At 41.1% G+C, this 144179-nt stretch overlaps 2 long non-coding RNA genes and 1 pseudogene across 2 annotated transcripts; 2 read left to right on the top strand and 1 right to left on the bottom strand.

The window, feature by feature from the left end:
* Positions 1–29526: 29526 nt before the first annotated feature.
* On the top strand, positions 29527–36102 carry LOC119898293 (annotated as a pseudogene).
* A 7174-nt stretch (positions 36103–43276) lies between these two features.
* On the bottom strand, positions 43277–108666 carry LOC119897878. Its single transcript, XR_005443457.1, has 4 exons — positions 106987–108666; positions 100646–100782; positions 51247–51301; positions 43277–45958 (listed from the first exon to the last, which is right to left on the bottom strand). It is a non-coding gene; the product is annotated as an uncharacterized LOC119897878 (long non-coding RNA).
* LOC119897879 lies at positions 103309–104765 on the top strand. Its single transcript, XR_005443458.1, has 2 exons — positions 103309–104507; positions 104594–104765. It is a non-coding gene; the product is annotated as an uncharacterized LOC119897879 (long non-coding RNA).
* Positions 108667–144179: the final 35513 nt, after the last annotated feature.

The raw sequence follows: 144179 nt of genomic DNA, 5'->3' as shown, positions 1-144179 counted from the left end.
TTTCAGGATGAGAGAACACATTTCTTGCTTGAGTCAGTGTAGAGTAAAGTGTTCAGAGTGAAGTGACCAGGGTTACTGGGCCTGATCTTGAACTTACAGAAGTGCTGCACAATAAAGTACCTGACTGACTACTTGCATCTTATTGTCAGTGACAGAAGAAAACACTGTGACAGAGTAAATGCTATAGGAAGATGATATAGCAAAAAGGATAACATAATTTCTACTATAAGCCAGAATGTCTGACTATTTTGGTCATTGTTTCATTTACTTTCTGTAATAAAACAAGCAAAAACACAAAAATCCTATCGCATGAAGGACTCAGACAAAATCTTATCAAAGTGTCTGTGGTCTAATTTGTGTCAGTTTAGGGATACTTGACGTGAAAAAGTTTGAGAACCACTGCAGTAAGCACCTGCCTAACAAGGTGAAAAGTGCAATAGTACTGTGTTGTCAAGTGTGTGAAGTCTGTGAAGCCACAGATGGTAGATCTAATCTGAAGAGACTCCTGCCACAACACCTCCTCAGCTGCTCGCAGATTTTGCCTAACATGGTGGGACGGCAGAGGTATGTAACACTTGTTCAACACTTGCCACTGCAATGTTCTGTCTCACTTTCATGACTCCATCCAGGAAGTATGCTCCAAGAAGTAGCAGCATTGATTTTGTCTTGGAGATGAAGAAGAGCAGTAGTGGGAGCACTAAGGATGGACTAATACATCACAAAAAGTAAACCTGGGAAAAGCTGACAGTACTGACCAGGGGAAGATGGGTAGTACCTGACAAGCATGTATGTAGTCTGGCGAAGTGATAGTTGACTATGTTGCTGTTTATGAAGCTGAAGAAAAGCGACCCCAGTAGTGCTGAAGAGTCTCATCCTGATGCACAGTTAAAAGGCTAAGTTAATGCACGTGTGATGGATGACAAATGTAGTTACTGGATCCGGTGGGAAAAATAAGCAATTTTTTCCCCAAACCTGTCAATCCATGTTGCTTCAAAATATGAGTCATTATTCTCTAAAACAATTCAAAGTGATATACAGTGACTCAGCTCAGCTTCCAGGTCTCAGACAGAAACAGAGAGAAACTATCACTTGCTTACTCAATCACTATCTGTCTTTATGGTTTGTTTTCCCTCCGCCTCATGCTCCAGAGAGTCCAACAGGAGAGAATAAGAGAATAAGAACAAACGCAGACAGCTAGGATAGATTCACCTGTACTATCTCTCTTTTTCTGTCTGACACACACACACACACACACACACACACATTTCTCATAACAGATTTGGGGAAAAGTCTTTCACAGTATTAAGGGTCAACTTTGAAAAAGAAGGACTTGATTTCAAAGGTCACCCTGGGCTAGTAGCCTCTAGCTACTAATGCCTTGTGCAGACTACACGACTTGCGCGGGCCTCTCCTATGTCCGCACTTTGTGAGACCCAGTCTTTGGCTCCCATAGTGCCTTTTGGAGAAGCCCGAGAGGGTAACCATGAAAGCAGGGTTAGGGCACAGGACACCAGAGCTGCCATCACGCTGTATCTGGATACACGACAGAGCCACAGAGAGGGCAGCCAGATCGCTGACCCTCTTGGCTGACGTCAGAGCCACGAGCAGAGTGACCTTGGCCGAAAGGAACTGTAGTTCCGCCGTCTCCAAGGGCTCAAAAGGAGCTTGGGTCAGGGCGCGTAAAACTAGCGCCAAATCCCACTATGAAGCAGCAGGCTGCGACACCGGCCTGTGCCTCCACACCCCCTTCCGGAAACGCTTCACCAGCAGGTGAGCAAACACAGTCCTAGTCACCAAAGCCTTCGTGGCAGGATTAAATGGTGGCCGCATAGGTTTTAACCGTACTGAACCCCAGGTCTTTGTCCGTGAGCAGCTGGAGGACCGAAAGCACCCCCAGCAGCGGACAGCTACAGCATCCAACTCCTAGTCCAAACAACAGCATTGGAACACCAACCATTTGGAGGAGTAAGAGGACTGAGTAGAAGCGATCCCTGGATGGTGCACACCACTGTCGGGGAGAGACCTAAACCCTCTAGGCGCCGCCGCTCAGCAGCCAGACCCACAGGGGCTGGCTGAGAAGTGGATAACTCTGACCGCAACTCACACCTGAGAGAAGGCATCCCCGCTTCAGGGGAGTTTCCACGGCTGACCCGACAGCAGTCGCTGGAGGCAGGGAAACCAGGACACGCTCGTGCGCAGGTGGTCCTAGAGGCGCGGGATCAGCCGAACTGGCGGAAAAGCATACAACAGCTGAGGAGGCCACAGGGCATGCGTGAAGGCGTCCACCCCCAGCGGGGGGGTTGCTAAAAACACAGCGCGATGTGCCGCAATACTAACGTTGCCTGTAAAGATAAAAAACGGTGCACCATTATTTTTTTTGTTGATTTCCAATGTAATCTATTGGTAGTCTGTGCTACCGGTACATAATACATATCTGACCCCAATATAGGATCGCAAAGCCAGGAGAAACATTTGCAGAAAGACGATGTAGTCCGCCATTGTAACTGTTATTCGCTGGGCTCTCTAGTCAGTGGAAAAACACACAGGTTCTGACAAGGTTCGCAAGTTGAACCAACTTTGAACCAACTTTGAACCAGCACCAGTTCCGAACCAGTTCTTTTTTGGTGGAAAAGGGGTATGTGAAGATCAAGATATGGGACGTGGCCCCGCTCAGGGGGACCCCGACTGACAGAGAGAGGTGGTCCCGCCAGTAGGCTAGATCCAAAACCACAGAAAGAGGAACGGCAACCAGGCAACGTGTCTGTCTCACTGGGTCCACACACAGGCATGTGAACCACTGCTGTAGCCTCCTCATGGTCAGGAGGCCCAGGGGGGCCACCACGTGAGCCGCTGACATGAGGCCCAGCAGCCTCATGACCGAAAGCGCCCTCACCACCCTTGGCGGAGCCACATGGCGGAGCTCTGTCAGAGCGTCCAATCGCTCCTGGGAGAGCCGCACTCTCAGGAGGGAGGAATCCAGCACCACGCCCAGGTAGGCGAGTGTCTGGGAGGGAAAGGGAGCGATTTTTCCCCAGTTCACCTTGAAAACCCAGGCGAGACAGGTGTAGAACGAGCTTGGCCGTCTGCACCAACGCCTTGTCCCGGGACCATGTAAGCAGCAGTAGGTCGTCCAGGTAAAACAGGACTATGATGCCCGCCCGCCGCAGTGGCTCCAAGGCCATCTCGATGCACTTGGAGAAGGTGCATGGGGCCAGAGAGTAACCGAATGGCAGACGGTTGTACTGATACTGGACACCCCGGTAAGAGAAGCACAGGAACTTCCTGCTTTTGTTGGGATGACGGGAACGTGAAAAAACGCATCCTTCAGGTCAATGGAGGTCAGCCAGTCCCCCTGGCGCACACACTCCAACACCTGCTTCACCGTCAGCATGCAAAAAGGTCTGTCCATAATCGCTCTGGGATCCTGGTCCTGGATGGGATCCAGGATGGGATCCAGGATGAGACCATGGTGGTGCAGGCTGTTCATCTACCTGTCCATAGAACAGGAAAAGGGCCACTTAGAGTATGACTCTGAAATTGGTCGGACCTGCTGATGAGGTGCCCTGTTGGCCATGACGTGAGGTCACTCTGCTGCCCCTGCCGCCATCGCAGGTAGGGGACACCCATCCACGACCCATGGGGGGCCCACCCCTAAGGGGCCGGGATGCTGGCAGACGGCGGTCTCCTTGAGCCGCCTGTCAGGAAGGAACGTCTCCCTGCATGGCAAGCATGCGTGAGTTACTCTGACGGTGAGGCGCGGCAACTGAAGGGAACCAGCTCACGCTCGCCGCAACAGGGCCAGCCGTGTACAGTCTTGTGGGGCGGGCTGCCCCCTGACAGCCTTCCAAACACAGGAGGGTTGGAGTGTGTGATGGGCGGGTCTGCACGAGGCAGTGTGGCCGTTCTCGTGGGTCCGCGGGAGACACTGTCACCAGGGGAGTCCACACAACGTAGCGTAAACATTGGAGCCAGGCTGCATGAAGGCTGACCAGCCAGCTGCAGCTGGTCGTTACAGTGTGGGGGAAATGTGTTAACGGCGGCCGCTGACTCAGCTGAGGCAGCAGTGGGCCGGAACATGCTGTTAGGGCACACATTTGTCTCAACAGAGAAAGTGCATGCAGAACATGAACAGTGAACACACAATTACCCCCAAATGTCATTAGCGCTTCCCAGAATGCCGTGGCTGCAAAGTGGAGTTAGACCATAAGCGGGCCACCCCCGGTGCCTTGGAAGCGCAAACTGAGGCCGGGGGACGGCGTAGGGAGCTATAGGATAGCAATAGGACAACACCACACACAGCCTTAGTGTGTGTGTACTCCGTCCACACAAAGCATAATGTCCGCTTTCGTGGGCTCATATGACACAGCCTGCCTTCTGTGAACAAAGGGGTACCCCTGGACACACAGAAGGAGCGTATCAATGAAGAGTGTTCCGTCCACAGGAAGTGTCTGCTCTTGTGTGGCTCATACACAATTTCTGTGCGGAGGGGACCTCTGATCATGAACAGTGTCCTGCTTGTTGCCACACCAAGCACACAGTGTGGGAAATGTGTGCTTGGTGTGTCTGATTCGGCTGAATCAGCAACAAGGTAAAACACACAGTCCCGACCCATAGATTACCAGTCGTCTGCTCTGAGCTACGAGGGTCGGCCAGCAGCAAGCAATCCGGTTGCTAAATGCCATTTGCCGCAGCTAATGTAGAGCAACTTGGGCACATGGGGTCTCTCTGGTTGGCTGATCCAGGCAAACCGTATGTGAGCGTCACATTAGCTATCTATTAGCTCAACTTTAGCTCACTGTTAGCTTGCCTCGCTGTGGCAACCTAGTAACGTTAAGGCCGACGTCATCGGAGGTGAGATCTTTCTTCTTGATTTCCGGCTGGAAATCCTCTGCTCTTTAGACAGTCTTCTGCTCTTTAAACAGCTCAGTGCTGGTCTCACTGTTGTATATATACAAGGTGCGGACGTGGGAGAGGCCCACGCTGTGGGTGGGCGTAGAAAAAATTTATCAGTGTCGCGCAGGCATGTGTAGGGTGTAGGGGGTAAACCCAATAGCAATGACCTTAGAGGGCGAAGCCTATACAAAATTACAATATACAAAAAATCCTGGTTGCTGTGGCGTTCACACTACGTGACTGATCAGTGACAGGGGGTCACATACTGGTCACCTGACGCTGGTCTCTAAACCACGTTTTGTCAAGAAAACACACGTGAAACAGGAAATGACGCGAATCTACACATAAAACAGTTGTTGTTTGTTATAAAAATACCAATTATAAAGACAAAAAATATAGGTGAAAGAATGGATTAGCACATGCAAGTAGCAGGGATTGTCTGACCTAAAGAGAGAGCTGGAAAAAGTGTTTTGCAGAGAAAAACTAGCTGCGTGCTCTGCCAGCTGCTTTCATTGGTTGGATGTGGATGTCGAGTCGGCTGACGATATTTGGCATGCTAGATATCTGGAAGATGTCGGTGATGTGTCAGAAATGTGTTGGGGAGCCATTTTGAAGCGTTGTTGTGTAGGTCACACATAACGACTGGTGACCGCTGATTTATACCCAATCACAGCCTGACGGTCGCCGAGCTCGCCGACCAGAAAATTGGGCTAAAAATTGTGTAGTGTGAACTAGGCTTAAGATGTTAATAGCTGTGTGTGTGTGTGCGTGTGTTTGTGTGTGTATGGCATCTGTCTCGAATCTACGCTCTGGCCATTGTTATGAAGGTTTCTTTTACTTACCAAGCAAATTAAATAATTTTTTTCTTTTGGTCAGAAGAACAGTGATTTGTGTGTGTGTTGGGGGGGGGGGGGGGGATGCTTAGGTTGCTGATTCTCTTGTTTGCTAGTAGCGGTCACATCTAGGTCTTAACCTCTGTGGACTGCACCTCATGCTGTATAGAAGTCATCTGTGTGAGTTCAGTGTAGTAGTGCGTAAAACTTTTTTTGTGTTGTACAATATGTAACGCTGGGCTATGATGTGTGGTTTGTTTGCATAACTCTGCTAGTACTGTAAAATGTCAGAATTAGATCACTTGAGTCACGTTTTAGTTTCAATTTCCCTGTATATGGCCTGTGCAGGACAACAAAAAGAGCACTGCGTCACTTTAAATAAAAGTCCTGATTTTCCTCAAAATGGCAAACTGGGACCTTTGGTCAAATCACCAGCTAACTGTGTCATTTTGTGATAAAAAAGGTAGACTTTCTCTATTCTATATACTTTCTGTTCAGTGTCTTTAAGGTGAGTGGCCCTAATTTGGAAAGTGTGTAAAAGATGTGTATAACTAAGGGATGTTCTTGGAAATACAAAATAGGGTGTGTGTGTGGGTGTGTGTGTGTGTGTGTGTGTGTGAGTATGATTACTGCAAATAAGCCAGTATTTGTTTTTCAATTTCTCACCATACTAATTTTACAAAAAAAAATGCCTCACCAAAATTTTGAAAACTAAACAACCAATATCCAAAATAATTTATGATTTCATTATGAGGGTCTTTTCAATGTTTTTAAGCCTTTCATTCCATATTCTGTGTAGTGCTCTTGAAAACACAATCTGGGTTTAAAGCACCACTGAAGCAGCTTGATGTGGCAAGCTAATGACATCAAAATGCAGATTGGGAGCTTTGGCACAAAAACACCTCTCACTTCTCTGTATGCTGTATGACACACACATACACACACTCACTCATTCAGACACAGAAGCACAACTGTGGTAGCAACCACTCCTCGAAAACGCCACACACACACACACACACACATACACACACAGACAGTCCTCTACTCACACAGTTTGCACAGTTAAATCAAACTGATTTGCTACCATTGTGAGAGGAAATTAGCATAACAAGGATGGGATCAAATGAGGTAGTTACAGCTTGAATCATAAATTGCAGACTGAGTGAACGTGCGGCTGCAAATGGATTGTAGTTCACATCAGTATTCATGAAAAGAGAAAAGTAAGCTTCAGAATGGGATGTATTTTTTTTCATTCAGTCAGTTTTATGTAAAAACCTTGTATCTCAATTTTTGTCTCGTTCAAATGACCACTGACTGTTCCTCCAACACTTACTTTTAATTAAGTTTTATGACTCAAGGACCAAGCAAACTCTTTACACAACATTGTAAAATGTTAAGTTTGTTGATGCTAGTGGGTAAATGAACCATTTTGCCACAGTTTTGGAATTGCTTGTTTTTTGAGGTTTTATAAGGATATATTCACTTGATTTTGAATCCATATTGGACCAATGGAAATATTAGCATGAGGTCACATGCATTCATTAGATCACCAGTATCCATACAAATGTGTATTACAGGGAGAGTAAGTGATTCTGCAGAAGGATTGTTGATATTTGAACAAAATTGCCAGACAAATACACCCCTCCCATCAGTACTCCCTCAGAAGCTCCGCCCCCCAAATTTCAAATCTCAGAGGTTTCTCCAGCGTTGAAACACCTTTGCCCTTGCTTGGTCATGTAACTTTCTTCTTTTTTTATACTCTTCAGACCTTTACCTCTTTGGCTGTTTCTTGGCCTTCTCACCTTCTTCGCAGTGACAGGAGTCTGGCTCCCTCCCCCCATCACTCCTGTGCGCCAGCACTAACTGTTGCTGATTGGCTGAAAAAATGTTGTGGGGACCACACCACTTCTATTTCGTATAGGCTTCGCCCTCTAAGGCTCACACTGAACCTTTAAAAGGTCTTATTAACCCAGTAGTACCCAGTAAGTATTGGTGTTATCTATTCATAAACACTCTGTGCTTACATTCATACATAAATACATTGGGACTCATGCAAAACATGGAGGCCAGTAACTAGGATGATGTTAACATTTAATATATTTCTGACTTTGAGTTGATTTCAATAAAACACTAAATTTTTCACTCTTTGTTTCATTGCAGTCATTTTCCAAAAATCAAAAAAGTTCATTTTATTTCTCAGTAATGTACACTCAGCACCCCATCTTGACATCTTGAAATGTAGAAATTTTTGCAAATTTATTAAAAAAGAAAAAATGAAATATCACATGGTCATAAGTATTCAGACCCTTTGCTCAGTATTTAGTAGAAGCACCCTTTTGATCTAATACAGCCATGAGTCGTTTTGGGAAAGATGCAACAAGTTTTTCACATCTGGATTTGGGTATCCTCTGCCATTCCTCCTTGCAGATCCTCTCCAGTTCTGTCAGGTTGGATGGTAAACGTTGGTGGACAGCCATTTTCAGGTCTCTCCAGAGATGCTCAATTGGGTTTAAGTCAGGGCTCTGGCTGGGCCATTCAAGAACAGCCACGGAGTTGTTGTGAAGCCACTCCTTCGTTATTTTAGCGGTGTGCTTAGTGTCATTGTCTTGTTGGAAGGTAAACCTTCGGCCCAGTCTGAGGTCCAGAGCACTCTGGAACAGGTTTTCGTCCAGGATATCCCTGTACTTGGCCGCATTCATCTTTCCCTCGATTGCAACCAGTCGTCCTGTCCCTGCAGCTGAAAAACACCCCCACAGCATGATGCTGCCACCACCATGCTTCACTGTTGAGACTGTATTGGACAGGTGATGAGCAGTGCCTGGTTTTCTCCACACATACCGCTTAGAATTAAGGCCAAAAAGCTCTATCTTGGTCTCATCAGACCAGAGGATCTTATTTATCACCATCTTGGAGTCCTTCAGGTGTTTTTTAGCAAACTCCATGCGGGCTTTCATGTGTCTTGCACTGAGGAGAGGCTTCCGTCGGGCCACTCTGCCATAAAGCCCCGACTGGTGGATTGCTGCAGTGATGGTTGACTTACTACACCTTTCTCCCATCTCCCGACTGCATCTCTGGAGCTCAGCCACAGTGACCTTTGGGTTCTTCTCTCACCAAGGCTCTTCTCCCCCGATAGCTCAGTTTGGCCGGACGGCCAGCTCTAGGAAGGGTTCTGGTCGTCCCAAACGTCTTCCATTTGAGGATTATGGAGGCCACTGTGCTCTTAGGAACCTTAAGTGCAGCAGAAATTTTTTTGTAACCTTGGCCAGATCTGTGCCTTACCACAATTCTGTCTCTGAGCTCTTCAGGCAGTTCCTTTGACCTCATGATTCTCATTTGCTCTGACATGCACTGTGAGCTGTAAGGTCTTATATAGACAGGTGTGTGGCTTTCCTAATCAAGTCCAATCAGTATAATCAAACACAGCTGGACTCAAATGAAGGTGTAGAACCATCTCAAGGATGATCAGAAGAAATAGACAGCACCTGAGTTAAATATGACTGTTGATTGGTCAGAGAGAATATTCACTATTCACTGCATCATCATTGCGTGCGCCAGACAGAGGCCAGCAACAGAAAGTTTTATATTTTACAGTTTTCGTATATAATTTCATCATTAAATCCATTTCTGCGAAGTTTTGAGGTGAGAAATCAACTGTGTAGATTTTGAATATTGACAGTTTTACGAGAAGTGATCGCAGGAAAAAAATGTGCTTGAATATTTTCGGAGTTGAGGAGCTCCGCAAGTGGCTGTGGGGGATGCCGCGGGAGGAGCGTGTGAGGCCGGCCAGCCGCCCGCTCACAGAGCTCTCTGCTCCCGCCGTCACACAGACCGCTGCAGCAACAACGACAGAGGAAAACACAGCTGGAAGGTTTTCATACCGCTTATCTGTCTTTACATTCTGAGGAACGTAGAAACGTTTTAACTTAAAAAAGAGAAAGCTGTGTGGATCGCTGGTCTGTGTCGCATTGAACATTACCTCACGGCAGTTGTGTGCGGCGTCGCTATGACGACAAGCTACGTACTCTCTCTGCGTACTATCTGCAATGGAAAACGGAGCAGGGCCAAGTAGAATCGAGTCTATCGATTTAGGCTATGGTAGCATTTTTTGGCAAGGCAGCATAGATCGTCAGAACATCGGCAACAGTTCAACGTTAAGTCCTAAAAGACGATGCAGCTCCAACTCTGTTTGGGCCTGGAAATTCACAATCACAACCTGTAAGTATGCTTTATTGGTTGTGAATTATATTTAAAATAAACACGGCAATGTAACTTCACAGACTGTTCAAGTGCGGAGTTGTTGTAAATGTTGGCTAACACAGCTAAAGTTATAGCTATAATGCTAATGTTACACCCGATGTGAAAGCTACTGAGCAAACGTTCAAATTGTTTGGCCAATTTTTTATGTAAAATTTAGTTGAAATATGGTGATTTTTGTAGTGGTTTATGGTAAGATGTGGAACAATGATGCTGTGTGGTTGTGGACTTATAAGAGTAACTTATACCATCTGCTAGGTTACGGTCGCAGTCTGAAGCGGCTTTGATTTGGATCACACTACCTATCACACGTTTCTTACGACCCGCCCTTCTCTGTTTCTGATTGGCTAGTAGTCCTTACCTGGGAACTGCGCATGTGCAACTCCCAACACAGATTTTGTACAAGTAAGATGCATCACTCTGTAGCTCAAGAGCAGAGCGTACAACACATAGGGTGAAAAGAGGAGCTGCAGCAATGAGCAGTATGAGAAAAATATGGTGTTTTTTGAAAATTAAACCATGTAAATCTGGGTCTGTTTCTCATTCAACATTTGAACGGTCACACTTTCCATCCTTTCACTTTCACTCTCACTTTTTTCTGCCTACTCACATTCTCACAGTGACTGCTTTCCTGAACTAACTGTTGACATCAAGCTAACTAAGAGAGTGCTAATAGGGACCATGCGTGTCTACAGAGGATCTAGTTATGTGATTCTATGGTACACCTATATTATACTAGCCATATCTATCATATAGTATATGTCTTCTAAAGCAGATTTTATGAAGAAACAACACTGGTGCAAAGAAAATGGATGATAGAATCAGTAAGTGGGGAAAGTAATGTCTGTGTGAGTATGTGACCAAATATTCAGCCAAAAGAAGTGGTTTATGTGACTGCTATTCTCCAAAGACTGTAACTCAGTTTAAATACACAAGGCAAAAGTTTACTGTAAAAACAGACAGTCTGAATCGTTTAGTTGTGCAGCGAGAGAGTGCAATTTAATTCTTGCCTTGGTTCCAAAGGTCACTGTTAGGAAATCCCATTAGTGTAAAGGAAGTAACAGATTTAAGCTTAAAAGAAAACTCAGCTCACAGTAAGCTCACACAGGTAGAATGTGTCCGACTTGACGGCGCCGTTTTTATTCCCCGCCCCTGCAGTCACCTGCAGCTCACGACACTCAAACTAAACGACTATCGAGTTGGCAAAAGTCAGCCGCCGTCATCTCGAACGCACCCATAGTTGTGTTTACAGCTTGTTGTGCTGCCCCCAAGTGGCCAAAAACCTATTAACGCAAGTTTGGGAGCAAAACTTGCCCATAAAATGAGAAGGGCTAGAGAAAGCTGGACCAAAGTAAGAATGCATTGAAACCTGGAATATTGTTGACTGCGGCGGCTCGCCACGCTCCACCTTGGTATCTTTTTCGTTTTTTCCTTCTTCTTACCGGAGGACATCTGGTTCCATCCGGACAATTTAAGTTATTGGAATGAACATTTGAACTGCTGGGACATTGGGGGTTTTTGGAGGGTGAACTGAATGTATGTCGGAAATGGTGATAATGTCTGTTGGTTTGATGTGTCGGAGTGCCTCCAGCGACTAATATCTGTAAGGGTTGCCCGCCGTGGTATAACCTGGTATATCTTTAAATACATGCTGTGAAACCCATCCTATGGACTTTTTTCGTTAATATATAATTTTTTTAAGTGTGTACAGGTGCAAGTTAGTTGCTTATCTGGTTTAGGTAGGGCTTGTTCAAAGAAGGTAAGCAGGCTGCCGATTGTAATCTCCTAGGCAGGTATCAGATCTGCCCGTAACCTTATCTTTTGCGTATGTACGTTTCCCTTGCTGTCTCAGTGTAAGGCGAATTGTTACAAATTAATTAAGTAAATATCACCAAGCAAAGTGAAGTGGAACCAGGTTTGAAATGTTTTCCCATGTGTGTTTGCGTGTGTTGAGAAAAACTGACGACGAGGCATACTGACTGTCCTCAACAAACACACACACACACACACACATACACACACACACTCACATAGGCTCCAGTAGGGAAGAAAAAGTTGATGCAGATAACTTGCATAATGAGTGCTTCAATATCAGAAGGTTTATTCCATATTCCTATGTGACATTTTGCTTGCTAAATATTCACCATCTTGGATTTGGAGAGCTTAACCTTCTATATGAATATGAGGTTATTGAAAAATACATTCCAGCTTCCAGTCATGACTGATATCACAGAGAATCCACATATTAGCTAATAAAAAATGGAACCTAAAACAGAAACTTTGGTCTTAATCAAAAGAGCCTTCGTTACTTATTCTGCTCCATGGCTGAAAGTGATGTTTCCCTGAATGTAATTAAGCTTGAGCCTGTAAGGATAAAAAGTAAGCTTGTTAATACATAAAATACACAGAAGTACTGTCTCCCATTTTATTGCTTTAGAAAGATATTGGATCTAATAACCCAGAGCTGTGAGACCACATAGCAAGCTATCATTACCCCCCCCCCCCCCAAAAAAAAAAAAACCTGGCAACTGAAGGATAGAGGAAGGGAAAAGACAGAGGTGGAAGGAGGAATAGAGAGGGATTAGGAGGTGAGAACAGGGGGAGGGAATGGGTGTGAACAGGTGAGAGAAGAAGGGGAGAGCCTGTACATGAAGAGGAAGCAGAAATGCCAGAAGATTAGCAGAGACAGTAGAAAGAACAGACAAGGAAATGGAATTAATAATCCACAACACATCGCTTTTCTTCCTGTCTTTGTATTCCACTTCGAATAAGAAATCTCAATTAAACCACTGACAGCAAATTGCACAAAGCTGAGAATGACTAATGAGCTGTAACAAACTGCCATGTGTTTATTAACCTGGAATCGATTGTTTAGGTCAAATGTATTGTCTTCTGAAAGTTAAGTGGTATTTGAGAGACATGGCATTGCTGTACTGCACATGGCAGATTGTAAGGAGGCATTAATGACAATAATAAAGGAATGCGTGAGAGAATAATTGAGAAGAGGTATTCAATTATAACATTTATAAACTGCACTTTTAACAAATGTGACAAATGCTATGTGACAAGCTGGTGACATGTTTTTGATTAAAGTGTTTACTTTCCCCTACATGTTGAAATAACCTATTTTTTCCTCAGAATTGTAACATCTGATTACAACTAATTTCACAGCAATATCTGAATGAGGAAATCCACTTCTTTATGGGTATTTGTTTTTCATCTCATTTATATGGATTTAGACCACCCACTTCATGTTTTACTTCGCAGTGAGCACAGAAAACCAAGGCAATTATTCCATCTACTAGTTCATGACCTCCAATTCTAAAACTGCCACACTTTATCTCTGGGTTCATGCAGTTAATACAAATGATAATCCTCACTTCAAACAAACAAGCTTGCTGCAGACAGGACTTAAAAACGTTACATCACCAGCCTCTTTCTCATCCCCGTCATCATCTTCATTCTCATTACTATGTCCCTGCATTCAGACATGCACCCCCACCCAGAGACTCAAATTCATACACACAGATGCAACTGCAGAGTTCCATATGAGTTCTGCACAATAGCAGATCTCACCAAGCATACAATACACACACACGTGCATCATAACAAACAGCTATGGTGCTAAATATGAGCACACTTTCTGACACATGTGCACATGTGAAGGCACTCCTCTTTTGAAACAACATACGTTTCTTTGCAACAAGAAAGGGGCAATCTCTTCAGCAGTCTTTACAGAGAGTCACGGTGAAGTCGGCTGGAGAGAGATGGAATATCCTACTGAGGATGGATTGTGGTAATTGCCTCTGTGTCTGCATATGGGATAGAACTAAAGAAAAAGAAAAATTATGTGTGTGTTGCCAACACCACCTCCAGGCTGAACTGATGAGCTCATTATTTTTGCTCCCAGAACCCCCCCCCCCCCCCCCAAGTCTCTGGAAACACACAGCAGAGATCTCTGTGAATGTGTGTGTGTGTGTGTATGTCTGCAGGACTATGGCCTTTCCCTTGGAGTTCTGCCTCTGAACTATTTATTGTAAAAGCGATAGGGATAAAGAGAGGTGACAGATGTAGATGGGAAGCGAGCAAGGAAAGTGAAAGAGTTTCAAAGCAGGGAGAAAACAACGAGAGAGGCAGTGAGTGAGAGCTGTGATCACGTCATCGGACCTCTCAGTGGATGTGAAAAAAAAATATGGTGTTTTTTGAAAATGAAACCATGTAAACCTGTTCTGGTACAATTTCTAAATAAGATTTTGAACCTGAAAATGAGCACAATATGACCTCTTTAAGAATGAATTGAGTGAAACACATGTAGTGCCTGCCGAAGTGTATTTTATTGTGACATGATTATACATGTGAGAAATCACACGTTTTCCTCATTCATGTGGAAACCCCAAAACACAGACACGCTATGCATAAGAAATGCTGCAAAACGTCAATGTATAAAATGCAGTGATTACATAAGATCCATCTTGGGTAATGTATAGAGTATTAAGATATTAAGTAAGCTGTGTGCATGTGTGATGTTCATGATTTAAAAAATAAAGAAGAAAAATAATAAAAAATAAATAATAATTATAGTAATAATCATAATAATGCAACAACAAACCATATTCTAGAGACCTACAATTTAGCTGTGAAGCTGTGAATTTTGTGAAGAAGAGGATCATAAGCTTTGAAGATTAAAATAAAGGTGTTGACAAAAGACCATGTGGGGATGTCCGAGTCCTGTGATGTAGTCTATTAACTGCTTTAATACTGCTCAAATAAATAATTCAAGTAAAAATACACGTCACAGATGATGATAACCATATCACAAAAAAATCTCCCAACACAGATAAATGAAAAATAATAATAATTTTAAATTACTTGATGACTTGATATTGTGGGCGTTTTAGTGTGGAAATAAAGTTAAAATTTGGTCCCAGTCAGCACATTACATTTTAAGACTCACTTTTGCACAATTACAACTTATAAATTCAGGAAAGTCATTTATCAGTGGTAACAGAAAGAAATTACTGTTTTCAGCATAAAGTTTTTTGATTCCTTTTCACTAACTTATATCTTAAAGGTCATATTATTCTTTTTGGCTTTTCCCTCTCCTTTGTTGAGTTATATACCTTTTTTGTACTTATACTAGGTTTGCAAAGTGAAAAAGCCCAAAGAAAACTGTGCTCTGAACTGCCTGAAAACAGCTTGTTTGTAGTCCATCCTTTTACTTTTGATCCCTGTGACTTCACAGCAAAACGTGCGTCATGATGCTCACCCAGCGACGAGTCCGACACGGCCTCAAAAACACTGGTGGAAAAACACACTGTTCGGCAGCACACAGTGAAAGAACATCCACCTGCTGCCTCTCCTCTCCCTTCCAAACATTAGCTACCCTCCAGGTACTTAATGGACATAAAGTTGTTACTGTGATATAGAGACAGTTAAAACTTTATCGATGGAAGATACATTTGTTACAAATTAATGACTCACCACTCTGAAACTCTTGGTCCAGTCTATGTTGCTGAGCTGGTAAGGGGATATACAGCTGAACCGAAGCCTGAAGGCGTGTTTACTGGCTTCTGATTGGCTAGTAGTCCTTAACTAGGAACTGCGCATGTGAAACACCCAACAAAGATTTTGTAGAGGTGAGATGCATCACTCCATAGCTAAAACAAAGTGTTCAACACACAGGGTGAAAAGAGGAGCAGCAGCAACATGCAGTATGACAAAAATATGGTGTTTTTTGAAAATGAAACCATGTAAACCTGTTCTGGTACAATTTCTAAATAAGATTTTGAACCTGAAAATGAGCACAATATGACCTCTTTAAGAATGAATTGAGTGAAACACATGTAGTGCCTGCCGAAGTGTATTTTATTGTGACATGATTATACATGTGAGAAATCACACGTTTTCCTCATTCATGTGGAAACCCCAAAACACAGACACACTATGCATAAGAAATGCTGCAAAACATCAATGTATAAAATGCAGTGATTACATAAGATCCTTCTTGGGTAATGTATAGAGTTATGAAAGCTAGAAGTGTCCTGCAAGAGAATCTCATGCAGCAAGAAGGATGATATATGAAGTTAATCCCCAAATGTCTGCAGAGTAACTGTATAATTAGCATTTCAAACTTCTTACTGAGCAAGATTAGGGAGATACATATGCAGGCACGCACACACACGAGGCATCAGATCTCTATCATTTTGATAATTAATGCCAATATAATAAAAGGCAAGATGTCTAAATTTAAGACTTTGGGCAAGACAGACACCATATGGCAAAATTAAGCTGCATGATACAAAACAGACACACACACCCAGTTGTGCTTTCATGTGGTTTGAGTTTAGAACATGCACTGTTTGTGTATGTGCTCAGTAGGTTCAGTTTAGCAGAACTGAAATTTAAAATTTTTGTGCATTCTGTAGCTTGGTTTTATTTTAATTCATTTCATGGATTTATTTTATTTTGTTTAATTTAGAGTAGTTTTGTTTTCTTCAACTTAAACTCAGTTCAGGTCAGGTGAGCTGAGCTTTGATTATTTTCTTTTTAAGATGTCTGTGTGTCTGTGTGTGTGTGTGTGTGTGTGTGTATGTGTATTCTATACAGCACATGTATAATTAACAGCATGATAAAACCCTACTGTGTTAAAATGCAATTAACACCACAAGTCATCTCTCATATCAGAAAATCACACAGAGGCGTGAGCAGGGTGGACGTGTGCTTCATCATATAAACTGAATATTCACTGTAATCATATTTAGAAAGAACCTATTTGCATCCGAGCATCTGTCCTCTCATTCAAAACTCCATCTATCAGTCTCCATTGCTATCTTTGTGCTTTTTTTCCCCCTTTTCTTGCCCTCATCTGCATCCCTCTCTCCTTGTCTTTACATAAAAAGATTGTGACAAAGACAATTCATCTCTGCTTTTGCCACCCTCCACAGGAAAGTCAGAGGCCAGCTGGAGAACCGAAGCTGTGGTACATTTAGTGGTAGTCTACAATACAGCCCATCTTTCATTTTACAGTTTACAATGTGTTTGGAACACAAGTTTCACCCCTGTTTGAGTTAAAACAAATTATATCAGTTATATTAAGATGACGTATGTCCTAACATTTCTTAACCACGTCCTGCTTATAGGTTAAGGTTCAGTGTGTTGAGGTGTTCTGTTACAGAGCTTGTTTATTATTGAGGGGAAAGTGCTAGCGTCAGATGTTCATTTTATGAATGCTATCATTCATCGTCTAGAGTCTGGTTCACATACTCCCTCTGTGGGCCTTGTGATTACATCAAACGTGTCTGTTATAGCTTGGGTCTGAGAGAAGCAGGGTGGGAGGAGACAGTGGTTTTGTAAAGGACGTACATGGTGAGAATGGTTAGGAAGGATATTCCTGTTGAACATTCCTAAAGTTATTTGGCTGATCCACTCATGAAGTTTGATAACGTTGTCAAAGACATAGGCAACCTTTGTAATGAAAGTGAAGAAAAATCAACATTTCACAGCAGCTGCAAGAGATTGCCATGAAACATTATTAAAAAACTCTTTGTCATGTGCAGGCAACAAGCTAAAGAAAAATGGTTAAACCTGACGTAGTGCAGATTCGCCATATGTCTTCCTTGACATCAACTGCTAAACATTTTCTGGTTGAAAAACTAAGTGCATGCAACACCACAACTGTCATTAAAATTCAGTAAAGCATGCCACAGTACATGTATCATAGTCTTAGATCTGCACTTCAACCATGATGTGGCAACAATGTCCAGTCCTTGTTTTCCTAGGGCTCCAAAACCAGACCTCTCTGTATGTGTCTGGCCTTGTCAGCGGCTGGAGCTGCAGGCCTCATTTACCAGATTCAGATCAGGTATGTAGTGCTACAGATTAACTGCTGAAAAGTACAGGAAAATAAAGAAAGATAGCATCTGAACTAAAAACAAACCCATAAAAATGTCCTCTAGCCGTGGCTATTACTGTGTTGTATAAGGCATTGAAACAAAGCCAGCTCAATTGAGAATTAAGTATTATTGCCAGGTCTAAGGTTGCACACAAAGCTTTTGCTGAGATACGAGCTGACTTTTCATTTAGGTCTCACGTAAAGTAAGAATAGATAACAAGGAGGTGATGTATAGTATAGATGATGATAAAGTCAGAGAGAAGGAAGACCGTAAAGTCAAAGATAAATTGGCAACATTTAAAGAAATGCAGATGGATGATATTTTTTTTCCAGCTGGAATGGTAAAGTAGAAAATGATCAAAAATAAAATGGATTAAACAGACAATTCTAAGGGGAAATTAGTTGTTTTTACAGTTCCATCTGTATTACAGTCTGTTACACAATAGAAATTGAATAAAGGTCCTTCCACTGGAGGCCATGGCAGGACAGGACAGAATTCCCAGATCTACTGCATCTGTGGCCATGACAGCATGGGAAAACACCAGCAGGAGGAAGGAGGAGAAGGTAGAGTGATGTGTGATTGATGCAGACAAGAAAAAGAAACCGACAAGGACAGGGGAAAAAGAGCAAGAAATTGTCTGCATTGCGGGAAAGTAGAATTAAGCTGGCTGTGTGAACAGCTGTTGCTGAAATGTCATGCATGGGGGCAGTGAATAAAGATCTGCTTCATGTGACACGGCAGGTTGACTCTGCTCACTGGCTTGTAAACGCACCACCCTGGAATAATATGCAGAATTAGACAAGAAGATTACCACTTTTCACTCCCTTTTCAAGTCTATATGGCAAATATAAAGCTACTAACAACCAGTTAGCTAAGCTTAGTACAGAAACTGGACAGCTACCAGCAACTGTAAAGCTCACTAGTTAACATGCTATATTGTGTTTTCTGTAAAAAATAAAAAGTTGTTTTTAATAGAGAGCTTAGCCGAGTCTTTGTGTCTTCACTTAGTCTAGGCAGCTGCTGGCTGTAGCTCCATATTTACCTGACAGACATGAGTGGTATTAATCTTCTAATCTAACATTTGGCAAGAAAGCAGCTTTCCATAATGTTGAACCACTTCTTTATATAAGCTTTAGTACTGTGTTACGACCCCCTGTTGTCTAGGGGTGTGGGGGGCATAAACTGGAGTTGTTCTTAAAAAGGTAACTTTTATTGGTAACCAGAGGTGCAGGCAGGTAACAAAACAAAGGGTGGATGAGGGTGCTGTGAAAACAACAAACCAAGTTAAATAAAAGAGGTCCTCAAGAGGACTGTGCCTAACTATATATTTAAACAAGGTAGATTCAAATAAGCTTTATTGGCATGAATGTAACAATATTGCCAAAGCATCATACATACTACACAACAACCATCAACCCCGTACATATCATTGAACAAGTAATTAAAGCGTAAAGTAATCAAATCATGTGTGTTTGTGTTGAAAAAATTAAAATTAAAATTAAATCAGTAAGCGTGTGTTAAAAATTAAAAATAAGTGAAACGTAACGTTTAACATAACTTAGATTCTTACCAAGAAATACAAAGAGCACAGCACCCACTAGACCTAATTAAAACTAACACAAAAATACTAAATGTGGTGGTCAGTGTGGACTCTGGCCCTATTTCCACCCTTTTGCCAGCCACACGCTGGTAAATACACACAAAAATCAAACACTCAAAAAGGTACTGTGACACTGGCTACTAAACATAACCACAAACAGGCTATGACAAACTTAAGTGAATCGCTCCACTAAACACAACTGCAGAGGCTAACTAACAACGTACTTACTTCAATAATATGGCACACAAGTCAACTGGCTGTGACAAGCTGGTGGGTGGGCTCTCCTTAAGAGCAGGAGGTAATGCTGAGGTGGTGACGAGCCATTGGTCGAGCTGGAACAGAGGGGACCAATGGGTAGAACTGAAGTCAGCCTGAAAGAACTCCACAGAAACCAGGAAGTAGGCGGGTCTTCATTCCATAGGTAGACCTCTCTTTACCACAGGGTCACACAGCCTACTTGGTGTATAGGTGAGACAGAAGGTGGAAATACAGAGATGACAGCGACAGCCCCCCCCCCCCCCCCCCCCCCCCCCATAAACACAAACTCCCCAGTTTGGGAATTTAACAGTCTAGACCCAACTACATTTCTGCTCTATTATATGTGCAGTCTAGATAAGGCATCTGCAATAACGTTCTCTGAACCTCTCTATGCCGTATCGCCAGATTGTATTCTTGTACAATCAAGGCCCACCTCATGAGCCTCTGATTATGGTTGTACATACGAGCTAAGAACACAAGTGGGTTGTGGTCTGTGTAAACTACCACAGGCAAAGAGCTGGAACCATCATAGACCTCAAAATGCTGTAAGGCCAACAACGCAAGGGTCTCTTTTTCGATGGTCGAATAGTTAAGTTGATGGCAGTTACACTTCTTTGAGAAGTAACATACAGGATGGTCTATACCCTCTACATCAGCCAGGACGGGAACGTGGCAGAGGAGAGACTTAGCACTATCGAATGCGACTTGACATTCTGGGGACCACACAAAGTCTACTTTAGGGCTAAGCAACCTGGTTAACGGTTCGACCACGGACGAGAAGTTCCTACAAAAAGCTGTAGTAACCAGCCAGGCCGATAAATGAGCGCAACGCCTTACGAGTGGCTGGAACTGGACTTGAAGCAATAGCTTCCACTTTGACTTCTACTGGACGAACTTGACAGCCTAGATAGGTCAAGGTGGCCTTCCCAAACACACATTTAGCGAGATTTATGGTAAGGTTGACTTGAGCAAGGCGAGAACACACTTCAAAGAGGGTGGACATGTGACCCTCCCATGTATCTGAGTAGACAATAAGGTCATCTAGGTAGGAATTACAGTTTCTAACCCTGACTAACACTGTTAACTAACCTCTGGAAAGTAGCCGGAGCGTTACACATCCCAAAGGGCATCACAGTGTACTGCAAAAAGTCAACTGGAGTCAAAGGATGAGATCTCAGATGCATGCTCAGTAAGAGGGACTTGCCAGTATCCCTTTAATAGATCTAGCTTGCTCACAAACACGGGTGAACCGAGGGCATCAACGTAATCTTCCATCCGCGGCAAGGGATACGAATCACGCACAGTGACGGCATTAACTTTTTTAAAGTCTGTGATAAATCTTGGTGAACCGTCAGGCTTGTTTTCCACAAGACATTGTGAACTCCATGGACTAGAGCTGGGCTTGGCGAGGCCATGCTGCAGGAGGTACTCTACTTCTCCTTTCATTACATCACGCTTCACTACATTTGCGCGGTACGGGTGCTGCTTAATGGGTCGCAGGTTTGTTAGTTCGACATCATGTTTTAACACTTTAGTTCTACCGGGAATGTCACTGAACAAACTCGGGAACTGAGTAACTAACTCTACCACATCCTGCCTTTGAGCAGGGGATAGATGTGGTAAGCAGGTAGGTAATGCCTCAATCGCCTCCGAGTTAGGGAGACGAGAACCTGGGCAGACGGGACAACACGGCCGCAGATCGTCGACGTCTGGTAAAGGCACAGGGTCAGTCGAAACTAAAGCTACCACTCCAGGCCGAGGTTTTGCAACAGCTGAGTCCGGTTTGAACCCTCTAGCAGTACCCTGTGAGTCTGAGCCCTTTTTCCTTCCATTTCATAACTGTTTGTGCGGTAGGGAACATGTGCTTAGCGAGGGCATTAGCTCTATGCAGTCGCTCGCAGAACTGACTTGCATAATCGAGCACGTTTTGTGCAGGAACGGACTGCAACGACAGAAACTGGTCATGCAATGTTTGCAGGGGACCACGGAGAGTATGTCCAAACACAAGCTGGGCAGGGCTGAATCCTAGTGATTCCTGTACAGCATCGCGTGCAGCGAACAAAACAAATGGAATGCTCTCATCCCAGTCAGTGCCATTGTCATAGCAGTGTTTCTTAAGCATAGACTTTAATGTCTGGTGTCACTGTTCTAGTGCACCCTGTGATTCAGGATGGTGAGCAGATGAAACATGGCGTACATTTAGCGTCCCTAGTATCTGTTTAAATAGTCTGGACTGGAAATTAGACCCTTGGTCTGACTGTACTTCACGAGGGAAACCGAAAGTTGAAAAGAATTTAGTTAGAGCCCTAACTATGCTCTTTGCAGTGATGTTTCGGAGTGGGACAGGCTCAGGGAAGCGAGTAGTGGCACACATAATCGTAAACAGATATTGGTTACCGTTCTTAGTGCGTGGCAACGGACCTACGCAGTCGATAATCACTCTGCCAAAAGGTGCTTCAATCACAGGTATGGGATGTAGAGGGACGGGGGAAACTTTTTGGTTAGGCTTCCCTGTCACCTGACATACGTGACAACTACGGCAAAATGTAGCTGTATCTGTCTTCAACCCAGGCCAGAAGAAGTGTCTCACTGACTGATAAGTCTTAGTGACTCCTAAGTGGGCTGACCATTTACTTTCATGGGCGACAGATAAGACATGCTGTCTGTAGACTGAAGGCACTACAATCTGATACACACTTTGCCAATCTGCATCAGAAGCTACACCTGAAGACCATCTCCACATCAACACCATTTTCTAGATAATACGCTACTTTTTCACCACTTGCTGCATTGCTGTCACTCACCACATTCACGAAGCAGGCCCGTAGGGCTGGATCCTCTCTCTGAGCCACCGCCAAGCGTTCTCTCGTAGCTGGCAGTGGTGGGGTGGAAGAGGACGGTTCCGTCTCGCTCTCCACAGACGCTGGCTCCTTCACGGGAGTTGAATCAGCTATCTGAAAACACTGTACAGAACGCTGTATCAGCTAGCGAAATATCTGACTCATCATCACCTGTCATGCCCACGCACGAGTGACGATGCAGGCTGGAAATACGTTGGGTGACTGTGCTGCAGTCAGAGTCCCTTGGTACATCCAATACTTCCAAAGTTGGAGTAACTGTACCCCCGGCTATGTCATTTCCCATGAGCAACACAACACCCTGTATGGGAAGCTCACACACTGCTACTGGGAAAAACCACTGACTAGATCCAACTGAATGTGCATCTTATGCACAGGCCGAAGCACATATCCCATTTCAATGCCCCTTAAGACGGACCCGAATCCACAGGCAGATTTACCTGAAAAAAGGTAATACGGAAGCCAACACAACCGATTGTGAACAGGCGGTGTCTCGTAACATTTTAACAGACTGCTGGCAATCCTGTAAGTGAAATAAGTGCTTTGAGTACAAATGGACGAAAACAGGCATCAACCTCACTTTGGTGGTCAGTTTAAATGAGGGGTTTGCAGATTGTTAATTAACCCAACCCCCTTGGGCTGAGACACACGCGAAGACAGCTGGTCTTTGCGTTCAAAATCACACAATCAGCAATAACGTGTCCACTCTTATGACAACAACGGCGCTCTTCTTCTTTCGGACTGTGATTCCTAGGAGGATTAGACTGAGGTAGGTTTACACGGCGGGAATTGTCTACAACCTGAGAAAACGCTGGTTTGTGAATTAGCATGTACTCATCTGCTACAGTAGCTGCAGCAGATAACGTTACCACTTTTTGTTCAATTAATTAGATCACTATGCGTTCAGGTAGGCAGCGTTTAAGCTCCTCTACTAGACAAAGTTCCCCAAGTGAACTGAACTCAGCTACACTAGTTGACGCAAGCCATTGATCAAAGAGAATGGATTTCTCTCGAGCAAACTCTGTAACTTTGCGTTGCTGACTTCTTATGTGACCGAAACTTTTGTCTGTAAGCTTCAGGCACAAGCTCATAAATTCTCAAGATCGCTGACTTAACTGTCTCATAATCTGCACTGTCTTCTACAGAAAGAGCAGCTAAAACCTCCTGAGATTTGCCCTGTAGTTTGGACTGCAACAATAATGACCAGACCTCAGATGGCCATTTTAATGGTAAAGCTATTCACTCAAAAACTTGATGGTAAAGTCCACTTCAGCCTCTCAGAATAAAAGGTACCAAAGCAATATTTTTGCTGACATCCTGGACTTACCGAGTCCAATTTGGATGAGTAGGGGAGAGAAGTTGTACCACCAGAACCTGCGGCCCCACCAGCCATAGCTGCGTTGGCGCTTTCTAGCTCTAACTTCCGCAGTCTCACCACCTGGTCAGCCTCGATCTCCATCCTCCTTACTTCGAGTTGTCTGAGTCCGCTACGTCCGCAGCAGGGTCAGGGGTAGGCGTAACCTCCCTTTGGCAGCTGAACCAGTAACTGGGAACATGAGCTCTTTCTCTGGCAGTTCTGGCACTACAATTATCCCCCTCTCGACTAATGCTAACAGCATAGGTTTCAACACCTTCTTAAGAATTGTTTTGGGAACAGAGATGCCAAAGTGGTAATGCTAACTGGAGCAAATCATCTTTCCGACACACATTAAATTGCTCTACTGAGGGCTGTTTTAGAAAGGCCTCTAACTCAAACCGTGCAGCGGCTTTTTATTGGTAACCAGAGGTGCAGGCAGGTAACAAAACAAAGGGTGGATGAGGGTGCTGTGAAAACAACAAACCAAGTTAAATAAAAGAGGTCCTCAAGAGGACTGTGCCTAACTATACATTTAAACAAGGTAGATTCTTACTAAGAAATACAAAGAGCATAGCACCCACTACACCTAATTAAAACTAACACAAAAATACTAAATGTGGTGGTCAGTGTGGACTCTGGCCCTATTTCCACCCTTTTGCCAGCCACACGCTGGTAAATACACACAAAAATCAAACACTCAAAAAGGTACTGTGACACTGGCTACTAAACATAACCACAAACAGGCTATGACAAACTTAAGTGAATCGCTCCACTAAACACAACTGCAGAGGCTAACTAACAACGTACTTACTTCAATAATATGGCACACAAGTCAACTGGCTGTGACAAGCTGGTGGGTGGGCTCTCCTTAAGAGCAGGAGGTAATGCTGAGGTGGTGACGAGCCATTGGTCGAGCTGGAACAGAGGGGACCAATGGGTAGAACTGAAGTCAGCCTGAAAGAACTCCACAGAAACCAGGAAGTAGGCGGGTCTTCATTCCATAGGTAGACCTCTCTTTACCACAGGGTCACACAGCCTACTTGGTGTATAGGTGAGACAGAAGGTGGAAATACAGAGATGACAGCGACAGCCGTGACAACCATAAAATCAGTCACAGTTTTCCATTAGTGACCACGTCTATTCAGTTCAAGAACTGTTTTACACATTTCAGCTGCTCCTTTAGTCACTACAATACATCAGACTTACAGTATCACTGCTTGTACAATGTTGTACAATGTTAATGTAATATTACAATAATATTTATATATATATATAATAAGTGTCTGTCTCAGTGTCAATATTTATAATGGAGAAACTCATCAGTTTGGTAATGAGTTTTCTATTGGGAAAATCTGTAGTTACTTTTTCTGGAAGAACATGATCAACACAACTTAATCCAGTACCGGCAGCTAAATTCAGGTACAGCAATTGTGCGATGTAAGCTTTAATAACTGAACAACAGTATGTTACTGAAAAAAGTGACTCAAAGTAAGTGTTAATCCACAATGTTATACTTAACTGAAAAAGGGTGAAAAAGAACTGTGTGTGGAAGGAGGCAAGAGAGGGAGACATTGAGCCAGCTTCAACCAGTGGCAGTGATGTTAGCGCTAGTTAACAGAGAAAAAAGGAGAGTGTTCATGTTCAGTTAAGTGTCATACATACAGTTCATCATTTAGTAGTTTGACTAATGACATCACTCTTCACACCTCATCAATGAGTTGACCATTAAGGAGAGAAGATATTGAGAAAAGAGGATAGGAGGACATGTAGAGGAGAGGAGGGGGTGGGGCGAGGAGGAGACAGGGCGAGTCAAAAATAAGACCGGAGAGAAAAGACACAGTGCTCACATCATCAAAAGCAAAATGACCCAGGCTTTTTTTGCAGAAAACTGCATCTTCATCGTAGAAGGTGGGGCTGAAAGCCAGTGTGTGGCCAGATGACTGATGCAACCAATCAGAAACAGTGATTCAGGTTCACTGCTAAGTTTACTGGGTCAAAATAGATGCGAGAAGAAGGAGGGTGCACATGAAATAGAGGAAGGGAGGAAAAAAGGGAGTGTGCATTGAGTACCAGTCACACATTTTCACTGTCCTCGGCGTTCTTGCAGGCTTCAACCCTTTTTTCCGCAAAATGTTTCTGTCAATCTCAGTCAGTTTTCTCCCACTCCTCTTTATCATCATCTTCCTCTGACGCTATTTGCATTTGCATCCCCCCCCCCCCCCCCCCTTTGCAATAAATGTTTCATTGTATTGCAATAAAATCCGTTGCCATCTTTACTGCATATACTGTCATGTTCTAAATATATCTGTTCTCCCCCAGGTTCTTTTAATATAGTTCCTAAAATGCACAAGAACTCTGGTCAAATAAACAGAAAATAGTAGCCAGATTAGTTTTCCTAGCAGATAATTGTTTTTACTGTGTGTGAGTTTGGGTTACATCATAAAGGTAGACATAAAGAATGTTCCTTCCAGCTAACTCTAAACTGTTTCTGAATTCAGGTCCCAGGTGGTTCAAAGTAAAACACTTGCAGTATGACAGTGTGGATTTGGAGGTTGTTAAAAACCTAAATAAAGTATTTATTGACAGCACAAAGTGTGTTAACACCACTAAGTTGCAATCATTTTGTCCACAATTGGTTTCCCTCTGCTTTCTATTTTCTTTTCCTTTCCCCTTATTACTTTCTTCACTCCTTTGCACCTCATTCTGATGCAAAGCCATTCTCTCTCTCTATTCTGGAGTCTTTGTTATTTCACTTATGTCTATTTTCTCCCAGCTCTGCCCCTTCTTTCCATGTTTGCTATTATTTTAAACAGCCTGCAGCATATATGCAGTCACCAGACTGTCAGTATTTGAGATGTCTAAAGGAGCTAAAAAAAAGGTTGTAATGGGTGGAGGGTGAGTAATTTTGTAGATAATTTTTTTTGAGTAATAAATGTGCACAGGAGTAATTTGAGGGGTCATTAGGTGAGATCCTACTATTTTTTTTTAACATAACTTGTGCTGAATGGAATCAAAATATGGTGTATGGGTAGAAGAAAAAAGCAAGAAGCAAGAAAACGGCACTAGATGAAACAGAGAGATACTGTATAGGGAAGAAAATAAATCACAGGGAGAGAGATCAGTAGTAAAATATAAAGAGAGCAAGAGACACTGAGAAATGCAAACAGGGGAAATAATAATATGCTGAGGCAACTGAGAGATAAGAATGAAATGTGAAATGGAGGCTTGATTGGGATGAAAATGAGATGACACAAATGAGACAGAGAGGAAGAGAATTGATATGTTGTTCACTGACAACACAAAGGATGCCACACACATTCTTTCATAAACAATTTAACCATATTTCCCATATAACACACTCTTAAGTTATTCCTCACCATATGCTTGTCCCATTTACTTATGGTTTGAAATGCAAGCACTGCTGTGGCTATAATTTAAGAATAATTTGTTCCTGCTGTTTCATATGCCTGTATCTTATTGTTACCCATATGGCCAGGCAGCTTGGCATTCAGTTTACATACAGTATGCCTCCATTTCCAACATCTCCATCAGATAACATTCAGCACAATCACAATCAATATTGGACTAGCTATTCTTTCTCTCATAGCGCAGTGTTTTTTCTGATTACCATCAGAGGCAATATGGGGCAGTGCAATTCACTTGCAAATGCTGCATGTATAAGACCACATTATGCTTTTATTGGTGACTGAAAACATTTCTAGGACAGACACAGGGAAAGAAATAAGAAGCCACTATGCTGGGTGCATGCTTCAATAATACAATTTTGTGTTCAGCAGCAACAGAAGAGTCCCTCCTGTGCTGCACATATACTGCACTGGTCTGTCAAACAGGCTTTTATTAAGAGAGACAGAAAGGGAGAGAGCATCAGAGACAGCAGGAACAATTACAGTGTTATTTGGGTTTGGTTATTTCCTGGCACCCCCTGTGTGTTCCTGGGAACATGCAAGCTAGTGTGCATGGTTGGGTTTATCCTGTGTCTTTTGCCACATATTCTTCTTGGTTCACTTAAATAACAGACGGGAAACATGTGCACTTCCTAAGGCCATGATTCACAGGCGACACCTGGAATATTAGATGGACAACAGTGATAGTATTTTTCCATGATAGTTTTTTTTTCTTTGTATGCTTACACTTAACTTTACCTGAGGGTATCTGCACTTAGCTTAGCTGTGTTCAAGTGTATTTTTCAACTATAATTTGGCCTTTGACTTAAATTAAGGCGGAAATTCTAGCGAGAGTAGACGTTGGCTATGGGTTAAGCAGGTCCTTTCAGGTCCAGCTAGTCTGGTCAGTGGATAATTTTTTTCCAAGAAGTAGGATTTACTGAGTTGTCTGGTACTTTACTGTGAATTCTGGAAATGGGTTGTTTTACATTTGTTAATGTTCCATATCTAAGGTGGTACCACATTTCACATAGAAATGTTATCAAGATATCTCAGTAAACCTGCTTCTTGGAACAGGCCACACATTTTGGAACAACTGCTGAGCTTGTGTTTGTTAAAACCAGCTTCTGGAGCTGGGAAGACTGTCAACACCATGTTATTAAGTGCATTGCAACCATTGCACTGGGTGAAGGCTAGAAGGCAGCAGAATCCACCACTTGCAACAATGGACATACAGATCCTAGTGTTAGAAGAATTTAGTATGTGACCATGCCATAAAACTACCAGAATGCTAGTCTGCTCTGCAACCTTAAAAAGGGATGTGTTAATGGCTACATATGATAAATAGTTGCAAAATTAGCTTCCCTAATTTGGAGCCCTCTTTCAATATATCACTATGTTGACAAGGTATTAACAGGGCGGCCTCTATTTTGAGGCCGGTGTTAAATGTTATCAGCAGTACAGTTGCTGACATTGGCAAGCAGTAAGGGACTGAAAAGGAGGGCTACTAAAAAAGATTATGAGCTGCTTCAGTTGCCTGTATGAAAACCATAAGATACTGATATCGGGTAGAGCAGGTTGGCCGTTAATCAGAAGGTCGGCGGTTCAATCCCAGTCAAAGTGTTCTCGGGCAAGATACTGAACCCTGAATTGCATGTGTATGAATGTTTGTGAATGTTAGTTTCTGTTTGAGCACTTAGGCTCAGTGAATGAATGTGAGTGAATGGTGAATGCAGATGTAGTGTAAAAGCACTTTGAGTGGTTAAAAAGACTAGAAAGGCTATACAAATACGGACAAAACAAATCACATTTATCAGACCTTGGAGCTCACGGACAATTAACAGTGCAGAAACAGTGCTACATTATTGTCTGACCAAATTTAAATAGAAAAAGGTGAAAAGAAATTTTTCAAGTCTCTGTGAATCAAACAGAATCTAGGCTATGGTCTAAGCTATCAGTCACAGGCTTTCCTTCTCTTGAGCAGTGGAATACCATGTTCTGTCATTTCGTCTTTCTACTTACTTACAGCTTACAAATGCATTCCCTGTCTCTAATATAAAACAGAAGTAAAATCCTGAAAACTCTTAGTTGTTACCCCAAACTTCGTACAGATGCTCTCTACAAACTCTTATGACAGTACAATGATCACCAGGGTGAAATAACTGTCAAGCGCATTAATGACAGAAGAGTTCATTGACGCAGATGTAAGTCAATGGAAAGTAATTTGCTGAGCTCCATACGGATTTAGGCTGTGACACATTGTTTGATGTTTTGGCTCCCTACTGTTATAGCTTTGCTGAATATGAAATGACACAGTAATTATGAGGTAAAAGATTGGCAGCTTTAATTAGAGGTTATATTCAGCCATATGGAGTGAACAATTAAATAACTACTGTCATTTCACATCCAAGGTAATTAAAACATCAAACAATGTGTCACTGTCCAAATGCTAAGAACACAGAGAATCACAGAGAATTCACCAAAGGATGAGCTCAAACAGCAAATGACTTTTTCCTGTGAAATTCAGACTGCCATTGATATTCTGAGCTTCGGTGGTGAGGAGAAGTTAGTGACATGTTGATTGGTGCTGTGAAGTATCATGGCAACAGTTTAGCAAGCAGGCTGAACCTGATGGCACTAGGTATAGCTCTGTTCATTATTACATAATTTAAAGCATTTTAAGAAAAGACACCACAGTCATCAGCAGCATCATGTGATTGTACACGATATGACATGACATGCCTGTACATAATACGTCACACATCAAATCAGTTCTAATAAGTGATGTGGAGAAAGGCAATGAAGTGGCCACTTACCTTGACATGAATCAGAGCAACATTGACAAGTGACTGCATTCCATTTATGAAAAAGCATGATGAATATAAAATTGAGATGCATTTAATAAATTAACATATAAACACTTTTACACTGTAAAATAATATAATATACTATTAACAACTAAAATTACCCTCTATAACTATATTACTACAATAATGGTGAAGTCCACCAAACTGGCATATGATGATGTCCACAGTGAAACACTGCAATGGATGATGACATTGTGGGGTGGTCTTATGGACTACTCCTATAAAGATGGTGTAACTTTTTACACGTAATTATACTGTGCAAACACTTTAAGAAGGTTTGGAAAAAATGCTGTAAAGTAATAAAGCTTTCAAAATAGACATGTTATTGATTATATTTATCTATTAACAAAATGAAAAGTGAGTAAACATAAGAAAAATGTAAAGAGGTGGTATTATGCTTTTTGGCCCTCTCCTTTATTGAGTTATATACCTTTTTTGTGCATGTAATAGGTTTGCAAAGTGAAAAAGCCCAAAGTCCACCCCAAAGGGAGTTCCCATCTCCCACAGAAAACTCTGCTCTGAACTGCCTGAAAACAGCTCGTTTGTAGTCCATCCTTTACTTCCGCTTGTCTGACACGCCCTCAAAAACGCTGGTGGAAAAACATTGAGCTGCAGCACACCTCTCCTCTCCTTTCCAGACACAAGTTACCCTCCAGGCAGTCAATGGACATAAAGTTATAACTGTGATGTAGAGACAGAGCTCGGTTAAAACTTTATGGACAAAAGACACTTTTGCTACAGATTAATAACTCACCACTCTGAAACTCTTGCTCCAGTCCATATTACCAAGCTGGTCGGCAACATGTAGCCTACAGCTGAATCGAAGCTGTTTACCATGTTTTGGCTGACCCGCTCTTCTCTGCTTCTGATTGGCTATTACCAGCCTTTCGCTGACCTGCCCTTCTCTGCTTCTGATTGGCTAGTAGTCCTTAACTAGGAACTGCGCATGCGCAACTCCCAACAAAGATCATTTAGAGACAAGATGCATCACTCCATAGCTAAAACGAAGCCTTCAACACAGGGTGAAAAGAGGAGCTGCAGCAATGTGCAGTATGACAAAAAAATTGTGTTTTTTTGAAAATTAAACCATGTAAACCTGTTCTGGTACAACCTCTAAATAGGATTTTGAACCTGAAAATGAGCATAATACCACTTCTTTAATCAAATCAATTATAGTGTGATGATGATACGTAATATGGCAGCTTGGTCAGTGGCCTTACATAACCCTCTATCGTCAGTTTTGCAAGTGCAGGGTTCCGTGGTCAAGTGAGCAATAATAAATATGCAACGTCCAGTTCAAAATGAAACATATATGGTTAACATTATGAAACATGCAGTATTGCCAGGTTTATGCACCAAAACTACTTGGTTAGGTTTAGGAAAAGATCATAGTTTGGGTTAAACTAAGTACAATAGCTACACAAGTTAAATTAAGTTACGTAACTTAACTTACATTCGCAAGTTGAAGAAGGGTCAATATTGACTTGGTTTCACGCAGAAATAAGTCTCTTGCTGAATTTACCCATCCAACGGACCTGGCCTTGTCCCTTCGTGGACTTTTCTCTTTATATTATGTCACCTGACTTTGACGTCACATCATAACATTATGCTAGAGGGGCACCTCCAGAAATTATGCAAGACGGGTACCTACAGCATCATAGTTTTCAGCATGTGGCCACTGACCAAGCGGCTGTATTTGACACGTAGGGAGTGAGAACCAATTTGAAAGATACCAGATCTGAGTTCTTTAAAATGAAGAACTCCTATACAGTGGCTGTGGGTCAGTTAAAGACCCTGAAGAGGGAGAACAAGAACCTGTCTAGAGTCTAGAGTTCATCAGGCATGTTCTTCTTGAGGTTAACACTTAACTGTCTGTTAACGTTCAACAAGGAGTCTAGTGGCTGAGCAAATATAACACACTATTTAAAGTCTTGTCCCAAGTCTAAATGAACAGATTTAATGTACGTGGTCAAAGAACCTCTAAATGCCTTGCATGACTATCCATTAAATTTTTGTCAAGTGTCATATTATACTAATTAATTTATGACTGCTTATGAAATAATAAGATGCATGTTTTAATACAGAATGAAAGTTAATGAAATGGATGAAAAAGGTTATCCTCTCCGGGAACCATCACCTTACTGTGTTGTCAGGAGCCTAGTGCTCCTGGTAAGGTCTCCCAAGGCAAAGTGGTTCCAGACCGATAATGGTTCATAAAGACCCCTATGACCAATCGAGGAAGAGGAAGAGAGACCCTGACCGGAGGAAGCCAGGGCCCCTGTCTGGAGCCAGGCCCAGAGGTAGGGCACGGTCGGCCATGGAGCCCGGTCGGGCACATCCTGAAACAGCAACGTGGCACCCCCCACTCCATCCTTTGGACCCACCATCCATAGGCAGATCCACAGGGGTCGGGTGCGCTGCCACATGGGTGGCATAACGAGAGGGTCGCCTCCCTACGCCTTCGGGTTGTGGGGGAAAAACTCTGACTGTTGTTTGTGCAAAGTGAGCGGCGCTGTGAGATTTCTCCAGCGCCTTCGACACCATCCGGCTGCTCCATTCTAAGAGAAAAGCTGACAGAGATGAGGGTAGACCCACGCTTGGTGACATGGATTACGGACTACCTCACAGAGAGACCACAGTACGTCAGACTGAAGGGCCACACGTCAGACACTGTGGTCAGCAGCACCGGAGCACCACAGGGGACCGTGCTCTCTCCCGTCCTCTTCACCTTGTACACATCTGACTTCCAGTATAACACCGGGCTCTGCCACATGCAGAAATACTCAGACGATACTGTGATAGTTGGTTGTATCAAGGATGGACAGGAGGAGGAGTACAGGAGCCTGGTAGAGGACTTCGTGAGGTGGTGCAGGACCAACCATCTGCAGCTGAACATCTCCAAGACCAAGGAGATGGTGGTGGACTTCAAAAGGAAGAAACCACATCTCAAACCTTTGTCCATTGAGGGGGTCGATGTGGAGGTGGTCAGGACTTATATCTGGGGCTGCAGCTGGATGACAAGCTGGACTGGACAGAAAATATGGACACTCTCCACAGGAAAGGGCAGAGCCGTCTGTACTTCCTGAGAAGACTGGGGTCCTTCAACATCTGCAAAAAACTACTGCAGATGTGTTACCAGTCTGTGGTGGCCAGCGTCCTCTTTTATGCTGTAGTTTGCTGGGGAGGAAGCAGCAAGAAGAGAGACGCCGGTCGACTGGACAGACTGGTGAGGAGAGCTGGCTCAGTGGTGGGCTCAGAGCTGGACTCTCTAGTGGCAGAAAGAAGGACCCTGGACAAACTGCTGTCCATACTGGACAACACCCACCACCCTCTGCACAGCACCTTCATCGGACAGAGGAGTGTGTTCAGTGGCAGACTGCTGTCCCAGCCCAGCTCCACCAACAGACTTAAAAACTCTTTAAATAAATAAAGTATCTATCTGTCTATCTATCTATCTATCTATCTATCTATCTATCTATCTATCTATCTATCTATCTATCTATCTATCTATCTATCTATCTATATGCACCAAACAGCAGTTCAGAGTATTCGGCCTTCATGGAGACCCTCAATGGAGTTCTGTATGGGGCTTCAGTAGGGGACTCCATAGTTCTACTGGGAGACTTCAACGCACATGTGGGCAATGATGGAGATACCTGGAGAGGCGTGATTTGGAGGAACGGCCTCCCTGATCTGAACCCGAGTGGGTGTTTGTTATTAGACTTCTGTGCTAGTCACGGATTGTCTATAACGAACACCATGTTCGAACATAAGGATGCTCATAAATGTATGTGGTACAAGAGCACCCTAGGCTGAAGATCGATGATCGATTTTGTAATCGTTTCATCGGATCTGAGCCACATGTTTCGTTGAAGAGAGGGGCGGAGCTGTCAACTGATCACCATCTGGTGGTGAGTTGGGTCAGGGGGTGGGGGAAGACTCTGGACAGACCCGGTAAGCCCAAACGGGTAATGCGGGTGAACTTGGAACGTCTGGAGGAGGCCAATGTCCGCGAGATCTTCAACTCACACCTCTGGCAGAGCTTTTCTGGCATCCCCGTGGAGGTTGGGGACATTGAACCTGAGAGGGCAATGTTCAAAGCTTCTATTGCTGAAGCCGCAGCAGGAAACTGTGGTCTCAAGGTCTTAGGTGCCTCAAGGGGCGGTGACCCTCGAACACCGTGGTGGACACCGGTGGTCAGGGAAGCCGTCCAACTGAAGAAGGAGGCCTTCCGGGATTTGCTCTTTCCTCTTTGCTCTTTGGATTCTTTTCAGGTAAGGGTTGGCCTTTGCCAGGGCTGTCACCAATCCTGTTTGTGATATTCATGGACAGGATATCGAGGCGTAGTCGTTGCGGTTGCGGTTTGGTGGGCTTGGGATCTTGTCACTGCTTTATGCGGATGATGTGGTCCTGATGGCATCATCAGTCCATGACTCTCACTGGATCGGTTTGCATCTGAGTGTGAAGCAGTTGGGATGAGGATTAGCACCTCTAAATCTGAGGCCATGGTTCTCAGCAGGAAACCGGTGGAGTGCCAACTCCAGGTAGGGAATGAGTCCTTACCCCAAGTGAAGGAGTTCAAGTACCTCGGGGTCTTGTTAAAGAGTGAGGGGAGACTGGAGCAGGAGACTGGCCGGAGAATCGGAGCAGCGGGGGCAGTATTGCACTCGCTTTACCGCACCGTTGTGATGAAAAGAGAGCTGAGCCGTAAGGCAAAGCTCTCAATCTACCGGTCAATTTTCGTTCCTACCCTCACCTATGATCATGAAGGCTGGGTCAAGACCGAAAGAACGAGATCGCAGGTATAAGCGGCTGATATGGGTTTCCTCAGGCGGGAGACTGGTGTTTCCCTTGGATATAGGGTGAGAAGCTCAGCCATCCGCGAGGAACTCAGAGTAGAGCCGCTGCTCCTTTGCGTCGAAAGGAGCCAGTTGAGGTGGTTTAGGCATCTGGTAAGGATGCCTCCTTGATGCCTCCCTAGGGAGGTGTTCCAGGCACGTCCAACTGGGAGGAGGCCTTGGGGAAGACCCAGGACGAGGTGGAGAGATCTCCACACTGGCCTTGGAAAGCCTCGGGATCCCTCAGTCAGAGCTGGTTAATGTGGCCCAGGAAAGAGAAGTTTGGGGTCCCCTGCTGGAGCTGCTGACCCAACCTCAGATAAGTGGATGAAGATGGATGGATGGATGGATGAAAAAGGTTATTTTTACTTAACAGACTAAATAGCTTACTTTTATTTGGATAGCCTCCATCCTTGATAGAAAGAAAAGGCTACCCTTGATAAATAAACGTTATTGTTTACTAGTTCAGTTTGTGTGTTAGAGCCAAACATTACCAAACCAGAGGTCTGTCTATTCTGTCTGTTTTCTTCTGAAGTGAAACTCTCTGACTTGATTGAACAGAGTGGTGAAAATGTGAAGACAAATGAGCTCAAGAGGGCTGGAAAGGAAGTGAGCACTGAGCTTTGTGAAGCCAAATAAGACACAACCAAAAATAACCTCAAGAGGTAAAGCATAACATATAGGCTGCAATATTTAAAGTTCCTTGATAAACCAAGGAAGCTTCAGCTGAACATGGAGATCGCGTGTAATGCTGACAGGAAATTGGCAGAGAAGGATGAAGAGATGGAACAAATCAAGAGGAATAGCCAAAGGGTGATCGACTCCATGCAGAGAATGCTGAAGTCTGCGGTGAGCAGCAGCATTGATGCTGTGAGGATCAAGAAGAAGATAGAGGGAGACATTGAATGAGATGAAGGTTCAACTCAGTCAAGCCAATCACCAGTCTGTTGAGGCCCAGAAACAGCTCAGAGATGTCCATGAACAGCTCAAAGTACGTCATAAGACTGCTATAGCTACATGTGGCTACACCCTACAAATCATGTTATGATGTACAATGATGATCTTTCCAGTGAAGATGCATGATTTGTGTTAATTCTATTATTTATTTTTATTTTGTTTGTTTGTTTTCTGAAGGTCTTTTTTTACTGTGTGGAACCAAATGAAGAGTTATTCTATTACTGAGACAAACAAATGCATGTATTTCATCTCGGACAATCTGACCTGCTGCTGATAGGAGTAAGGTGCCAAATATTAAGTTACAACTCAAGGGATTTTGATTACTTACTTACACTATACAAAAAAAAGCAAATGCCTTAACAAGTTTTCACTTTTTAGTTCTTACAGGGGGAATAGGATAACACTTATGTGCAGCTTCAGGATGGTGCATATGGAGCTGTAGGCAGCTCAAAAGACAGCAGACATCACAAAGTCAAAGGTCATTGAGGTGAGAGCCAAAAGCTGTGTGCTGGGCAAGTACTAATATAACTCCAATAAGTGGATTCGGCGACATGGTTTCACCTACTCTAAAGACATTTTTGTTGTATTGATCAGGTATAAATTATGTACTATTGTTTAACGTTTTATCTGATGTTCCATTAGGTTGCAGAACAGACCAGAGAACATACATTTCAACAGTGCTGATAAATTGCCATTCACTGTTCTGGTTACTGTGAACAGTGGACAAAGCAATCTCCTGGAAACAGAGAGATGATTTTGGTGCCATTCTTCTTGTCACACACTGCTTGAGCAATGTGGCAAAATTCCCAAAAAGCAGTGCAATCATATAATAGCAGTATAGCTTTTCACCTAGAAACATCGAAAACTGAGCCACAGCAGTGACCGTAAACTGCACAGGCTGATTATGGGCTTGACTTTGAATAACACAACTTCAAGTAGGTGGGGTGATTTACAGGATTTTAACTCTCAAAGCCCAAAATTTTGCATTATGGCAGGAAAAGGCCACAATACATACCTACAACAGTACAGAGGTAGTGATGAAAATTGCCTTCAGGCTGCGCTGTGGGAGTGAACAACAGACATAATCTATTTCTTGTGTACATCAGTGGCAGGTACACACACAGACACTCATACATGTACAGTACATAAAAATACTGACATTGATCTGTGCACATGCACAAACACTCAGGCACACACCCATGCAGCTCAATAGGTGGTCTTCTTTTGCATGAATACTCCTCAAATTTCACTGTGTTGCATCAGACAGCCAACTGTGTTTTTGCTAAATTAGTGTGCCCTTGTTTCCTGGAACAAATGAAACAGCAGTGTATGCAGTGTAGATCTCGCCTTGCACAACGTATTTACTAAAGGTCTGTATATACAGTATTATGTTTAAGGTTTTTTCATTCATTTCATTCAAATTGCATGATCTTCCTTTGAAAAATTTGGCAAATATACTTGTTCATTCAACAAAGTGTTCAATCAGCTTGTTGAAAACTGCATGTTCATAAAGCATGCAAAATATGATTCTGCTATGCCTGAAAATACATATATAAATATGTATAGTTATGTAGTTAGATTTGTCAGAAAACACTTTCTGCACAAGTCTGATTATGCAAATATAGTAATGAGGCTTTCGAGCATTGTCAGTCTCTGACATGCGGTTGGTTTGTTGAACTAATTAAATGATTAATCATTTCATTACTTATTCATTTATTTGTTCATATATTTACCCATTTCATCAGTCATTCATTAAATCACATAATGTTATACACACTATCATACATTAATTCATTTTCGGGGCATGATAAGTCGACAGTTCACAGTTACGACAAATTCTTTTTTTGTTATTATCACATCATAGATTTGGCTGTATTTCAGTCTTATGCCCATAGTTCAGGGGATATCAGGGGACAAAAAGTAAGATCTGCAAACAGCAAGAAACATTAATACATTTCTTGTTAATGGTGCTGAAGCATAAATCATGCCTCATTATGTTTTGCATAAGTAAACACAATGAGGGCCATGCAGACAAACGCACCTATCATGTTTTATTCCACTGTGTAAAAGAATCACAAATGCTACAACAGCAAACCAATGGTGTATCCTTGTGTCACTAACACGCAGAGCAAAGGTTTACAAATAAATGAAAATGTGATAGCCAACTGCAATATTCTTGATAATTGGAGCAGTATCATTGTGGACTTGAGTAGCATAAATTAATTTGTTCTGATGTCTTTAAATATCTGGCAACATTCAGGATTCAGGGGTTTAAGCCAACACAAATCAGTCATTTCAAATAAAACATAAACCCAAAGTTTTCTGCCAACTGAAGTCATGTATTGTGCCTCAAAAAGAAGTGTTGTGTTTGTATCTATGTATGTTATCAAAAAGCTCTTGTTACTGGGTGTAGGTGATAGCTGCAACTGTAAATGTTTCATCATTCTTCCTGCCTCCTGTCTCAATAAATAAAAAACTAAATGTTTTCTTTTTCGATCTTAGAGAAAACAAAAATTCATGCTGCTTGTGTGCGTGCTGAGATACACAAATACATATGCACAGCAAACACACACGCACACGAGTGCGCACACTGCTGTCAGGCCTGGTTTCTTCAGTGAAGTTGTGTGTCTTTCATCATGGTAAAGAGAATGTGTGCAGGGCATGGTGACAGTTTCACACACCCAACACTGCTGGTATTTTTAGCTATTGAAAAAGATTTTTTCAAACAGAATTTGTCTGATAGTTTGTTTGGGTGTTGCTATTCTTTTATTGTCTTTAATCTCCTCTCACACTGTATGCTGCACTCAACATTCTGTCTTCTGCACAGTGGTTTATTGTTCTGGCCTAGTCTTATCTGCTATGCTTTGGTCTAGATGTTTCTACTCTATTCTATTTGTTCTATTATATTCTATTCTATCGCAGCACAAAGGAAACTGTGTACTGTGTACTGCTACAGTTACATACAGTGCCAGAAGTCAACATCCACCCCTTCGCAGGTATTTTGAACTGTGACACTTTCTTCCAACAGAACCTGTCTTTGAGACAGAGTGATGGTTAGAGTTATGAATGTTCTGCTTTCTTGCTGTGCTGTATTGTATTTCTTTGTTTTGTCTGTTCTATTTTGAGCGTTTTGTTCTTTTCTGTTTTTGTATTACATTCCTTACTGCTTTTCTATAACATACTCTTCTCTTTAGTGCTCCTGCTGTATCATGTTTGTCTGTCCAATGCTATTTTACTGTATTCTATACTGACCTTCCTGTTATTTGTTGCATTTTTTTCTATCTCTGTATCAGGTGCAGTGAGTGACAGTTATTGGTCTGGTGTCAGTGGCTCAGGCGTTACCTCTTTTTAAGGCTGATCTCATTTCCTGCACACTTCCTCTGTGGGGTTAACGGCTGGCAGGCTCATGCACATCCTGGCTGAGGTACATCGGAGGGAAAACAAAATAGGACCCATTGCTGTCATGGGAGCTAAGGAGTGGAAAATAACATGTGTATACTGGCATTTCCCAGCGTAATGTCCAATTAAACCTAAGCCCAATTAATTAAAGAGTTAGGAAACAGGTGTCATACACCATTATGTAGCTATGATAATAATGCTTTCTAAATTGTCCAAACCATTCATCAGTAATTTCTCATTCTTGCTTTGCTCATCTGTGTCTGTTTCTGAACCCTAATTTTTGCATGTTAAAATGGGAGTTTTCATTTAACCTTGCAAACAGGCATTTTACACATCACAGAAGGAGAAGATGTGGTTCAGACTCTTTGAAACTTTCAAAAAGTGCATTTTGAGGTAAGTTATTTGTAGTGTGCTAAAATTGATGTGATTGATAATGAAATGCCTTCCTCCAGAAAGTTGAAAAGTGGGAACCAGAAAGCCTTATTTTGCTTGCACAATGGCTTGAGAGGCCCCTTCCCAACTTTTCAGCCCGTGTGAAATTGGTCTATTGTTGTAGGTTGTTTTGCACAGCAAAGAGCCTGTAGCTGAAGTGAAAAAGCAAGGGGGGAAATGGACAGTGAAGAGCAGGCTGATGTTCCACCAAGTAGTGGTAATGTTTTTCATAAACACTTCTAAAAAGGTTTGACATATTACATGTTCAAAAATCCAATTGGGTCTTAAAATGTGTGTGTACTTCCATGTGATGGCCACAGCCATGGCCTCACAACCAGTTTAAGAGCGGTAACCTCATGCACTTATATTTTTCCTGAGTTTATGCTGTTTTCTTTAGCATTAGTTTATATACTTTTTTCATACAAATTAGACATTTGTTGCAAATATTTATTTAGTTACAAATTACTCACAGGACATATTATAATAACATTTTACTTTATTTAGTTGACCATACAGAAGCATCTTTTTGGGAGTGCGCACCATTAGTTACTTTTGGATTGCCATTCTGTTTGTATAACTATTTGTTTCTGAGCTTACCAGTGTTGGATGCCACACCCAGGAAGTCTGCTGGCTTAAAGGATTGGCGCTGTAAGCAGGAGCAGCTTTATAGGGGAGGTGGCCTAATTTGACACTACCAATGCTTGTTATGTCCAGGGAGTGGCTTTATTCTCTCCTTAGATATTTTGGGGTTTAGATTTATATTATATTGAATATTTTTGTTGAGTTAAGGTTAAGTAAAAGTATATTTCTTTTGGAATAAGTTTTTAGGTAGGTTTTGCTGTAGTTATGTAGTAGTGTTGTTGTTAGTCTTCCCCTGTGTGTCAAAATTGGTCTGATCAGCCAGTATATAAGTCCCCTTTGTTTCTTTTGTAGGAGGTCAGTTGTATTTTTGAGTCTCTTATGTTCTGAGCTTTAGTTACCGTTTCTTTATTTGATCTCTTTTATGGGCCCAAACCTTTATCTTTATGTTGTTGTAATGATTTTTGGTAAATAAAAACCCTTACTTTTGAACTTCCCTTGTGACTCCTCTTGCTTAACTGTACAGTTCTCCCGAACAACCTAGTCTGAAATGTCAGCTGCATTCAGCTATTCATATTCCCCGGCGATCTCAGCCAACAGTCTCCGACCATTCGAATATTGTCGGGCCCTCTCCCATCAGCAGCTCCAGTGAGAGATCGCGGCTTCGGCTCTCTAAGCACACAGCCTTGAAAGAACTTCAGATGGAAAGGTGTGCGTGAGCATTTCTGATATTGTTTATGTCGTTGCAAATGTAAGTGAGGTATGCTGGTGAGGACCATCGACCAAGGTTTTGATAATATTGTCAGGGATTCCCTGCCTGGAGGTGGTGGAGGTGGTCCCAATGCGGAACAAAGGCCCAGAGTAACGAAGACAAATAACAAATTTGGCGAAGGTGTTGGTGAACCAGAAGTGTGTGGCTACTTTCCCTGTCTCTGTGACGACATCCCTCCAGCTTGAACAAGAACTCAACCAGAGAAACATCTCCTTCCAGCACTCGACAAAAAAGTGAAACTTTTTCAACTGTACAAAGACTCGCTTCAACACACAACTCTCCAAACGCCGAGCTTCCCCAGCACTTCCGGGTCACCGGCACTACTTCGGGGGCAACGCCAACGACTCCGTGGCGCATCCCATGGCAACAGAAGCTCAATACAACCCCACATCAGCCCTCACGCAGGGCCAGGTTGTATCAAATCCAGTTGCACCCCAACCTCTTCTTCTCTACTTCTCAAGCATCATTATCAACCCGAGCATATGCATCCCTCCATCCCAGCAACCTTTCTTCTTCTGTTGTTCCAACTTTCCCATCTCCTCTGGCACCATCGGCCGTTCCTACCCCGATACCGGCTACCACAGCCGCCCAGACCACAACCTACACATATCACACACGAAAGCGCAATCGGCCAAACCATTACTCCTGTCTATTCTTTTCCCCCTCCTCCTCCCCATTTCCCAAATGCATCAAATGTGACTTTAATTTCTTCTAATGCACCCATTTTCCCCAAAGCTCCGGTCTTTCAACTTTTCCACCCCCGTCTAATCACTTCACCTTAGCCACAACAAGACCTCTGGTGTGCCCCACGGGCCAGCCAGACCATTCCCAGTGTCACCCTCAGTCAGGCAACAGATTCTCGGCGGTAACCACATTGACCTCACTTCACTGATTAATCCATCCTCACAAGCGGGTTACGCTTATTCCCAGGGAACTGCAAACTGCTCTCGGCCCTATCAAACCTTGCGTTTCGGTTTCAGTTTCAGTTTCTACATCTACCATGTCCTCTTTTCGTCCCAAGCTGCCGACCAGGGCAGCAGTTCAACCAAGGGACATACTGGGGCACCCTAGACCACACTTCCAAACCCAAACGTTTTCCGCAGACAGACTCTCATAGCTCCCCCACCGTCAATTACTCCCCAACCAGTAGGGATGGTTATTGCCACCTCCACCGCCTCCACGCAGGGAATCCCAGACAATATTATCAAATCCTTGGCTGATGGTCCTCACCAGCATACCTCACTTACATTTACAACGACCTAAACAATATCAGAAACGCTCACGCACACCTTTCCATCTGAAGTTCTTTTGGGGGTTTCCGCACATCTGCTGACCAAGAGACGGGTCCCCCACTGAGAGTCTCGACTCCACCAGTTCCTGTACACCTTCTCGCCAGCAGACACCGGTCTACTCTTCACTCACGCATCCATCGGCACGGATCCAACTCCTCCCCTTCATCCCTCACCGGTCTTCCCCTCAACCGTTCATCCATTACACCTCGACCCCTACCCCTCATCCCTCAACCCTTTCAAGTTTCAGAAGACATGGTGTTGTTTTTCTTCTTCAGAACAAAAGTTACAAGAAATGTAAGGAGACTACTCAAGAACTTACAGTTTGCCCTACTAAGTTAGTTTATTATTAAGTACTGTATGTCAGACATATGTTTACTATTTCAGTGGAACTGAGTATTCTACCTCACTATCTACTACTTTATAAAAGATCATTAATAAGTCAGAAACAAGGACGTTTTCTTTATAACAAGGTATATGTTCACAATACAGCTTGCATGCTATTAAACATTTAAACATCTACTTTATTCACCATCCAAAAATGATGATTCTATCTTCAAAGCACAATTGATGATCTAGCAACTCTCAGTAATAAGGCCCAATGTTTGATGAAGGAAGGGGTGGTTGTGTTCCTTGCTCTGTTCCCTCTTAGGAAATGTGTTTTTCAATGTTTGATAGAATGACTGTGAAGCCAGGCTAGACTGACAGAAAGAATGACAAACTGACCTTAGAAAGTAATACAATTATTTTACCTGACATTTAGACCCATACCACACAATGATAGTGAAATCGGCTGAATCCCAAATTATTTATTAAATACCTTTAATGAAATTCAACTCAATACAGTTCCAACAAAATGACATTCACAGACATTCAAATTAAATAATTTTGCCATACCATTCAATGTGTAGGATGATTTTAAATCACTTTCAATCAATTCAATGTGCAATTCAAACATTTAAAGCTAAACTCAGCTCAGACCTCATTCCTGTATTTACTTGTGAGACTTTAAGGTTATATATCATCAACATGTTGTACAGTGCAATATACCATTTGCACTGTAATGGTATGTCCCACAGTCTTTGATTTTCCTGTCTGGCAGACTGACTGGGGGCCCAGAAGTATGGAAGGAAGTGTGATAAACTGTCCATGGAAAACATCGGGGGCCCATTTCTGACCACTGTAGCTGGGGTTAGTAACCACAGACAAAGATGGAGGGAGGCAGATAGGGAGGCCTCAAAACTGTTCATTGAGGGGTGTAATAGGGCTAACCCAGCTCTGTTATTTTAGATTTTCAACACTTGCTGAAAATATGTTATCTTATTTACAGAAAGAAAATCTCACATGAATGACTGGTTAAAACATTCAAAACATTCACCTAGTGACCTTGGTAAACCCCAGACTTTTCCACTTCTGCCACATATTTATATTTTAGGGTTATAGTGAAGTGTCTCGACAGTTGATGGCTGGATAACATTAGCATTTTAGTATTGCCAGTGAAAATATGTTAGCTTGCTGATGTTAGCATTTAGCTCAAAAACGTCTTCAAAGCATGCCTAACGCTACAGAGCCACTAGTGTAGCTGTAGCCTCTTAGCATGGTTTTTGTTAGCCTATGTCAGGTCATTAATTAAAATATAACAATATCTAGAGTGGGCGGTGTGGTGTTGCAGTGGTTAGCACTATTGCCGCACAGCAAGAAGGTCATGGGTTCAAACCCAGGTTGCCCCAGCCTTTCTGTGTGGAGTTTGCATGTTCTCCCCATGTCTGCGTGGGTTCTCTCCAGGTGCATCTGGTTTGCTCCCACCATACAAAGACATGCAGCATGCTTTTAGTGTCTCCAAAATTGACCTTAGGTGTGGATGTGAGTGGTTGTTTGTCTGTCTGTGGCCCTGTGATGGACTGGCGACCTGTCTAGGGTGTTACCCGCCTTTCGCCCAATGTAAGATGGGATTGGCTCTAGCCCCCTGCGACCCTGTGCGCAGGATAAGCGGTTGACAATGGATGGATGGATGGATGGAATTTTTAGAGGAAGAAGAAAGTCCGTGTCGACTGTAAAGTAAAAAGAAAACCACATAATTGTATATGACTTAGATGGTAGGTAAAGTACACCTATCATTATGGTTGAAAGGTGGTTTCTATCATTACATGTCAAACTGAACTTGTAAAGATAAAGGATGTAACCACAAACATTTTGTCTAAAGGAGGCTTGAAAAGCCATTTACTTTAGAATTTAAAACACCATTGTATCTATGATGCAATGTTTTTTTAAGAGCCAAAGTCAGACATGGTGGGTAGAAGTAAGGTACCACCATCGTACCACTGCACCCTGCAGCAAGCAACACAGCTCTAAGCTACTTACAGTGCTTTACAGCACAGAAGTGGAAGAGAAAGCAATTGTCTCCTTCTCTTGATGTTGCAAAGGAAGAGGTACGCTGCACAATGCACAACTGCTGCACTGCTAGATTCTCATTAGACAAGTATAGTTTTCTTTAGAGTAACTATTAACATTCTTTTTTTCAACATTATATTATCTAGATGTTTCATAGGACAGTACAATATTCATTAATAATCTATGTTGAGATGATAAAAGTGAAACACTGTACATATATTGTCACATGAGAGCACTATAGTCAGGGAATATTTCTCCACATACCCTTACATATTGTATGAGTACATGTCCCTTTGTTCCCCTGTGACCATACTGGGATCATTGCTTCTTAACAGATACAGTGCACATACATGAACATGTTATTGCACCAGACACAAGGATTGTCAAAACTGTCTTTCTGACCACATTTACTCTCAAATCTACAAAGTTACGTGCTTTAAAAAATGCATTTAGAGTATTGTGGAACAAAAAGAGAATAGCACCTACGTAACAGTGGTTCTCAAACGTTTTCACATCAGGAATGTTTAAACTGACACAAATTCCATCAATGACCCCCATCTGATTTTGTCCCAGGGTCCCCCATCTGATAGGATTTTTGCTTTTAGATGTTAAATTACAGAAACTGCATGAAACCCGTGACTAAAACAGCCATACATTCTGTCATTGTGTAACTTATATTATGGAATTATTTTGAAAATAAATGATTCCCCTTTTTTGCTGGGGACCTCCTGGAACCCGCTGAAGGATCCCTTGACCCCATTGAGAACCACTGAAATATGACAACACTTCCTCGGATTGTTTTTTAAAACAACATAAACAAAACTTGCCGGCAATACTTGTTAGGATTTTCACTATACAACACGTACAAAATAACATCAATGCATAATGTTTTTCTAACATTGCATATCCCAAACTCATATGACAACAGAGATGACAAACATGTTACCTTTTATGCGACAAATATACATAATTTAACTAAATTAAATTGATCTCCCCTCCCTGCTCTGATGTTTTCTCTCCATCTAGCTGTTTTCCTCTTGATCTTCATTTTCCTTTACTGTTTTCACACAGGTTTCTTTGCAGATCTGCATTATACAGAGAGAGAGAGAGAGAGAGAGAGAGAGAGAGAGAGAGAGAGCGCATATACAAAGATGAATGTATGTTAATAAAATTAACATTTTGGAAAAATACCAAAGGATAAAAATAATAGAAACATCATTCATAGAAATATTTTGAGCATTTCACTGGTGATGGAGAGTGTGGGGGTACCTGTGATAATATTATGATATTGCACATGATCATGTTGCCTTCACTGTACAAATTAAAATGTGTGCACATCCACTGGCATTGCATTTTGCACTAAACAAAATGCTTTGACCATTATCTATAGACATGGGTTCTGAAAAACATAATGAAGTTTGCTATTCTGGGAAACTCAGCATGGGATCATTACTCAGCATGCTGGAGAGTGTAAGCTAAACCCTGAGTCTGAATCTAAGTGTCTATGCGAAATGAAAACGGCCTCATAAATCACCACTCTTTAATACTATATCATTAAACAGGAACCGGCATATAAATCACTAGTAGTCTATATTACCCTAAGGGGGTATGTGTGTCAGGCTGTCTGTCTCCTAACTTGGCAGTCTGGCAGACTCCTTATTTGGATCACTGTTATTATGACAATCATAACATTTAACAGGGTATGGTATTTTAGGCACTATTATACAATATCCAAAATTGAAAGCCAGTGTCTTGTCAGAGAAGCTGGATGTCTGTACAGCATGTTTTTAGACTTGAGAATATACAAGGAACAACTGACAGGAGTGGGTCATACATTTGTGTCTCACAAATTCTATGTTAAGCGCACGTGTAACTAAATACGAATAATCAAAATTTTAGGTACAGTACATCGTTACAGACTTGCAGTTTTGACATTCACTATTTCTCAGTGTCAGTGTAAGTGAACCAAAGAATGGAACTTGTAATGGCTGAATTAACTAGTATCAGCAAACTCATGTAGTCTGGTGAGGAAAACACAGCTATATAAAACTATCTACAGCCTCATCTGAAAAGGACCCATGGCTAAATAGGCTCAAAGAGGATGGAGTTCATCAAACCTAAAATAGAATCAGACATTATGAACTTTTGCTTAGAACAGCAATTAAGACAGAATTTCCCACCAAACTGTCTCTCTCAAATGTCAGACAGTCCAACTATATCGGTGTGTGTGTCATCTAGCAGTGAACATTCTAGTTGATTCACACTGACTCACTGACACGCAGCCACAAAGAATGATTGTCTAATGCGCTAAAATATATCAATAGCTTGTTTATTCTTAAACAGTTGAGAATGAACAATTGTCCACAGTTCATTGTAATAATCTTATCAAACATGTAATCCATGAAATCTTAATGTGACACCACAACACAGTGGATGAAATTTTATTGTCCAGAGTTGAAATCGCTTTATTTGCCAAATGTACAATGTACACAGGGATCTGACTTGGTGATACAGTGCAGTGAAACAAGAAAGAAAAAACAAAAACAGTTAAATACAAGAAGTTCAGTATATAATCAATCCTTATCATCATCACTGTGCTCACGTGAGACCAACAATTGCCTTTGGTTTATATTGAAAACATGAACACACACGTCTAAACAAGCAAAAAACAAAAGCCAAACAACAAACAAGTCAGCTCATACAATGGTGATGTTGAAGCAAAGAAGAGAGGAGAGAGGAAAAAAAGGTGCGTGAAGAAAAAAAAAGAAACATTGTGATAGGAGAAATGAGCAAAAAACCCTAAACAAATTAAATTACATCCCAATCCTGCCTCTTCCCCTCATTGTCTTCCTCTACCTTCTATTTTTACTCCCTTCTTCTGCTCTTTCTTTTCCAACTCATTTTGCTGCCTCACTTTCTCTTCAGCCCCCCTGCCCCCTCTATTCTTTCTGTCACTCTCTGTCTCTCCCTCTCTCTCTCTCAGTGAGCAGACAGGCAGAGACAGGGAGACTGTTGTTGTGCTTGCAGTCTGACACTATCAGCTCATAAATCCCTGTCAACAGCTTGTATGTCTCCTCCTCCTCCTCCTCCTCGCCTCCCTTCCTCCCTCCCTCCCTCCCTCCACTGGTGAAGGACTGGAGGAACCCAATGACCTGCCAGCAAGGATTTGACTGGCACAACCACACAGACACACATGCACACACATTTAGGAAAAAGAAACACACACACAGAGGTGTGCACGATAGATAGATAGATAGATAGATAGATAGATAGATAGATAGATGCTCTCATAAGCACTGTACATTTTAAAAGCTGTGTTTCTATGATTCCACCTCCCTCTGTCTTCCTGTCTCTCTCCCTCTCTCTCTTCCTCCCTCCCTGTCTTTCTTTCCCTCAGGCAATGTTTGCCGGCAGACAGTCATCACTGACAAGTGCTTCCTGTGGTTGGGGGTAAACACCTGGGTAATGAGGCCACGCTGCACAACAACCAAAAAAAAAAAAGAACAGAACACCCCACCAAGGTTCACAGCCCTTGCTCACTGCACATGAGGATATATACTGTAGACACACAATCAGGTCATACAGGCACATAGGGGCACACACACACACACACACACACACACACAAAGTCATGCATTCACATGCATGCAGGCAAATCCTGCAGAAACTCAAGCACAGACATGCCTGCACACAAACACACACACACACACAGCAGCACATGCACATGCTTGGCTCAGACTGCTAAACAAGCAGTGAGCCAACCCAGCCATGTCAGCCAAAACTCAATACCCAGACTGACTTCAGTGTTAAAGGCAGACTGTAGTGAGCTGAAGTGAGGGGGAACGAACCGAAATCCAGCCCCTTCTTTTCCTTCACCGTCACTAATAGTTTATTCTCGAAACTTACAAATCCCATTCCAAGTGTTGTCACTGAGGAACTCAGTTCGAACAATTTGCAGTATGTCAAAAATCGTGACTGACTGCAATGCAAAGTTGTGCTGTGGTGAAGTGTGAGAGCTACTGCAGTGAAGCTAAAGCTGTCAATCTGATTGCAGTGTCAGTAACGCTGTATGTCACTGGATGAGTTTTCCTGTATTGAATGTATGAACCTTAAAAAGGGGGAACACTGACCAACCTCGTGGACTTATGCACATGCAACTTATGATGTTATAATTAATGCATCAGTGGCAACATAGGAAACTTAATTTCAAGTAACTTTTTTGTCAAACATAGTTGCCCTATCAAAACTGTAGTGTGAGCTACGGTGATAGGCAAAGGTTGTAATATATGCGCGTAAGTGAAAACTGCTTGGTTATGCATGCATTGGCAGTATAAGATAATTATGCAGACTCAGGATCTATTCATACTGAACTCAACGTCCCCTAGGTACATTTTATAACACAGAAAGTATTTTTTCTGAAAGATCTACGCTTACATTTCCTTTTTCCTGTCTTTGTTCAATGCTAGGCTAAAACATTCTGGCTCTAAGGACGCACGCAAGATGAAACTCATATCATCTTCTCATGTCACTGTGTATTTGGCAGCATTTTCTTCTTATTATTATTATTATTCCTCTAAATTTGTGGAGACAATCTTAAGATGTACTCATTGTCGAAGCTTAGAGTCTAGGCCTAACTTAAGCATATCATTTTGAGGCTAAATAGATTGGCCATTTACCCAACAACTGCATCCAATAGTACATTTTCACATGCCCTTGTTCTGTACAATGTATTGTTATCTAAATTGATTTTGTCACAACAGAATTACATTGTTCTGCTCCACGGGCTCAAAATATTGTGTACATATCAAAACTACATGAATGTTCCGTGTCAAAAGCACTGGACTGCAAGTGATTCAAGTGAATCATCTTATTGTGTTATCTCTGGACAATACGGCGCAGCCTGCATCTCATGTGTCATAGGAACAACAGGGAAGCCTGTGGTGAATCATCAGCCCTGCCAGAGTAGCAAAGCTTTTGAGCATGTTTAGTTTTGCAGAGGTTTTCTTAATGTCTAAAGGACATAAAGCAAGCTTTGGCAAAAAACACTAAATAAAGTGTATGTGCTTCTGCATGGACACATATGGCAATGTCTGGTTCTGCGTCTGTATGGATGTGTGTATCTACGTGTATGTGTGGCCCACACATGTCTTTGTGTGCAAAGGAAATGGCTGACAGTGAAAAATGTGACCCATTCTAATTTTAATTGGCAATGAAAAAAAGGCCTCAATATTTATGGGTTCTGTCCAGACGAACAGAGGAGAAGGGTTTAAGCATGAAAGCATATTCCTTATCACAATTAAAAAGTGCTTTAACATGACTGCAACCCTTTGAAGTTAGATTAGCAGTAATATTGGAGAGATCGGCCCTGGCTTCGAACAATGGAAACTGAATGGAGGAAAGAAATTATTTAACAGAGCCAAAGGTAATGCTTCCTTCCCTTGTCTCTTTTTCCTTGAATTAGCCTCACACTATTTTTTGATAGATTTTCTTGTGTGTAACCATTAGTTTTGTCTTTCTTTTCAACATGAAATTACTTCATGTGTATATGAAAAAACTTGATTGAAGGGACCAAAGAATAAAAGAAAGAAAAAACTAATTTGACAGCACAGTTTGAGATCATTTTTAAAGCATTTTAAGCCTGGAGTGACAGAAAAAAAGACTCCCCAGTTGTACATAAGGCACAGCTGCTGTAGAACTGTAATCACAGTGAGTTTTGAGTTCCCCCAAGTGTCTTGATTGCAAGGATCTGAAACCATATAGTAACTGTGTGTTCCTACACATACAGACACACAGTGAAAGACACATGTCAAGACAGATATACACACAAACAAACAACTGTTGCTGAGTTAAACTTCCCATCATGGCAAAAAAAAAAAAAAAAAAGCCAGTCCTTACATAAGGCCATACAAACTCAAGGGAAGACACAGGGGTGCAACTGAGAACTGTGTAATTAGAGAGAATGAGAGAAGACAGAAAGAGAGAGAGAGCTTAACCCCAGACACAGAAAAGGAAGAGAGAGAGGGAAGGATAGGTGACATGGTTGAGAATAATACTCCCATGTTAAGCTGAAGGAGAAAAGCGAGAGGAACACAGGCCAAAACAGCAAGCAGCTGCTGAGGATTTACATGCTGTAAATTATTCATGTAATCAGCTGTGGGAGCACACAGAGAGAGAGAGAGAGAGAGAGAGAGAGAGAGAGAGAGAGAGAGAGAGAGAGAGAGAGAGAGGGAGAGAGAGAGAGGGAGAAAGACAATAAGAGTAAAAAAACATCAGGGCTGCAAAGATAAAGAAAGAGAGATGGAAACAGAGATGTGCAAAGACCAACAGGCATTGAATACTGTAACAGACAACAAAGAGAAAATGTAACACTTACCCTCACAGTCATGTCTAGACAAGTTGATCTTCCCCTCTTACTCTGACTACCACACCTGAAAGAAACAATGAATGCGTTTACATACATGTGCTACGCTGGTTACACGCACAGTTTCAAATTTCTTGGTCCAGGTTATGAACATCAAAATGTACCATAGGATGACAGAGTGATTTTGTATCTTCTTTGAATTAGTTGTCTGCTAGCTTTAGACAACTTGGCAAGAATGTATAAGTCTTTTTGAATGTTTTTATATATGTCTACTTGAAAAGCCCACAGAGTGTATCTGGCCTATGATGAAAACAAGGTAACTGTGGCTGTGGGAGGGCAGAGCTCCAGACAGCTTCACTGGCCAAGTGTCAGAGGGATGGTTGCATTCTCACCAGTCCGGGCCTAGCGGTTTGTGAGCAGTAGCATTATTGTACCTCGGCATTGTTTAAAAACAAGGTTGCATCTACCTTAATTAATCACTGACTTAATGTACCACCTGGCAAGCACACTAACTGACACAAATAAAACCCACTCAAGTTGTTGCGTGACCAACAGGCGCATGCTGGTTGTGACTAAATGCTAAATGCTCATGTTGGATCCTCCAGCTGTGATTTCTACATTTGCTACATAGCAGAGGAACAACACTCATAGATACAGAGACAGGTTATTTTTTTGGTTGAACAGATATAGATAATGACATCTTTGTACACCCCTACTTACTGGTATGGGGGTACTGGAGGAACAATTCTCGACTTAAGTCGCACACACAGTGACTTGAGACTCGACTTGAGACTCGTCCTCAAAAGACTTCAGACTCAACTCGGACTCGAGGTGCGGGACTCGTGAATAATGTTTATTTTTTAGGAAACTTCTGATGAGCTTGCTGTTATTCCCTCCTTTACCTATAACCTGCCTACGTAACACATAGCATCTGCTGCGCGTGGCCGCACGTGAGAGAGGACAACAAACACCGCAGCTGCTGTGCCATTCATCATAAACTTTGGATTTAAACTTCATACAACAAGACCCAAACAAAGAAGCGCTGAACGCCAATAGGTTAGTAACCTGTGGTGATTAAACACCACTAGCTCAGCATTGGCCATCTAACGTTAGCTTGCTTCTTGTTTCAGCTACGACCTACAAGAGGTTTACTCCGACTGTTGTTCATTATGAAAAGATGAATGAGTGTTTGTTTACTTGCCAAACTTGTGGTAGTCGATTAACGTAATCATTTACGTCCTGCTGGCTGCCATCACGTTAATTATTACCATTGGCTAGAAACAGGTTACAGGTTTATTGTTGATCATGTAACCTTACAGTTTTATTTAATTAAAACGTTACACTGGTTTGAGAGTGGGGGATGTGTTGAATTACAGTAGTTTAAGCTGTCATTGATTGCATTGCACATTACATGGTTGTGCTCTGTAAGTTAAAAAGGTTACAGCTTTATTGTTGATTATGCAACGTCACAGTTTTATTTAGTTAACGTTACACTGGGTTTAAGAGTCTGGGGAGTGTGTTGTCTTACAGTATTTAATAAGCTGTCAATAATTGTATTGCATATTACATTGTTGCGCTCTGTAAATGAAAAACAGGTTACAGTTACAGTATTCCTTATAGCAATGCAGTTTTATAAGCAACCTGGATTGAACACAGCAGATGATATAACATTCGTAATAACCACGAGAGACTTGAGACTTGACTTGGACTCTAGCTCAAATACTTGAGACTTGACTTGGTCTCTTGCTCAGAGACTTGAGAGCATCTCTGGTAACAGCTAATGTATAAAACTACAACTCACCCTGTTTGAGTATTTGTTTTATTTTTAGTATTAGTAATTTGATTAAATGCAGAAATGCATGAAAATATTCTCAATGAATTTTATCAAACTTTCTGTAGGGAATTTCTGTATTGAAAATATGTTATTTATTTATTCATTTGTGACCGTGTCTTTGTATGTTATTTCTGAAGCTCTAAAAGTTGTATTGTTGGCTTTGGGCAAGAAATTCAACTTTTAAATGAAAAAATAGATTGTCTTGATCAATCAATAAAACTGATCAATATCATGTGACTAGTATGAAAGGTCACATGACTTAGATTAGTTTGCTTCCTGCTTGCACACCTGGAAGAAGATGTCTTCCTCAGACTGTTACAAAAAGTAGTAAGTAAAAAGTAAGTAGTGTAAGTGTCTACTACTGATATGTTTTGAGAATTATACTCCTGCATACATATTTTGCTCATAAGAGGTGTTTAATTGTGACCAGTAGTATAACACAGTGCTTCAATTGAAAACACAGGTTTTGGCTGTGATCCTAGTTATCATTTGTTTATTTTGACACATTTTGAAACTATCAGATGTGTTGGACCTCCTAGACATACGAAACCCCCCAAGTGCTGTGTGCAGCATCATGGTCATTCCTACATTTGAAAAAGTGGCATTTGAAAGTGACTGTGATAGTGATGGCTCAGATAGGTAGACTAATAAATGGCAATATCTGGAGGATGAGGCAGATGTTCATGAGAACCAATTGGTTTGAGATGTCAATAGAGGGGTGGCGACAGAGCAGTGGCTAAGGCACATGCCTTTGGTGTGAGATATTTCCACTATGATACATCCACCAATGTGTCGCTGAGCAAGACACTTAACCAGTGTCTAGTTGCTCCAGAGGCGTGTGACCTCTGACATATATAGAAATTGAAAGTGGTTTTGGATAAAAGTGTCAGCTAATTCAATAATTATTATTAATTATGTCAAATACCTATAGTGCAAACCAATCTGAACATGGATGAGTTGCTGACAGGGTTCTTCTCACATCTTCTCACATCACTTGTCTTGGTCATATGACCGTGATGTCTACAATGAAGCAAGGCCTACAGGTCTGAAAGGGGTAAAAGACTGATCGGTACTGTATGTTAAATTGGTTTAGATTGGTAGATGTTTTAGTACAGAAAGTGTATGAAACCCATAACCGAAATAGTAATTGAGTTACTTATGGATGGAATGATAGTAAAAAAAAAAACTATCCCCCTCTCTGCTGAGGACCCCCTGGAACCACCATAAGGACCCCTGGGGAACCACTGTTCTAAGGCACAGTTTATGTCTGCCTGCTCTGACATGCTGAATGTTTTTGAAATGATATTGTGTTTTGTAATGTTTGTTTTTTTATTGCTTTAATTTGCTTGGTCTAATTGAAGAATTTGTGTGAATTTTTTATTTGTGTGAGTTTTATACTTGGTCACTATCGTGACAAGTGACCAAGTGACCTAATATTTCACTAACTTAACCGACATAAAATCAAAAAGGCCATAATTTTTGTGTTAGGAAGGTCTAAGGAGTAAAATGCATGTACTCAAATTTCTAGGAAAAATTTTGGATTAAGTGGGTTAAGAAAAATGAAAGTAAACAGCAAAATGACGTTTGAGTGTATAATCAGAAAAAAAGCCACATAAAGATTTACAAAATTCCATTTCAAGAAGCAAATGTAATACATTCAGTGATTAATTTTTCTCCAGTATGATCTGGTTATTGAGTGTCAGATTGTCTCTTAAATTATGTCACCACTTGTCTTGCTCTCCTTTTTGCCTTGTCACCCTCCACTATAAACTGTGGCGTACAGAACACATCAGAAATGCCACATAAAAATAACAGCCTCACTGCACTCATTGCACTCTTTCCTTGCTCAGTTATACATTCTGACGCCCAGGAGCTTTTTGAGAAGATGCTGATCCACAAATTCCCATGGGTTTGGTGGAGTGGACCGGAGCCAGTGGAAATTGCAAACAAACACTGGAGCTGCTGTGTCTGTTGCGAGCACAAACAACCTCAAAGCCCTCACTCTCACACATCACATCTGTGTGTGCAATTGTGCATGTGTTTGGGTGTATGTGAAGGAAAGTGAAAGAAAGCGAGAAAGGGATTGTGTGTGTGTGTGAGAGAGAGAGAGACTGAGAGAGAGAGAGATTGCAAGGCCTAGAAGGCGTTTCAAAGGCATTACAGCATTAGATTTATGGGGGCATTCACAGTAACATTGGCAATTAAACAAAGATCCCAGCTCCTGTCAAAAGTTCATATTAGGTCTTATTGTGGCGAGAGAGAGTGGGAGTGAGACAGAGTGTGTGAGAGGGGATGGAGGGTAAAGAAGGAGGTGAAACTCAGGGAGACGTTGACAAAAAGAGCAGAGGAAACAAACAGAAAACAATTTTAAAAATGGGCAGAGAGAAACTTCTCATGACAGGCCAAAGGCTAGAAAGGGCACAAGCAACAATTCAAAGAGCAACCGAGAGAAACCAGCCCCCACTCCCCTCCTGGCTTTCCACCCCATGGTTTTAGTGGCCAAGTCCACACCACATTATGGGTCCCTGGGTTTTTCATAATGGCTGGGTGTGTTCTGATCCCGCACTAAAGTCATCGGCAGTTACATCCCATTCCTAATTACTGGTGGGAACCAGAATGAAAAAGGGAACAAGCAGATCGGTTGAGGAACAACTAAACATCAGTAAGGGAAAACAATCTTTTCAAAAATTATTTCACATCATGGAGTGTGATGGTGCCATATTAGGCACATAACATGTAGTCAGCTGATGACTGAGAATATGTGTCACATTGCACCTCTCTCATGCTTTCTACCATTCTCTACTTGATACAGTACACTTGTAGCTAAACACTTTTTTTCCCATTGTCGGCATTTTGGATACAGGGAGGAATATGAATAGAATGCATCAACTAAATCTTAGCTTTGTAACAAGAAGCTTCTTTTCTATATGGATGTCTTGAGAAAGGTCAAAGGATAAAAATGGTAACAATAAAATATGAAGCGATTTGTGTGTAGAGATTTCTATCTTTAGTAGGCACTGACATTTTTGGTGAATTGCATTGCTTTGCTAGCTCATAGAAGAGAATGCTGTGTTGTATCCGAGACCACTTCAAACAGAATGTCCCTTTGTAACAATTGGAGAGTGAGAGTTTTCCGCAGCAACAGATTTATGTGATGAACAAAACTTTAAAGTCCTAAAATACAACGTGTTGAAAATCTTATATATAGCATAATTATATGGTAACATGCAGTATGTGCATTCCATGATGCCAAATGGCCTTCCCGTTGCTTAGTTCTTTGTTCAGATCATCATGTAAGTAACTGTGTTGACACACACAAGGAACCATATACGCACTCACCTGTCCCAGTGGCTGATTAAGGATTATGACTAATGGGGGTGTCAGTGATGATATATACAGTCAGTGATGGGAGTTTGACAAAAACAAAAAATCAAGAAGTGAGGATTAAAGGTACAACATCATAATTTTATGTATTTAATCTCTAGTGGTATTGCTGAAGAAACAACACTTTTAATGAAAATAAATGCACCGGTGTAAATAAGACAGGAACATATACACAATCACATCGAGATACTATTTTAAATGTGTTCAGTGTACATTTTGTTCTGGTAAGAGGAGAAGCAGACATAAACTATACATTCTACTGGTTGCCCTTTACAGTTTGGACATCTAGACCTTGAAGTAAATGACTTTCTATTGATTAACATTAGTCACAGGGAAACCCTTTTGACAGCATCTGTGTTGTATCTGTAAAACCATACTTTCCCTGAGTGCCAAGAAGCTTCTCTTCCTTTAAGATACAACCCAGACTCACATATTTCTTTGCCTGTTATTTTTTCATGAACCACTCTCTATTACTGAAAACTGTCCTCACACTTGTTATTTTAACTATTTTGGGCTATGTCAACTTTGACAAAAGAGGCTTTTAAGCTCGCTAAAATCACAGTTAAAGTGCTTCATATGTTATCTATTAATTAAAAGTAATATGACTGCTTCTGCAAGTTGCAAATGTAATGTTTATTCAGTGTAAAGCTGGATGGACTTTTTGTAGCAAAATGCATGTTTTCTGACTGTACAGCCCTGTGCTTTACAGCTTGTATTTCTCAGTACATGTGCGCAAATGTTTATTGCCAGAAGCAGAACACTGCACATACTGTAAATCTAACATAACACATATCATAACATTTGATCTTGTGAAACTATAAGTTCAAAGGCTCTAAAATGTGGCAGGGATCCAGGTGAGGGATCCACTAAACTATCATCAGTCTACTAGATGTCGGTGTGTTAACTGATCTAAGCTGCAAGCATGCATTTAGCTTTTTATATGAATGTGAGGCAACCAAGTCAGTTTTTGATTATGGACTGCTGTAAAATGAGCCTGTCCTCCACAGAAAAACGACCATATAGGCCATATAACACAAACACATGACAAAGACGGTCACGTATTATAAATAGCCATGAAGTTGTACTCCAGTAGTGGTGGGTTGGGTAGATGGTTAGCAACTTAGCCGCCTTTCAACTGGGACACCAGCATTCGGGTCTGTATGAAACAAGATTGATTTGTTTTTTTAATAAAGTTAAGTACTGTTAATTATGTTAGCTTCATACCATTAGCTAGCTAGCAAACTATGTTAGTCTTAAAAGCGTTGACAGTCCCTTGTAGCCCCTAAGCCTTACCATAACTCCACAGGGGTGTGTGCCTAAACCTAAGTCAAGTCTCATGGCCGATCTGCTAGCAGCTCCCTGCAGTCTCCACGTGTTTATGTCCAGTGTCACGATCCTGGTCTGAATCAGTCTATGTTTTTCATTTATTTTGGCTTTGTCTTTTCGGTTTTCTGATTCTGGTTTCATGGTTTGGGGTTTTTGTTTCCATAGCCGCTTTCACACAGAGATCCTGCAATAAACGCGGAAAGAATGTCTGCCAATATGCCACTTTCGCTCATTCATACTGAACAAAATATTGTGGCGTAATCCATCTTCCGGAGCTAATCCGGTCAATTTTCAAAATAAAATACCCTGTCCAGACTTCGTAATCCGATCGTAAATCAACAATAAACACTATTAAAACAGACAAAAAAAGAAACCATTTAATTATGTAGCCTACTTGACGCTAGCACCGCCAGGGTTTGGTGTATACCTATAACCGCCATGGCGGGTAAAATTTACCTGCTAGAAAAATGCAGTGATTGTGTGATTATTTCTGCTACATGTTGCTTCAACACACTTTGGCAAACATTCTGCACCATGGCTGTGCATTACCTATAAACACCATCCCCACATTTCAGGCATTTACAGAATGTTTTATTCTATTCATTTTGCCTTCACCATGTGTGAAAGCGCCTCATGTCTGTGTTTCCTCGGCTCTGCTGTTACCGGTTTTGTTTATTTACAGTTTTTCTCACTCACTTTGGTACATTTCTCGGATCATCCCTTACATTTGCAAAACAGGAACTGCATTTCTTGAAACATATCGAACAAACAGCACAACACAGCGGATTATCTGCAAAAGCCCGTAACTTGCTCAAAATCCTTAGTCTATCTCTCAAAAACAAATCTTTATGTCTCTGAAAATGTCAGTGCCATCAGAATGACAAGTCCTTGTGTCATTGTTTACAAACAAGATAGCCAAAATGTTTAGTCATGTTATCAATATACTTTGTTCATTTTTAGTTAACCCTGTTAGCCATAGTTTACATCAGAAAACACTAACGTTTTAGCCATAAAATGCACAAGGCTTCACTTTTTCAATATGTCATATCAATTTCAACAGTGTAAAGTTATTCATTGCAAGAGATTGGACAGGATTCACAGTTACGTTTTTACTGTTCGTACTATAATTTTTTGACAGACTATGTCATTGTGATGCAGAAAAGAAAAAGAAAGGACTGTTTTCCAGCACTGTATAGGAACAATGGAAGAAATTACAAAATTAGAAATGTAAGCATGTGAAACACTCCTTAGGCTGATGTTCCTGTTTGTCAGGTCACAGATTCTCATCTACATCACAATGGATATCTTCATCAATTACAGTAAGGAGACACTTATAAAAAAAAGTTGCAAACGCACACACACACATATATAAGCATATACATCTACTGGCGTATATTATATATATATTGCACTGCTCACTGTGTATTGTTGCTGTTCACTGTGTATGGTATTGTGGTGTATTGGGTGAATGATCTGAGGGCTGTGTTGCTACTGTAGGATGTTGTTATTTGTTGTTGTCTATTCTTATTTTGTTAATGCACCATGGTCTGTACGAAACAACATTTCGTTCAGCTGTATACTTGAATGTGAAGAATTTCAATAAAGTTTGACTTTATTTAACTTTGATTTTGACAACATGTCCAGCCATTTTGCATGTGGTGACTTACGCAATGAACTTGTGGCTAGATGTTTTGGGGTGTAAAACTATTCAACACAGTACTGGTATAATTCATTGTGATCAGCATGACATAACCAATTGATAATGTAAGAAAAAGCAGACAATTGTACATAATCATTTGCTTCAATGTTCAAAACAATGAGAAATAGCTTTTATGATGTGCACAAGTGACGAGATGATGTGGAGGTTGAACAAGTAGTTTTGAGAATTTCTCTTGTGATCTAAGAAATGTACTAAAGCTAGTGAGAAAAACTGTAATCCAGGTCTCCCTTTGTTAATCACTCTGTCGGCCTGTGTGTCTGTTGTGCTCGATTGCCCTGATCTCTATCACCTGTTGTGTTCCCACCCTGCCCGTTTGCCCAGGTATAAATGCTGTTTCTTCAGTCTGTTTCTGGTCATCTGGTATTGACATCTGGTCAGGAAACAGAGTTTGAAATTGCCGTGTTGGGAGGCATGGACAAATGCCACCGGTAGAGGCGCTACTGTAGGATACACTCGTATGACTCGTGTTGGTGGAGGTTGGTTAAAACGACATATGTTGTCGTTTAGGTTGGAGGACTTAAGTAAAATTCATCCCATTGCTTGAAAAATTAACAACTTTCTATCTAGTTTCCGTCCCATTCTTTCATCTCTCTCCACGTGTCTTCTGCTCTGCTGCTCCCCCCCCCCCCCCAATAGTTTCCTCTCTACAAAGTGATTTTTCTTGTCAACACAATTTTTGTCATTGTTATGTTAGAAGTCATATATGCTGAATCGCAGCATGGCTGTGATGTCAACACACCAGAATGAACCTCCATCTCTAGAAGGGTGGAAGGGCGAGTTTAATTTGATTGACAGGTGGTGAGTCAGGCCACTGAGTGAGGAATGTGTGCTGAATGCATTAAAGAAAGCAATGAGACAGGGAGATTATGACTGATTGACTGTACCTACTGAGCAATTAGAGTGAGATTAATTGGTTGGTTGTCACTTCATTGGACTGTTATTAGCCTAGGTTCTCTTCTCTGGAAACCATTTAAATGTGAGCTAATTGACATAATTGTTCTGAAGATGACAGAACTCCTGCGGTATTACAGAACACACTTCGTTTTCCTCTGTGGGTTAACAATGAAATAAATGGTAATTGACAAAATGTTGTAATTCAGAGAGAGGAGGCAGCAGCAAGGGAAACAGATGAAAGACGACAGGAAGGGTGAAAGGAAAAAAGAGTAAAAGCAAGAGGAGGAAACAATAATCGTGTGTGTGTGTGGTGTGTGTGTGCATGTTCGAGCAGCACGGAGTTGAGGTCATGGAAACTTAACTGCCCATGTGTTTTGGCCCGTGGATTAGCCTGGACATGCCTCCACTCTGGCTGGAATGCTTTTTTATCACACACACATGCCACACACACATGAACAAGGTCAGGCATGGAAATTAGAGCAGTGGTTGAAATAACCTTGAGAGGCTACTTCTATAAATGAGTTAAAAGGTATATGGGATTTATAAATGATCCATCCAAAGCACTAACACATACTGCATCATATATTCCTGTAGCTCAAGCTCATTGTGTATTTATGATCTTACTAAGTCATACACTTTAAATGTTGATACAGATTTTAATATTTAAATGAATGGTAAATATTTGATTATTTGTGAATAATTCATGCAATACCCACTGCATTATTGTTAAAAAAAAAAAAAGTGACCACTTTTTTTAACCTCTGTGTATTTTTAACATGCCTGATAAAACTGTGCAACATGCATATTGCTGTAGAAGATCAGGAGGAATCAGCCTCCAAAATAAGCTGTCATGGAGATTAGATGAGATCAGTAGCATTCAGGATTTTGCCCGAGTTTACAATATCATTCATTAAAAAGACATCAAATTATGTGACAAAGTGATAGCGAACTGTGTTTTACAGAGATATGACATAAACCAATTAATAGTCTCTTTTCTCACAAAATCTTTGAGATGATCAGCCTGATAAACAGGTCGAAGAAGAGCAGTAGATGTGTTCACTTACTTCTACTGCTGAAAGAGGATTTTGGGTAACTTCAAGTAAAGCAGCTTCTGTACTGCACTTACAGCCAGAGTCGGACTGTTTCCAGATTTTTATTTTAGATCCTGTCTTTACATTTGACTTGAGTAAAAGTACGAATGTGTTTTATGTAAAATGTACTTAAAATATTAGAAATTAAAGGACTCATTCTTTTCAGAATGGTATAACAATGTGTAATACACATCCTATTGTTTTAATATTATAAGAGAAACACAAACAGCATTTTAATGTTAACAGCTGATGAAGGTAGGGCTAAATTTGAAATACTTTATGTATTGTTGGATAGTTTAATCTATAACTATCACATTATAGAAATTGATCATATGTTTTGTTGGTAAAAATCAAAGTATCTCAAACATGTACTTAAGTACAGTACTTGAGTAAATGTAGATACTTTGAACAATACTTCTACTACCAACACTTTCTTTTTGTATCCAGCTTTGTTTTGTACTCAGCCCTCAGACTTATGTATTCTATGTAAAGAAAATAAAAATGCTCAAGGGAAGTTGAATATTACTTATAGCGGAGTGTGATGTCTATAATTACATGACTCTAAATGTGCCATATTGAGGATTACCCCATTAAATAATGTGAATAAATGTCATACATACAGTAACCTGTTTCATCTTGCCCCATCTGGAAGTATTTGAAATTATTGCAGCTAGTGGAATAAGCATATCTAGATGTTTTTATTGAAGAGGTTTAATATTTTATCATGTAAAGTGTTTACAGTTTGCATATTTTAAATAAATTAAACCAGTGAAAGCAAGCATTTAGGAGACTCTAAATTACTGAACATGTTTCCTGGTGAGTACTGCACAGTCTCTTAAAAGATAAAATCCACCCACCACCTGGAAAGAATTACAGTAGGTTACAGTTGGGCATATCTTTTCCCTCAGTGAACAGGAAATGGCTTATTTCTCCTGAGCAGACCGTGTCCCAGCTAGGGAAGTGGCTAACCACATGAAGCTAGTGGGATCTCTTCTGTTTACACACAGTAATTTGCACAGGTGAGAGCGGATGGGCTACTGCACTGAATAAAGCGCAGCCTTGTTTAGTCCCCAACCACTAGGGAGTGGTGTGTGTGTGTGTGTGTATGTGTGTGTGTGTGTGTGTGTGTGTGTATGTGTGTGTATACGTATGTATGTATATGTAAAAAAACATTTTTATGAATAATTTTATGAGCATTCTGTAACATCAGCAAAGGAGAGTAATTCAACAGGAATCTGTATAAAATTCTAATTGACCTGAATACATACCTGATACAGTATGCACACGCAGCAGTTACATGTTCTTGGAACCGTAGATAAAAGTGACCTTTTAATATCAAAATTGTCTCAAGCAACACCTAAGACACAGTTAAAACCACTATTACCTTTGATCCTATGAGTGAAATAATAGAGGTGGCATGTCAGTCATATTGTGGGTTTGATCCTGACCAGGGTCAACTGGGGCTTTTTTTACCCTTTTTTTGGAATTTGCTTTTTTTATATGTTTGTGTAGTTTTAACCAGGTGTGCCAGTTTCCTGCAGTTAAAAGACGTATCTGGTGAATTGGACTGGAAAGGAATGTCCCTATTAATCAGTCAAATTTTATTATCAAAGAATAAAATATATTTTATTTATGAATTTCATTGAATCTGGTCTCTTTCGATATCTTACATTCGCGCACAAATGTGTTTATAAGGCCTGTTGTGTAGACTTCAAGTCTTGTTATAATGCTGTGGAGCTGTAGCTGGCAGGGCAAAGACACACAAAAGTGCCAGGCTGACCTCGACACATGGGCCTTGCAGTATCACAAAAAGACAGACACACACACTTGTAAACGCACTGACATTCCTCATGCAGCTCCATATTATTCTAAATTAATTTTGAGAGAGCAACTCTTGCCATTAGAAGTGTTGCATAGGAGTTACATAATTAACCTGGTCTCATTGATAAGATTTTATCATGTCTATGACCCCTTTTATCCATCCTCTTCATTTCTTCATTATAACTTCTTTATTCTGCCCCTGTGACCTCCATCCTTTCATTCACTCTCTTGATTTCCATTATCTGAAGCTGCTGAGGGTTGTTCCCTGTTTTCCATGTCAGTCTTTCACTCTTCCTCTACCTTCCTTTACCTCTTCAAGGTTATTTTATTCTGACTTTTTTATCTTCTGCATAACAACCTGCCATCCATCCTTCCTCCTGTGGATTTGCCTATGTTATGAGGTTATTTAGACTTGTTCACAACTCTCCCTCCCTCTCTTCTCCTCCAATCTTTCATTCATCCATCATCATCGCTGATCGTCCATCACCGACACAGCCATTCCTCCATGTTTATCATCCGTCTTTAGTAGCGGTTGTTTATGTCTGCTTGACTCTCTGCTATGCTGTTTACTGACCGTCCTTGCTTTTTTGGAGTCGTCTCCTTCAACCCTAGTCTGTCCTATTTATTATAACTTCTTTCATCCTTTTCCATCCATCTATCACTTTGGATCAGACTTTTTGAAGCTTGCTATCTATAAAAATCACCACTTTCTCTTTCTCTCCATCCCTCCATCCAGCTCCCCCACCTTTGATAGTTAGGTCCTATTTGCTGCTACATCTTTCATCATCACTTCCATCCCTTCTTCCCATCACACTCCACTCTCCATCTCTCTCTTAGAGAAGTTATTTAAAGTTTTTTGGGTTTGTTTATCGTAACATTTTTCATCTTATCCTCCCTCATTCCCTGTTGGTCCACTTCTCCCTCCATCCATGTCTCTATCCTATGTTATAAAAGTTGTTTCATTTGCAGACCGTATGCAGCTCCCTCTTTCTAAGATCATATACAAACAACCCTTGCCGTCGATGCTTATTTCTCTTAGATGAAAGGCCACGAAAAAAATCACAAATATCTGACCATAACAAACCAGGCCAGACAGTACACCACCCCACATGATGAGACTGTGGGTGTGTGCGTGTGAGGGGCAAGGGGGGTATAGACATACAAACACTCACATAGTTGCACACATACTGACAAACCTTGTCAGACTTCCATCTCACACTTCAGAATTTATTTTTTTCTGCTTAATTTATGCAGCAATCCCCTGTCAAATCCAACCTGCACCCGTTCTTCTGACTGACCGGCTGCCCTCTGTTTCTTTTCAAAGTGTAGAATTTCACAGACCTTGAGCAAAAATGGAAAAGCGGGTGAGAGGGAGAGAGAAGAAACACACCTAAGGTAATAACCTGATTTTGCCTTAGTTGGTTTTGATTTAAGAAAGGAAGAGTGTGTCAGAAAAACAGCAGGCGCTCTCCTGTCTCGATTCCATGCCAGATTTTTGAAGAGGGAAGTGAGAGAGGGATGGAGGCACGAAACGAAAGGAGAGAGAAACTGAACAAAGAGAGATAGAGACAGTGAATAACACCCCATGCCAATAAAATGAAGTGAACTGACACAAAGAGACAGAGATACCATTGAGAAAATGAGCGCACAACAGAGGGAGACAGGGGAAGGGGAATGAAGGATGAGTGGGAGGGTATTACCAATGAATGAATTTTTAATAACATTGAGATCAGCCATCGTAGGAGCTTGAACAAAAATAAATACCTTGCCTCCATAATTTAAACCTCTTTTTTATAAAAATGTAGATACAGTATGTTTATTTTTTCTACCAGGATGATTCTTAATCAGTCAACAAACATGACAGTGTACCCGACATCAGAGAGCAAGGAAGAGACCCTGACAACAAGACAGGCAGGGACAGAGAGGATTATGGGTAAATATAATGTTGCACGCCACTCACACACCCACATGCAAGCAGCCAGTTGATTACCCCAGGTGTCTATATTCACACATGTGGAGCATTTGAATTTTAAACTTCTCCAAAAACATGTGTCATCCCTCACCCATCTGTCTGTTACCCTGACAATAGCACGAGCACAATTAATGTAAAGCTGGGAGGATATGCCAATTTACCCCCAATTTCCTGCTTACAGCATCAGATTTTTCTCTCAGATTTGTATTTCTTTAGCATAATGTATGAGGCGTGCCATTTTCCTTGCCAAAATCAGGATGCAGGATGTCCCAATTTGCCAATTTTGAAGCACATCCCAATTTAGTGATTAAAAACATTACAGATTTAGCAGTTATATTCATATGTACATCTCCACATGAAAAGGGCTACATTGCTTGCCTTGCATTCTCTTGCAATTCTCTTTTGTTTCAGCAAGTATATTCAGAAAAAATATTAAACGCTTTAAACCAATTATCATTATTTTTTCTTCATTTCCACTAAAATTGTGCTTTTCCATTTTGCTTACTATCAAAGTTGCACCTTGGTCACCTATCTTGGAATATTTCAGTTCCATTTCCCCCCCAAAAAACCTCACTGATCTGGTGGCCAGTATGAAACCCTTATCAAGCCCTGTAGATATTTTACCCACCTCCTTGCCCAAGGACACTTTTATCCAAAGCGACTTATATTTGAGGAACAACATACAAACATCAACATCAATACAGCACGAGATCTACAACTGACAATACATACTAATAAGGGCAGCAATAAAAACTCAGCTAATAGCACGTATGGCATCAATGGGGTTAACAAAAAAGTGCAATAATACAAGAGTATTGTAAGGGGATAGAAGAAGAAGAGCACAGGAAATGCATGTTTTTGGAGAAGTTTAAAATTCAAAGGAAGTACACGGAGCAACTTTTAGAGCAATGGTGCTGGGCAATGTTGCCGTCAATGGTAAAGAGTGAAGATTACTACAGTAAACCCCTTCCCCCACCACTCTGCCACCCACCCCGCCCTGCCGCTATCCATTCAAAACATAGTCAGACTTGCCACCAGCAAGATTGCTCAAAAGGTTGCCCCGTGTTTTATCAGCTTTAGGGGTTAGAGGTGTTATAAGATAAAGTGTTCTCGGAAGAGATGAGTTTTCAAGAGCTTCTTGAAGTTAGAGAGGGACACCCCTACTCTGATGGCATGTGGTAGCTCATTCCACCATCGTGGTGTCACAGATGAGAACAGCCGGGACTGAGATTACTTTGTGTGTAGGGATGGCAGAGCCAGGCGATGTTGGTTGGAGGAGCTTTAGGTAGATTGGTGCAGACCCAATAGTCACTCTGTAAGCATTAGTGACTTGAATTTGATTCGGGAGACCACATGTAGCCAGTGGTGGTCACTGAGTAATGGAGTGACATGAGTCCTTTTGGGCTGAACAACCATAAAACCAAACGCGCTGCTGCATTCTGAACCATTTGTAGGGGTTTCCCCGCACAAGCTGGAAGACTTACTAGGAGGGCATTGCAATAGTTAAGAGATAACCATGGCCTATACCAGAAGCTGGGAGTAATCATCACTTACTTATCACTGTTATGTTGATGATATCCAGCTATGTCTCTTTTGGGCCAGAGGAGTATGACAAACTGACCACACTGAGCAAATGCCTCACTGCCATTAAAGGCTGGATGGCAAAAAACTTGTAACACCTGAACACAGAAAAGACCAAGGTCCTTAGTGTGGCAACCGATAGCATAGCTCCTACGATCACTCAACATATTGGATCACTTTCATCAGCAGTACAATCAAACTTCAGAAATCTGGGTGTTATGTTTGACACATCAATGCATTTTGAAACTTTGCAAATCTCAAACCTGTTGTCTCAAAAGTAGAACTTGAGATGATAATTCATGCTTTAATTTCTTCCCAGTTAGATTATTGTAACTCCCTTTTAACCTCTCTCAGCAAGTTGTCTCTGGACTGTCTACAAATGATCCAAAATGCTGCTGGAAAGCTGTTGACCACATCGAGCCAGAGAACTCACTTAACACCCATCCTGTCCTCATTACATTGGCTTCCTGTCAAGTTCAGGATTCAATTCAAAGTGCTCATTTTAAGATACAGAGCGCTGCATGGTTAGGCACCCGGGTACATCTCAGACCTGCTGCACCCATATACCACTACTAGGCCATAAAGATGCTCAGACCAAGGCCTACTGCACGTATCGAAACTAGAGGCGACTATGCATTCCAAGTGGTGGCAACGACACTGTGGAAAGCTCTTTCATCAGACCTGCGCTCTGGGGTCTCAGTTGAAGCGTCTAAAAGTCAGCTGAAGACTCTTATTTAAGGATGCCTTTGTCTCACCATAAACTTTTAAATGTGAATACTCATGTACTCTTTGATATCCATAAATGCTTTGATTTTACTGATTGATGCCTTTTATAGTTTTATAATATTTGATGCTTATGTATGATCGCATGACCACTTTACTGTTTTATTGTGCTACTTTATATCATTGTAAAGCACCTTGTGACTTGCTCTGTGAAGGGTGCTATATTAAATAAATTTCACTTACTTACTTACTTCAATAAAATAAGAATTAACTGATGCAATGTGAATAAAGTGTCATCCTTATTTAATATGTAAAAGTAATTTGTTGAGCGTTGTTTATTATGCTTCATTTGTGACACTCATCACTGCCTCAGAAATCTGTGTAGTAATATCTTGTATGATACTAATATCAGCATAGCATGACACACACAGCTTATTCAGTAAGACCAGAATAAAAAGCTGTAAAAGCTCTTTCAGTGGGTTGGTTATAATTGCATTCTGTGAGGCTGGTAGCTGTCAACAAGGCAACTACAGGCATAATACAAAAAAATAACAAAGATTAAATACATAATGGAGGCCCTACAAGTTAGTGGGGTGCTGAAAAAAGGGAAAAACTTATTAAGTCTAATAATTGCTGTTACTCACAAGTGAGCCTTTTGAAGCAGCAGTTGCTCATTTATAATCAAAATTCCTAGGAAAGTACTTTTTTGTGGAGTAGGTGGTATGCAATTGTATGAAAAATGTCACACAAACACCATGATTTTATTTGCACAAATAGGCTATGCAAATTTAAAGATAAGGCAAAGAAACTTTCGCACAGTTCCAAAGTGTACCTATGCAAGTTTTTGATATATTTGGTTAGCAGCCTGAGAATTAAGGTAAGCTTGAATTCATCAGTGATTCTCTATTTGAACAAAATGAGGTTGGAGTGGAGCCAAGAGCAGAATGATACAGGTGTTGTCATTTTATGTAAATGTTGGAATTCAAATCATTTCCTAATCTTTGCATAAGATACACAGGTGTAAAATGATCAGTGTTCAGGTTCCTGTCTGTTGTTTGAGACGCTAAGATTTCAATTTCAATTTTAAGGAAAGGGATTGATTAAAATTCCAACCAGCAGTATCAGACAGCTTTTCCAGTTTTGAAAGGCAAGTTCAACAGTGTGGTTTTAATAAGTCAAATGGATCAACAACCACTGAGGTTTTAGGGTTTGGTTGCTGTATTCTCTTTCCCAGGGAGATTGAATCATGGACCACACTGGCCTTGTGCAAAATAGAATTAATCCATCTTGATTTAATTAACATACAATTCTTCATTTTGTTTTACTCTGTACTTATACAGCTTCCCGTATACTTTCTAACATAAACAAGTAAATGTAATCAGAACAGCTTTCAGGTTTTTTGTATATTGCCGAAAGAGAAGAAAGAGATAAGAAGAAAATGGCTAAAAGAAAAATACTATGTTAGTCAGCCTGCCTTTGTTTACCCTTGTTTATGCTTAAATCCATGGTTTTATTGTTGCCTTTCGGAATGGTAAGCAGCTATCCTTTCCACCCCCTCCCTGTATCCAGCCATCCATCCATTCATCAAGCTTTCTTCACCCTACTACAAAAGTTCTTCGGGCCAATTTCTCTCTTTTTTCTGCTTGTCTGTTGGCCTCGAGTCTGACTCACAGGATGTAGGCTGTGGGTATAAGTCTGCCATTGGCCGACTATTTCAATCAGAATTCTCCTCTTCCCCTTCCGCTATAGTATTAATCGTTTTGCAAGGGCATAGTTGAGGCGTCCTGGGTTTAGTGCTGCACAAGATCATTGTGATTGGCCAGAGTGTTTTATTCCCCTTTCCAGCACTGTCACAGCTCTAAAATTTCTTTCTTTCTAAAAGTTTCTTCTTCATTTCTTTCCTTCTCACTCCATCTTGGCCCAAACTATGTAGGACTTTGGGATGTGTGTGTGTGTGCATGTGTATATATGTATGTACATGTACTATATATTATTACTACGCATTATTCTCTTGACTTCATGTATTTGCATGTGCATCAACATATGCTTGCACGAGGCATCAGAATGTACTCATAAACATGGTAGATGTAATTCAGTTTTATCTTGGCGGGTAAGAAGGCAACTTTCAATCCACTTAAATATTATTATTTTGTGTTTCAGTACAGCTGAACACTGACCACAGGCACAGTACATGAACTAGCTCTATGGCTGATCAATGACATTACATGACAACATTTTTCCAAGGCGCTACAATAGTAATAAATGTAAAAGAACAGTAACTTTAGTAATAACAGTAACTTTCACAAAAAAATGCTTCTGTATGCTCATTTCATGTTTCATGTTCATGTAGAAAAACATGACATCCACAGTGTGTTGCAGTAAATGCAGTAGAGGAAATGTACAGTTGTAACACATTTAACAGCATAATTTAGAGGCAGTTTCTTTTCTGCACTGATTCTTATTATTAAGGGCACTTACAATGACTCAAATTAAAAGTCCCATTAATCCGACAGTGTAATCCCTCCATTGCATGGAGTGGCCTATTCACCCAGAGTGTGGATTAGAGAACACTGAGACCCTGTGTTGGTGGTCACTGGTGTATAACAGCTCATAAAGATAATATGATGTGTGTGTGTGTGTGTGTGTGTGTGTGTGTGTGTGTGTGTGTTTTCCTGCTGTGCCGGTGGTCAGCATTGTAGAGCACAGAAAGCTTGTGTGTGTGTGTGCGTATGTGTGTTGGGGGATATGTTGTACATGTGGATAATTTGGGTTCCTTTATTTCTTTGTGGTTACCTGGTGAAGGGGAAAATCCCTGTGAGGTGGTCTTGTTTCAACGTGAACTACAGAGAAGGGAGCCTGTAACGAAGGAAACAGTGAATTTAAAAAAATCAACCCCCTGAATCAAACACTTTTTCTAATCAGATGCCTCAGAAACGGGATGCAGGGGACAGTTTTAATAAGCTAAAGCAAAGGAGGAACCAAAAATAATATTCCACCACCAGCGTTTTAACCCTAATCCATCCATTCATCCAGAGGTTTACACTGCTGCTCTGAAGCTTGATTCATTTGTTATCTTTTACTGAATCTACTATTAAAGTATTTCCCATTTTTTCTCTTTGTTCCACATGTAGTCATACACTCATTCAGAGTCATCACGACTTGTCAGGCGACTCTGACTCCAAAGGAGCCTTTTTCTTTCGAAGGAATTCAGTTCACAGGACATTTTTTTTGTCAGTCACCCTCCCTTCTCACTCTCTCTCTAGCAACTTAGCATGTTGCTCAAACTGTGTCCTTTTTTTTGGATGTACAGTATGTTTACGTATCTGTAACCAAATCCAAATTCCAACCCACACAGTGAACAAGAGCAAATGCACCTCTTGACCCCGCCGCATTTCATTCCATGAGATCATTCCTTAAATGTAAATTGGGACTGGTTGGCAAAAACACAGATGTTGAACGGGAAACCGAAACAGTAATAATAACAAACATGTATATCCCTCTGCTGCTCTATGGGAAAATCTATACTCTATATCCTTCATACAATCATGAAAAGATATCAGTCAGAGATGCATGGCTGCACAGCTCTCACTGGAGCTCGGAATGAATGTATTCATCATGCACTATGTTGCATCCCAAATGGGGACACTCTTAAAAGGTGGTCCTAAACATAAAAACACTTGAGGTAATAATGCATTGTGGTTTGCGTGTGTGTGTGTGTGTGTGTGTGTGTGTGTGTGTGTGTGTGTGTGTGTGTGTGTGTCTAAGAGATGCGCAGTATGTTATCATGGCTGACATTTATGACCATGGAAAAGAGGACTCCTACAGTGCAAAAGCAAGCAGATATTTTTCCATTTCAGCACCACCATGAGCTCAAAGCACGGTAAAGTTGAATATTGGTAGTTTATCATAAACCATTTACCAAGTCAAGTATCTGTGGTCAGAAATGAACACTATGCATACTTGTTAGTCTGTAGTGGTGTGGTAATGAGATAGTCTTTTGTCAGCAGAATTATTCGACTCTTCCGTAAATGGTAAAGTAAAAAAAGTTCCCACTAGGAGTAAATTCACTTCTTCATGTTGTTTTCATTTCAGGGAACTGTCATCATTCTATTAGACTAACATCTGCTTTATGCTTCATGTCAGCAATACTTGCTTTGATAAGCAAAATTAAATGGGTTTTTGATTTGGAAGTGTAATAATTTGCTGTTACTAAAGTCCCACTTGCTTGATAAGCTGTCGCTGCATCCCTAAAATGTATTACTTGTGAAGTGGCACCAATATCTTAGCATTAGGTCAACACTTCCTGTAAGCCTTGTGTCATTTTCTACTGCAGCCATTTAGACATCTTTGCAGTCCTACTAGAATATTTCCCCAGCCCACCACACCAAACAATTTTCTGAAAATCTGTATTAATGCAGGATAGATGTGCCCTGGTCATGCTATAAAAAGCATGGGTGGGCACGCTCAAAGTGTCAGGTACAGTGCAGAACAAAAATCTCCTAATCCCCTAACTCTTTGCTATTCATTATTATTTCACAGGGCAGCCGTCCCAAATACATAAGGCCCCTACCCTGCTCAGCCCAGTCTGCCAAGCTCCAGCTCTGGGTTTGATGTTCCTCCAACTTCCAACAGGCTATGATTATTTCATTCCTTTTTTAACATAACACATCAATTATTCAACCTTTGCTAGACCAGATTTGATTTTTTTGATTTAACAAAAATTATTGTGTGTGTGTGTGTGCGTCCACCCATCTAAGAGGAGACTGAATATAAAATGTTCTGCAAAGATAATAGCTCATGCCTTAGATGACTGATGGATGGTTAAGGGTTGGAGTAGAAGACGGAATAAAAATGCAAGTACTCTGGAATAAATTATGTCTTCATTAGCATAGGATGGCAAATGCTCCTTTCACTCTACACTAAATTGCCTCCTCATCCTCAATGCAAACTGTCAACACAACAAGTGTAACTGTGACAGCAGATTGTATGTGTGCGTGTGTGTGTGTGTGTGTGTGTGTGTGTGTGTGTGTGTGTATTTGTCTGTATGTGTGCTAATGACTTTTCTTGTACTAATTCTGTTGGTATTTTAGGTAAGTTGAGAGTGCAGCACAGCAGGAGCAGCACTGCATCAAGCATAAGGAAAGATTAGATTACTATACATTAACACAAATCCATTACCTCCAGGTTTTGCAAAGTGAAGTAATGTGAAAAGCAATAGTAAACTTTTACTCTATGAATGTGATGAGTGTCCTAAAAGTTATAACTTAGTCCCTATAGCATTTCATTGTTAAATTAATTAGCATGCAATGCACAAGCCCCTCATTAATTCGTACCTTTACAAAAATGATTCCTTTATCCTTTGGCCTTGTTTCCTCTCTCACTTCCCCTTTCTCACTCTCTTTCTCCCCTGCCATTCCTCTCCTCTCCTCACATCCTCATCTCTGCTAATGAGCTCACTTAAATCTATGCCAAAACACAAACAGCAAGAGAAGAAGAAATAAGTACAGTGCTTACTGAAAGCTCTGTTTGTTAAAGGATTCATCATGTGAGCTGTTTTCAATAAATAATAAATGCAAACGCTGACTTTTGTCGGCAGACAAGACTTCGGGACATGAATTATGCATTGTTATTCCTGGATAGGGCAACACAGGGACAGTGTGGCAGTTTGTGGTGTGTTTGTGTGTGTGTGTGTGTGTGAGTGTGTGTTCATCTGGTAGACCCCTGGTACACATTGTGAATACAGTTTCTGAGGCTTACAATCAAGGCGCTTATGTGGACACAACTCATCATGATTGCAACGGTTAAGACTTTGTTTTGTGTATAAAAACATGTGCAGTCCAAACCTTGTGGAGGTTAATTTTGACTTTGTGTTCAAACCGAAATCAAAAGGATCACTAATTATGTTTCTTGGTTGGTCAGATGATGAAGAGCAGGATGTGTGTGTTTGTGAGTCTTTTCATGCATTAGTCCTGTGTGTGGGAGGTGTATGAGGTGGCCCTCCCAGCACATTTGTAGTATTTTTCCATTTGATCTCTACTCTCTCCCTTCTCCTCTTTTTTTTTCGTGCTGTTTCCTACTCTGTAATCATTACAACAACAAAGGAAACTGCCTTCCCGCTAGACAGTGGAAAGGTTCCACTAGCAATGCTAAAATGTATGCATTTTTTTTTACTTGATTGAAAATTAGGAAAAAAGGGGAATAATTACAAAGAGGAGAAAGGCACCCATCCACCCGCGACAGCAATCATCAGTGATCTCAGCTGTCAATTCCCTCCGAAGTAAATAATTCATCAAAAGAAACAAAGGGGAAACAAATATGCAAATAAACCCCGAAAAGGCCAGTAACATTGGCCTACCACCACATGGGAAGAATAGTTGTGGATTATTACTATGGCAGGTTATGACTGTGATGAATCTGAATTCCTCTTGTTTCATCTATCTTGACAGTACTGAAGTCACACACACACAGAGCAAAAAAAAAACCTGGAGGGATTTGAGGGTTTGATTGAGGAGGGAGGGATGGATTAAGGACAAGGGGAATGGAAGGATTGAGGGAGGGGGAAGGAGAGGCAGGGAAGAGGGTTAGTCGACATTGGAGGAAAGAAGAAAGAGATTTGGGAGGGGAAGGGAGGAAAGGAGGGAGGGAAGCTTTTGAGGGTGTATTCGACAGTGCTGTGAAAGGTAGCCATCAAGGGCTTTGATGAAAAGTGCAGGCCTTCTAAAGCTTAGGAGTGACAGCATATGATTTGGTCAAAGCATGAAGCTTTTCAAAGGTAGACATTCTCACTCCTATTCATCTCTCTTGGGCTGAATATAACTTTTGGGCTGAGCTCCGGTGAAATTCTGAATTGGTTTGACAGATTGACTGCATGTGGTATTGTCCCTGTGACTTAAGGACAGTAGGCTGGCTGGAAATGTAGACATCCTGAAATAAAGGAGAATTACATGCAATGTTTCAACAAACTCCTAGGTCAGCAGCTATGCAGAAAGCCACATTTCTATTGAGGAAGTGACATAAGATATTTAATTCTCTATGCTTAAAAGAAACCACATTATCATTGTCCTTGGTTCTTTTAATGGTAGCCATAAAAAAGTGCTCTATACACATATACGAGCTATGCATGGAATTATTTGAGTGTGTTACAGTCCAAAAATATCTCTGTCAAAACATTCAGCTGCCCTAACTTCTTCCAAAACTCCATCTTAATTCTATTTTAAGACATTTTAGACATTATAACAACCCTTATGGATGTTATGTGTTTCTGCATTTGGTAACACCTTAACACATGGCCACTGCAGTGCCAATGGCTACATAGTTTTCTTGGAGGCCTTTTAGCAGTTTGGCTTGGTAACAGCAATATGGACAGGCTTTCTGAGCCAATAGTCGTTAAAACTGAGGGTTGAGGTTTACAGTCTCAGGTCAGTGGTAGCAGGCAACTAGCCTGTCAGACCACACCAATGTGTCATTGTCTCTCTCTCTCTCTCACACACACACACACACACACACACACACACACACACACACACACACACACACACACACACACACTAATACATTATGTTGCAAATAGCATGCAATTTAACACCTATGCACATAGACGGACAAACACACTCATAATACTGCTCTTTGCATGTAAAAGCATGCATGTGCACAAAATTGCACATGCATGCCGGTGAGGCTCTTGTCTGATAATGGTGTCTAGTTCACTTTCTGTTACACACACACACACACACACACACACAGATAATAGTGTCTAATTTAGGCCCTCATATCTGTTGAGTTCTCCAGAGGACTAGACCTCATCAGGAATATATTGGTGACCTACATACTACAGTAGGAATACACAGACAGACAGACAGACAGACAGACAGACACAGTATAATTGCACATGCTTCTATACTGGAACACAGACATCTCCAGTACTTACAGGCATCTGAAGCACATGCATGCATACAGGCACAGGCACAGATCCACGCCTTTCCACCCAGGGTATAACTAAGCTCACACACACACACACACACACACACACACACACACACGTAAACATGTATACGTGTCTATAACCACCCACTCCACGAAATTACACAGACATACTGTACACAGGAACAGATGCACTCCCACATCTTCTTGAAAAATAAACTGGAAAAAAAAAATTCAGAATTTATATTGAACGTTGTGAAATGATGGATGGAAAAGTTATACAACTAATATTCAGCTGGTGAAGTAGGGGTCAAAGCACATCTATAGCTTGGTGCTGGTCTTAGGGGTAAAAGTCTCTACAGTCTCAATTTTACCATTGGAAACTAAATAACATCAAGTGCTCCACTCCTGGCGTGATTACACTCTAAATATTATTCAGAGTTAATCTGCTTTAGTTTGTGAATTTGCAAGCTCACCAAATATCTCTTTCTAAAGCTGCTTCATTTAGGATTCCAGGTAGTTTTCTGTGGATTTCCACCTTAAGTGGTCACAATTTTCTGCTGAGGGCAAATCTACCAATGATATGATACAGTAACTGCACCATCAGTCTGCTGTGGAAGACTGGAATCACTGTATCTATGCTGCATTATGCATTCTGTTGGCATCAGACAGACCTCCAGTCATCATTCATCATTCATGGGCATGAATCTCATCATCGTCTGTCAGATTCACAGTATACTAAATGGCCAAGAGGACCTGAAAGAGAGGGAGAGAGAAAGAAAGAGAGAAAATCTCAGCTAAACATACCAGAAGGCCTGACTCATACACAGTACACCAGCGCAGACACCTCGACAGAGAGTAATTCGGAGATACTGACCAAGTGAGAGATAAGAGGCAGAGAGGGAAATGTGTTATGGCATAAAAGAGAGAGAATATTAAGGAGATAATTACTAAAATCATTTAATGACCCTGTGTCATAATTAGAGCCCAACTATATTCGGTGGGAGGTTAAACAGATCTGCCAAAGGGTGGAGACATACGCAGACATTTGTGGTTGACTGTCTGCACCATGTTTGTAAATGGCTAAAAGAACCTGACTCATGTACAGTAGTGGTGACTACGTATAAAGAAGAGGGAACTGAGGAGGGACCACAACTGATGCAAAAATAGACATTTGAACCAGCATGGAAACACATCCAAGTCTTTTCACATTTATGGGTGATGAGAGGGACTCCACTCAATGGTGAAGAGGACCTGACTCACACATAGCGGTGTCTTTACTTAGCACTGCAGATAAAATGTAATGGCAACTTTTGGAGCTGGTGTTAGACCACAATTGATGGAGTTCATTCAGAGCAAATACAGATTCACTGCTCCATTCAGAGTGTCTTCAAAATAAATGACAGTAGATTGTGTTTGGATTCATGGCTGTCAGTTAAGACCAACTAAGGATAATATGGGGACATTTAGGGGGCACTGTCCTTGAGAAATGTTCCACAAAACTGCTGTTCCTCAGTTTAGGTGAATCGGAGCTGGAGACGATACTGCAGAAAAGTTGATCCTCCTTCACTCACAGAATGCGCCAAGAAGGCAGCACCAGTCACTGATTATGTAATTATCTGCTGCCTTAGTAAATCAGACACTAATTACAGGCAGATTGCGTGCACAAATTGAATGAAATTTGAACTGTGCTTTCATGTAGGTAAATCTGCCTGAGAGCTGAAAGTTTTGAAGTCAGTAAGTTGATCGAGATGGTTATTAAATGTCTAAATATCAGACAAGGGAGCTAAGTGAGAAGTGTATTTTTTTTAAGAGAGACAGAGACTTTCAGGATAGTTTCAGTATTTTTCAACCTGGGCCCTATTTTGTTGAAATGACAAGTAGGTACAAAAAGTTTTGGAATCTGTGCAGTAGATGGCTTCAGCCGGCAGCCATGAACCTGCTAGAGTGGGGGACAACTGCCCCCTTTAAAATTTCATCCACAAAAAGTGCTTCTTTTCCCTATTGACAGGATCAGGATTAGGAAATGCCAGTGGAAATGAGGGAGAGGATTTTGTTGTGTATGTAGAGGACCTGCTAGTAAGACTTTTTTTCCTAATGTTACTCCAACACAAACTCCTTTCTCCAACTCTGACTCCCATTTCCATTCTTGTCTTCCTGCAACAACTCACCTCTCACAAAATTTCAGAGCGAGAATTGTCCTTGAGCGAGATTTCTGTTTCTTGTTAAAAAAAAAAAAAGGGTGTCATGGGCTACTGGAGCCTATCCCAGCTGACGTTGGGCAAAAGGCGGGGTACACCCTGGACAGGTCGCCAGTCCATTGCAGGGCCCATTTTGACACCAAAATATGTAAAAACAGGGCCTGTGTTTAAAAATGCTAAAATTACCCTTTATGGATGAATTGATGAAATTAGGCCATATGGACGGACTTCATGCTTATGTCAGTAGTATATTGGAATCAATATTGCTACACTGGCATAGATACCCAGGTTATGTGCTATGGCAACCGGCAGTGCTTGTAGAAGCAGCAGCAGGTGGTCCATGTGGACTCTGTGTTTTACATTGATGATGCTTGGTACTGAAACGCAGTCAAGATGGACTCTGTCAGACTGTTTATTGTGAAGATGAAACTTTCATATTATCATCTGGTTGCTGCTGTTTACATTCACCCCAGGAAAAAAAAACGCACTGTGGAATGTTTGGGGTGTATATGTGTATGTATATAAATAACTGTGCATATTGTTTTATTTTATTGTATGTATTACCCTATTTTAATACAGGCCTACACTTAATTATATTTTGTGTGTGTAGCATGAAGGAACTACAAATTTCATTTCGTTATGCAGCCTTGTGCTGTATAATGACTAATAAACAACCTTGTACCTTGTACATAGACAGAATAGGCAAAATCATTATATATGTTGCATTTAAAGAATAGTTTTCACATTACAATGTTGGCTAATTAATTAAATATAAATCAATGACAAAATTGCTTCCATCGGAAAGGTCTTTAATTTAGTATTTTTTGCATGCATTTCCTGAGCGTGGAGCCTACACCGGAAGTGACTCCACAGAGAAGCCGGTCTTGGAAACCAATAGCACAAGAGCAGGAGAGGATAAGTTGACACCGCAGTCTGCAGATTCTACTTCAATCACACAGGAGGGAGAAAGATATACAGTACACATATACAGTATTTGCAATGCCCATTCCAAAAACAAGAAGGGTAAAATAAGACCAAAGTTGTGAAAAAGTTAGTTAAAGGCCTCAAAACCTTGCCAGAAAATGAAAAGCTTTCTTTTCTATTTGGGGAACACAGACATAGTTTCTCTCCTGCTGCCTCAAGGCAAGACAGAAAGAAGACAAATCCTGCACTTACTGTCACTGCCTCACTGATACAGTATAGATTTATACTACAAGCTGGTATAGAGAATAGACACATTAATGGAAAGTATAAAACCATATCAATTAAAAGAAATGTGCTCAAGACATCTTGTTGATGTTTTTGGACCTGTTATATGTAATATGTTAAAGCAAAAGTTCTTTCGTTTATGACCAAAAAGCTGCGTAACTACTGACTTCCCCAATAACCTCAGATTCACTTTGTGTTTATTTGCCAATCAGCAAATGTATGCATGGATACACCCTGATTTAAGGTGGCAAACGTGATACCAGCTTAAAATCTGCATGCTAGAATTGTCATTTTGAGCATGTTAGCTTGCTAGCATTCAAATTTAGCTCAAAGCAATGCTGTGCATAAGTACTGTCTCATAGCGGCTGCTAGTGTGGCTGTGGCAGTGGGAATCCCATTCCAAGCTAAACATTCATCACAAACCATCAACACATTCTCATCTCAATACGTCATAACTGACGCTTTCAGAAAGCGTGACAAAGCATAATGACTTTACGGTAAAGGTACCCTTTAGCGTGCGTATGAAACGCCCCTGTTTGCTACGTTGCAGCAACACAAGGGAGGCTAACCCTACCTAAGGCCGATGTGCGCAGCTGTAGGGTTAGCCGGTCGACATGCATGACTTAGGTTTAGGTACTAACATTTCTGATGGTTGTGGTAAGGGTAGGGGCTTCGGTAGCGGTAGCTAGCTAGCTAGCACTTCCGGTCTGTACGGGATGCCCCAGAGCGTCTCATGGAGTCGCTTCCGGAAGTGTCTCATAGAGACGCACCCAGTGCGTCTCACACAGATGCTAAAGGGTACCTTTAGCTTCAAATAACTACGCTTTGTCATTCTTTCTCAAATCGTCGGTATATGACGCCCTGTCAAAATTTAGCATAACTATTATTTGTTTAAATTTGTTATGTCATTTTTGCCAGTTACACAATTATGTAAATGTATCTGTATGTACATAAATAAACATATATTTCTTTTTTAAGGATTTAGGTATTTTTCAGTGTATATATCTATGTTTACTTTGATGTAGATGTATAGGCCTAGATGTTTATCATCAAAAAACTAATTTAAAGATTGTGCAACCTTGGCAGAGCTATGCACTGAGTGCTTTCTAGTAACTCTATCTATTTTTTTTATTTTTTATATTTTTGATTGTGTATGCAGTTAATTCTCCCACTGTATTTATTTACCTTTATCTACTATTTCCTCCTGTGAATGCTTTAGCAAACAAATGCAACCTGCCAATGAGGCAAGTTGAAATAGAAAAAAAAATGAGTGTGTGTGCATGTGTGTGTGTGGGGGGGGGGGTGAGCAGTGTGATGGTGATATGTCTCGATTGCATGATGTTATTTTCTTGAAATGAGACAGAAAGCAAAGGAGAGGCAAATTTAAAGGGACAGAATGTATGAGACAGTGACAGATAGAATAAGATGAGGGAGAGCAAAACAGACAGCATTTTGTAATCACACATTCAGTGTGTGCTACCAAAGAGCTGAGCCACTGTTATGTAAACCAAAATGAAACATTCATGAGCAAACCATCATCACACTCTCAACCCATTGGGATAGTGCATGAATGACCCATATGGTGGGTTAGCTACTATCTGAAACTCATCTATAGCAAAAGGGAACACTTTCAAAGGTTCAATGCGCTAGGCAGTTATCATATCCAAAAAGAATGACAGATGTGTAGGAGTGCAGGAAAAAAGGACAACCTTTATTGGCATGAATAAAAATGATCATGTGTCACCAGAGCAACTAAGGTCACATTCAGACCTTCAGGAAAAAGATGGAGATGGTTGGGGGTGAACGGGGAAGATGAAGGACAGAAAGGGGGCTACATAACATGGAAGGGAGGAACGAGAATAAAGACGGAGATTAGGCAATAAAAAGACAGATGAGATCAAGAGACAGCCCTGACACGCTCAGGCAGCATATGCTTTCTGTGAGCCTGGGAGCAGCTGAGCTAACCACACACACACACACACACACACAAACGTTGTGATGTGGTTAGTTGTGACTTTGTCTGTGACTGGGTGTATATATGAGATGTTTAGAAAGGGGCTATACTGTAGGAAGTTGTGCCAGATCCCCAACACCACACCCCACCATCATAAGGAGAAGGGGACTTAGTGGGCTTTCAGCTTCTGTTGTGGTTTCTTTAATTCTCTCCCTCTCTTTTTTTTCTGTCTCTGACTCTCACTCTATCTCTGTCCTTGCTGTCTGTCTGTTTCTCGGTCCAACGCTCTGTTCCCCTAAGATTGTTTCTCTGCATTTTCTTCTCTCCATATCCATCGATCTTTCTGTCATCCTTACATCTCTCACTTTCTCAGAGGTAATGCGCGTCCATGAATAACATTTGCTATGATCTAATGGCATGATTTCAGCATGTAACCAAATAGGCAGTGTAAATGTCTGTAGCTCAGCACTCAGACAGGGAAACAGGAATACGAGAACAGCTCTGACAGTATGCACACTGAGCCATTCGGACACTATGGACATTTAAGTTTTAGGAAAACGTCAAATCTGTGCCACAAATGGTTAAAGAACCTGATCTTTTAGGCATGTGTAGGCCTAACTGCTGTAACATGAACCCAGGAGGGGTTAAGATTATGACTGTAATAAGTATAGGAAACTCTTGCCAGATAAACCGCACTGCTCTGTGATCATAAGGTGGTGGGCTTCGTTGAGGTTTAGGGCTTCTGTTGTGGTCTCTTTGTACTTTAGTGCTATTATTTTATCCTCAGGATTATCATGACATTCACTCAGCATTTCTCCATGACTCAACCTCTGTCTCTTCCTCACATCTCAATAATTTTTTCTTCATCCTACAGAGTGTGATTACAATGTCCACTAATGACTTGAATATGATATGTACAATAAACAGAGTTAAATTTTTACAGCTGCTCTTATGGTTTCCTCCCTCCTCCCACCTCTGTCTCCCTGTTCTTATATAAACCTTGTTTTGTCTGTGAAGAGAAAAAAAGCCGTACCTCATTCTAACTTAAAAGAAATGTTAACCTGCCTTCTGTGTCACTTGCCACGCAGGCTGGATCAAGACTCTTGAGGTCTGAGTAATCCTGTACGCACGCATATATACACCCACACATTCTGCACAGACACACTCACACACACAAACACACACACACACACGCACGCCACCACACACACAAGTACAGACAGAGCTCTGGCTGCACTTATACACACATGGAACCCAACGATCAGATTTTCTGTCAATATAAACCTCCCCCCACACCCCCACCCACATGCACACACACTCTTACCATCCACCCCCACACCCTTTCTTCCCTTCCCCTGTTTCCTAAACCTCAAACACCCACACATTGCTACTTGATTCAATTAAACCACAGTCAAGTTTGGATTGTGACATATACCCGATGAAGGGAAGTGGGAGATGTGTGCGTGTGTATCTGGAATGTTTGTGTGAATCAGAAAACTTCATGACCTCCTTTTCCACGGCCCTTCCTGGTCATTGTGGTAATGGATGAGGTATATATTAGGATGGACCCCCTAATACATTCTGGGCCAGATTTACTAAAGGTCTGCCTGAGTAAAAACGTGTGCAAACTTGATATCACCAGGTAAGCTAACGGCTTGCACGGAGAATGACATCTTTCAAAGTGCAAGATAACACCTGTTGTTCATTTACTATTTTTGCCTTAATGAATATGCAGTTTGGAACGTTTCAATTTTATTGTTCAAAGTAATGGGAGGGTAACATGCAAATACATTTATTTACTATACGCAATGGGATCTACCAAGCCTAAAAGCAATTTCATGTGAGTGCTTCAGCATCTGTATTTAATACGTTTGAAAAAGGAAGGTGCAAACCCCCAAGTGTTGCGCAGAGATGGCTGCTGTTATTGTTGCCAGAAGGGGACTCAGTAATGAAAGAAAACATAGAGAAATTAATGATATTAGATAATATTATTCTAAATCCAATATATAGAAATAAAATTATTTTATTTTATTTATTTGATGTACTACATGAATTGAATAGTTTTTTTGGATTTTCTTTAGCTCTGGCAATACTGTTGAATGAACATTCATGCCAATAAAGCAAATTTCGTTTTACCTGACTTTGTTTCTCCGTGAGATGTAAGAATTTAGAAAGTTGTGTGGCGCTGCGGAGAGCCACCAGCTGAAGTGGTGTATGGATCATGCATAAAATTCATCCAGCCAGAGGGAACGATTTCACCAACTGTTCACAGCGCGCAGGTCGTAATAGCGACACAACCCATTGTAGGTATCGGAGAGGGAATGGGACGTTGGGGCATACAGGTCCAGGGACAGGAGATTGCAGAGTGACTGGGCCCGCTGCGGACAGTCGGTGATCGTTCCCTCTGGCTAGATGAAGGACGAGCTGCTGGTATTTCCTCACGGCGGGGTCATTCCAGCATACTTTAAGGGGCAAATGTTACCTTTGGATGCTTTTGTCAAATGTTTGCCTAAATTTGGCTTTTTTGAAATAGGCTCACACTGTGGTACATTGAGATGAGAAAGTTGTGAAACACAACCCCGTGGATCACAACCCTGGGGTTGCCATGACACTGTGGATCACAACATCTTGCTCCACCGTCTCCAGTCTATGGTAGGACTCTCTGGGACCACACTAAGCTGGTTCCAGTCTTACCTCACAGGCAGGATGGAGTATGTGGCTCTAGGACAGTCCCAATCATCACCCCACACAGTCAGCTGTGGAGTGCCACAAGGGTCCGTCCTCGGTCCGACCCTTTTCACCATCTACTTACTACCCCTTGGTCACATCATCCATAAACACAAAGTTTCATTCCACTGTTACGCAGACGATACACAATTCTACATAAAAATGGACTCCACACTCCCCTCAGCTCTGCTGTCTGCACTTCAGGTTTGCCTTCAGGTTTTCAACACAGAATCCAGTACAAAATCTGTCTCCTCACCCATCAGTGCATACATGGAACTGCCCCTGCCTACCTCAGTGAACCCCACACACCGCCTCACGAAACCTCCGCTCCTCCACCTCTACCTACTGCCTGCACCAACCAAGGACTAAACTCTCCACTATGGGAGACAGGGCCTTCCAGGCAGTTGCCCCACGGCTCTGGAATGCCCTCCCAGAGACCCTAAGGGCCCCACAAACTGTGGAGGTTTTTAAGAAGGGCCTAAAGACATTCCTATTTCAAAAGGCCTTTCAACACTCATGATTTTAATTTTATTTTTGTGTTTTATTGCTATTTGTTGATTTTGTTATATTTTGGATAACTGTTTTTAACCCCCTGCTACTGTAGCACTTTGAAATTTCGTTGAAATGTAAAGTGCATTATAAATAAAATTTATTATTATTATTATTATACTGTATCTGTTTCTGCTGGGGTCTTTCAAAGCAGTTTTTCAGGTGTGCTGTCCCAAGTACTTAGTGCAATCTTAGGCAGGATGGGCAGGTACATAACGATTTCCACATACTCGGGACGCACTGAATGAAACAAACCAAGGTTTTTACGCAGTGGCTGCTTTCCCTCCCAACTCTCCATGGCGGAAACCATTAAAACACGCAAAACCCTCATTAAAATACTGCCACCTCCATTGTGTTTGCTCCTGTTGTCTATGCAATAATTCTTAGTAAATCACCCATAACTGGTAGTGTAATTGCACGTGCAATATTTTAGAATGCACTCACAATTTAGTACTCTTTATTCAGGATGTTTTGCCCCCTATTGTTTCTTTCTCCCCAGCTTCTGTTTTTTTTTTGTTCTTTCTCTCCCTTCCTGTCTGTCTGTCTCTGTGTCTCACTCTCAATTTCTCTTCCCTAATGAGACGGTGACTGTCCTCCCTGTGGGGAAAGAGGTCAGTGCCCCTGATGCGCGCACACACACACAGATAAATATATAGACATTGACTGCACACATGCATACACATGCATACACATGCAGATAGGACACATGCAGACATGCAGACATCCATGTAGATAAAATGACAAACCCCCTCCATTACTGCCACACACACACACACACAAACCACACACACTGACTGACCCAGAAATCCCATCTCTATTATGCAGAACATCAGTTAGCTGATGGTGGAGCTAATTATGCAGCTACCCTCCGCTAGCCCAAACTCCCTGTTGGATGTCTGCCTTCAAAACTCCAATCCCAAATGTCTTTTTAGCATATCAATAGAGAATTATATATTCCTAAACAGTAGGACTTGCATACATATAGCTTTTCACAACTTTCTCATCTCAATGTACCACAGTGTGAGCCTATTTCAAAAAAGCCAAATTTAGGCAAATATTTCACACTAAAAGCATCCAAAGGTAACATTTAGCTGTCACACTGATGCAAAGATTACAGAGGTTCCCCTTCATGATTTGTTTCTCCATCTATCAGCATATACAATATAAATATTGTATAAGCATATATAGATATCTGTTCAGAATAATGAGACATTTTGCTGTCAACAATTCCATTAAATCATTTAAACATATCCTTAATCACCCACATTTAGCAGTTCTAGTGCTTTATGTCAACACCTTAGCATACACTATGTTCAATAAATAGTATGTAATGTTTATTTATTCCATAGAAAATGTTACAGGTGTGAGGATTTGAATCACCAGTAGTAACAACTGATCACCACTGAAAAGACATAGACATAAAACTTTATATAAGTCAGTTACTGTATGAGTGCTAGAAAACACTGCCGTAGGAAACATCCGATCACTGACATAACATTTCTGTTGCACATGGGGAAGCTGTGGCTCAGCAGGAGGTACAGGTTAGCCACTTATTGCAGGGTTGACGGTTCGATCCCCAGCTCTTCCTATCCACATGTAGGAAGTGTCCTTGGGAAAGATCAGCCCTGCACGGTAGGTTGCTGCTGTTGGTGTGTGAGTGTATGCCTCGATGCTATATAAACAATTTTCATTACATTAAAATTTGGATTTTGGAGACTTTTCAGCAACTATGGTGGATTTTATTGCAGTGACAAAGCGTCAGATTTTGTGCCTCTGACTAGTATCTCCTCTACAGCCAATGAAGTTCATGTGTAGTTCGAATGTATTATTATATTGTGTTATATAATTTTGTGAATTGTGAAATTACTCAGGAGACATCCATGTTTCTGTTTCCAATTATATCACTGCAAAAAATTATTTCACAATGAGGAAAGAATACTCTCTACACTGACAAATTTTAACTTGGCTTAACATGGCTTATCTCATCTTAACATAGCTAAGTGCTGAAGAGTTATTGTGGCAAATCAGACAGAAAATGGCCTGATATCACATGGATCAGCTCAGAGTCAAAAACCTGTCAGTCTTCTTGTGCTGCATGCTGCATTAATCTAAAATCTGAAATATCTGCTACAATCTGAAACAGTCAGCATCAGCACAGAAACTAACTTCAGCTCGCTTTACTAATACCTTGACTGGGTCCCAGTGGGCTGGCTTCATGGATTGGTGCAGTGCAGGGGTGAGGAGTGGTGACCCCAACAAAGATTGCTTGCTAAGCAAATAAGCAAAGTAATCTGGCTGTGTGTGTGTGTGTGTGTGTGTGTGTGTGTGCGCGTGTCCATACATGCATGGAAGTGTGTGTGTGTGTGTGTGTGCATACGCCCTATGCTTGTGTATTTGTCTGCATGTGTCTGAGCATGTTTGCAAATGTGTGCGTGCTTGCCTACTCACGAGGAGCTGAGAAAATGGTTCCTCTTGCATGTTCATAGATAATGCCATGCATTGCCATACTGCATGTTTTAGCTTGGTAATTGAAAGGCCATCTATGGTCTACTGGGGAGGTTTAATAAAGTAAACTACAAGGTTGATTATTTTAGGAGAAGGAAGCCTTTAGAGACCATAATTGATTGGTTGGTGTCCAGTTTAAACTTCAGAAAACTCAATGCCAGTAGGTGTATGCATGTGCTGTATTCAGTTTGTGCAGACTTGCATACATGTTCTCAAACAGCAGTAATAAATCAAAGTCAAACTGACCTGTAGTTCTGGGTAAACAAAACCAGCTTGTTCTTTATCAAATAGACAATGTTGTGTTAGCCAAAACTTGGTCCAGCAGCACACAAAACAAAAAAATTGATTACACATAGTGAGTGTGTATGTGCTTATCTGCCTTTGTAAGTCTGCTGGGTCCATAAACATGGAAACAGACATGACCTGCATGTCTCAGCAGTTTCCTGTGTAAGCCGAGCTTTGTCTAAGTGTGTCCCCATGGTTCTCCTGTCACTCCTCAAGCCTGCAGAGCAACGTTTTCCACTCTATTACTGTGTCTCAGTGTCTGTGCACCAGCACATGTATGTTTGCCTTTATATGCATGTGTGTTTCCATCTGTCTCCTGTCATCAGCAGTCCCCTCTGCACCATTAGGACCTGTTAAGATCAAGGGTCATTTCTCTAAGGGTCAAAGTTCACCCTTCAAAAGGTGAAAAGTCACCAGGGTTAGGACTGGTGTGAGGTGACACTGAACAAGCACGGAACTGAAGGCTCGGCAACTAACACCTTTGGGAACAGAGAGAACTTCCCACATGGGCGGCCTACAGTATATTCAATATAAAGACATCCCGACGTTGTCTTTTATAGGTAAACCGCATGAGGGACATATGGTTTCTGAACAAAGTGATATTTAATGATAAGCGAAAATGAATGAATCACTTACAGTTGCCAGTATGTGATTAAAACCCTTTATGGGTAGGATTTTAATATTTCTGACTTTGGCAACTCTGTTGGCAGTATCCAAAAAAATCACTGTGGCAGACAGCACTGCATGCTCAACCCCCTCACCTCAAAGAGCCAACACTGGGGACACTGACATGACAGAAATAAAACCAACAAAACTCATGCCATAAGAATCGTTTCAAAATCACTTCTTTGTTTTTACATCCAGGCTTTAATTAGTTGCCAAGTAATTGCTGAAATATGCTGTAGCTGCTAAATATGCTGTACTATAGAGGAATTTTATAAAAATAATAACCATCTAAGTGAGGAAGAATAAGGGAGAACTGGCGACTGGAGAGGTGACTCATTTAGAAATGTCTGTGCTCAAATGAAGACTTGAAAGAGGAGGAAGTCCAAGTTCACCCTGGAAATAAGGATAGGGGCTGTTTGGCTTACACACACCGTTAACATCCACACACAAACACACCCGCACCCTTGCACTAACACGCAAACAAATGTCTCACCCAAGCACCAAGTCAACCCATTCACCCAGCTAAAAACAAAAGTTTTCCCCTCCAGCTAAACTCGAGCCTGACCATAATTGTGTCTGCACTTTCAAGTGATTTTATTGAATTCCAATTCCCTGCTGTATTTTTATTGATTTTATTTTGTTTTCTATACTACTGCATTCTATTTTATTGAGTGTGTGTGTGTGTGTTTTCATTTTGATACCTTGTGAAGAAATAAAGGCCTTTATGTGCTGATACATTGTTATTGTTTTATTGTTTTTTATTTTGAAGCATCTTGTCATGATATTTACTGCTATCATTGGTGGGATAAGAAAAAACATAGTGTTAATCAGGTTAACCATTTAGAACCATGGATAGTTTAAACTACAAACATGGAAAGGCACCATACGGTCTGTCCCACAAAAATTTTTATGTCTGCATCAGTGACTCTACCTGTACAACCAGGGGCCATGGGGTGAGTGATGAAACTGAAAAGAATGCAACTCAGAGATGAGATAAGAAGTAATTGACAGTCAATAACCTTCTATCCTTCTCTTACTTAATTTCTTTTACATACCAAAAATGGACAAACAGTGTTTGGATATACAACATTACAAAATGTATATACCTATATGAATGCTACAGCCTGGTACACATGGATGTATACACAAATACACAAAGCTCAGACAGGCATAATGAGGGCTAATATAAGGCTTGAGTAGATGTTATCACAAAAGAACAAAGTAATGTTATCCAGCAGGGAAAACTACTCTTGCTGCTTTTCTTCCCCTTTATGGTATTGTCAGAAAAGGAATCTTTGTTGCCATGACAATACTTTGTATCATTTGGGGTCATTTTATTGAGGTGCAAGCAGTAATCAATAAATAGTAATGTTATTGCCAGCAATTGTCAAAAACATTTCAATAACAGTTTACTTCATTCACAATTGTCCCAAATTGTCTGCGAAGCACTCCCTCATTTCTGTATTTCTCTCGTGCCTCACTCTTCAGGGTCATTTTTTTTTTCTCCAAACTTTATTGATAAAACAGATATACAGGGGATAACTGATGAAATATGGGCTGTAATCAAGCAGAATGTGAGCTGCCTCTACCTAATGTGTGTGTTAACAGTTTCTGTGAAACGTGTTTGATCAATTTTGCTCACATTCCTTGATAGTCCAGTCATGTTTTTTTACACTGAACTACTCAGTGAAATTGCTAAACCCCTGAATTTACTCCCAGCCCACACAAACACAAATCCCTTAAAACCCCTCGGGGGGGGGGGTGCTGGGTATGGGTGTGCATATGTATGAGTGTGTGTCCATCTTCTCTCCAAGTGAACAGGATGTGGGAGGTCAAAGGAGAAGGTCAAAGGTCAAGGCCTGACTAAATAATTACCACATTTCTGCAACGACACACACACACACACACACACACACACACTATCAAAGACACAGCTTCACAACTATATGGGTTGTTATTTTTGAAATGTCTGGACAGTGTCTTCCTCTGTGACCCCCTTAGGTTGTACACACACCTTCAACTATACACAAACACACACTTGAACATGCTCTCTTTCCCTCCCTGTCTCAGTGGCTCTCACACACCCACCCACCCTCACACACACATAATGTCCTAGACTGAGAACTTGTCCCACTGACAGGCTATCAGTCAGGAAACAGAGGGGGGAAAAGGAGACCAGAGCAAGAGAGAGGGGCAGGGTGGCTAGATTTAGCCTGTCAGTCACAGAAGGTCAAGGGTTGCACTGAAAGCCCACTGAAATGTATGCACACACACATGCCAATACGCATGTGTGCACTCACACACGCACACCATCAACAGTGTTCATCAAAACAAGGTCAAAAGTGGAGGCCAAGAAAGCTGGCTGGGTTTACAGAGAGAAAGAGAGGGAGCAGACAGCTGCGTAGTTTACTAGCGTCTGGCCTTTAAATAGAGACTGGAAGAAAGTTTAAAGAGGGCACAAGTGAATGTTTACAGCAGGGCAAAGAGGTGTAAGCACTTATTTGAATTGTTCTGAATGAACTCAATATCAGTAACATGCCTTCAAGAATTCATGAGCACATTGAAAGGGAAGAATTTGATCAGCGAAGAGGGACACCATAAAGTAACTGAATCAGTAATTGAATAAAACCTTTTTGTCCTGATATTTTGCCACAAGCGTTGCACAGCTAAGGATGGTGAAAAAAACAGGGCTACTCTTTGTTTGGGCATCCTTTGTAAACTTAAAAAAGAGGAATGAAGCTGGTAAAACAAAAACACTCCCTGTGCCAAATCCTCAGTTTTTCACTCTGTGTCACTATGGCACTACTTCTTATGATCCAGATCAGTCTAGACTGGGATATGTCAATTCTGTCTCTGGACAAAAAAAATAAGTATGTCCTTTCATGTCCACATCCAGGTAATCAGTGCCATAATCACAAGATATGGGCAAAGAGACCTGGACAGAAAATACACACACACTTGTAGACAAATCGACATATCTGCACACTTAATCACACAAACTGCACATGTTCACAAACACAAACAATGTCATGCATTCAGACAGGTAAGGTTGTGCTCACAAGCCCTGGCCAAGACAGATTAGACCTTTATTGTCTCTGACTACTGCAGAATGTGGCTATGAGGGGAGCGATAAAAGAGGTGATATCAGGTGGAGAGAGAGGATGAAGGATTTTGTATTTGTTTCTGATGGTAATGAAGGTGTTAGTGGTTAATTGACAGAATAGCGTTTAGATGTCTTTAGCATCACAATATCTCAACTCTTAGTTGACACAAGGACTTATTTGAGACTGGAGGTGTTTTTGCACTGCTCTTTGTCAGCCAGTGTGCACTGTGCATGGTAGACATCATCTCCATTCATTTTAATTTGGTCTCTGTAGGTGGAGTTCATCGCTTTGTCTGTTCAGCGAAGGTGGAGCATGAAGGTGGCCTTGCTGTGGCTCCCAGATCTGTATCTGCTGACACAGGGAGGTCAGAAAAGACCTATGTGATAGCTAGCAGATTATTTGAGCAGAAAATGTTGTTTACGAAGTGAACACAGGTTGAATCACTACTGTGGAATATATTTTCAACTGAGTGTAGCAACATAGACTTGTATAAAAATATCCTGTACACCACTTTGCATTTGATTTGTTCTGAGTAGGATTTCTTTTCATGGACTACCATTTTCACCTGCAGGGACCCCACATGAGGCCCCACACACCAAGGATGGAAAAGTCTGAATTTCTGATAATTCAGTACAATACAAAAAGCTAGGACAGACAGAACAACATGGTGGTCAAGGTAGAGATGCCACATGGGGTACAAAAACAGAGGAAAAAAGAATGGAGTAGAGCATGTGGTCAACACAGTGGGAAACCCAGTGGTCATTTCACCCATGGACACCCACATACACACACCAATTGCTAGACTTAATGATAAAATGAAAGATGCATGGTTAGCACAGAGACAAACAGGGAGACAGGCCAGAAGCCAGATGAACAGATACGGATGCATGCAATGCTGAAGTCACACACACGCACGCACACACACACACACACACACACACACACACAGACAAACTGGTCAACCTGGCCAGACAGGCTAAGTGTGCTTTGCCTGTGGGGATGATCAAGGATAAGCTGGGATACACAGTGATTTGTCTCTTTAATGTTGCGCTGTCTAGGTCATAAAAGCTAGTTCTTTCTCACATCTCATGTAATACTTTCCTTGTGGTTTTATATTAGCATCTCCCAACCCACCATTGATCATTTGTGTGTCAATGAAAGGTCAGTAATAAGTGAACAACAAAACATTATATTGTTTGAAAGTTCACGTTTGATGCAATATAGGAATCGCATAGGTATGCAGTGAATGTGAAAGCAATGCTAGGGTTAGTATTTGATTTGCAAGACCACATATATTTTATAGGGCTATGTCAAGTACACTACAAAAACCATTCATCTAACAAGTAATTTCATTTCACATTCTGCCTTCAAGTCTGTGTGGGACCGTTTTTAATACCGCACCTGCCCACAACACAGTTTCTAATATAACTCAGCCCTATCCCACAGGACAAATAAGACACATATTGCCCTTATGGATGTTTTTAATATAAAGAAATGCAAATACAGTTACTCAGCTGTTTACCAAGTAGCCTTTACAGGACGTGTTAGATGCGTTTAAAAGAAACGAAAACCACCTTGCACCAGCTTAAGGCATAGGGAACTAAAAGTGAATAAAATGTCCACCATGTCCATACTTCCCTGATAGTTAATGTTGAATGCAATGGCAATAAATACAAACCCGATATTAGGCCATAAGATTTCAGAACAGCACTGTTAGTGTTACTGTTATCAGAATGAAACCATCTATACACACCACTTAAAGTAGTTAGTTAATCAGATTTGGATGCAGACAATTTATGAAAGACAATCCATGATTAGGCCAATTAATAATAGTAATATAGCACCGCACGCTCCCACCTACATAAGAGTAAATACATGCAAGTGAAAACAATACTGCATCATTTGTTTCTGATCTAGCATGTAGGATGCTTCGACTCAAAATCCCCTTAGAGACACCTAATTTCTACCAATCTATAATAACACTGATTCCTAGTGCAGTTTTGTTGTTTTATATTGGAAACAATAAATGATACATTTAACAATCCAACCTGGATTGCAGATTTAAAGCGATAAAGCGATTAAATTCACCCAGGGTAGCTGATCTACCACATAAACGCCCAGAGACGATATGGAAAAGGAGAAAGACTTGCATAACAGAAAGAACCAGTTTCTAGTGAGTCCTGAGTTCAGTCAGAGGCTGAGCTGAACACAAACACACACAGACAAACTCCCACACACATGGTTGTGCATATTTTACTAGCAAGCATACAAGTGTACATTGGTTGTCTGAGGTTTCTATTAAAAACACTTTACATAAAGGTGGAATAAGCCATTCTAATCAAATACATATCTTTTTGTCAAATTCAGCAAATATGTCCTTACAGTCCGCAAACTGTCGGTTCTGTCTGTGCCCTGAAAAATCCACCATTTGTATTCAGTCTTGGCTCTGTACTAAATGTCCCACACCCCGCTATGCAACAGCCGTTCCAGCCATGATGTGTGTGTCATGGCACTCTGCATGTTAGCTTCGCAGCAGCAACTATACCAACAGTACGCTAACCCACAGTCTAATGTTAGTTTCATTACTTGCTGTGCTGTTGTTCACTCTGTATCATGGTATTTGTCTTGGTATTGGATTTCTCAATCGCTTATTTCACCTTTAAATCCGCCTTGACTATGTGTATGAGTTTGTGTGTTTTTAATGGCTCCATGTCTACAAATGCAGCCATCATCAAATACTTCTTTTTAAATTCTCTCTGCCTTGTATATGTATCAAATATCTACAATGGTGTACTTGCATGTGTAATGGTTTATCCATCCTAATTCTTGTTTTGCATGTCTGTTTTAGTTTAATTCCATCCACATTCCAGAAATGAGATGTTTCACACATTTCACATAAGTTCTGCACAGCTGCTGTACCAAAAAAGAAAATATTTGAAAAATAACTACAGCACCAGTGCAAGATATACTCAGTAAATGGAGAACTGTACAGTGGCTACTAGCTAGGGCACTGTTATCTGTGTATTCATGTTCATCTGAGCCAGACTATAATAGTGCTTTATTACGATGTGGTGTGACAATCCAATCTGATGGCAGTAAAAACTCCACCCAACCACACTGGGAGTGGAAAGATTTCATGCAAACGCCTTCTCTCTTGCTAAATCAGGCGGGGGGAAACAACGTGTTGCACAATGGCTCTGTTGTATTATTAGCCCCTCAGAGGAAGCTACAATTGTCGGATCAGACTCCAAAAAAAAGAGTAAAGTAAGTCTGGGAAAATATCAGCTTCCTGCCCATGGCTTCAGGGTTTAGCCTGAGTAAGTGTCTGCCTCTGCCTTTCTCCCTGCTTCACACACACTTTCTGACCCTGTTTCCCCCCCTCCCCCCTCGCTCTCTCTCTCTCTCTCTCTCTCTCTCTCTCTCTCTCTCTCTCTCTCTCTCTCTCTCTCTCACTCACAGTTATATGCCTGGCTCCTTGTTTACTCAGATCAAACTTGTCAGGGAAAGCCAAGTGAGTTTAAACAAACACACGCGCGCACAAACTCTTGCACACACAGACTCGCACCGATCAAAATTAGCTGGCATCGAGGCACCATAACACATCACTGCTAAAACACAGACAGCACCAGTATCTGATTCTCATACAGTACACCAGAGGTTATTGCTGTAATTTATGCTGACATAAATAAATCATTCAGATCTGTGTTTGAGTGTGTGTATGTGTGTGCACATGGGAGATGAGATGGAGAGGAAGGGAGGAAGGCCTGAATGAGTGAAATGAGAGACAGACGGTATTTCATATATTATTATTATTATTTTCTCTAATGGTCCAGTTTTCTTTCCCAGCTCTTCTCAGCCTCCAACGCTCAGTGAGAGCAACAAGCTCTCATAAAGACAGAGAGAGAGAGAGCGAGAGAGGGGGGGGGGGGGGTTACCAGGACATGGGCTTCCAACTTATCTGGTTGGTAGCCAGTCTGTATCTCCCCGAGGCAGCACACACTGTATGTCTGACCTCAACTCAACTCAACTCAAGTGCAACAGCAGTCAGTCACTGCAGATGATGTCAGCCAAAAGAGAGGGGGTGTGAAGACATCTTGAGAGAGAGAGAGAGAGACAGAGAGAGAGGAGGCGAGCTTGACATGTTCCAGGCGAAGAGGCAGTACCCAACTCATCCCCTCCATTGATTTGCTATAAGTAGATTGGTAAAATTAATACAACTCAAAGAGTTAAACTGAGTAAGTCTATACATAATCAATTTGCTGAAATGCTGGAATTACGCCGCACAATATGAAACAATTCTGTAAGATGCTTGACTGAGAATACATTTCAGAAGTTTGTGGTCAGCAATAGCTTACATTTATCTGATGCTTTTATCCAAAGCGACTTACAATTGCTATACATGTCAGAGGTCGCATGCCTCTGGAGCAACTAGGGGTTAAGTATCTTGCTCAGGGACACACTGGTTAATGGGTCACAGTGGGGAATTGAACCCAGGTCTCTCACACCAAAGGCTTGTGTCTTATCCATTGTGCCATCACCACCCCAACTTGGTCATTAAAACATGATCATATCAGAAATAAATGATGAGAAGATTGGTACAGCTTAGCTTACCGTAGCATAAAGACTGGAAACAAGGTTAACATTAGCCTAGCTCTGTCTAAACTGAAAAAAAAGAAGCTCACTTATTAACACATTATATCTCATACGTTTGATCAATATTGTTTTGCTCTGTATTCAGACTTTGCGCTAAGCTAAACGAACCAGCTGCTAGCTATAGCTTCATATTTAGCATACAGATATGAGAATATTAACTTCTTATCGATTTGATGCCCAGAAAGCGAATAATCGTATTTCCCAAAATTTCAAACTGTTCCTTTAAATTCAATCCTTGTATATTTATGAATGAGGTATATTGCAATAGTGTTCCATCATTTCCATCTTAACTGGTATTGTAGCTAAGTCAATTATCCTAATTTTATCCTGATTTGAGAGATAAGACTTAGAGTACACAGCCTGTTTAAGTTTATGATTTGTCTACTTCTGATAGCTCTTTTGTCTTCTGTTAATCAACTTATCCACCACAAGCTGTGTAGCTTTGGCAACAGATTTTTCCTAATAAAGCCAGTAAAGCATATTTGAAGTTGGAAATACTTCATAGTGAAAGAAACACAAAGACAGAAAGACAGAGGGGAGTGAAGGCAATGAGAGAAAAATACAGGAGGAAAATAAACACGGACAAGAAAGAGATGAGATCCACAGTAAGGGAATGAAAAGAGGGAGGAAGGAGTGATGGGAGGGCAGGGAGAGAGGGAGGGAGGAAGGAAAAGGAGTAAAGACATGAAAGAGAAGGAGAGTGGGTGTTCATAAGAGTAAGACATGGTAAGGGAAATGATGGAGTTGGCACCAGGGAGCAAAGGTAGAGAAGGGGAGTGATGAGTTTGGAAGAAGAGTTCAGCAAAGGCCTTGGATCCAATCAAAAGACTGTTTTTGATTCAGTTTTTCATTTCACCTAAAATAATGTTTCAACAGTCACATGCTCATAGCTAAGCACCAGCCTTGGTCTTTGAATGGGTACTCGTTTGGAGAAAAACACTCCTCTGTGGCCCCAGATGAACTGTGGAAGCCAACTGCAGCTGTAGCTTGGGGAACCAAGTATTGCAAGATTAGCTAACCTTGTTTCACTCTGGCAGCCAATGAAGAATTATTCAGACTTCAGGAGATGTGGTCTAGAGCTAGACACCTGATTGTTTAACATTGCTTGAGATGTTTGACCCCAAAAGTTACTGAACAGAACCAATTTTGGTTGTGAGAATATTTAGTAAGGGAACCCTGCAGCAGTGAACCACTTTATTTATGAATTGACTGATCAATGTTACGTTTACATTGGGAGTTTAGTAATGTATATTAGTTGGTTAAGTTAAACAAGATTAACACGCCCTGACAAGTGAAATCAAAACTAATAGTAATATATCTAATCATAATTCTTTCATTGGTTATAGTGCCAAATATACACAAAATATATTTACTATATCGGCGGTTTGGAGAATGGATGGAGGAGGATGGGGTAATGACAAATATGTTTTGTGTGTGTGTGTGTGTGTGTGTGTGTGTGTGTGTGTGTGTGTGTGTGTGTGTGTGTGTGTGTGTGTGTGTGTATGTGCATATATATATAATACAATACATTTGTCATTTATATTTTATTTTCTTAAAAATATTTGAAGAAATATGTATTCTGAATTCTGTAGCTCTAGAGTAAAGGAATGAGAACAAGGAACACTATGTTATACTTTTAAAAAAAGTTGAGTTCGACAGCTCATTGTTTATTGTTGATTCAAAATAATGTATTTGTAAAACCCATCTGAAATACAGAATACATTACTACAACAAATTATAACTGAAATTTCATTTCGGTCCACAGTAATTCTCATAAGAAATAAAATATTGATCAGGATCGATATAAAGAGTCTGAGTAGTACAAAATCCTGAAAAACAGCCCTGTGTGAAGTCTCAGTGGTAGCAGTGTTTACAAGAACTTTGCGAGAAGCACATGCAAAAGCAAACTGCACTGCTGCACAGACAAGCATGTACAGAAGTGTCTCACCAGCATGCATGGTCACATCAAGTGAAAACAGTGAAAAAAAGCATGTGTGTGAAATTCCACAGGGACAAACTTATTTTTCGGAGACAGAACAAAAAACAGTAGCTAAGTGTGCACATTTCCTGCGAACTCGTAAACACGCTCATAACTATTTCTCACACCAAAAACGAATGAGAAGTTTCTCAAAAACACAAACTCGTAAACACACATGAAGCTTCTAACAAATGCATAACAAACCATGTATCAAGCTCTTCACAAACTTATACATGTATGCATGATGGCTCTCAAATGCATACACGTGTAGAGTGGCTGTCTGCCTCCCACATGCAGTATTTGTGACGCATAGGAAAAGTCATTAGACCCGCACTTCCTCTCCAAATAGAAGAGAAAGAAGAAAAGACAGTCTAAGATGAAACACACAGGAAACGCGTGGGTGTCTGTATGTGTGTGTGCATGTCCGTTTGTGTAGGCTATTTGTACGTGCACATGCACGCACGTGTCCCCCAGTCTTAAGTTCCACCCCTAGGTCTGGTGACCAGTGTCTTGTAACTGCTTGCCTTTGATTGCTTTCATTGACCAGAATACAGATACAATTACAGCCAATTTAAAAAGACAGCTAAGGGTTGGCTTGTTCAGCAGACAAAGTTAATCTTGTGGGTTCAGCATTTGTCCAAAGCATCTCCCACTAATTTCCAGATTTAGAATTACATTCAACTGGAGAGCACCCACTATAATTATGTAATACTGTTTCATCTGAAAATGTGCAACAAATGTGGATGGACTTTGTAAGAGTATCCTGGTATCTCACAAAACTGGCTGGATGATATAGTTACTTTTTCAGCATCCCTGACTCACCTTAAAATATTGACAGTTTGTGAGCTTTTGAGAAAACGCACTCAATTCTTAGGTAGCTCTGATCTTCTCATTTGTGTGCTGGATCATGCTGGATGTGTTTTTCGAACACAATGAAAAACATCAAAGCCCACATCTGGCTTCAACGTAAATTTTTGAGTTTCACAAGTTTCATTTCTCCCTTCACAAAGGTACAAACAGTTAGAGCTTCTGCTTTTTAATGGAACTTATGGTTCTAATTGTGTAACTAATCACTTGACATATAAGGGTGTGTGTATTTCTTCATATAAGGGAGCTATAATTTTGCATAACATCCAAACCAGCACTTCCTTGTGTTTATATCTGTGCGTGGGTGCATGCCTATCTGCATCCTCAGTCAACAACAGTCTGTGGTAATATATGTGTCTCTGTATATGAATGTAGTGTCTATGTATGTTGAGTAGGTGCGTGTGTGCGTGCGTGTGTGTGCGTATGCGTGTGTGTGTGTGTGTGCGCATGCGTGTGTGTGCATATGTGTTCTTCTCCAAATTGAAAAAGTCAGTTGAAATAAATGATCCACTGCAGCAGTTTCTGAAAATGAGTGAGACAAAGAGTCAAGGAGGACAGAAATTATATAGAAAGGAAAAGGGACCTCATAGAAACAACAAAGACAGGAAGAGAGCAAAAGATTGAAATCCTGGGGTTTGGACATCTGTTGAAGCATCAGGAAACTCAATCACTGCATGGCTGAAGGTGGAAGTCTTAACTGTCTACACTGAATCATGCCAGTATACAGCGCGCGCACACACACACACACACACACACACACACAATGCTGTAAAGACAACACAGACATGCAGACAGGTGAAGGACAGCTTTTCTGACTTCCATGGGGACGAGTCACCCTCACACTGACTAACACACATGTACACACAGACACACAGACACACAAGTGGGTTAATTTGGACACTGTATTTCATCTCTGCCTACCTCTGCCATGAACATCTGTCACCTCAGCAGGATCCAAACTGCTAATAAACATGCAAATGCATGCTCATGTGCACACACACACACACACACACACATTATCTCTATTTCTATCTCGCTCTATCATACATGCACTCCTACTTCAGTCAAAATACTACAGATGGCTAAATTTGGCCCACTCACCCGGCATAGCTAAGACATCCTTGCCTCTAGTTGGTTTATTTACCTAGACTGGGCTAGCCAGGTTCATACAATAAATTCATACAGATCCTTATGCAATGATAAACTGCATTATGTTTTAAGAACTAAGACACCTGCTTCCCTTAAGATTCCCTGGGGTATAACTTTCTTCGCTGCTAACAGTAAACAGTGTCTCTGGTGTTGTTTATTGGCACATGAAAAGAGAAAAAGGTCTGTGCGTGCAAAGTTCAAGTCTGAGTGTACCACTCCTAATTGGAAATCCCCCTACACAGCAGACGCTAAAACATGCAGGTGTTACTAACTGTAATGTTTAACATTTGAGCATGAGGCTGAACAGTTTGCAGTGCACTGTTCAAAATGACAGTTTTAGTGTTTTAAAGTTATAACCTTTCAATTTTTGTTTGGAGGATGTGTGTGTGCGCCCTTTTGAATTTTGTTGCTCTCTACTGGTCACAGTTATTCTTTTCATTCAACCACAATAAATGTAAGTATACAGCAAATATTTGTCACAAAATGTACCCATGACAACCATGTGTTCCACATCCCCATGAAATGTTATTTTAAAACAGGTCGCATCCCGAAACGGATATACTTTCTGTTTAAAGAGGATACTGCAGTGGGACATAATGAAGGGAACGGTCATTGCAAAGTGTAAACCAATGAAGCAGATTGACAAGGTGCCACCAAAGTTTGGCCTGAAATTGTAAAAAGCAACAAACAATCAGTGAGGTTGTGGTTGATTATTTATAGAACATTTAGAGAGTTTTCAAGTTTTTCTGGTTATCCACATCAGGCTTATGAAATCTATAGGTCGACAGTTCCTGTTTAAAACTGTAAACAACCTGCACACACATGTGTGACGGTATCATTTTGAACCCTGAGAAGTGTGGCAGCTAAAATGTCAGTGCTGACTGTGGGAGAGCTGCACACAGTTGTATGCATAATGAAGGGGAAGGAGACAGATGGAGAATTGCAACAGAGTGTTACCTACCCTTTCCTTTTGTCAGTTGAAAAGTTTTATACTTATAGTGCAGTGTATACAGTAGCTCTCTGCCTTGCAATGCATTTATACATTTACTTTACTCCTTATGTCTCATGTTGGGGTCTAATAAAAATAAAAAATAAAAATGTGCTCACATTTAATTAAACCAGTGTTGTTCATTATCTGGCACTTCTCAAAACCACTAATGAAACTAATGTTGTGTGTTTTTATGCAGTCAATATTACCATCTAATTACATCATAAATTCAGGGAGCACAGTAGCTGTAATTTAAAGGTTATTAGTGTATATTGCCATTAAAAATAAACACATTAGCTTAGTGCCTTACCTTGACAATCCAGTTCCCCTGTACTTTCCCACTGTAGAGGTCTGGAGCCAGTGAGGATTCCTCCAGTGTTAATTAAACCGTCTGTCTTGGAGAGAATTAAGGTCGTGATCTCCCAGACCTCACCACTCCCACACTCCCTGAGAAGAAAAGAGAGAAAAAAAGAGAGTTAATGGAGGAATAAAAGGATGAAATGACTTAATGAACCGCCTGACGAGGCCTGCTGCCGTTTAATAAGGGCTTATTAAAGCTTAATTAGAGCAATAATCCAGCTTGTTTGGAGTCATTCAATGTTGACTTGTGTCTGATTGTGTTTTTATGGCAAATGGATAAACAAGGAAGCATTGTCATTCCACAGGAAGGGAGATAAGTTCAACAGAGTGTGTGTGTGGTGCCACAAAGAGGGATTCCAAAAATTATTAGATGAGAGCCTCAGGTTACCTTCATACAGATAAGAGAGCCTGCAGTCATCATCTGGTCACATGTTTAAGTTTGACATAGAGTACATCCATCTGATTCAAACACTTCCCCACCTCCCCCTGAACATTAAAGCGATGTAACCCAAAGCAGGCCTCAATAAATGGTTACATTTCAGCTTCTCACAGGCAGACAGCCTGTCATATATGATACCTTCACATCCCTGCAAGACAGCTGGAGCTCAAAGCACCGGACATGCTACTAACATCTGTTGCATGCAGTCAGATAGAGCCTTTACTTTTTCACTTATTTTATAGGGACTCATTCATTTACCTACTTATTACATAACCATGTGACTATAAGATCCAACTGTAAGATCATGTTTTTGAATCTGAGACAAGGAAGTTGCTTTATGGGCCTTGGCAAAAGAGTCACTTGGTTTGTATAACCAAAATGATTCAGCTGGCAGACTCCTTTCCTCATTGATTCACACACAATACACAATATCTCCTCAATACACAGCCGCATGACTCACGTGAGTCAGACACGAAGCTTCATTGGGCCTAAGGACACATCTAAAGAGAGTGTAAGGTATACAGATTTTCATTATTCAGACAGTGGTGTTGTCACCCCTTAGAGGCCCGTGAGTCAACCTCACAGCATGTTGTATCCTATCAGTATGTGAATGCCAAACTTCTCTCATTACTATTATAGCTCTCCGCTCTGTCTCTCTGAGTGATTCATTTTATATGAGTGATACATGTTAGCAATATCCAGTGGTCCCATCAATGAAAGGAGTTACTCATCCTTCATCCCGATCATATGAGAACCCACTGGATGACCCTGCCTAACAATCCTCCAAAATAAGCTGGTGGGGGGAGGGTGGGTTGCCCTGTTACGAAGTTTTGATAATTTACTGCAGAAGGCTAAAACTACTGGTTGGAGTGACAAGATAGCAGTACCATCAACAGTGATAAGATGAGACTCCTTGCTTCCAATCATACCTATCTTTAAACCCTAACATCTTTTTAATACAAAGTGTTTTCCCTCCAAGAAAAATAAGTAAAATGAGTTATTCAGACTGTAATGTCTTATGTAAAAACTTGATTTGACTTTGTATCAAGACACAAGCGGGGAACCCTTTCAGCCACTTTAATACAGTAAGAGTTTTCTTGGAAACAGCATCTACTGGTCATTAGAGGAGGTGCAGCTAGGAAGAGTGAAATGAGCAATGAGCCCAATACAGTAGTTGTTTCACACACAAAAATTCACACACTGACACGAACATATGTTCAATATACCCTATACTGTATATGTGACTCTGATGGCAGGCACAATTTGTATTTTCTGATTAAAAGTATACCTCTTAATTAATCAATAACAGTGATAGACATGGAAAGTTACCATTATGCACTCCCACACACACCCCACACTGACAAATTAACTGATGCTAGAGCTAGATTTAAGCAAGATGACATCACCTAGCAGTCATCTCTCTGTGAAAACACACCACTTTGCCATAGTTGTGTGTGTAAGTGCATGCATGCGTGTGTTTCAGTGTGGCATTTTGGGCATTAGGCATTTTTCCTGAGGCACATCATCTACCACAAATAAACACACACACACAAGCTCTCTCACTCGCTCGCTCTCACTCTCTCTCCTTAGGAAACCGCTGACAGCTAACACACACACACACCTTCCTAGAGCTGTGGTCATCATTTCCCACCATGCTGTCACTTTTTGGGTGCTAATCCAACAGAGGAGTACTACACACAGTTAGCATTACCCCAGTCAGTATGGATTTAATCCATTTATTTTGCCTGTAGCACTTTTGGTTTTAATGTAACACAGCTGATTGATTCCCTCAAGCACTTATGGCAGATGAATCCCTGCTTCCAAGCTTCACTAATTTACTTCCTAGAATCAAAACCATCTGGAGCGTGGAGGAGGCTTAGTACTCTGTGTTTAGATTCAAACATGATGGGTTTTACGTTTTTAACTCTGAGCTTCCCAAAGTGGTAATGATTTTTCAAATTCTTTCAATCATCTCATTTCCCCATTTTTATATCAGTTTCAAGTTTTACACTATGATCCCAGTATCTGGGAACTATGTCATTTAGCCCGAGGGCAGACTGAAGTCACACTCCAGAGGGTTATTAACTGATTTTAGACCTCGCTGGAGGGACATCGCACAGAGATGTGTGACAGCATTTCTTGAGGAAGGTTTGAGCCCTTACAGTCACAGTTCATGAACCGTGTCTCTGGCAAGTCTGCTGCTCTGCTAAAACACTTCAATCCCCTCTATTTATTTCCACAACGCCAAACAGCTGACGATTCCTGCAGAAGGGCCAATGATTTCCATTGTTGTCATATATTTCCCCTCTTCCAGACATATGTCAATTTTATGTCAGAGGATTAGGGATGCCAGTTATTGTTCTGCAGCATGAGAATGATGTCAACTTTCATACAGAGCCATTTCTGTGAGATGTAGACCGCAAAGCAGCTGACAATTTCTGCAAAGATGCCAACACATCACATCATTTACAAAACTACATCCCTGCTCTTCAGCTCTGTCAGTTGTACCCCAGAGAGTTAAAGAGGGAGGGGGGAAAAGAATGATGTAATTTTTCCAGTAGGGCTTTAAATCTCAGAGTCATGCTAGTGTGCTGAGCCCTGGAAGATGAGGATGATGATGATGATGATGATGATGATGATGATGGTGCTGGTGGTTAGAGCGGCGGTGATGATGATGGTGCTGGTCAGTGCAGTGGTCATGGTGGTGATGACAATGATGATGTCATTTTCCCTGAAGCCTTTTCCTTTTTAGTTAATAACATGAGCCACTTCTCACTTGGTAGTGCTAGGAATCAGTGCACATATGACTTGAGCTGATTTACCTCTTTTAATCAAAAACCTTGTTGCGTGGAGGAGGCACTACTACTAATGTCCTCAGTAATGTATCTATTAATATTAATATCCCTAATGTATTACATTGGAGGGGAAATTAGGTTTACTTTGAATAATAGCATGACATAAAATTATTCTAATCTGAATGGGTGAAGTTGATAATGTTCACAACCCCCCTACCTTGATGTCTGTATGTGAGTGAGAGTCTTTTGATATTGGTTTTCTCAGTTTGTGTGAATTTGGGATACCTATTGTGTTATGGTCTTTGTCTGTCTGTTTGTGCTCTGGCTTTTTCTCTCTCTCTCTTCCTCTGTACCTCTTTCTTCATTTCCTTCCCTCCTGGCAGCGGAGTTGTGGGCGTGCACCTGCTTCCGGGTTTGCCACTCTGACACACCTGCATCGCATCTCAATCACCCACCAGAATCGTTAATAGAAGTATTTAAGGAAGAGTCCGCAATCCAATCCCCTCCAGATGGTTTAGTCATCTACTGTCTCCTGACTTTCCTGACAGCCTGAACCAGTTTTTGACAAACCTGTTTTTGTTAAGTCTGCAAGTTGTTTGTTTTTTTTTCACTTGCTTGCCTGCGTGTTTGCTGCCTTGCTCACACACTCTGTTCTCTGCCACAGGAATCATACAATCCACCCACCTGCTACGCTGTCTGTCTGTTACTTGGTGTATCATGGAAGACACACCGGAACATCTCTCCGTGGATTCCACCTGCCTGCTCAGCCCTGGGCCTCACACTCTGCCCAAACTCCTACACTCTCTGTTGTGTTCAATAAATCACCTTTAACTTTACTCACCGTGTCCGTCTGTTTTTGGGTTCATATCTGACAAATGTAATTAGTTCCCACATGATCTACTGACATATTATTTATTGCATTTTTGCTCTGATAATGTATATAATGTTGGATAATACTGTAATAGGAATAAGGATGTGTTAACTCCTTCTGCAATATTTCATCAGCAGATAACACATATTGTATAGACCAATTTGAAGCATATAAACTACTGGAAATTTACTGCATTGTATGGCAGTTTTTCATCAGCATTATCATCGATATTCCCGTCTTGTGACAAGGTTTAACTGACATTTAGTATCTGTTTGAGAGCTCTCTTTTCTGCCATGATTTGTGTGGTATCAATATATCAGTATATATCTGTTCACTAAAATAAAGTACTTCTTGTTTGTTTTAAGAAGAAGGGGTTCCCTCTTCTAAAAGCTGAGCAAAGACATACAGTAGGCTACCAGCTCTCTAACTCTCAAGTGTGAGTTGGAATGCTGAAAGAAACTTCTACATCTATGATGATTAGGGTGATCTAGTGTCATTACTGGTGTTTTTATTTTTTTAAAAGCCCACATCTTTCTGAGGAGTCTGTATAAGCTCCAGTGCTGAAGAGCCAGCCCATCCTCGATTGCCCTACTCAGCACTGATGAGACACTGTGCTCAGTGTTTGTATTCGCATCAAAAGCAATTACTTCAACATGCTCAAGTTTCAAATGTGAGTGAATGACTATATACATCATGCCTTCTACAGACAAAGTGTAGTCATCATTGTTTCCATTGTTTTCAATCTTTCTTAATTTCAACTTATTTCCAAAATTCCCTGTTATTTTCCAGTTCCACCCCAGTGTGTTAGCTCTGAACTATAAATTATGTCACTCTGCCACTGGGCTTCTTGCTCATTATGGCTAAACTGATAACAGATGCAGAGAGCCTTTAACTGTTAAAACATTTAAACACTAAACAGCTGACTATGCCAGAGCTTTTAAAGGGCAAGCACACAAAATAATCAATTTGAAGCTAAAAATCAATTCCTTTAGCCAGGTCGTTGTAAAACACACCAACACAGTCACCATTACTTTGATTCTGTAAAGGATGCTACTGTTGCAAGGCTGGGAGGTTCAAAGCTCTTGCTGAAATTCAAATCTAACACACAGACTGATTTAGTGAAAGGAGTTATAACCCCTCCTTTGTCTCTAACGGGTCAAACCACCAACTGTAGTGTAGTTTTCCACCTTTTCAAATGGTGCACATAAAAGCCAAAAGTGAGACTCACTGTTTAACAACTAGCACCATTATCTTTGTTTGCTTGCATTGGTTTTAGCTGTTTTCCCATTTCCTATGTTTTCCCAGTTACACCCTTGTGTGTTAAAATATATCTAGTTTTACACAGGGCATGATGTCATTCGACCTGCTGGTCTTTCCCACATTCATGGCTCAGCTGATAACACATGTGGCAGAGAACTGTTAAAACATGGGTGTGTTGCAGCTTTAAACTCCTAACCCATATCAACCTTCCCTGAGAAACAGAGTGAGGAGGGGATTTGGCAAAGAAAACAGGTCCCTTTTTCCCTCACCAGCAACCATCAGCTTTAAAGCTCATCTAGACTGTGATTACCTTGGCTGAATACAGTAACCCAGCCCATGTTGTTGTAGGCAGGCTACAGCTGTGCCTCACTCCATAAAACCTGCAAAAATCATTTCATAGTCATTCCTTTACCTTGCTGGCTTACGAAACTAAAAACCCCACTTGAATAAATCAGCAGGAGTGCAGGAGCCTTTTAAAATGGTCAGACAGAGTTAAGCTGTTGAATTCCATATACTGTGGTGCCTGATATTTGTTTGACATCAGTATAGGCTGTGGTTGCACATTTGATCCAGACTGCTGTACAAACCAAACACTACTCCACCAACAGCCCAGTGAAAAGTCAGACGCTTTCATTCAGTAAATCTGTGCCGTGAGTCAAAGTAACTAAAGTAGACTCTCCATACATACATAAGTGGATGATTATGCGATAACATCTGACTCACCAACTGGTCTTTTGTGGTTCTGCAGCACGCTAGTAGCCTATTCTTACTCTGTGTCAAACACCATTGAACTAAGTCTGGTGCAAAGTAAATAGTAAATATAACTTCATACAGCTGTGCTAATTAAAACTAATACAGAGGTTAGCTGTATGTGGGGGAAATGAGAAGGACACTGAAATGAATTCAAGTCCCACTGGGGCACTCACAGGATAAGCTCAGCTGATATGGACCCTTGAGAGGAAGTTGGACTTGTTTATGAAGGAAATGACATCATTGGGCTAGGATCAGACGATGACCTCATGCTGACAAGATAATGACTGAGAGAGAGAGAGAGAGAGAGACAGAGAGAGACAGAGAGAGCACTGTTTAGTTTAGTTGCAGCAGTCATGTGCAGATGAAAGGTTAACAAGTGCACTATGGTTATTTTAAACCTCAAAGCCGAGTGCTTAATAGCTTTGGTGAATGGCTGCTAAGCAACATTATCTGATTTTAATACGATAATGTCAGACTAATGGTGTGTCTCTTGATTTGCTAGTCTTAAACAAACATTCAGTATAAAAACGTAGGCCACATTTTCTCATACAGTAAAAATGTGAGGAATTGGTTATACCAGTTGCCATGTATCTTCAATGCAGTACGTACTGTGTTGTCTCAAATAGACATATAGATCGTGTTCAAAGATGGGAGGACAGAAAATGCCTAAAGTGTGCTCATTTCTCAACAAACATTCTGCATTGCAAGCATTAATGCAACAGGTGGTAAAGATTGTGAGATACTGTACAACCTATGTGTGTCAAAGGCTCAGATATTTGATGTCACTTGTGGATGGAGTGGACGTAATGAGCGTGAGCAATCGGAAGAAATATGTTTAATTCAAATTTTGGATCTTAAATAATCTGGTGAGGAATTTCAATGAATGTCTATGCAGAACATTTAATCTTGGACAACCTCGATTCCTGATGGATTTGGATAAACATGATTTTCCGGTAAGTAAAAATTATTAGAAGATAAGCAACCTATTTCTGGTTCTGTGTTGTACAAGTTATTTATTCTTTTAATGTAGCTTTTCCAAGCCTTTTCACTCACACAAGGGACCACTGCAACTTTCCAAAACAACATTCTGTTGCTCCGCACTTTCTATAAACTGCTCTGTGACGACCTCTAATTGTCCAGGGGATTGGGACAGCGTGATTGAAAATAAAAATCCTTCACGCCAAAAAAATTACTAGAGGGGGTTTGGAGGAGCTGTTGGACCTCCCAAGAGCAGAGCTGGACTAAAGCCCAAAAACAAAGCTTGCTGCTGGGTTAAGGATCTTAGAATATGTTGGATTATGGAGCCAGAGAGGCAGAACATGCCCGGGGACAGTGGTGGAAAACTAATACTGATTTTGGCTACAGAGGGATACTGGGTTGTGTGAGAGACAGTTTGTTCTGTGTTGTTAGGATAATGACACTATTCAGGGGATAAAAATAATGGATTTTAACAGGGGTAGTCTACCGTTAGCCAACAGTTAGTTTACAGTGCAGACAGCTGTTTTCCCTGCATTAGTCCATGAGTGGTAGTCTAACATAATTAAAAATGATCACCAGTGTTAAAAGAAATAAAGCTATGATATAGTAAATACTGCTAGAATAGCACCAGTGTTTTGTGAATCAGAAATTCAAATGTGTGGCACAATATCTGGCATAGTAAAATTTTAAAAAATAAATTAAAAAAAGCACAGATGATGTGAAAAAGAGTCATGTTTTGTGGAAGTGTTCCAGGAGATTACAGTTTCTCCATTGGTTTGGCTCATTTCTTGAAACAAAAATTACATTCTCAAAACATCATGGACAAACCTCCAAACCACTTGGCAATTGTTCACAACAGAATTGAATTTCTCATTCTTTTCATCAAATTGCATTATGTAAAAGTACATGTCTCAATGTCTCAGTACATCTTTGCAAATGATTAAGTACAGGTAGCCTACATTTAGCACAATTTTCAAGTGAATAGATCTTGTTGATCTAAACTGATTGTTGATTCTGCAGTCTAATGGTTGTTCACTCCAAAACGTGATAGCGTCATTTCACAAGCCATCACATGCACAATAGTCTGTTCAATTGTCAAAATTTGTCAAGAACATAATACCATGAATACCATATATGAATCCCTTGGAACATTTGATAAATTTATTACAGCAACTGACAGTCAGGTGAAACTAGAACTTGACTAACGAAGGAGGAGTGTCACACATCTCAGATGACCAATCAAACAGTATGTTTAGTTACCTGACAGGTTCTGTCCATTACTGTGAATGTATGTAAAGAGCTTGACCATGCAGTACCAGTACAATTTCTGAACATGGAGGCACCTGGCCAAGTAAATGAACAAGGGCAACTGCCTGCTCGAGGAAGAGGAAGAAGAGGAAGAGGAGGAGGAGGAGGAGTAAGGGTGCGTGGTGGTGGAATAGGGGGAAGAGGCAGAGGAGCACAAAGACACCATGCTGTCCCGGACGAAATTCGGGCCACAATTATAGACCATGTCATCAACCATGGCCTCACAATGGCGGAGGCAGGTCGCAGAGTGCAGCCTAATGTGCCTCGCTCTACAGTCTCCTCCATCATCCAAACCTTTCGCAGGGAAAACAGGTATGTAGTCAGTCAATGATGGAATTATATGTTGTATAGGACAGGACACTGTGCATAGAGCAAGAAATATATTTATTTACACGTTTGCCTATTCATTTAGTGTGTGTGTGTGTGTGTGTGTGTGTGTGTGTGATATCTTACCTCAATGGGATGTTATGATACTAAAAATGAAAAGAAAAACATTGGAGTATTGATGATACAGTTTACAGTAGTATAATGCCATCACATTGAGACAGATCCGCGCTGCAATCCTACAAGACAATGCCATATTCCAAAATGTCAACTCTATAAGCATCTCCACAATAGACCGGATATTGAAGAAGAATCTGATGACTATGAAGCAAATTTACAGGGTACCATTTGAGAGGAACTCTGATAGAGTGAAAGAGCTGCGGTACCAGTATGTACATGTAAATCAGTTACTGGTTGTCCATCATTATAACCTTTTTTACAATTACAGTTTTTCTCAGTCGCTTTGGTGCATTTCTCGAATCATCCTTAACATTTGCAAAACAGTAAGTGCATTTCTCAAAACAGGTAGTACAAACAGCACAACATAGTGGTTTACCTGCAAAAGCCCATAACTTGCTCAAAATCCTTAGTCTATCTCTCAAAAGCAAATCTTTATGTCATTGAACTTGTCAGTGCCATCAGAACAACAAGTCCTTGTGTCTTGTTTATGAACAAGCAAGTCAAAATGTTTAGCCATCTTGTCAATATAACAGTGTACTCTGTAAGTATTTTCTGTACATTTTGGCTAAGATTTTGATGACAATGATTGAAAATGCACAAGGCTGCACTTTTTTTTGTATGGTATATATCACTTTCACCAGTACAAAGTTATACATTGCAGGAGAGAGGACAGGAATCACAGCTATGCTTTTAATGTTCATACTGTAATTTGTTGACAGAGCATGTCATTGTAATACAGAAAAGAAAGAGACAGGACTGCTGCATGGGATACACCCCTTTGACTGACGTTCCGGTCTTTTGTATCTCTTCCACATCACAACAGATATCTTTATCAATTCAGGTTTTCACATTTACAAAAAAATTCTAATAGACATGTATAGAATGTCTATCTATATATATTTCTGCTCACTGTGTATTGTTACTGTTTACTGGTATTGAGTATTGGTATGAGTGTTGCTATTGTGATGTTGTTGTGGTCTATTCTTACTTTGTTTATGGTCCTTAAGAAACAACATTTCGTTTAGCTATGTACTTGTAGGCAAAGGATATGAATGAAGTATTTTAACTTTCATTTTTGATAACGTGTTCAACCATTTTGAATGTAGTGACTAATGCAATGAACTTATGTCTAGATGTTTTGGGGGGTAAGATTATTCAACAGAGACTGGTATAATTCATTGTGATCAGCAGGACATAACCAATTGATAATGTAGGAAACAGCAGACAATTGTACATAATCATTTGAATCAGTGTGTCAAGTCATTTGCAATTTTTTTAAAACAATGAGAAAGTGCTTTTATGATGTGCACAAGTGACAAGATGATGTGGAGGTTGAACAATTAGTTTTGAGAATTTCAATTCTGATCTGAGAAATGCACCAAAGCGACTGAGAAAAACTGTAAGCAGTGGTTCCCTATTTTTTTTGGCTTCAGTACCCACTTTACCTGATTTGTGTATCCAGGTAATCCAGGTATGAAAGTATTTGATTTATCTGACTTCAACACTTCGCCTTAAAACTGCAGCTTACTGTATGATGCAATTATCATTGTAATCCTTATTTTGAAGAATATAACTGAATGGGAAGAATGAGTTTTACTGTAACATTTCAGTAAGTCTAGTCATTGATGATTTCCCCCCTCCCCTTTCTGTCAAATACCCCTTGTAGTAGGGGTACATGTACCCCAGGTTTGGAACCACTGGAGTAGTGGCCAGTAGTATATTGAACTTGTGGAGAAGATGGAACATTCCTATGTAACTGTCTGTAACTGTAGTGTATGACTCCATATCTGAGAATGGTGTGGCAACTCACATCCCCAGTCTTGGCCCATACAATACACAGAAGATCCTCATCATCTTGGACCGCCTTCATTTGGATTTGATCCCTGAAAATGAGAGAGGTCTCGTAGGGCCTCACTTACCACAATATGTCATTGTATGGGACAATGCGAATTTCCACCGTGGCCCGCTCATCAGGGCCTAGTTCACTACTCATCCAAGGATGGTCATGGTGTTCCTACCACCTCATTCTCCTTTCCTCAATCCTATTGAGGAGTATTTCTCTGCTTGGAGGTGGAGAGTGTATGAGAATCGGGCTCAAGATCAGAGGTCCCTGCTCCATGCAATGGACGCTACGTGTGAGGATATTACAGGAGATTAGTGTAGGGGATGGTTGCAACATGCACGCCGTTTCTTCCCTCGTTGCATCGCAAGGGAGAATATACGCTGTGATGTGGACGAGAATCTGTGGCCAGACAGCAGCGTGTGGATGGCCAGGAGGGTGAGAACGGTGGCCAGGAGAGGGAGGGTGAGGACCGCAAACCAGTGAAGAACTGTTACCTGTGAAACTCCAGCTTTATTTACAGCACTGTAGGCTGAATATAATTTTCATTGTTTTTTGTTTGAGTGTTTATATTACAGTATATTATGCTGTATACATTTTCTTTTTACTCTGATGCATGGAAGTTACTTTATGTGTGTGAATAAAGTACCCTAAAATCCTATTCTTACCCTAAAGTCCTATTTCTTTTTTTCAGTTTTATACACAATTGTATTCTGTTAGCTAGACAAAAAACAGTACATTAACCATTTTCAATGAAGGACTGGGCTAAAACTGAAAGGTGGACATGAGGGATATTTCTGTGGTCCTCTGCCATAGTGACAAAACATCTAAAGATTTTGACTTGCCGTGCTTACACAATGCCAAAGGGAGGAAGCATTTTGGGGGCACTGACTGTTTAAATGAGAAGGAAATTTAGTTTTGACACATGAGTGAACTGTTTTGGGAGAGGTATGAGCTTTTGCAGGTGAACCATGGTGTTGTGCCTAACCATCCACGTTATTCTGGCAAAAGCACTAAGTGTTGAGAACGTCCGGTCTGTTTTAAGAAATGAGCCAAAGCAATTGAAGGATTTTCTTGGCACTGACTCTTTATATGGGAAAGGAATTTAGTTTTGAAGCATGAGTGAACAGTTTTGGGAGAGATATGAGCTTTTGCAAGTGAGCTATAGTGTTGTGCTGAACTGTAAGACTGTTTTGCCAAATTATCTTAGAGTTTTGAGAATGTAATTTTTGTTTCAAGAAATGAGCCAAACCAATGGAGAAAAACTGTAATACAGGTGTGTAGTAATTGTAATTGACAATATCAGCATAATATAGTAAGTTTCAGTTTTAAAACTACACTTTCAGAAGGATTTAAATTAAAATAATCATCAAAACTCTGAATCCTTATCAAAAGGACCAAAGAACTAAACCTAATTAGAGATGTGATGTTCAGAGTTCTGGGTCTACCCCTGGGGTATTTTCCCAGTTGGACCTGGAAAACCTTCAGTGTAAGGGTGGAAGTTTTCCCTTCAACTTCAACAAGTTAGTGTTGGAGGAAACATGCCACCTGGATTGTCTTTTTTATCAACAACAAGGAAATGTTAGTTAATGTAATGCAAAATTTTATTGAATGTATTATATTGAACCGTGTGCTGACGATGTATGTCATTTGCTTTCTGCCATATATACATACAAACTTGCTGTACGATATCCGCTCATAGTGCCTAAAGCATTATCAATGTTTATGCCATCACAGCGATTGGTTAGGGAAAGATCGTATTTAATGGAGAAAAAGTCCACAGTGACTTGAAGCAAGTGACTCAACATGTTTATTTTATTGAAATTCAACCAAAACCAACATTTTCACTTACCTTAACCAAAGTGCATTTGTTGCCTAAACCTACACAGGCAGGACTCAGTCCTGTGCTTTGCATGTTTGCCATTCACTCCAACCATCTCCCTATGACTCCTGTGAGAAACAGAAAGCTAGTGCTTCAGTCACTCAAAAGAACAATGTCTATCTTATCATCAGAACATGGTTGTGAAACAAATTAGTATAACTGTAATTTCTAGGAGACAAAGTTGATGCATCACAGTGTTTGTACAACATGGTGAGTTGAAGACATGATCACATTTTAATAGGTAAGCAAACTCTTGTCCTGTGCAAACACTCTTTAGCGCAGCTGAGTCTGGTATATTTCCACTGTTATATTTTAAACCTTCATAATTATAGAGATATAGGTTTTACCAATAGTGTAGTATGTGTTTTTCATTGGATGGTAGTAAATAGTAAGCAAATATCTTTGGTGTATTAGGGTTATGATATGATTTAATTACAGTAATGGCCACTGTGTGGACCAGCAGTTCACACTACATTATCATGGCCTTGCACAAGCAAGTAACAGAAAGGTTGAGACATGTTCAGGATAATTTACCAAAAAAGTAACTCCTGGAATGCACTACACATCACAGACTGACTTTGAGGCTATCTAAGGGTTTTTTTAAATTAAAGTTGTATACTTCCACATAAATGTTTCAGTCAATATATGTCACACAAATATAGTGCATTTCTAAGGAACACATTCTCACAAGGCTTGTCAAGGATTATTCTGCCAGGTCTAACGACAAAGAAGAAGTGAGAGTTAATTTACACAAACAGAATGGTCCCATCTGGCCTGATTAACATACTACAATGCTAATGCTAACTTTTAATGGTGTGATCATCTCATGTGCTCATTTTCACTGAATTCTTAATGCAAAATTAGCATATTAGAACAACATATTGTCTCTTAGTAGCCCAGGGGCCCGATGCAAGGGGGTGTCAGATTCCATTTTTGTCTTGAGCTACAGTTTTAACAGTAGAACATAGAAACAAAAGATCACATAAAAGCACGTGTCCTTGGACAAGAATGTAATTTGATTCTAACAGAACTGTCAAAGTCAATTAAACCAGCAATGTGTTGCAGAGGTGTTTTCTCTTCAGAGTACATTCGGAATAAACACAACAGCTGTCATTAATGTGTATCCAGGTGAGTAAATTTAATTCCCTCTGTGTTTTGCTCAATGTGTCCAGTAAATGTATTTGAGTTAATTAAAAACTGTATAATTTGTGCTCTCCCAAGCATTTTTTAAGTCAGCAGAACCATCATAATGTCTTTTTCAAAAGCAGAATACTTTACAGCAAAGGTATGATGTGAGATTTGAAATCTAATGATTAAAATGCATGCAGCACAGACTGCAGTTTCCCACCCACCCACCCGCCCCTCCACACACACCAAAACACTGTCCTCTGCAGAATCTGTCGCACTAATAAGTCACAGTGTCTCCTCATGCAAGGAAGAGGAAACATAAAATAAAAATGCAAACGCCGGCAATAGCCTTTTAATGTTGCTATAAATAAAGTAGGACCAACAAAGGTAGCTGTAGTGGAATAACTCCCTCTGTTAGCACAGACACACACTCACACAGACAGACAGACAGAGAGAGATAGATGGATAGATGGATAGATGGATAGATAGATGGATAGATGGATAGATGGATAGATAGATAGAGAAAGACAGATATATGCACTATAGTCAGAAGGCTAAAAAGACAACCTGTAAAATGTGCGGAAACAGTAAACAGTACAACTTAATGTCAGGAGACATATATCGCCCTCCACTTACATACTGTATAAAGTAATTACTAGTTAGTGGATACATTTTGATATATAGTATGTTACCTCAGCTATTGTTTCTCACAGTAACATGTCAGATCATGTGGATGATGTAGATAAGAGCTTTGATTAGTGTTTGTGTACTTCAGTCACACGTGCACGCAGGCCTCAGACCACCATTGGACGCGATAATAACTCAAGGAGAGATGACAAGGACAGGCTTTCTTTTCAGCCCAGAGAAAGAGTTACAAAGAGACGGAGAATGAGCTAGGAGGGCTGAAGACAAGTGGGAAGAGGGAGAGGGGAGGAGGGAGGCAACATATTTCACCTCCATTCACCTGCTGACATGGCCTCTCAAAGAAACCTTTCATTAGACCTACAGAACAGTCAGCTTAGTCTATCCAATTCTGTCAATTTAGCTGTCATATTACACTGGCTCACTTTCTGCTCTTTCATCTAGAGGGGATTTTTTATCTCGTGATTTTTATATGGATGATTGGCAAAAGAGGTGTGTGTGCGCAAAGCCTCAGAAGCCAAATCATCTAATACATCAGTTAAGTGATTTAAGGTGTGCATGGTTAACCTGCACACACCTGAATCCACCCTGGCAGAAAAGGTACTAAAGGAAGTAAGAGAGCAATTCATCACTTTAAAAAGTGTCCTTGCATTACCTAAGCATTGAAGAGCTTAAAATGCCTCTGCAGACAGTGTTTCTTTAACTGTTTTCCAGGGTTTAAAATGGGTCATGACCCATATTTTATTCACATATACTTATCACGTTGAGGTTTTTTTTTTTAGGTTTGGATTGACAAAGAGTTAAACAGCCATGGTTCATAACAGTTTTGAACAGACTTTTTGGGGATTTGGGTGGGGCTAGGCTCAATCTTTCTTGGCTTGAGTTGAGCTTTGCGGCAGATATGTGTAGTTCACATATGGGATCTCAATGGGTCCTTTCAGAAGGTGATAATTTAGTCTGCCAACACCTCTTCTAAATCATTAACTTAAGGGAAAGTTAGCCAAGCCATCTTATTTTTTCACATAGTTGTGCAGTGAGAGGAATGCTCAAAGCATACACAGACAGAGGGCCTATGAGCGATATACAGAGAGAGAGAGAGAGAGAGACTCTCAAAGCTTTCACCTTAAAATAGAGCACATCAATAACATTCTGATGTTGATGTAAGACTTGAGAGGATTGGCTGGTTTCACTTTCCACAGAACAAGCTCAAACTACCCTCCTCTCTCTCGCAAAAATGTTTTAGGCCACCCACATATCATATAGAGTCTCTATATACTCAGCAGCTAAAGAGTGGTGTCAGCAACTTCTCATACCATCCTGTTGCCTCTCTCTTTCTCTCTCAACTTTCTACTTTTACCCTGTCTGGTTAAGCTTACATTCACAGCTTTAACCACTTTTATATATGTTAAGATTAAATAGTAAATAATGAACATACACAACAATGGTTTTGTTATACATATCAACTCTCAAGGTCTGCAAAACAGCTATATCATATTTCAATATTATTTCTTTATCTTAACCTTTTAGGAAACTTGAGTTTTGAGTGATGCCCAGCTGGGACCAATTTTAACCCATCAGTACAGTTCAGTATTCCTGAACAAATTGGGCATAGCATACAAATAAAATGCGGTGGGCAGAGACTCAGTGCACTGTTGTGTGTTTTCACTGTACACATGATCACATACATTTCTGTTGGCATATGATTGACTGACTTGCATGTGTCTGCTTGGATTTGACATTTGGTTCAGTCAATTCTCTGGCCTCTCTCTGTATATGATGAAATGGCAAGATCCGATGGTCCCACCCCACACCCGCATCCCACCCGTGGTAGCACTTGCCAACTATAACAAGCAGAATACTGGTTAACCGTAGCCACAGTTTGTGCCTCTCATGCACAGCTGCTGGTCGTAGAAGTAGAGCTGCTATCGAAGGTACAACACAGGTACCAACACAGTGACTTTCTCAAACAGGCCATAAATATGCTTCTAGTGACACTCAAAACTCCACAAGACTTCCTGTTTTCCCAGGGGAGAAACATTTTTTTGAATATTCTAGTAGAGAGGGTTCTAGCAGAATTTGAGGGTGTAGTTACCCTTTAAGCTCACTTTGGACAAGGTTACATTACTGAAGGTCAGTTAAACAGCAATATCTGAAGTTACAGCAACCAATAACTGTGTCAATACAAACATGAAGTCAAGCAGGATCTTTCCTTCGGTACTGCACACATCATGAGGGTGCCATTTCTTTTATTCAATATTCAATAATAAGGCAATGAGTTTGCAGCTGTGACTGCTTTTTTAAAACTGAACAGAGCTGACAATCCAAAGGCACCATAAAACTGTTTTTTAAACAGCCCCTCTGTTTTATTGAGCTCTGGTTTCCACAAACATCAAAGCTTGTTACTCCAACAACCGAACAGCTTTGCTTACAGTAGCCCAGCTGAAACTGGGAGGCATAGTAACTGCCATCCAATGCTGAATCCATTGTCACTCCAAGACAAAAGTGTATTTTGCAAAAATGTTAGTAAATGCTATTTATTGCAAAATTACAGTAACTGAAATGAATGGACAAAAAGATCAAAATTTAAGAAGTCCACTATGTTTCTAAAAACTAAGAAAACTGAAATGTGAGTCCATCAGTAACATTAAAAGTCTTCTTAGTTGCTAAGCTTGGCCTCTGACCTCAATGTAAACTGAATTTAGGGGTCAATAAGTCATCATATTATAATGGTAACAACACGTTCAAATATGAGACTGAAATATGATGACATAAAGAGACAACAGAGCTATATCACACACTAAACTAATGTGTTTTATTTTGCATCCTATCCCTGTATTTGATTTCATTAAGTTTATTGCCATTATTCTCCCTGCAATTTCCAGTGATGTGACTATTTTCTTTCAAGGCTGCTCAGGAGTGTATATTTTAACTTTACAATTATTAATTTAGCTGACACTTTTATCCAAAGTAATTGCTAGTTGCAGAGGTCACACACCTCTGGAGCAACTAGGGACATACACTCACCTAAAGGATTATTAGGAACACCTGTTCAATTTCTCATTAATGCAATTATCTAATCAACCAATCACATGGCAGTTGTTTCAATGCATTTAGGGGTGTGGTCCTGGTCAAGACAATCTCCTGAACTCCAAACTGAATGTCAGAATGGGAAAGAAAGGTGATTTAAGCAATTTTGAGCGTGGCATGGTTGTTGGTGCCAGACGGGCCGGTCTGAGTATTTCACAATCTGCTCAGTTACTGGGATTTTCACACACAACCATTTCTAGGGTTTACAAAGAATGGTGTGAAAAGGGAAAAACATCCAGTATGCGGCAGTCCTGTGGGCGAAAATGCCTTGTTGATGCTAGAGGTAAGAGGAGAATGGGCCGACTGATTCAAGCTGATAGAAGAGCAACTTTGACTGAAATAACCACTCGTTACAACTGAGGTATGCAGCAAAGCATTTGTGAAGCCACAACACGCACAACCTTGAGGCGGATGGGCTACAACAGCAGAAGACCCCACCGGGTACCACTCATCTCCACTACAAATAGGAAAAAGAGGCTACAATTTGCAAGAGCTCACCAAAATTGGACAGTTGAAGACTGGAAAAATGTTGCCTCATCTGATGAGTCTCGATTTCTGTTGAGACATTCAGATGGTAAAGTCAGAATTTAGCGTAAACAGAATGAGAACATGGATCCATCATGCCTTGTTACCACTGTGCAGGCTGGTGGTGGTGGTGTAATGGTGTGGGGGATGTTTTCTTGGCACACTTTAGGCCCCTTAGTGCCAATTGGGCATGGTTTAAATGCCACAGCCTACCTGAGCATTGTTTCTGACCATGTCCATCCCTTTATGGCCACCATGTACCCATCCTCTGATGGCTACTTCCAGCAGGATAATGCACCATGTCACAAAGCTGGAATCATTTCAAATTGGTTTCTTGAACATGACAATGAGTTCCCTGTACTAAAATGGCCCCCACAGTCACCAGATCTCAACCCAATAGAGCATCTTTGGGATGTGGTGGAACGGGAGCTTGGTGCCCTGGATGTGCATCCCACAAATCTCCATCAACTGCAAGATGCTATCCTATCAATATGGGCCAACATTTCTAAAGAATGCTTTCTGCACCTTGTTGAATCAATGCCACGTAGAATTAGGGCAGTTCTGAAGGCGAAAGGGGGTCAAACACAGTATTAGTATGGTGTTCCTAATAATCCTTTAGGTGAGTGTATTGGTGGATGTGTTAAAGTGGGGATTTGAACCCAGGTCTCTCATTCAAAAGGCATGTGTCTTATCCACTGCTCCAACAATACCCCTGAACACAGTTGAATTCGCAGAACACAAATTTCAGTGATGTTGTTTGTTTCTGTTTAGACAGGCTTGATTAACTCCTATAAGTCCTATAAGGTGAAATAAACCCAATCTTGGCCATGAAAGGTCACAGTGTGGCCACAAAACTACACATACATATATACACACAAACACACTCTTGCAGACAGACACACACAAACACATACAGTCTGGCCACCCAGGATGAGAGAGAGAGATGGAAACTTTAACTGTGTTTATAACTTGACTTTGGATTATAGGGTAGGCTAAAACAGAGGGAGGGAGGGAGGGAGGGAGGGAGGGGGGGAGGGGGGTTTAGTTGCTCAGCTGTAAATAATTAAAATGCAGTCCTCCCCTATTTCCTCTCTCTCTCTCTTTCCCTCACACATGCACACCCACACACATACACAACAGCCTCTATTATCTTTATTATAACTTCCATTCCTGATATATATTAGTTGTTGATTTTACAGAGAAGAAGCACAGCAGGCCTGTCTTGTTAAAATACATAGTGTGTGGCTGTGAGTCTAGGTGGTTACTAAGCTATGTCAGATAGAAAGGAACATCTCCCAAGGCATGTTCCACCACTTCTGATAATAACACACACCAGCTCTCATTTCTTCTCTCTCTATCTCTCTAACAATAAGTCATACGATCTGCAAATAATTTAGATTTTACAGTCAACACACCAAACTCAACAGCTAAAAACATCCTTGAGATGTGATCATTTATGGTTCAGCTTTAAAAATAAAGGAAATCAATATGACTATTTTTATAGCCTTTTGATATCTCAACCAAAACAAATTCTCTGACTGCTCCTGGTCCAAGACTCCTGCATAATGTTTTAAAGAGTCTGCCAGTTTTCAAAGGTGGCTTGGGAGGCTAAAACTGGTTCCTTTAATTACTTTGGAGAAATTTCCATCCAAAGTTGCATGTAATGTAACACCAGTAAAGCAGAGTCATAGACGTGAGGCAGAGAGACTGACACACACCCGGAATGGAGGTCAGTAACCTTACCCCACAAAATCAGCTTTGGCCGCAACAAAAATCATTTTGAAAAGTTTGAAAGCCACCGTGCGGAAAAGTCAGCTGCAAACCATTTACTGTGGAAGCTGTAGACTAGCTGCCAAGTCTTAAACAGCATGTCTTATTGGCAAAGCTAACACACAGCTGAAAGCCTTATAGATGAAAGACTTATACCCTATAAGGCCAGAGGCTCTTAAAAGCATTTATAGTGAGAACAAGGCTGGGCGTATTCCTTTTGGAATGTAATCTATTACATATAAGAGATTACCTGCTTAAAACCTGTTAACCCTACTTTTTAAAGCTATGGTGTTGGACCCCAAAATGAGCCCACTCAAATTATTCTCCACATCACTAATACTGATATGTTTTAATGAGCTAGGATAAGATGAACATAAGTGATGCAGATGAGTGATTGCACTTAAAAAAAAAACAGGCAATTATTAGATTTTCTCAATAGCTTTGAATGGTACCCACTGCAGAGAACTGCAGTATCGGTTTACATGCGCTAAAAAGCAAAAGTTTCTTAAGAGTGTGCAAATTAAGAAACAAGTTAAAGAATTGTTTACATGTCAATGTATCTTTGAATATTTTGAATGTGGCCTTTGTTTGGCTGCTTGTTTTGGAATACTTTTTCAGTTTTTTTTAAATGGCAAAAATCCAGCTCAAACCAAACCAACATACACTACACACCTCTCTCACACACCTAGCAATTACACACATATGCACACACCATTGCTGTATCCTGAGTAGCCTGCCAAGCAACGCAGATCCTGAGCCAAGGGTTTGCACCGCTGGGGGTTAAGGTTTCAGTGCATGTCAAATGTGCAGTTGACTAGAAAGATTAAAATACACACACTCATGTGCACAAACACATCCAATCCCACAGTGCGTGTCCTTTTGACCCCAAACAGGCCAGAGTGTCATGACCTTTCAAAACTTGAAAGAATTTAGCATTGTGTACTCTCCATTACATCTGATAAAACAGCTAACCATTGTCTTCCTTCTCTTTTGACTTCCTGTTTTCCACACCTGTTGTAATGTCTCCTTTGTCTTTTCCCTTCTTTGTAAACTGTCCCTATAGTTTCAGTCTCATTCAGCCCCTCTTCTCTTTGCTTTTAAATATGCACCATTCACTTTCTGGTAATCATCTTTTCCCCATTTTCCTTAAATTACATACTGAGACTTTCATCTGTTTTCTCCCATCTATTTTTTTCTCCATCTAATGCTGACTTCTTTTGTATTTGTGTATGTTAATGCATAGTTTTTGTGTAGTCTTCCACAGGTGGTGACACAGCAATAGGGGAAATAAAGGGAAAGATGGACATAAATTGTATTAGAAGCTGTATATTGTCACGATAAAGGCAAAACAGAAGTGATGGAAAGTGAGGGCGGTTGTCACTAGCTAACAACTCCCTGTGCTTCAGACTCAGGTCTGAAGGCTAAGAAGGCCAATGACAAAGACTGACGGAGCAAAGTTTGTGACTACAAATGCAGTAGGATGGTTCAAGGGAAAAGTAGCATGAACACACACACAATATTAACAGCATTAAATAACCGAAATAACCAATATGGGAAAATTACATCGGTTAGAGGCTCTGAATTTTGGTTTCTATTACTTTTCAGTTAATCACCCAGCCCTAGTATCCGGTACATCTATGTTTGACAAGTTAAAATGTCTGCTGTGAGAAATGCAGTTCAAGAAGACTTTATGATACATCCCGCTCTACTTCCTAGATTGTGTTTTTATTGTGTCATTCATTCAGTGTTTCCTGTTTTATTTTGTTACTTACCTCCCCTATTATTGCAGATCACTTCACTTCCTGCCTTTGTGATTGTCTGCCCTACCCTGATTGGTTTGACCTCGCATTTGCCTTCTCACGGCCGGATTTGTTTACCTCATCTACTGATTGAATACCTGTGTCCCAAACTTTTTTTGGTAAGTGCCGATATTGAACCAAGATTCTGAACCAAGAGTTTTGCGCTTGCGGTTACCCCAGTTGTTACACATTCCAATTTAAAAGATAAACCAACCAAAAAATCCAGCAGATAAATACACGTCCAATACTGTAAGACTCCCAAATGCTCCAAATGTACCATCAGACAGCAAGAAGAAACAACTCAATATCTGTAAACAGCTGAATTCAAGTGCAGCATCCATACACCGCAGCTCCTGGGGGACTCACTGGAACTCCCTCTGCTAAACATCTTCAGAGAAGCTAGTTCAAGATGTACAGTAGATATATGGATTAATCCCTTCAAAGCCCTTTTTGAACCACCTGTAAACACTAACACTGAGACCAGAGACCACCATCACGAACTAAAGGAGCTTCAAAATATAAACATTATCAGAACCCCCGAGATTTCCGTATACCACAACTAGAACTGAGAGCTAAACTTAGGACCCTAAAGGATAAAAAAGCTTGCGTACCAGCCAGAGTTTTGAAAATAATTCTCAAGTATAGTGCAAAAAATATTTAGTCAACCATTTAGAAACATTTCTTGGGAAATAAAAAGAACTACCTCAAACAATGCATGCAAAGCAAATCTCACTAATATCCAGCATTGAATCAAGATCCTTCAATTGATATTACCACATAAAAGCCAGTAACCCTATACTAAGACTCTTCAATGTCAAGTGAAAGAATCAGATTTGGGGCTTCTTGTGATGAAAAGCAACATAAACAAACATATCGGTTAGTGGTTTCGCTAACTTTTACCGCCACTTTATCCGCAATTTAAGCACCGTCGCCGCCCCCCTCACTCGCCTCACTTCCACCTCGGTCCCTTTCATCTGGTCTCCAGAGGCCACTGCAGCTTTCTTCCACCTCAAGTCCCTGTTCACCTCCGCCCCCGTCCTCACCAACCCTGACCCCTTCCTTCAGTTCGTGGTTGAGGTGGACGCCTCTCCCAGCGCTATCCCAAGGATAATAGACTTCACCCCTGCGCCTTCTTCTCCCGCCGTCTGTCCCCCACCGAACGTAATTACACCGTGGGGGACCGAGAACTGCTGGCTATTAAGCTGGCCCTGGAGGAGTGGAGGCACTGGCTTGAAGGGGCTGAACACCCTTTCCTAGTCCTGACAGATCACAAAAATCTTTCCTATATCCAGACCGCTAAAAGACTAGACTGGGCCCTGTTCTTCAAAAGGTTCAATTTCTCCCTCTCCTACCGTCCTGGGTCCCAAAACATTAAACCAGACGCTCTCTCCCGACTCTATTCCCCAGACACTCCCCCGAACCCCCCGGATACCATTCTGCCCCGCACCTGCCTCATCGCCTCTGTAGTCTGAAAGGTGGAATCCGCTGTCCGCCGCGCCCAGTCCACTGAACCCGGTCCCGGCCTCGAGCCCCCTAATCGCCTCTACGTCCCGTCGAGCGTCCGCTCCCAGGTTCTCCAGTGGGCGCACGCCTCCAGATTCAGTTGCCACCCCGGGATGGCCTGCACCCTCTTCCTACTTCGCCAGCGGTTCTGGTGGCCCTCCATGGATAAGGACTGTCGGTCCTTTGTGGCCGCCTATGAGGTGTGCGCCCACGCCAAATCCTCCCATCAGCCACCCGCCGGTCTGCTCCGCCCCCTCCCGGTTCCCGGTCGCCCCTGGTCCCATATCGCCTTGGAACTCCGTCACGGGTCTCCCCAAATCCAACGGGAACACTGTCATCCTCACCATCGTCGACCGTTTCTCTAAGTCCGCCCACTTTGTCCCCCTACCCAAACTTCCCACTTCCTTGGAAACCGCCTGCCTCCTCATCAACCATGTCTTCCGTCTGCATGGCATCCCGTTAGACACCGGTACCTGATGGACTGGGCCGGCTACGGCCCAGAAGAGCGCTCCTGGATCCCTGCCAGCCAGATCCTGGACCGTTCCCTCCTGTCCGACTTCTACCGAGCTCACCCGGACAAACCGGGGGGTCCGCCTGGAGGCATCTGTTGAGTGGGGGCCCCTGTCGCGGTGACAGCCCGGCTGTTGGTGAGTGTCCTGTTTCTCCTTTCCCTCACATTCTGGTTTCTCCTGTGCCCTCTCTCTCTCTGTGTGTGCTCTCTCCCTCTCTGCTCCGGAGCCCGGCTGGCTACCCACACCTGTACCTCGTTAACCTCCATCCCCGGCCGCTGCACCTGCCAGCCATCAGCCTCATCACGACCAGTATTTCTACCCTGGCTTTCCACTCCATCCTCGCTCGATCGTCGCAGCTCCTGACTTGGTGTCACCGCTTTGTTCTGGCTCGTTTTGAAATTTCCCTTTGCTTCACGTCCCAGTTACCTACTAACCCTGTCTGTCTGTTTCCTCCTGCCACGTTCACTCACCTCTGCCTCCCAGTTCGGCCAGCCGGGCTTGCTCGCCAGCCTCCTCCTCTCGCCGCCTCCACGACGCCCTCCGGCGTCTCCCTTTGCACCCCGCCGAGTCCCCAGTCACCGCGTCCTCTCCTCCCCGTCTGCCAGCCTCCCTCGAACCTCCAGCCTAAGCACCTTCCGCTCCTCCAGCTACTCGGTCCCCCGCGTCCTCAATAAACCTCTTTTTCAAACCCTCAGCGTTGCGTTTGGGTCCGTTCTGTCTCCTACCGTTACAATATCAAAGTTATTGGAATCAAATGATGCATTCTTGTTTGGCTTTAAACAGGCAGTAGACAGGGGCAAAATACCTGGACATTGTGAATGACCATAAACTAAGAAAAACTTGATTCAGTCAGTAAAAGCAGTCAGTCGAGCTAGGGAGATAGACCGCCTCCCTAGAGGACACCCTGCGTTCACAGAACTAAATTGCCTTTTACACAGCACACATTACAAAAATAATAGAAGCACCTATTTTTCATTATGTGATCACAAACATAAAAAAAAAGTTCCTCAAATAGACAACTTATTCAGTGAAGACGGGCAGCTAATATGACTCTTGGTGCAGTGAGCACAGAAAAACGCAATTTATCTGCAATTTCTGTCTCTTAATAACCCCCTTGTACTTTATTTCAATTTGCTCTGCTAGTTTATTTTACTTTTCACATTTACTTTCATTAATGCCCTTGCAAAAGTATAATTTTTAAAGAAGAATGAAGCATGCGGTCAGAGGAGAAGAGGGAACGATGACAAGAGAAAGGGAGAAAGAGAGTGTTAGAGGAGATAAGTGAGGCCTCTTGCCAGAGCTTCATCTTGAGAGCTGTTACTTTGCATGTGGAGGGAGAAAGATGGAGAGACGGAGAGAGAGAGAGAGAAAGAGAGAGAGAGAGAGAGAGAGACAGAGCTTGACCTGGTGGTCAGGGTTGGCACAGGGTAGCCAACTGTGCCAAATGAATGACCTTCCTAAGACCTGGCCAGGTTTTTCTTGCTTCTAGCCAGCTCACCTCTCTCACCTAACCCTCCCCTTTCAACCCCTCCCCCCTTTCCATCTCCCTTTCATCTCCTCCCCCACCACCTTCATTCATCCATCTACCGGTGTCCACACCCCCTTCCTTTCCTCCCTTCACTCTTGCCATAAGTCTAACCTTTGCAATGTCAAGTCCTTACTTTTTCATTACCGTTACACAATAGACCCCATACCCATTTTACTCTTTGTCAGCCACAACAGTAATGATTACAATCTCAATCTTCTAAATGTCCTCATGCAGGAAATACTCAATTTACTTTATAACGTTTAATTTTGCTCTCAATCACCATAACCTTTCATTTTGCCCACAACAAAAGGACTGATATGTTCATATTGACCTGACAAGGATTTATAATAGGCCTTATCATCACAAATAATGGAAATGGCTCGGTTTGCTCTTTCAATGCATTTCATATCAAGCATTTTTGATAACCAGGTATTTCACGATAATGTTAAAAGAAAGAAATTACTTAGAGATAGACAACTGGTAGATTTAAGTTTGGTTTTGGGCAGTGTGGGGTCAGCTGATTCAATCTGTGGTCCCTCAGTCCTCTTTGAAACAACAGATCACTCCGCATAATATTCACAACTGCCGTATTCTCAATGTATTTCTAGATATAATTCTATGATAAAATTGGGTTTTCTTAAATGAGAATTGTACTGACCTTTATTCAAAGCAAACTGACCCCTACTCTGCTGCTTTCACTCCAGATGCATCTTGTTTCTTTACTGAGAAGAAAAGACACTCAACCTAAAAAGAACGTGCATGTTATGCTTTTGGACAGCTTTGCATCGGTAGGGATGCGGGTTGCTGTCTTCATTACATTCAAACAATGACTAATGTAAAATAGTATACCTATAACCACAGATCATAGTTTCAATACAAGAGCTGAGTGTCTTACCTAAGACTGAATCTTATAGTGCCAACTTAGTAACTAAACTTTATTATTAATATTTAACATCCAATCTAAAAAGAAAATAATGTAAACGTGCCAAGAATTCATTACAAAGAAGTTGCTTGTGGTTTTGTGTGCTCTCAGTCACCAATGCTGACTCTAATACATAAGCTCATTAGGATAGCATATGAAGTGTGTTTTAGTGTGTACTTTCTCAGTAAGAGGTGTAAAGTGTGACCAAATGAATCATTATAACTGTCTGCGACACCTCTCACCACTTCTGGCCAAATCAAAGCCTCTTTCTGCCCGCCCCTTATCTCTGCTATAGCTACCCTTATCTCACAAACGGCCCCCTCACAGATACACAATCATCATATACATCAATGGCACCAAGGTGGGCAAACACACACAATGCACACATATCACACACGTTAATGGCACTGGACTTGATCTTTTTCCATTTGCGGTGAAAGACACAACACATTAAAAAAGGGAAGAGAGACGCTTTTCTGCCGATGAAATGAAAGGCTCGCGTTGCAGTGATCTGTCAAAGCAAGCAAAGGTTCAACTGTGGGTCAGACTACCATGGGATTTTTTTCACTGTGTTCCCTCTCATATTACATGGCGGAACAAGGGAATATAAGAAGAGGAAGGGGTGATCCTAGACAGCTGAGGCATAGAGAGAAAAATTTAGAGAGAGACAAAGAGACGTGTTGAGAAAAAGAGAATATAGCTGCAAAAAGTTTCATCTTTGTGAAACTGAGTGTGCACTTTTTGAAAAATATGTTTGCCACATCATAAGATAATTAGGTAACTGTGCTAAATGGAACATGGCACTGTAAAAGACTAATTGGTTCTGGTCATTCTAATACAGAGTTCATGGAGAAAAAATTTCAGTGAGACTGAGAGACAGAAAAGAGGCAGTGAGGAAGAAAGAGATACCAGGTAGATGGAAGGTCAGTAGGGCAGTATCAACATCAAGGCAATATCTCGCTGTACAATTTCCCCTCTCTTTCTCATTGCATCTTTCCCCCTCTCCATGGCTCTCTCATCCTGTTACTCTCTATTGTCTTGTCCTCTTCACTAGATCTTGCTCTCTTTCCTACTCCTGTTTCAAACACACACACAATCTTACAGAGACAGTTCAATCACCAACTGAAAATGACCACAGGCACTGAGAGAAGAAAAAAGGCATTGTGAGAGTGTGTGAGGGGGGCTAGAGAGAGGTAATGAGACAGAGAAAGAGAGCAGGGTGGGGAATGGCATGTGTGACAGACACAGAGGAGAGCAAATGAGAAAAGGAGACAGAAAGAGGGGTGATTCGTGCATCCAATGAAAGCTGGGGTTAAAAAGTCGAAGGCATCATAAGTGTTAAATGCAGACTACAGAGGCCATTCTTTCAGCTGTCTGTTCTGTGTTCTCTTCTCAAATACAAGGCTATAGTGTTAGACTGAAATATGTTTCATTCCTGTTTAGCAAAGATGTTACCCTTGTATGCAGTGAGCAGTGGAGGACTGCTGCAGAGAAAGAACATTTCTAATGCTTCTAAGTGAATTCAGAATTTGAAAAATCATTTTAATATTCATCCATGCAATTATGGGGCTTCAAATGCTTGTCCTTATTTCATTTTAGCAAGACTGGGCCACCACCTCAAGAACTGATCACTGTTATAAAACAGCTTGTTGTCTGTAGTTTTAACTCACTGATGCAGGTTCAGACACAGAGATATAACCACATTAGCCATGATTTTAAAATGAACCTGCCAACCCAAAAGTTACCGCTCGCATGTTGCTTAGCAACCTACACATGTTTAGCTTGCATTCAAGGACTTTGCTAAGAGGAAAAATAACATTTAAATCTTAATTAAAGAATATCTCTAGCACAGTTTGGGCTTTTGTTATTGCACCAATGTATTAACAGAATTTCATCCAAGCCATGTGCCACCCGGTTGTGCTTCACATTTTTATATTATATTGTTATGGTCCAATAAGAAATAAAATACTTGATTTTCAATTTACTACGCAGGAAAAAAAGTATTGCTTTTGTTCAAATATAAAATCTAAGAACACATTCAGCACTGCAGTTCAACTCAAAGTAGGGGAAAACAGTAAAAATATGTAACCACAGCTTTCAAACATTACCACAGGGGAAAATACAGAGGAGGCCATTTCCCATTTTACCTATCACTTCTCACCATATAACATCTGACAAAGCTGAACTGCCATAAAAAATAATCTAGAGGGAAATAAAAGATAAGTGTGCCAGAGCACCATGAAAATGAATACATTTCGCTCTGCACTGTTGCTCAGGGAAAATGAGTCAGGGTGGAGAAGTGGCACATTTAGGAGTTATAAACTGCTCACATAGAGATCACAGAGATTACACAGACAAAACCAGAACAGTAGAGGGGAAAAATCACAGAGCACAACTAGGAAAAAGAGAAGGAGAGAAAAACAAAGTGAGGAAAAACAACAAGATCCAGCATAGACACAGACAAGTGGAGAGAAGCAGAATAACAATACAAGCCAGGATGATAGGATAACTCTGACACTGAGAGAAGAAAAACAGACAGAGAGGGGAGGACCAAAGTGCAAGAGAGAAACAAAAATGAAGGAGAGGGAGGAAAGAGAAATGAATTGTGGTGAGCTGAGAACAAGGACTGCTTGCTTGTGTATGTTTTTTTCACTGCAATGAAATTACAGCTGTTTATCTCTCCAGTTTTTCTTACACTTTTGGAATATCTGCAAAGAACAGCTAAAAAAATATTTTTGGAGAGGCTCAGAACATCAATAAACATCAATAGAGATCTACATCAATAGATATCTTCATTAAATAAAGGGTTTTATGATTAGTGTGACTTGTCATGTTAGAGAAGAATGGTCACACTGGAGCAATGCAAGAGTGGTTAAAGAAAAATTAGGTGATGAGTGGGTAGGAGAAGGAGGAGGATGGGAAAGGATATGTGATTCAGTGGGGAGATAAGTCTAAGGAGTTCTGAGAGGGAAGGTCAGTCTTAGTGGAGGAGAATGTGAGAAAACTTTTGGTCCCAGAGGTACAAATCACTTCCCATGTGAGTTCATCTGTTTGTGTTTTTTTATACAGTATGTATTTTAACTAATAAGCCACCAGCCACCAATTTGAAGTTATATTTGGTTGGCAAAAATCACTTTTCAGTCAAGTACTGTAGTATGTTAGGATTTTCTGTTTTGTTTTGTCCGCTCAGCTATCGGCTGTCGCTTCTCATGCTAGCTATCCTTTTATTATTTAAAAACATCAAGCACCAGGCAATTTTTTGTGCCTAGGAGGGGCTACTCATGTGTTTAGAACAACTAATATCAAAGCATCACATTTTCACTCTAACTCATCATTTGTTCGAGACACCTTGGCGCCGCTTGTTAATGCGCTGGGTAACCCTTTTGCGTCATTAAATAAATATGCAACAATAAATATGCAATATGCAATATGCACAATAAAACTAGTGGTTAATGTAGGTTTAGGTACCAAAACTACTTGGTTAGGTTTAGGAAAAGACGAGGACGACTTCTGTTTCTACTACTTTCTAGAGTCAGCTTGGTGGACTTGTTCCACACATGGCAGTGGGTGTGCAGACAGTCACAAAAACTGGGAGGTACGTTGCACAACTAATGAGAAGTTATACAGATAATGCCACAATATATTACGGTATATCTCATGCTTGAGCAGATCCTATGACTACATTCATTCCTCCACTGTGTACCCGACAGTCTTTTTTTCCATGTAAGGAAATACAAGAACACGGTCATATTGTATGGTAACTCATCCTCACACTGAAACATGTAAACCCTTTCTGTTAAAAAAAAACCACTTTCATTGCCACCTACAACAAGCACCTCTCGTGGTGAAAAAAAGTAAAATCAAAAATGAAGAGAGGTGAGAGAGAATCTCCCTTCTGAGATTTGCAGACTGTTATTTTCACTGAGATTTGTTCTGTTGTGTTTCTCCAATAGTCTGTTGAGTGCTGTAGCAGGGGGATAGTCACGCTAGAGCTGCTTTGTATGAATAACATTTCATGTGCAATAATCTGTGTCTTTCTTGTCACAAAATTACACACACACACACACACACACACACACACACACACAGATGAGGAAGGGCCACAATCACACATTCTTTGTGTATATCTTCTCTCTCTCTCGCTCTCTCTCTCTCTCTCTCTCTCTCTCTCTCTCTACACACAGACGCATACATAACCCTGAAGTTGGGTACAGACTAGCATGAGAGACAGATGCAAATTAAAGAACATGCGGGTTCACCATAGGAACTGATTGACCAAACCAAAACACATGCTTAAAGTAATCATGTCTGGCAATTCCTGTAAAATCATGTTTTGATACACTGCCCTTCCTTTTACTGCTTTCTTATTTTTTCTGTCATGTCAGAAATTGTATTGAACTGATATTCTCTGAAATTCTAATCGAAATAAATTTGAGTTCTATAACTTTTGTCAGTTGACATTCCTCTTTCTGTCTCCCTGCACTTTCCTGTACCCTTGTTTCTGTCACTCTGTCTGCACTGTGAAACAAGTAGATGAACACTCATATTCGAGTCTGTCAAAATCTATATTAAAGTGAGAAAGTATAAACAATCTCCGCTGAAAGATTCCAGGTGATAATCACTTCACATATACAGTTTACTTCTTGAATATTTTTTTTAAACTTCAGAGCTTCTTTAAACAGAGAGGCAAATGATGAGAGAAGAAAACAGTTTCAGTGAGAGCAAGGAATTGAAGTGAACTAAAGCAGAGAATGAGAGACAGCAGGAAAAGAAACTAGAGAATAAGAACGCCAGACAGACAGAGAGAGCAGAGAAAGATTGTAGTGAGACACAGTGAATCTGTTGGCAGAGTTACCAACAAAACCTGTTTTATAGCCTGTACGTACCCCTAATTGCCAACCTGTTTCATTGACACCCGGAGATGCTAACTTGTGAAGCAAACCCAAGGTGTGATGCACACAAGAATATGATTGTACAAGTGCTTTCTTTCTCATCCAATTGCATACATGCATACATTGTGTAATGACTAAATGTGCATATGTTAAGCTAAACTCTAAGGTATGAAAATTATCTCATAGATTATAAAGACTAAATAAAACAAAGTAATGTGTTTTTAAAAACTTTTTTTTCACATTTTCTTTAGATCAGTAGCTTTACTAAATTTCATTGCTTTGCTGACCAAAGAGTCTCACTGCTGTTACCATACTTAAGTGAGACTGACATGAAATGTTAAATAAAGTCACATTTTCATTTTTTGGGGGCCCAGTGACAAATGTTGACAAGCTGCTTTCCACTTACTAATTAATAAAATATGTAAAAATGAAAAACGTTACCATACCATTTTCCACATTCAATTAAAAACTTCCTCACACATTTAGCGTTACTTCCTGTCTGTTACCTCACTTGCATGAACATGAGATTTCTCACTTGCTCTTTAACGTATTTGCAAATTTTGTCAACAACAGAACAAACACTCACACTCGCTCAAGTGTCACGTCCATCTCCCAGGGGCTTGCAATAAGCAAATAAGCAATGCAAAATCATAACATAAATACAAATAAATGTCACTGTAGAGCTTTAACTTAATTAAGAACACTTAAGAGACCCAATCTCTCTCTGTGAGACAATTCAACTGGCTTTGTGTGTGTGTGTGTGTGTGTGTGTGTGTGTGTGTACAGCAGTGATTTTCCCGTACTCCAATTAACCGTCATAGATGGAAAAAGGTAATTACAAAGCTAAGTGGGAGACTTGAAGTCATGCTGAGACACATAACGTAGACACACTTGCGCAAACACACACTAACTCAAAATGATGCATGAACACATGGCCTTGTCATCCCATCAACCCATATGAGAATTGATCAAAATATAGACACACTGTGACAATTAAATGTCATTTAAGATTTTCTTGAATTATGCAAAGAAAGTCTATATTGAGTCTATAAGTATTGTCGGGGAGTCGGTTAATAAAGTGATAAGATAATCATCAGTGGTTGGCATGATTAATAAAAAAAGAGCAGAGACGAAGAATGACATCTGTTTCTTCAGTGAAGAAAGGTAAACACTCTAAGTATAAAGATGAGAGACAGTGAACAACAAGGATGGAGAAAGAGACTGAAAAGGCAATGCAAAATGTCAGAGTATAGAGGAAAATGGAGGGGAGAATACAGGAAAAGAATGCCCAGACACATGTTAATCATTGTAATCTGTAATTATGTGTAAAAAAGTGGTGTTATTTGAACATTAAATGGGCTGTGAAACAGAGTCAAGTGATTTCCACTTTTTTTACCAGGACAAGACACGCACATCCTGTTGGTTTGTCAATACAGATCATCATAACATCAGCTGAGATATGCCTAGACCACAAACAACAAACACACACAAAGACATAAATGATGATACTATCACTGTTTCAAAGGTGTATCACACGATGTGAAAATCTACCTGATTAGCAGGTTGCTCAAGCTCACAGTCATATCACGTCATACACATGTGCTGGAACATACTTGTAACACCAGTTTTTTCAAACAGAGTTCAACGGAGACACAGAATCCTTGTCAGCTGGTGTTGTTTCTCTCTGTGTATGTGTGTGCAGGCGTAAACCTGAATCCTGGAACAAGCTCAAGTGACAAGACAAACTGCATAACCTTAAAGCATGTATACATGTCCAGACTTGCCTGGAATTATGCAGAAATGGGCAAGGTTGATCAGCAATCTGACAAATCAACCAGCTTTAGAAACTGCTAAGGAGCCACTATCAGGTTGAATTGGAAGAGTTCAAATCTTCAGAAGCACCAGTGTTAACATTTGTATTCTCTGTTAGAGACCTACCTCCCTTCTTCACTTCCTACAGTGATGTCAGTATTTGTAACTGGAATACTGATGACCAATGAGGTGATAAGGGTGCCCAGAATGTTTCCCAAGAGCCACATAAAGCCTTTCAACCACACATATGGAGCTATTTACATGGGCCAGGTGGTGGGGCAATGAAGACTGAAGAGTCTGACACAGGCACACACAAACACACACACACACACACACACACACACACACACACGTGCAGACTGTCTTGTTATCTCTACTCTCAGTTAATTTATGGTCTTAGATCAAACATTAGAAAATGATACACCTGACACTTAACCACACATCATAGATTGAAAGAACGACATGGATGGATAATTTACAGTTCTCTCGTCACTGCAAAAAAATAAAAAAGAAAGATATGAGGACCTGTCTGAGGACCAGATACAGCATGATGTTACCACACAGTGCCGGTGCAGTCATGAAAAAAGACGGAAAGGCAGAGATTCTCACAGCTGTTAGTTTATGACTTAGAATTATTGTCATAATCATAACTGTCATTCCACACCACAAAGCCTCATTGGTGTGCATGTTACATGCATACGTGCATGTCACTACACTGTGAGGGCTTCTCAGTTTTCTGTTTTGCTTTGTTTTGTTCTGTTTTGTTGAGTTCATTTCCTGGCTTTCATTTGGTGAGTCATGGCACATCTTTGTCCTGATACCCCAGAAAAGAAATGAGCAGGCAAAACAATGAATGGATTATTGATGGATGGATAGGTGAATGCATGGATGAACAAATTCATCTTTGTCAATTTTATCACATTTAAAGCACAAATATTCAAGCACACATTCATTTTTATCTTCCCCTATTTCTATTTTTTCTGTCTTCCTTTCTTTCTTTTTTCTTTTCTTCTGCCTCTTTGTCTCCTTTTCATTTCAACACCTTTAAAATACAATACAATACAATACAAATCCAACCAAATGTAAAAACAACCATGCCATGAATGCATATTTCCACAATGTAATTTCCCTCTTATTTACGCCACTCTGAAGCTGCTGCCGCAACAGGAATGACAACCCTTGTTGGGATTCTGTCGCATCAAGCCAGCAGATTTGAATGCTAAACCCATTAGCCAAGCATCACTCACAGTCAGAGCTGGCGATGATAAATAACCCAACCAGAGAAATCTGATTAGGAGCGACGGAGGCAGGGGATCTGAAGGAATGAGTAACAGCAATGTCGCTGTTATCGGGCCTCAGTCAGATTGGAAATCACACTCCGAGAAAACATGAAATGTTCATCTGCAATGAGTTGGGACCCAAAATTGGGTCTTTGGTGAGTTGCAATTAAATGAAAGCTGAACTTTGAGTGCATGTTGGTAAGTTCTGACACACCAGTCACTGATCTGCAGTCGGGTTTATAGGTATATTTTAACCTGGAAGAAACTGGGAGTTGTTGGGTGGTAATGTTGCCTTGAGGGTGAGGGTGTGGTTGAGTGAATCATTCACATTCACCTGGCAGTGTACAGTGTACAATGTACAGGTTGACACTCAAATACACAATTGTGTACTGCCTGTTACTCTGGCTCTGTTTACTATTTTCATCTGTTCTGGGTGATAATAAATAAAACTGGGGCCTGATGGTGGATTATTCATTGTATTTTTTATGGGAAGAGTTTTTAAAAAATTAAGGGCACGAGTATGTACTTTTGAAATTAAACAGAGGGATTACAACAGATTTCATAAACCATCCTATCCTGACACGTTATCTGCATGGTAAGACCAATTTTGGTGAACATGTAGACACTAAACATGTTTCCATCTAATTGTCATGCGAATTTTAAGCATACTTTTGAAATGTCGCAAAAAAGAAGAAAAAAAAAGAAATTGCAAAATATATGCGTTTCCATCAGCTGGTTTGGAGCGAATAAACCAGGCTACGGCAAACGTAGTTAAGTCAGTAGTTGACGTTACACATGGCTGTAATAAACAAGATGAATGGGTTCCAAACCAGAAACAAAACCAGTCGCATGAACCTGATGGCCGCTGATTTTAGAAAAATGGAGAGAGGTCCTCAGAAATGTGTTTCAAGCGGGCAAGTTGCCAGCCATGTCTCCGCATGTTATGGGCATATCTGGTGTTATGCCGAGTTTTGCATGCCTGCAGGGAATTGCATGCACCTCCAAATAATGCTTTTAAACGCTATAATGTCCTTTGTGGGGTTCATCAATGTTGATAAATGTTTCGAAGTGTATATTTTATGAATGTTTAGAGTCATTAATGTTTTATTACACTCAGTAGAAGTAGCATTCATTGAGATTCAGCAAAAATGTGCTGACTCCCTACGGCTGAGGGGCTGTTGGTGCTGTCGTGGGGTGATTGCTGTCTCTTTTCTTTGGGGATGGTGGGTGTGTGTGTGGGACGCTTTGCTGCTAGGGAGGGAAGAGCGCGGGGGTCTTCTGGCCTGACCTGGCCTGAGTGACATTGCCTCCCGGGTGTGGGCGGACCTTCGGGTCTGGGCCGTTGGGCCGTTCTGTCCTTGGGCGGGGTCGTTGCTGCTCCGGACCTGCTCCCTTGTGTGTGTGTGTGGGGGGGGTTGTGCCAGCTCTGATGGCCTGGTGGTGTTCAGAGTGCTCCTGATTGTGTGGGAGCGGTGAGGTGGGGGGGTGGCAGTGGGGCTGCCAGAGGGGCCCCGGCGAGGACGGGGGATTGTTGGACTTTGGGTTGGGGCTGCACTGACCTGCGTCAGGGGTGTGTGGGGGTCTGGGGCTCGGGGCTTTGGAGCCTCTGGGTCTGGGGCAGCTCTGCGTTCTGGGGGGGCTGGGCCCCCCTGGACCTGCCCTGGGGCTGGGCGGGGTTGTCGCTGACTAGAGGGTGCTAGAGGGGCTCTTGCTATAAGCCCTGGGCTGGAGCGACCTGGCGTCCTCCTGCTTAGTGGGGTGGGGGACGGGACTGAATGAATGGTGGGGCCAGTCAGGAATCTGGCGTTGGGGCCTGCTCTTGACCTAGGGATCCGGGGACTCGGGCTTGTGGCTTTTGCTCATTTCTGGGCGGGTGGTGTGCCCCTGGGCCTAGGGGCTCGTTGTCCCCTCTCCTCGCCTGGGCCATCTTCGGCAGGGGTGGGGCTCCAGCTGCTTCCCCCTGCCAGCTCTGGCCAGCATGGCCGGTGTTGTCGAGGTAGGTTTTGGTGCTCCTCCTTGGGGGTGCTTGACTGGGGGGGCTGGGCCCCCATCCAGGGATGAGATCGGCCTCGGGGGCTGCTGGCACTGCCTGCACTCTGGGGAGGGATGCCTCTGGCTGGGCTGGGGGACCGTTGGCCTGGTTCTCCCGCGTTATCGCTCCCTGGTGGCAGGGAGCTTCCCGGCATGGCTTTCTGCTGTTCTTCCTTGGGGCGGGGTACAGCTTCCCCCGGGACATGCGGTCTTTGGTCCTTTGCGCTTTGGGGGGTCGCGGGGTGCCCTGGCTTCTGGGGGTGGGGGTCTCTGCTCGGGTTGATCCGGTTGCGGTTTGGAGGGCTACGGTGGGATTGTGGGGCGATTGTCGATGCATCTTGATGCATTGTGCTTTTTCCCTGGGCAGGGTCTCTTAATGGCTGCTGGGCGTTTAGTTTGTGCATTGGAGTCCAGGGGAGGCATTTCCTCGTTGGCTGGGAGGGACCAGTTTGCGTCACTGTTTTGTTTCGTTGGCCTCGGATCCGTGCTTCCCCATTTCTCTGTCAGCCGGTTGTTGGACCCCTCTGGATACTGAGGCATATAGTTAGTTTTCGGGATGTGCAGTGTGGGTGCGGGGCAGGGCTGTGCTCCGGTTTGTTCTGGGCTTGTGCCTGGGTGTTGCCGTGCTCACGCAGTGTGCGCGTTGGGCTCATCACTTGTGCATTGGTGTTGATGATTGCGTGGCATTTGGGCGTTTTGGTTGTTCACTGTGCGGTGGTGGGGTGCTGGGTGGGGGGGGGGAGCAGAGTCTATGTTGTGTGCGCGCCGTGGTCGGCCCAGGCGCTGCTCTTCCGCGGGTTACGCTTCTTCGGCATTACGTTGTCAACTGGCATTTGGGTCGGGGTCTTCCGCATTTGCATCGCGGTGTATCTGGGAGTCTTTGTTTTTTTGATAGATTTTTTTATTATTTTTTTTCTTTCTCCCACCCCTATTGGCTGCTGGGGTTCTTGCCTGCCTGTTGCTGGGGTCGGTGTGGCACAGTCGTGGCGTCCCACTCTCACTAACAACTACATTCTTTAACAGGCTTATGCGCACACACATGTACACACACACATACAGACACATTCACCCACATGCACACAGAAACACAGTCTCACACATAGACACAAACAAATTTAGGCGGTCCCTGGTAGAATTATTCCTGATGCTTTTCTTTCAGTTACTTATTTAAATTAATTATTATTCCAGCTCTCGTTGCTGTGCTGTGTTGCTTATTTAGTGTGCTGGACTGTTTCTTGTTTTCATTTTTCTCTTAGTTGTCATACTATGTCAGCTGTTGATGGAAACACGGCTACTTACACACAAAAAAGCCTCACAAGATTAAATTCTTAGATGTTGAATAAATATGTTATGATAAATAACAAAGATAAATACCACTTTCATGTCTGTGCATTAGTTTAACTTAGCATTAAGACTAGAATCAGGGGGAAACAGCTAGCCTGTCTTTGTCCCAGGTTAACAAATACTCCTATCATGTTGCATATCCTATTTTTATTCAGAACAGAAATGTAAAATGGATAATTTTGTGGTTTCACAGAGAAAATGTGCTGTAATGACTGTGTTTCTCCCATGCAACTTCTTTACATTCTTCAGGCTGGCTACCTTACAGTGACAAAAACACTCAGACGTCACTGTGCCCAACTACTATTTGCCAAGTAATAGTTACAGTGTATATATAAGACTGGAATACTAAGAACATTACAGTTGGACTAATCCTGTTAGGGTGCATATAACATTTAATCAACAGTAGCCATCATCATCATCTCATTTTGTACTGTACTACTTTCTTATGTCACTCTGCGGCACACTATAAAGCAGTTATATCTTAACCATGAAAGGTGTGTCTTTTGTCTCTTTTTTAAGAGCCCCATTTCCAAGCAGCGTCACACTTTAAAGGTCAACTTGGACTCAGCATGTCTCAATGAGACAATCGATTCTAACACCTTAACCTGGCCACTTGGGTCAGATATATACATTTGCATTCATTATAATGACCCTTAAGGTCGAACTAAATTCAATTACATAATCTATCACTACATAGAAATTAAATCCATGGCCAGGGTGATTCTGTGCAAGTGAATCTTTTTAATATTGTAACTGAATTTCAGGTAAAGAATGAGCATAATGAATGGCCACTGGCTCAAAACGCTGTTTTGTTTTTTCACTTAAAATCAAATGGCATACCATAGGTATTTTAATCTAGCAGTGATTATACAGCATTGAGCAACAACATTATGATACACAATACATTTGCTTGCGTATCATAATTAGCAAGATTTTCCCCTTGCAGCCCATGACACTCAAGCACACCACAACATCAAACTATCAGTCCTGGTTAATTATTAAGAGCAAATTCAATTTACCAGTTCACTGACAAGCCCATATACCTTCTATACCCAGTTGCATAAGCGTCCCCTGTGAGAAACAATTACACAAACACATACAACATACACATACAACGATTGACCTTTCCCGTTGAGTATTATTAATGCATGCAGGTCATAATAGGAAAGGTTAACGAGCAGCAAAGCCAGCACCGCTCACATGGAATACAAACAAGAATAGTGGAAGAAGAAGAAACATGACTTTTTTTTCCCACGTGACTTTTAGTACCATTGAAAAATTAGAAAGATATCATGTAATTGCAATCGCTGCACATACACACACCAAAAAGAATAGTCTTGATGGCATTAAGTGACAACAGAAGGCGTTAATGGTTTAGAGAAGACATGACCAGAATTTGTGGTGAGTTCAAACAACAAGCATGGGATCCGCAGCAGCTGAGCATGTTGCAAATTTGAATATGCTCAATCATTTGGATCATACTGTTATACATACTGTAATATTATTTCATGTGCAGGCGTGTATCCAGGGCAATACATTCCAGTGCACATTCTTCAAACATTTAAGAATAACAAAATATTAAGCTCAAAGGTCCAGTTTAGTAGTCTTCAGACCTTTCATCCACATCTCATGATCTTCATTCAGCAAATGGAGCTAGTACAGTTATCATCACAGTACCTACGTCTGGAACTTCGGTCAAGCAAAAATAAGTGGTGATGTGATATTTATAGCCTCTGTTCAGGGATGGTCTTCTTTTAAGGATGCCATCGTATGTCAGTGGTCTCTCTTTCTTTGGCCTTCCACTGAAAGCTCCGAAAGCTAGTAAGTGGATCTTTATGCTTATTTAATTTTGTTCCTAATACTGTTCCAAGAAGTCAATTAACTTAGTTTAGATCTTCGTTTACGCTTTCATAATAATTGTACTCTTTCATAATAATTGTGAAGTGGAATTACTGTCATGTTTTTCAAGAGTAACTGAACACCAGGCTGTAAAAACATGTATTACACCCCTCTCTATTTGAAATTTCAAGACAGTTTCTTCTCTGACCACACCCAGTATCAGTGATGGATGTGGTTGGGTGTGGTCAGAAAAGTGCTTCCTTGCCCGTAACCATACCCAACAGTTATGTTATGGGGTCCTGGAGAATTTCTTTACATCATTGCAGCAAGTTAAGAAGTTAAACAACTGGAGGTCAGCAAGGTTACTCTTTTAAACACTGCAAAACCACAGTTGCTTTAATGTCAAAAAAGATGGCCGGCATAGAATTTGCATGCATAGCTAACAGTTTTTTTTGTTTGTTTTTTTAACTCTTTATTGAGCATGTTAAAAGACAACAACAAAAACTGAATAAAAACAAACAATCAACAAAAAAGATCATCTGCAGATGGTCCAAATAACAGTCAAAGGTCAAAGGGGGTATGAAGAAGTTAGAATAACTTTTCTTGTCCTACCCCTACTTCACTGATATGTTTTAACTACTCAAATTGTTCCCAGCACTTAGAAATTCCAACTAAATAAAGATTTTAAAAAAAGAAAATCACTGTTCCAGCTCATATCCATCAAGGATTCTTTTTTTTAAACAGAAATTTCATTTGCAATAAGTTTTTACATAATTTTAAATCATTATTGCTGTTGTTCCACAGGATAACACCCTGGGTTGTTATACAGTGGAACTTATTTGTTCGAATTAGCGGTTTACTAAACATTGATATTCCTCTGAAATTGTACATGTTTTCTCGTAGTTGAAAAAGCTCTTGGATATTTCTAGGCAATTGGTTATTGTGTGTGCCCTAAAAACAATTTGAATAGTTTTGTAGTCAATCAGATCTTTAATATTTTGAGTTTAATGAACAATGGGTTTGTTGGTTCTCTGTATATGGTTTTATGTATGATTCGAATGGCTCTTTTTTGTAAGACGAAGATTGGGTATGTATTTGTTTTGTAAGTGTTCCCCCATACTTCCACACAATAAGTCATGTATGGGAGTATGAAGGAGCAGTACAGCATATTTAGAGAAGCCTGATTCAATAGGTCTTTGGCTTTATTTAATATTGCCAATGACTTGGATATTTTGGTTTTAATATACTTTATGTGAGGGTTTCCAGCTTAATTTGTTATCGATAATTACCCCGAGAAATTTTATTTCAGATACTCGCTCTAGTTCTATACCATTTATCATTAGTTTCTTATCTGTGTCAGCTGATCGGTTACCAAATATTATAAATTTTGTTTTACTCAAATTCAGTGTTAGTTTATTTTCCTCAAACCAAATCTTCATCCTACTCACATCCTTTTCCATGGTATCCAGTAGCTTCTCCAAATTTTCACCACAGCATAGTAGGTTTGTGTCATCAGCAAAAAGAATGGTTTCCACAATTTGCGATACTTCACATATATTATTTATATAGAGGTTAAATAATAATGGCCCCAACATTTAACCCTGTGGCACCCCACATGTAACCTGCAGCAGTTCTGATTTATTGTAATGTATTTCAACATACTGTTTTCTGTTCTTCAGATAACTGGATAACCATGTCAGTGCAATTCCTCTAATACCATATCTTTGTAGTTTTTTAATCAATAATTTGTGATCTACAGTGTCAAAAGCTTTTTTGAGATCTAGAAATATCCCCACTGCATATTGTTTCCTGTCTATTGCGTTTGTAACTTTTTCTATAAATTCTATCATTGCAAGAGAGTGTTAATCTGTCAGCTCTAAAACCATATTGTTGTTCACATAGACTACTATGTTTGGCAATGAAATCATCCAGCCTCATGAAAAACATTTTTTCCAATATTTTGGAGAACTGTGGAAGCAATGAGATGGGTCTGTAGTTGTACAGTTATAGTACGTGTCATCTAAGAAAGTACAGCACAGGGAATAACCATGAGTGGTTGGACAAAAAATACACAATATACATCACAAAAGATCTGAAGCTGCTCTCTTTCTTTCTTGCATGCCCAGAAAAATGTCCAGTCACTCAGTAGGGGAGAGCGGGGTATAGTGTCACACTTTTCACACTGTCTAACATTTACTGGGCACCTTACATCACAATGGTACAAATTTCATACCAAATGAAAGAATGGAGTCTTGGGCAGAAGTTTTGTATTCATCACATCTTCATATCTTATCTCATCATGGAGCTGTAGACTGTTGAATAGAGAGTGTGCACTTGTGATAATTTGCCCCATCGGCAGGTAAGTTGTCACACTGGATTATCAAACAGTTAGAAACTTGTGAATATTGATTTCAAATTGTAACCAGAACTACAAATATAATCAATCAACAATCAAGCCTAGAGAATTTGGAAAATAAATAATTTAAATCAAAACACAAATGTTGGCAGAGCACACATGTATAACTTCTTAACTAAACAGATGTGCTGTTTAAACACACTAATGTAACTAATTTTGCATTTCTGTATTTCTGTACAATGTACATATGTATCTGACTAATCAGACGTGTTTAGAGTCACAGTTCTGGCACACAGAAATTGCCTGGCCTGAGGTGCAAACATCGCAGGCCCATTTGTGGCATTTCACACACTTAAACCACGTCTTCTTTGGAATACTGTATGAAAATGGCTCCACATAGATGAGGCCAAAAGAGATGTCAGCCGCTTATGTCAAACTCCTTAGCTGTAATTCTAATTGATTTGTTCTTTTACTTCACCTGCCTACCTACCTCCACCTACTCTCTTTAACATTATGTCAGGTGGTGTACTGCCATTCTCTGTCTTCTGTTGATAATTTCCTTCCTTCCTTCAAAAACACATTCCTCTTTGCAATTACAAATAAATTACAAGCGTATTTGTCTACTTCCCTTGTTGCCTAACTAAATTAATAACTGGATCATGTAGTGTGTGTGTGTGTGTGTGTTTGTATCTACTAACATACTACATGCCTACGGTATAAGACCGTGTATACTCTGCCATGAATTCAGTCTTATCCAGGCATATGGCTGCTGCTGTAAACTACAGTGTATAATATTCTATATACAGAATCATAGAGATAATTACACAATTTCATAATTTTTGAGCATGTTCTATGTGTTTATTTGTACTGGGGCAAGAAATCACTTGTGACGACTTGCCCCAAAGTTATTGAGACAACTTGCCCCAAACTGACATGTGTGCTACTGTCAGCTAAATCTCAAGGTTAGCTAAACATAGCACTTCAGCTGAAGTATCAAAAGACACGTTATTGTCTCCTCTACTTTGTGCAAAGTTATCATTTTGAACATTCATACCTAATAAGGTTGGAATACATAAAATGTAAAGTGCAAATGTTTTACTTTTGAAGCAAAAAACTAATAAAATTGTGGTCACCTCAGATTAGAGTGACCGTGACCACATGTAAACAGGAAGTTGAACATAGAAAAAGAAGTCACACAAAATGGCTATTTGATTTTTGACATAGAGCCTCTAGTGTTGGAGTTATGAGCAGTGTGACAACTTACACATGAGACAACTTACCCCGCTCTCCCCTACATACTGTACATACTAAATGACCTGAAATATATCTCTTTTGTCTCAAAAATAAATGTAAGTCAGAAGTGAATTAGAACATGTGTGTGTATGTGTGCGTGCATGTGTGTGTGTGTGTGTGTGTGTGTGTGTGTGTGTGTGTGCGTGCATCTGTCTGATTGTCTGTCTCTCTCTCTCTCTCTCTCTGTCTCTCTCTCTCTCTCTCCCCCTCCCTCGCTCTAACTGGGTCAGTGTGATGATGGTGTCAGTGTCTGGACTCAGCAGCAGCATATTTGCATCAGTCATCCCAACTAGACCGTGAAGAGAAGGATTTCCCTGCTCAGCTGTGCCAGTGAGTCAGTGAAATTTACCCTCATAAAACCCTGCTGGACTGAAAAGAGGCCTGGGGAAAACTTAGATCCATTTAATGGGCTGAACTTCAGGTTCTTTGCTTTTGGCAATACAGATACACTGTAAGCAAGACCAATAATTCACATAATGATGCTTATTTAATTATGCTGAAGACATAATTCTAATGGTGTTTTATAGATGTGTTTTTGAAAGGACGGGTGTAGACAATGAGCCTCTGCTGTGGTGAAAGATCTCAGTGGTC

The sequence above is a fragment of the Micropterus salmoides genome, unplaced genomic scaffold (genome assembly GCF_014851395.1).
Source record: "Micropterus salmoides isolate LMB-PRFRI ecotype aquatic unplaced genomic scaffold, ASM1485139v1 Ms_hic_scaffold_11, whole genome shotgun sequence".
In the NCBI taxonomy this organism is placed as follows: Eukaryota; Metazoa; Chordata; class Actinopteri; order Centrarchiformes; family Centrarchidae; genus Micropterus; species Micropterus salmoides.
This window is presented reverse-complemented; position numbering and strand designations above follow the sequence as displayed.